Source organism: Scyliorhinus torazame, chromosome 1, assembly GCF_047496885.1.
Source record: "Scyliorhinus torazame isolate Kashiwa2021f chromosome 1, sScyTor2.1, whole genome shotgun sequence".
In the NCBI taxonomy this organism is placed as follows: domain Eukaryota; kingdom Metazoa; phylum Chordata; class Chondrichthyes; order Carcharhiniformes; family Scyliorhinidae; genus Scyliorhinus; species Scyliorhinus torazame.
Window position 1 is genome coordinate 115,700,461 of NC_092707.1, and position 129,459 is coordinate 115,829,919.

The 129,459-nt window shown below is 48.9% G+C and overlaps 1 protein-coding gene across 2 annotated transcripts; it reads right to left on the reverse strand.

Annotated features, from left to right (window-relative positions):
* Positions 1 to 10,834: 10,834 nt before the first annotated feature.
* Positions 10,835 to 89,263, reverse strand: hdac1 (histone deacetylase 1). Of its 2 annotated transcripts, none has more exons than XM_072500228.1 (14): positions 89,132 to 89,263; positions 83,180 to 83,292; positions 74,455 to 74,572; positions 66,012 to 66,086; positions 59,403 to 59,541; positions 55,317 to 55,458; positions 50,756 to 50,848; positions 50,377 to 50,485; positions 35,869 to 36,009; positions 33,765 to 33,873; positions 25,307 to 25,437; positions 22,701 to 22,850; positions 12,861 to 12,918; positions 10,835 to 11,547 (listed from the first exon to the last, which is right to left on the reverse strand). In XM_072500228.1, exons 1-14 carry the CDS (start codon positions 89,181 to 89,183, stop codon positions 11,511 to 11,513), a joined length of 1,467 nt encoding a protein of 488 aa, XP_072356329.1. In that variant the 5' UTR covers positions 89,184 to 89,263; the 3' UTR covers positions 10,835 to 11,510. The 2 variants fall into 2 exon arrangements, with proteins under 2 accessions (XP_072356329.1, XP_072356339.1); XM_072500238.1 differs by having other exon boundaries at positions 89,151 to 89,174.
* Between the last annotated feature and the right edge of the window lie 40,196 nt (positions 89,264 to 129,459).

Consider the following 129,459-nt stretch of genomic DNA (forward strand, 5'->3'; position numbering starts at 1 on the left):
TGATTCTATGAAACGGCCTCCTTCTGCACTGTAAATTCTATGACTCTAAACATTTCTTGATAAATTTGAGATACGGTACTAACTCCGCATTTAAATCATTAAAAAAATATGCTGCAAAAATAGCCATAGAAATTAAGACTGTTAAATGTTACCAAATAATTTCAGATTCAGATTCCACTTGGGAATTAATTGTCAGGATCTGAGCATGATTGGAATGATCAGCACTCTTCTTGCTGCCCAATGCTGGCATTTTATGGAGTGAGTGTCTTGTTGGGTCCCGTCAGAGTCTGTTGGTGTGGAATTGGAGTCACATTGAGGCCAGACCAGGTAACAATGGCATGCTTCCTCCCCTAAAGAACATTAGTGAGTGACTGGGTTTCTAATGACAATTTTAAGCCTTTTTATTGATATCAGACTGTATCAGGTCAGCATGGTGGTACAGTGGTTAGCACTGCTACCTCACAGCGCCAGGGACCCGGGTTTGATTCCGACTTAGGGTTACGATCTGTGTGGAGTTTGCAATGTCTCCAATGTCTGCGTGGGTTTCCTCCGGGTGTCCCGGTTTCCTCCCATAATCCAAAGATCTGCAGGTTAGGTGGATTGGCCATTCTAAATTGCCCATTAGGGTCCAAAAGGTTAGGTGGTGTTACGGAATAGGGTGGGGGACTTGAAAATAGATAGCGTGCTCTTTCAGAGGGTCGGTGCAGACTCGATGAGCTGAATGGTCTCCTTCTGCACTGTAGGGATTTTATGATATTCTATGATATCACATGTTCAAGTAGCTCAAGGTTGTATCATTAAAAAAACCATTTAGAGTACTCAATTATTTTTTTTCAATTAAGGGGTAATTTAGCATTGCCAATCCAGCTAACCTGCACACCTTCGGGTTGTGGGGGTGAATCCCATGAGACATGGGGAGAATGTGTAAACTCCACACAGAGTGACCCAGGGGTGGGATTGAACCCGGGTCCTCAGCGCCGCATGCAGCAGTGTTAACCACTGCGCCACCATGCCGCCCGGCTCAAGGTTGTATCATAACAGCTGTTGTGGAGCATCTGCTAAAAAAAAAATTGGGCCATAACTTCTGGGGTGGGGGTAGGGAGGTTGGAGAGTAGTACTGCAAAGATGGGCTGGGGAATCCTCCCCCCACCCGGACACTCCCAGGTAAGGGTTTGCACAGCAACCATCCCGGAAATGCATTTCCCCAGTACTGGAAACCATCCAAATCTGTGACTTAAATCAGAGCGTTCTGATGGTTCCAACAGTATTACAGCAAGTTACCCAGAAAACATTAGAGGGGTCAAAACAAATTCTAACTTCTGGGTAACTATTTTGTAGATCCAGACTGGCCATCTCCCCCCCTCCCCCAGACTCCTCCCGCATCCCTGAACCCCAAAGGACTCCCTACCCTGGGACTCCCCCTCCAACCCCAATTGCCCCCTCCCCCCCTGCCAGGGGACATTCTCCCCAACTGTTCCTCAAAGGGATTCCCCCCTCACTGAATTCCCCCTTAAACCCCGATTCTCACTCCTCCTCTCCACCAGTCCCACACACGTCGGAGACGCCCCAGCCCAGCCTGAACTCCCATCTCTCTCCCCTGGCAATTCTGCTCCCCCCCCAACCCCAAATCCTGTGCATGGACCTTCTCCCCCACCTGCCTGGGATCTTTAATTTACCTGGTTTACAGCAGTTGGTGTCATGAGAAAGGGTGTGTGGCATCCTTACATCCAACTTGGATGCGTTTCACTGGCCGGATCTCGCCCAGCCTCAATCGGAAGTACGGGCGAGAGAGAGGGTCAGATAAGAAATTAGGAGCACCATGGTAATTGACTCTGACAGTCACTGAAATTCAGGTTCATCGCATCATATCACCCACGTTGATGCTCTGGGCTGTGCCATACTTGTGATAGTTTGAATACACAAATTCAACCCAGATTCCAGAAATAGATTGTATTGCTTGTCACCAGCCTACAAAGCAAATGTACCACCAGCCAAGGTGCAGACAAGAAAAGTTAAACCAGTAAAGTTAAAATGAAAATGGGTAGGTGAATGAAAGTCGATTCAAAATGAAGGAACAGAGACAGCAGAAAAGACAAGTTACTCCACCAAGACTCAAGTGGACAGGATCAGAAGGTTAAACAGTCACATGTGCAGTTTGGGTGGATTGGCCATGCTAAATTGCCCCTTAGTGTCCAAAAATGTGCAGGTTAGATGGAGTTACAGGAATAGGGCAGGGAGTGGGTCTAGATAAGGTACTCTTTCAGAGGGTTGATGCAGACTAAATGGGCTAAATGCACTGTAGTGATTCTATTTTATCAGAGCTGCCCAAGGTCAGCATTCTTTCAATACCAAGACAAAAACCAAAACACAAGACCAAAGCTACTCCTCAGTATCGTTAATATAAAATGTAATAACATTGGAGGAAAAGAGTTACACCTCAGCCAACAAAACCCTGATTTCACAGCATCTGGTAAAGCTTGATCCATTAACGGAGAATTTATCACAGACAAGAACTCAATTCCCAGTCTCACAAGACATGATTGTCGTCAATAAATGCAAGTTAATGTGGGACCAATTGATACTCCAGAGGGAGATATTGTATTGGATTTAATTTGTCACATGTACCGATGCACAGTGAGAAGTATTGTTCTGCATAAAGTCCAGACAGAAAAAAATGTAGCACATACATAAATACACAATGTAAATACATAGGCCCAGGCATCGGGTGAAGTATACGGAGTGTAGTACTACTCAGTAGAGAAGATGTGTGGCGATCAGGTCAGTCCATAAGAGGGTCAAGTCTGGTAACAGCGGGGAAGAAGCTGTTTTTGAATCTGTTAGTGCGCGTTCTCAGACTTTTGTATCTCCTGCGCGACAGAAGAGGTTGGAAGAAAGAATAAGCTGGGTGGGAGGGGTCTTTGATTCTGCTACCCGCTTTCCCAAGGCAGCGGGTGTTGTAGACAGAGTCAATGGGTGGGAGGCGGGTTCACGTGATGGACTAGGCTATTCATGACTCTACTTTCTTACAGTTTTGGGCCGAGCAGTTGCCATACCAAGCTGCAATATGGTGCTTTCTATGGCGCATCTGTACAAATTGGTAAGAGCCAATGTGGACAGGGGCAGCACAGTGGTTAGCACTGCTGCATCACACCATTGAGGACCCAGGTTCGATCCTGGTCCTGGGTCACTGTCTGTGCGGAGTTTGCCCCGGATCTGCGTGGATCTCCCACCACAACCCAAAAAAAAGATTTGCAGGATAGGTGGATTGGACATGCTAAATTGCCTCTTTAATTGGAAAAAATAATTGGGTAATCTAAAATTTATACAAAAAAAGTCAATATGGAATTCCTTCATTTCCTTTTTAAAAATAAATTTAGAGTACCCAATTAATTTTTCCAATTAAGGAGTAATTTAGCATGGCCAATACAACTACACATCTTTTGGGTTGTGGGGGTGGGACCCACGCAGACATGGGGAGAATATACAAACACCACACAGACAGTGACCCGGGGCCGGGATTGAATCTGGGTCCTCGGCGCAATGATAACCACTGTACCACTGTGCTGCCCTTTGTTTCCTAAGTACAGGTGATGTTGTGCTTTCTTCGTCGGACCGCTGACGTGGGTGGACCAGGTCAGATTGTTGGTGATGTGCACTCCTAGAAATCTGATTCTGTCAACCATCTCCACCTCGGCACCATTGATGCTGACAGAGGTGTGTACAGTACTTCGCCTCCTGAATTCAATGACGAGTTCCTTAGTTTTGCTGATATTGAGGGAGATTGTTATTACACCAGGCAAGTAGATTTTCTATCACCCTCCTGTACTCTGACTTATCGTTATTCGAGATCTGACCCACTACGCTCGTGTCATCAGCAAACTTGTAGATGGAGTTGGCGCCGAATTTTGTGTATAGGGTGTATAGTAGGGGGCTAAGTACGCAGCCTTCCGGGGCCCCGGTATTGAGGACTATTGTGGAGGAGGTGTTGTTTATCCTTACTGATTGATCCAGTTCCAGAGGGAGGAACCAACTCCTAGATTTTGGAGTTTTGATATGAGCTTGGCTGGGATTATGGTGCTGATGGCAGAGCTGTAGTCAATGAATAAGAGTCTGACCTAGGAGTCCTTGTTGTTGAGATGTACAAGGAAGTGTAGGGCCAGGGAGATGGCATCTGCTGTGAACCTGTTGAGGCAGTATGCAAATTGCAGTGGATCAAGGCATTCTGGGAATATGGAGTTTATGTGTCTCATGACCAACCTCTTGAAGCACTTTTAAAAAATACATTTAGAGGACCCAATTGTGGTGATATGCATCACTGTAAATACACAAGGGGTTAATGTAAATACACTAGACTAGATAAACACTAGAGGGAGCACCAGAGACATCATGACACACAGACCTTCAACCAATCAGTCAGTAAGGTAGGACATGACCAATGGGCAGTCACAACACACCCAGACGTGACACTACCACAGGGGGGCATTACACCAACCCATATAAAAGGACACAGCACGCATGCTCAGTGTCTTTCCAGTGGAGACACTTAGTGAGTACAGACAGGGTTGATTGAAACACATCATACCCACACGTGGATTGTAGCAGATTGGTTAGTTAGTCTGAGTGGCTATAGCAGGATTAACAGAAGAGTCGAATCCAAGTAGGAGAATTGTTAATAGTTTAATAAATGTGTTAAAGCTATCTCCAAGTCTGACCCCTCCTTTGTCAGAGTGTACATCAAGGAAGCAGCTTATGCTACGTCAAGAGCATAACAAAACACCAATTATTTCTTTTTCAAATTAAGGGGCAATTTAGCGTGGCCAATCCACCTAACCTGCAGATCTTTGGGTTGTGGGTTGAAACCCACGCAGACATGGGGAGAATGTGCAAACTCCACACAGAGTGGCCCTGGGCCAGGATTCGAACCCAGGTCCTCAGCACCGTAGTCCTAGTGCTAACCACTGTGCCACGTGCTACCCCTTGAAGCACTTCATAATGATAGATGTCAAGGCCACCGGACGGTAGTCGTTGAGGCACGTTGCCTGGTTCTTCTTTGGCACCGGTATGATGGTGGTCTTCTTGAAGCAGGTGGGAACCTCGGAACGGAGTAGGGAGATGTTGAAGATGTCCGCGACACACCCGCCAGTTGGTCCGCGAGTTGGAGTTTACTATCCGAAACCCTCCATCATATTAAGTGGGCATTTTTAATGTCCCTGGTCTTCCTTGCAATCAAGATGGTCACCAATGTGCAATAAACCCACTTCAGGAAAAGCTAATTTGGTAAACGACCATTCATTTAAAAAAAAAATCATTAGAAATTTAGGGTACTCAATTAATTTTTTTCGAATTAAGGGGCAATTTAGCATGGCCAATCCACCTACTTTGCACATCTTTGGGTTGTGGGGGTGAGACCCACACAAACATGGGAGAATGTGCAAACTCCACACAGTGACCCAGAGCCGGGAGCGAACCAGGGACCTCGACGCCGTGAAGCAGCAATGCTAGTCCACTGCGTGCTGCCCAATAAACGACCACTTATTAATGTAATGCTCAATTTTATTGCTAGGAGGCACACCAATGGAACTGAGAATATATTGGATTTTCTTTTTTAAAAAAAATGTTTTTATTGGATTTTCAGTTTATATTCAACAATTCAGAAATTACAAAACCGTGTCAAAGAAAAAAAAGCCAACACAACTTTTAAATAATAATCTTTATTGTCACAAGTAGGCTTACATTGCAATGAAGTTACTGTGAAAAGCCCCGTCGCCACATTCCGGCGCCGGTTCGGGTACACAGTGAGAATTCAGAATGTCCAAATTACTGAACAGCACGTCTTTTGGGATTAGTGGGAGGAAACCCACGCAGACACGGGAGAAGGTGCAGACTCCGCACAGATAGTGACCCCAGCCGGGAATTGAATCTGGGACCCTGGCGCTGTGAAGCCAGTGCAACCAAGCAAATGTCTTCCTTACAACTGTGGCCGTGACCCCCCCTTTAGCCAGCATACATACTTTACCATCCCCAAAATGGCCAGAGCACGTATTTACAAGTACCTATTTACAGTTTGGTTTGGGCCTTAGCTTGCCCTCGGACCAGTTGCCTGTGGCTTTGTCCCTTGTCCCTCGCGTTCTCTTTGTGTGCCTTGCACCCCCGTTCCTTTTCCTCTCTATCCCTGCCCACCACCCCCACCCCCCGGCTTACTCTATTGGTCGTTGGCTATGAACAGGTCTTGAGGCAAGTTGGTGAATGGCTTTCACGTCCTGTGAAAGCCTTCTTCTGACACACAGATGGTAAATTTTATTTTCTCCAGCCTGAGAAATTGTCAAGTCGGACAGCCAGTCTGCAGCCTTGGGTGGTGCTGCTGATCGCCAGCCAAGCAGGATTCTCCGGTGGGCAATCAGGGAAACAAAGCCTAGGGCGTCGGCCCCACTCCCCATAAAGAGCTGACTGATCTGAGACCCCAAAGACTGCCACCTTTGGGCATGACTCTGCCCTCAACTCCCACACCCTGGACATGGCCTTAAAGAAGGTCGTCCAGTATCCGACAAGTCTGGGGCACGGCCTAAATGTGTGTGGTTGGCCGGACCTCCCCCACACGGTTCGCAATTTATCCTCCACTTCCAGAAAGAACCCTACTCATTTGAGTTGTAGTTAGGTGCGCTCTGTGTACTATCTTTAGCTGCATTAGGCTCAGCACTGCGCTCGTGGAGGTGATGTTCGCCCTGTGCAGTGCTTCGTTCCAAAGCCCTTCCCCAATCACTATGCCTAGTCCTTCCTCCCATTTGTTCTTTGTCTCGCAGGGGGCAGCATATCTCCTCCAACAGTTGCCCGTACATGTCGCAGTTTACCTTCCCTCGGTTGCCCGCATCTAGCAGTTCTTCTACTAAAGAGTGTTCTGTTATCTGGGGTTACATAGTTGTTTCCTTGTGGAGGAAGTTTTTGACCTGAATGTATCTCAGGTCGTTTCCCCTTGGTAACTGGAACTTGTTTGTGAGTTCCCCCAGGGTCGCTACTCTATCGTCCATCTGCATGTCCCTGACCGCCAGAGTCCCCTCGTCATGTCTCCACCTTTTGAAGGGGGTGTCCATTATTACAGGAGTGAACAGGTGGCTATTGCAGATGGGGGCCATGGTGGACATTTCGGTGAGGCAGAAGTGTTGTCTCATTTGGTACCATGTCCGGAGCATGGCTACAACCATGGGCTCAAATGTTTGGTCGGGGGGAATGGGAGAATGGCTGTGGCTAGGGGTTGGTGGGACGTCTCTATGCACAAACTCTCTTCCATTTTCACCGACTCTGCTCTCGGTTCATTAACCCATCCCCACTCTTTCTGCAGTGACCCACAGTAGTAGAACTGCAAGTTCGGAAGAACCAGGCCACCCACACTAATTCTCCTTTGTAGGACCTTCTTTTGGATCCTAGGATTCTTCCCTCACCCCCACAGAAATGCCATGATTAATTTGTCGGCAGTGTTGAAAGAGACCTTGGGGATGTAGATCAGGAGGGATCGGAACAAGAGGGAGGACCTGGGCACACATACATTTGGATGATCTGTATTCTCCCTGCGAGGGAGAATGGGCTCCACCTCTGCAGATCCTTTTTTACTTCCTCCACCAGACTAATCAGGTTCCATTTGTGGATCAGTGTCCAGTCGTGGGCTATTTGGAACCCCAGATAGCAGAATTTGGTCTGGGCTTGCCCCCAGCTCTGTCCCTCCCCTACGGGTTTAAGGGAAGATCTCACTTTTGCCCAGGTTAAATTTGTAACCGGAGACAGCACCAAACTCCTTCAGCATTTCATTATCCCTTCCATGATGGTCTGGGATTGAGATGTAGAGGAGCAGGTAATCAATGTAGAGTGAAACTCTATGCTGGCTGCTCCCCCCCCCCCATTGGATACCTCTCCACCCCTTCGCTGCTCGGAGGGTAATCGCCAGTGGTTCGATTGCCAGGGCATACAGTAGCAGAGATAGCGGGCATCCCTGCCTCATACCTCTGTACAGCCAGAAGTATCTAGAGCTGGTGGTGTTTGTCCGTACGCTCACCCTGGGAACACTGTACAGTAGTTTCACCCAGGAGGTGAACCCGAGCCCAAAGCCAAACGGTTCCAGTACCGCTATGAGGTACTTCCATTCGACTCTGTTGAAGGCTTTTTCTGCATCCAAGGAGATGATCACTTCTGGTGTTCTCCACCTGGATGGGGTCACTATCACGCTCAGCAGGCACCTGATGTTCAATGCTTGCCTTTGACAAAGCCCGTTTGGTCCTCCGTGCCTACCTCTGTCACGCAGCTCTCCAGCCATCTCGCCAGGATCTTTGGATTTAGGACCCACACTCAGTTGGGTCTTTGTCCTTGTTGGGTAGCTGCAATATTGAGGTTTGTGCCAGGGTTTGGATTTTCTTTTTGTTAGAAATCCTGCTTTGTTGAGATCTGTTAGGCCACATTCCAGGATAAGTGACTGCTCAGCAATCTGGGTTCAGTAATGTGTTAAAGCACCACGGCACTGCAAACAACCCACTGTCAAAATGACAAGTGACAGGGTATCAATATTGATGCCTTTACGAGTCAAGCTGCACATATAATACAAGTTTTTCAGCAACTATTCTGAGACCAACATCATGGAGAATGTTTACCCCATGTCTAAATCATTTTGCAAATCTCCATGTTCCCCACAAAACCTACTCCGCCGGAAAGAGGTGTACTCAATGGTTTACAAAAAGTCCGCAAGAAGGAGAAACACTATTCCTGAGCTCGGCCGGCACGGTGGCAGTGGTTAGCATTGCTGTCTCATGGTGCCAAGGACACGGGTTCGGTCCAGATTGTGGATCTGTTGATCTGGATTTACAAAGACATGCTGCTCAAGAGGATACTCAGCCCTTCAACATCTCCCATTAGCTGACAACAGATGATGTGTTCTGATAATTTACAGCAAACACTAGTAATTGAAATGTCAGTATTTTGCAGAATTGCCAGGGGGTCCTTGTAAATTGGAAATGCATTAGCTCATAGCCTGTCGATGGGTAATTCTTCTGTGTTCATAGATTTTTGAAAAATATATTGTAACATTGGTACAAACTCACTTGATGCAGTTTTTAAGAGCATGGTTTGGGATGTCATCAGGATCACAAGCTTTAGATGCATCAACATTATGGAAGACTTTCTCAATACCTTATTTAAAAAAAATAAATTTAAAGTGCCCAATTCTTTTTTTTTCCAATTAAGGGGCAATTTAGCATGGCCAATCCACCTACCCTACACATCTTTGGGTTGTGGGGTGAGACCCACACAGACACAGGGAGAATGTGCAAACTCCACACGGACAGTGACCTGGGGCTGGGATCGAACCCGGGTCCCTGGCGCCATGAGGCAGCAGTGCCAACCCCTGCACCACCGTGCCATCCTACACCTCTTGTTATATCAGGCATATTTTTGTTTGTAAGGCTGTTCTTGTACTACAGATTTGTGCAAGTATTGAGATTCCTTGCAGACACTCTGGAACTGTGAGCTTCAAGTTTCAGCTTTTTCCTTTTAATCCAGTAGTCATGGATCTCCTAATACAGAATTGCTATTCCAGTATTTTCCTATCTTATTGATTTAAGATACCTCAAATTTCCTGAGGTTTTCTGTCCTGCCCAGTTCAATCTTGTATTTATGTTTGGCGTGTCAAATCTCCCTGTTGACTAGTTTAGTGCTTTCCAAACTCAATTTGAGCTTCCCCATTCTTCTAAGGATTGTCACACCACCAAAAATGTTCAGCTCGTGAATATTTCCCCCCCCCCCCAATTAAGGGACAATTTAGCGTGGCCAATCCACCTACCCTGCACATCTTCGGGTTGTGGCGGTGGCACCACATAGACACGGGGAGAATATGCAAACTCCACACGGACAGTGACCCTGGGCCAGGATCGAACCCGGGTTCTCGGCATCATGAGGGAGAGATGGCCAGACACAAATAGGCAGGGTACCTATCTGGCCAGGATCTCACATCTGAATCTGCTCAGGAGAATCCACTGCAGGACGGAGAAGTACTAGTGTTAGCTCTGTACAGAGCTCCAGGGTCTCTAGTGAACAGCCTATTCAAAGAAGAAACTTAACTCGGGAACAAAGCAATATAAAGATGATTTCTTGAGGTATGGATTTGTCAATTGTGGCAATGCAAATAAGGATGCAAACCTCATGCGTGTTATATGCAGGGACGTACTGGCAAATGAGAGAAGTTTAAGATTTTGAAAGAGACTGGGTGGGTGAAAAATTCCTTTTGAGGTTGAGACCCTAGAGTTTGAAAAGACTAAGCTGCTGTACGTTACCTGTGACAGCACATTCCAAAAGTCCATGAGACCGTCAGCATTTTGGAGTAGCATCTCTCAGGTGTATTGAGTGCAAGTAAAAGAAGCATTTTGTTGCTATTGCTCTTCAGGATGACCTACACGTGAGAAGTTGGATTTTCCGTTCTCACAAAGATGAAGACAGCACAAAGAAACTGGCTGAACTCTGCACCTGATATATGATTGCCCTCTCCTCCCGTGAACCTGATTGGGTTGAGATCATGAGGCCCAAGGAGGCTCCCCATTTGCCTTAAAGGTAAGCAAAGGTGGCTTGTCACGAAAGTCGGCCGGCATGGTCTCCAAAGTTTGGCCAGTTGGCAAAAGCGAGTCCCTGGAAAAAAAAGTTTCAAAAAACACCAGCTTAAACAGTGCTTCAATTCCCTCCCTAATCCTGGTGTACATTTACGTCATATTCACATGAAATGACACGGTGTTGGGAAGCTTACGGACATGTAACTGTCCTTCAAACAAAATGTATATCTGTGCTTATAGAACAGGAGAAGCCACAATTTGACTGAATATTTTAATTAAGTTTTGGTCAAAAAGGTCATGAAATAAACTTAATTCACACATAGCAAGAATAAAAAAACCCACACACATCTGACCCATGTTTCTGTCTGGCAATAAGAGTTTTACTATAAAGTTTTTTTAAAAATGGAAAACATTTCCTTAAGGAGTCTCTCTAAGTATACAAGTCAACTGATTTTACCCAGTTTATAATATATAAAAAAATTAATAGATTATCCATCTCACACATTTGATTACTACTTTTAACAAGGGAGGGTTACATGATTCTCAGTATTTTCACAGAAATACAAATGGTACATTATGGGATAGTAAAAATGGAAGCCAGGTTGTCATTTTCAACAACTTTACAGGGTTGACTTTAGAGTGTTATGTGCTTAGCAAAAAGACTGCCCAGGTAAGAGGAGTCAAAAAGTGCCATTTGTTTACACTGGAAAATACAGGAAAGGTTTAACAACTCCTTAGTCAACTTCAATTAACAATTTAACTTTTTTTGGATCACAGATTAAACAACTTCCAAGGTCAAAACGGTGTTTACAAATAAATTACATGGTCCATTGTATGTTGTAAAAAAATAAGCATTTCTAGGGTCATCTAATAATGCTACGCTACAGTAACCATGCTGCGAGGAAAATGGAGCCAACGCCTTTCCGTCTTGTTTTATGCATTGCTTGATTTTGTCTCCTCCACCTTAATTCTAGAGAGTAAAGCATATCAAATTTGGTGAGTTGCATAAAAATCCATATTAAAATTGTGTCATTCATATTGTATTGGTCCATGCTAACCATGTATTACCGTAGTCCAGTCAGAATATTGGGGGAAAAAATTCAACCCACGTTTAGCCACCTACTCTGGGAATTTTACCCCAGCCCACCAACGTGCTGTTTGCTTGCTCCCTCTAACAAAGCCCAATCCACATGCTGCACATTTGGCACAGTTTCCTTCCTGCTATGAAGGATTACAACTCTAGTTTCACTACCTACCCAATCTGGTGCAAGAACAGTAGCTAACTCCCAGCACTGTGCCAACAGTCTGTTCAACCATGAATCTAGTAGAAGAGTTAACATTGAACATCTAAATGCTATTAAAATAACACAATTGTTCATTTTAAACTACTATAACTCTCCTGATAAGTCTTGGCTCATTTAAGGCCGCAATATTGCTATGTTAGGAATTTATAACATTTCTAGATTGTAGGGTGTTTATATTACAATTTATTAAATTATTCTACTTGGTATCTTCAAAAACCTTTGCTCATAATTAATCAAATTGTGTCAAGCTAACCATACAACCATTATTGCCTGTATGCCCACTCTCCAGCCACTCAAACAATCCACACCCAAACTCCCCAACTCAGTTCCATATGTTACAACTGTTGCCTTGCACACAGGAAACAACTTCACCCTTTAGACATATTTTTCTGACAATTAAAAGGTTTGAAAATCAGGATGCACAGTAGCTTAGAGGAACTAAACACATGATTAAAAAGAGTACAAGCCAGTAAGAGGACTGCACGAGCAAACAAGAGAAGGGAGACAGTGGATACAAGAATTAGGGAGAGCCAAGAAGACATTGTGTGGGCAAGAGATGTAGAGGATACATACATATGATAGGAGCACAAAGCCAGTATGTAGGAAAGTATAGAAGTGCAAAAGGGAGAACACATGGGCAGAGATCAGCACATACCTACATACGGTGAGCATGTGCAAGTCTAACACTTGCACACAGGTTGCAATGCCTGGTCAGGTGTAAGTGCATGACAGAGCATGACAAACAGTGCACAAGGGACAGATGGGGCGATGTCATATATCGGAAAAGTGGCAAAGGAAAGACTACTTTTACATGAATGAAGTTAAATTAAAGAAATATGATTCAGAGGGGGAGACAGAAGACGATAAACCAAACAAAATAAAAATGAGCCAGAAAGGGAAATAAGGAGACAAATTTGACAGCTTTTTTATTTTTACCTTTAAAAAATACTTATAATATTTTACACATATAAAACCATACCCTTTAGCTTCCAATTTCTCAGGAACACCATCTTTGGCCTTTTCGTCCTCTTTCCCATCTAGAAAACGAAAAACATTTTTGTCAATATTTAATCTGAAGTTGAGATGCCAAACATTTTTGACCAAATAAAAAGGTGCTCTGTAGAATATATAGCATGTAAACAGTCCATTCATCTCAACTAGCCTCTGTTGTCTATAATCCACATTATTCTCCTGCCATCCTCTCTCACCCTTTCAACATATCTTTCTATTCTCTCTCTCATATACGCATCAAGTTTCCTTTTGACAGTATCCAAGATCTTTGCCTCAATTGTTTCCTGCGGTTGGAATTTTACATTCAGTCTGAGTAAATAAATTTCTCATTTTCCTGCTGGATTTATTCATTATCTTGTTTGTAATGATCCCTGGTTTGGGATTTTCCACAATTGGAAATGATCACTCCATATCTAAAGGAAAAAAATTCAAACCCAATTTTCCCAGATAGATGTACTCTCTCAGTTCAGGTACCACCTTTGTAAATGTTTTAAAATAATTTTCCTAAGTATGGAAACCAGAACGATACAAACATAGACTGACCAGGATCTAGATAAGCCTAATAAAGCCTCCCTATTTTTGAATTCTGTATCTCTCGAAATAAATCAGTGTTCCTCTAACATTTTCTTCACTGACCTGCGACACTGCTTTTAATGAGGTGTTCACTTGTATCCCAAGATTCCCCTGCTTTCCTACACTATCCAGTTTCTTATTTTCCAAGGTTTAAGCAATGCTGATTTTGTTTCCACCTCATTCATTAGGGCAGCACCCTGGCACAGTGGTTAGCACTGCTGCTTCATTGCACATTCTCCCCGTGTCTGCATGGGTCTCATCCCCACAACACAAAAATGTGGAGGGTAGGTGGATTGGCCATGCTAAATTGCCATAATTGGAAAATAAATTGGGCACTCGAAATTAAAAAACAAGGCACTGCTGCCCCACAGTGCCAGGTACCCAGATTCACTTTCGGCCTTGGGTGACTGTGTGAAGTCTGCACGTTCTCCCAGTGTTTGCGTGGGTTTTCCCCGGGTGCTCAGATTTCCTCACACAGTCCAGCAGGTTAGGTGGATTGGTCATGCTAAATTGACCCTTAGTAACCATAGGTTAGGTGTGTTTGTGGGGATGGGGCATTTCAGAGGGTTGGTACAGATTCAATGGACCAAATGGCCTCCTTCTGCACTGTGGGACATCTATGATTTAGTGTTGAAGTTCATTTGCCACTTAACTGCTTAGTCTGCAAGTTTGCCTTGTCTTCTTGTATTATTTATTAAGTCTCACATATCAAGCTGCATTTAGCATTAACTACGCACCAAACAAACCCCCACCTCCTAAAGATAGGCATCATCTGCAGATTATGACATTGTGCCACTCATTCTCAAGTCCAAATCATTAATACAAATTCTGAGCATCTTCCCAGCACTGATATTTGCGTGATAAAGCTTTCTACCAGTTCATTACTGATACAATGTGTGTGAAGTTAACTTTTTCACAAAGTAACATTTTAAGTAGAGTATACGGGCATTCCACTTGCCCATTTAAATATAAACATTAAATATCTTAAAATAGCTCAGCAAACTATACTATTGAATCTTTTAACTGTCTTCCATTGATTTGTTTGGTTTCTTTAACCACTTCCAAGTTAGCAAACTATCTTTAACGAACAGAGCTCCAGGTACTTCATAAATCTGTCTGGTTTACATTGTCAATTAAAGCACAACTGCATGCTAGATCGGTACTCCACTAATATTATACTTTGTCCTGACTGAGCCAGACCACCTGTCAGTCAGGTTCAGGGGCCATTAGTTGGGAAACAGATTTTATTCCATATGTATGGTATCAACACCCTTTATTCCCCATAAGTAACCACAATATACATACAGATGTTTCATGCTCTGATCATCACTACGGTTCTTAAAAATTAATTTTACGGGATATGGACGTCGTTGGTTAGGCCAGCAGTTATTGCCCATTCTTAATTGCCCTTCAGAAAGTGGGTGAGATGCCTTCTTGAACAGCTGCAGTCCATGTGGTGCAGGTACACCCACAGTGCTGTTAGGGAGTTCCAGAATTTTGACCCAACAACAGTGAAGAAATGGCAATATGTTTCCAAGTCAGGATGGTAAGTGACTAGGAGGGGAACTTCCAGTTGGTAGCGTTCCCTGGTATCTGCTGCCTTTGTCCTTCTAGATGGTAGCGGTGTGGGTTTGGAAGGTGCTGCCTAAGGAGCCTTGGTGAGTTCCTGCAGTGCATTTTCTATTTTGTACACACTGCTGCCACTATATGCTGGTGGTGGAGGGAGAGAATGTTTGTGGATGGGGTGCCAATCAAGCAGGGCTGTTTTTTCCTTGTTGGAGTTGCACTCGACCAGGCAACTGGAGAGTATTCCATCACACTCCTGACTTGTGCTTCGGAGTTAGTGGACAGGCTTTGGGGAAATCAGGTGAGCTACACGCCACAAGATTCCTAGCCTCTGACCTGCTCACAGTACTTGTATGGCTAGTTGAGAGTTTAGTTTCTGGTCAATGGTAACCCCCAGGATGTTGACAGTGGGGGATTCAGTGATGGTAATCCCATTGAATGTCATGGGGCGATGGTTTGATTCTCTCTTATTGGAAATGGCCATTGCCTGGCACTTGTGGTGCGAATGTTACTTGCCACTCGTCAGCCCAAACCTGGATATCGTCCAGATCTTGCTGCATTTGCACGTGGACTGTTTTAATGTCTGAAGAGTCACGGATGGTGCTGAACATTGTGCAATCATCAGTGAAGATCGCCACCTCTGACCTTACGTTGGAATGAAGCAGCTGAGGATGGGTGGGCTGAGGACACTACCCTGAGGAACTCCTGCAGTGATGTCCTGGAGCTGAGATGACTGACCTCCAACCACCACAACCATCTTTCTTTGTGCTCTGTATGACTCCAACCAGTGGAGAGCTTTCCCTGATTCTCATCGACTCCAATTTTGCTAGGGCTCCTTGATGCCACACTCAGTCAAATGCTGTTGTGATGTCAAGGGCAGTCACTCTCACCTCACCCCTGGAGGTCACCTCTTTTGTCCATGTTTGAAACAGGTCAGGAGCTGAGTGACCCTGACGGAATGCAAACTGAGCATCAGTGAGCAGGTTCTTGTTAAGTAAGTACCGCTTGATAGCACTGTTGATGACTCCTTCTATCGCCTTGCTAATGGAGTAGATTGATAGGGCGGTAATTGGCTGGGTTGGATTTGTCCTCCTTTTAGTGTACAGGACGTACCTGGGCAATTTTCCACACTGCCGGGTAGATGCCACATATGCAGCAAGTTTGAGCGCACAAGTCTTCAGGTACTATTGCCGGAATATTTTCAGGACCCATTGCCTTTGCATATACAGTGCCTTCAGCCACTTCTTGATATCTTGTGGAGTGAATCGAACTGATTGAAGATAGATCTGTGACACTGGGGTCCTCTGGAGGAGACCAGAGATGGATCATCCGGCCGGCACTTTTAACTGAAGATTGTTGCAAATGCTTGTCTTTTGCATTGATGTGCTGGGCTCCTCCATCATTTGAGGATGGGGATATTTGTGGAGCTTTCTCCTCCAGTGTGTTGTTTAATTGTCCACCACCATTCACAACTGGATGTGGCAGGACAGCGGAGCTTAGATCTGATCCGTTGGTTGTGGGATCACTTCGCTCTGTCCATCACTTGCTGCTCATGTTGTTTGTCACGCAAGTAATCTGGTGTTGTAGCTTCACCAGGTTGACTCCTCATTTTTAAGTATGCCTGGTGCTGCTCCTGCATGCCCTCCTGCACTCTTAATTGAACCAGGGTTAATCTAGCTTGGTGGCAATGGTCGAATGGGGTATATGCTAGTCCATGAGGTTAAGATTGTGGCAATATATATTTTTTTGAATATAAATTTAGAGTACCCAATTATTTTTTCCAATTAAGGGGCAATTTAGTGTGGCCAATCCACCTACTCTGCACATTTTTGGGTTGTGGGGGCGAAACCCACGCAGACACGGGGAGAATGTGCAAACTCCACACGGACAGTGACCCAGAGCCAGGATCGAACTGGGACCTCAGCGACGTGAGGCAGCTGTGCTAACCACTAGGCCACCGTGCTGCCCTGGCAGAGCACAATTCTATTGCTGATGGCCCACAGTGCCTCATGGGTGCCCAGTCTTATTGCTCGGTCCATTATGAATCTATTCCATTTAACACAATGGCAGTGTCAACACAACACGATGGAGGCTATCCTCAATGTGAAGTTGGGACAAGGATTGTGCAGTGGTCACTCCTACCGTTACTGAAATGGACAGATGCATCTGCAGAAGGCAGGGTGGTGAGGATGGGGTCTAGTATGTTTTCCCCTCTTGTTGGTTTCCTCACACCAGTCTAGCAGCAATGCAGCTTTTAGGACTCGGCCAGCTCAGTCGGGAGTGGTGCTACTGAGTCACTCTTGGCGACTGAAGCCCCCTACCCAGGGTACTTTCTGTGCCGTTGCCACCCTCACGCTTCTTCCAAGTGGTGTTCAGCTGATGGTAGAGGGTATGCGGAAATAAGCAGGTTTCCTTGCCCATCTGAAGCAATGAAACTTCATGGGGTCTGGCGTTGATATTGACTCCCCCCAGGGCAACTCACTCCTGACTGTATACCACTGTGGGACAGAACAGATGGTGATAGTGGTATCTGGGACATTATCTGCAAAGTACGATTGACAGTATGACTATGCCAGGCTGTTGCTTGACCAGCCTATGATACAGCTCTCTCAATTTTCGCACAATCTCCCAGATATCAATAAGGAGGGCTTTGCCAGGGTCAACAGGGCATTTGATGTTGCCATTTCCAGTGCTTTGGCCTATGCTGGATGGTCCGTCTTGCTTCTTTCCTTTTTATTGACTTTGTAGGGGTTTGATACAACTGGAGTGGCTTGCTAGACCATTTCAGAGGACATTTCAGAGTCAACCATAAGAGTCACATGCGGGTCAAATGTAGGTGAGGACTGCAGATTTCCTTCCCTGAGGGACATTAGTGAAACAGTTGGGTTCATTGTCATCACTGGACTTTGAATTCCAGTTGTCTTCAAATTTATATCCCACCATCTGTCATGATCAAAATACCCAGACCCCGGGTCTCTGGATCAACAGTCCAGTGACAATACCACTGTCTCCCTTCATTTAAAAAAAAAAATTAGAGTACCCAATTAATGTTTTCCAATTAAGGGGCAATTTAGCGTGGCCAATCCACCCAGCCTGCACATCTTTGGGTTGTGGGGCGAAATCCACGCAAACACGGGGAGAATGTACAAACTCCACACGGACAGTGAGCCAGAGCCGGGATCGAACCTGGGACCTCGGCGCTGTGAGGCAGCAGGGCTAACCCACTGCGCCACCGTGCTGCCCCACTGCCTCCCTTCATGAGACAGATTTCCCGTGACTCCTAAGTTTTTCAATGTGAAATATGCCTAATGCAGTATCTTCACAACTCGGTAAACTAGAGTAATACAGCACAGAAAAGGCCCTTCAGCCCATTGCATCTGCGTCAGTCAAAAACAACCACCTAATTTATTCTAATTCCATTTTCCAGCACTTGGTCCTTAACCTTGTATGCCTTGGGATCACAAGTGCACATCTAAAATACTTAAATGTTATAAAGATCTCTGCCTCCACCACCCTTTCAGGCAGCGAATTCCAAACTCCTACCATCCTCTGGATAAAAAAAAAGTGTTTCCTCACATCCCCTCTAAACCTCTTGCTCCTTACCTTAAATCTATGCCCCCTGGTCATTGAACCCTCTGCCCAAGGGGAAAAGTTTCTTCCTGTCGACTCTATCTATGCCCCTTATAATTTTATACATCTCGATCATGTCCCCCCTCAGTCTCCTCTGCTCCAAGGAAAACAATCCAAGTCTATTCAATCTTTCTTCATAACTAAAACTCCTGGTAAATCTCCTCTGCACTCTTTCCAGTGCCATCACATCCCTCCTAAATGCGGATTCCAGAACTGCACATAATACTCTAGCCGTGGCCTAACCAACATTATATATAGTTCCAGCATAACCTCCCTGCTCTTAAACTCTATGCCTCCGCTAATAAAGGCAAGTATACCATATGCCTTCTTGATCAATGTATCCAGCTGCTCTGCTACCTTAAGGAACCGATGTACATGCACACCAAGATCCCGTTGATCCTCATTGCTTCCCAGGTTACTGCCGTTTATCATATATTCCCTTGCCTTCTTTGTCCTGCCCAAGTGCATCACCTCACACCTCCGGATTGATATCTATTTGCCACTGATCAGTCCATCTGACCAGCCTCTCTATATCCACTCCTCACTATTTACCATCCCAACTTTCGCATCATCTGCAAACTTACTGATCAACCCTCCTACATTCATTTCTAAATCATTTATATAAATGACAAACAGCAAGGGCCCCAACACTGATCCCCGCTGGACCCCATTTAGCCCATCGACCCACTGAAAGAATACCCACTCCCCTGCCCTATCCCGGTAACCCCATAACCCTACCTAACCTTCACATCTTTGCACACTAAGGGGCAATTTAGCGTAGCCAATTCACTTGCCCTACACATATTTGGGTTGTGGGGGTGAGACCCACGGAGACACGGGGAGAATGTCTGGAGTTTGCATAGTCACCCAAGGCTGGAATTGAACCCTGGTACCTGGCACTACGAGGCTGTGCCACAGTGCTGCCACTCAGTCAACTTTGGATCCAATTTGCCTAATTTCATTGGATCACATGGGTCCTTGCCTTCATCATCAGTCTCCCATGCGGGACTTTATCAAAAGCCTTGCTCAAGTCAGAGTAGACGACATCAAATGCATTTCCTTCATCTACACAAATGTCACCTCTTTGAAAAATTAAATCAAGTTGATCAGACATGACCTCCCCTTAACAAAACCAGGCTCACTGTTTTTGATTGATCCTTGCCTCTCCAAATGCAGATTATTTCTGCCCCTCAGAATGGCTTCCAATCGTTTCTCCACCACTGAGGATAGAATGACTGGCCTGTAGTTTCCTGGTTTATCCCTTCCTCCATTCTTGAATAATGGTATCACATTGGCTATCCTCCAGTCCTCCACACCTCTCCTGTGGCCAGAGAGGAATTGAAAATATTGCCAGTGCCCCTATTTCCTCCCTTGTCTCACTCAGCAGCCTGGAAATTTGTCGTCCTTTTAAGCCTCCCAGGGCACTCAGGACCTCCTCTGTCCATGTTAATCTCTTTAATTTTCTTACAGTCCTTCTCGCTGATTTCTATATCCACACTGACACAATGTATTCATTTAGAACCCTATCTACATCCCCTGGCTCTACACGCAAATTACCACTGTGATCCTTAATGAGCCCTATTCTTTCCCCAGTTATTCCTTTACTCGTAATGTTACTTGTAAAGCAATTTAGGATTTTGTTGTATTTTACCTGCCAGTATCCTTTCATGTCCCCCTTTTGCTCTAATTTCTTTTAAAAATTCCCTCTGGCACATTCTATATCCCCCCCCCCCCCCAAGGGCTTCTGCTGTTTGAGCCCTCGATATCTGCTGTAAGCCTCCCTTTTTCCCCTCATCCAATGCTATATACCCCTCGATATCCAGAGTTCACTGGATTTGTTGGTCCCACTTTTTTTCTTGATTGGAACATGTTGGCCTTATATTCTCCCTATTTCCTTCTTGAATGCGTCCCACTGTTCTATCACAGATTGACCTAAAAGTGTTTCCCAGTCCACTCTGGCCAAATAATTTCAACCAACTTTTTTTAAAATCACTCTGGCCAAACCATACCTGATCTTATTATAATCAGACTGCCCCCAGTTTAGAACTTTGATCTCAGACTTTTTTTGTCCTTTTCCATAACAATTTTGAATCTAATTGAGTTATGATCACGGTCTGCAAAATGCTCCCCCGCTGATACTTCAACACTTGCCCAGCTTCGTTGTGGAAATTTAAGTCTTTTGTGTATCCTTCTACGTTCTGGCTTAAAAGGTTCTCCTGGATGGATTTTAAGAATTCCGTTCCCTTTAAACCTTTCACACTATGGTTTCCCCAGTTAATATTGGGGACGTTGTAAACCTTCACTATCACTACCCTATTACTTTCACACTTCTCTGAAATTTGCTACATATCTGCTCTTCGATTCCTCTCGGACTGTTAGAGGGCCTGTAGAATACTTCCAGCAATGTGATTGCTCCTTTTTTGGTTTTTAAGTTCTACCCATATGGCTTCAGTTGAAGAGCTTTCTAAGATTGGGGGGTGGGAGGGAATAGTCGGTCTTTGCCGCTGGCTCAGTCCCCGCTTTGGTCCGGGCTGCCGCTCGTCTTGCCCCTCTCCTGCCGTGCGGGGTAGAGATTTCTAAGATGTGGTCACTCCTTACTGCTGTAAATGATTCCCTGATCAAAATTGCAACACCCTCGCCTTTCACCTCCTTCCCTATCTCGCCTGAAGATCCTGTATCCTGCCCCTCTCTCAACCATGTCTCAGTGACAGCAATGACATCATACCCCCATGTTTTAATTTGTGCCCTCAATTCATCTGCCTTGTTCGTCAGACACCTTGCATTAAAATAAATACCATCCAATCTTGCCAAACCCCCTTGTGACTTAACTTGACTAGACATTCTACGCCATCCTGACTCACTTGATGTCTCCTCTAAATTTTGGCTGTGCATCTCTCCCTGCTGAACCTTCTCCCAGAATCCCTGGCCCCAGCCAAGTTAGTTTAAACCCTCCCCAACAGCACTAGCAAACAACCCTGCAAGGACACTGGTCCCATTTTGGTTCAGGTGCAGACTGTCCGCCTTGTATAGGTGCCATGGGTCCCCAAAAATGGTCCCAATGCCCCAGAAATTTAAAGCCCTCCCATCTGCAACCTTTCTCCAGCCATGCATTCAACTGGACTAACCTCCTATTTCTATACTCACTAGCATGTGGCACCGAAGAAATCCAGAGATTACTACCCTCTGGGTCCTGTTTTTGAAACTGTTTCCTAACTTGCTAAATTCTGCTTTCAGGATCTTATCCCCTTGTCTGTCTATAATCACTGGTACCAATATGTACCACTATATCTGTCTACTCTCCCTCCCCCTTTAGAATGCCCTGCAGCCGTTCAGTGACATTCCTGGAGTCTCTTTTGCAGCTACAGAAGTGCCTGTCTGTATCCCTTACAATTGAATCCCCTATCACTATAGCCCTGACATTCTTCCTCCACCCCTCTTGGGCAGCAGACTCACCCATGATGCCATGAAGTCGGCTGCCACTGCTTTCCCATATACATTCATTTCCCCTAACTATCCAAAAGGATCATCTGGTAGACAGAGGGATGTCCACAGGGAACTCCTGCACTACCCGTCTTCCACTACTCTGCCTGGTGTTCACCCATGACCTTTCTGCCTGTCCGATCCGCACCTGCGTTGTGACCACCTCACTGAACGAGCTTTCCACGACCTGCTCAGCATCGTGGATGCTCCACAGCGAATCTACCCTCAGCTCCAGCTCCAAAATGGGGTCAACCAGTAGTTGATACAACCTTCAATCAAACATTTTCACATCTCTGCCTTCACAGTTGCGAGATCAGACACCTAAATGTTTCAGGCACATCTTGTCAGGCCTTTCCTCCACAAAGAATGGCAACATAGTATTGCTGGTGTTTTATTGGTGTTGCTGCCAACCAACTGGAATTAGTCAATACCTTATCTACAAAACGTGCACATTATTCAGTGCTATTGAATGGGACATTGCAGTCCTGCTGCCAGGATCTAAAGTTATTGAACAGTGGAAAATTCACACTCTCAGCACAATCGATGAACTGGCACCAACCTGTTTTTTTCTCTTCTCCCTCTTTCTCTTCTTCCACTTTGGCACGCTTTAGTTTCTTGTAATTTGAGGTGTTTCGTCGACCACCCTCGCCTTCATCTTCAGAATCGGAGAACTCCTCATCGCAAGCTATTCTCTTGTCAGAAGCACGGACTGTCGAGAAAGAAAGCACAGGGTAAGTAGACATTTAAGCACAATTTTGATTTCCAGGTGGTATTTTACTTTAGACATTTATAGCAAGTTGTTCTGACTCTCCAAATATTCTACTACCGACTCTCCCAGCTTGTCTCCGGATTCAGGTGCAAAGGGGGCAGCACGGTGGCGCAGTAATTAGCACCGATGCTTTGCAACACTGAGGACCTGGGTTCGATCTCGGCCCCGGGTCACTGTCTGTGTGGAGTTTGCACATTCTCCCCCTGTCTGCATGGGTCACTCCCACAAACCCAAAGATTTCCAGGTTAGGTGGATTGGCCACGCTAAATTGCCCCTTAATTGGAAAAAAAATTGGGCACAAGATTCAGAAAAATGGCAATTCCATATAAATTCCCTCCTCCCATTTTTATCCGCCAATATTCAAGCCCAAGCTATTTATAAGACCAACCAGTGCTTATATCCATTAAATACATCCGCCAAGTCTTTTGAATACTTTCAAAATGCTTTTCTTTTACCAAATGAATGTTTCTGTACAATTTTCTATCCTGACTCCAGGTTTCTTTCCCCCGCCCCTCCCAATTTTCTCCCTTATTCTGAAGGTGGTGGTTCTTGTAGTACTTCAAGCCCACAGGCACCAATGGTTTTAACTTCAGCCACCGACTATTAAAAAATAAATTTAGAGTACCCAATTCATTTTTTCCAATTATGGGGCAATTTAGTGAGACCAATCCACATACCCTGCACATCTTTGGGTTGTGGGCACGAAACCCACGCAAACACGGGGAGAATTTGCAAACTCCACACGGATAAGTGATCCAGAACTGGGATCGAACCTGGGACCTCAGCGCTGTGGGACAGCAGTGCTAACCACTGCGCCACCATGCTGCCTCACTCACTGAGTTACACTTCAGTAACTGCAGTAGGGAATAGAATAGAGTAATGAGCAACAGAAACTCTCTCCCCAAGCTAGATTGTTTTAAAGGCAAATAAAGTGTCACACCACTGCAGCTTCTGAAATGCAGATCGTGAAATGCAGATCGAAGACAAAGTATTGAACCCATATAATTAGTACAGTTTTGTATTACAATGGGCTGACTGGTGATCCACGGATCCAATAGGAGGATATTTTGACTTTACAATAAAAAAAAAAAAAGAGGGGCAGCACGGTGCCGAGGACCCGGGTTCAATCCTGGCCCCAGGTCACTGTCCGTGTGGAGTTTGCAAATTCTCCCCATGTCTGCGTGGGTCTCACTCCCACAACCCAAAGATGTGCAGGCTAAGTAGATTGGCCACGGTATACTGCCCCTTAATTGGAAAAAGAGAATTGAGTACTCTAAATTTATTTTTTAAAAGAAGAAAAAAAGAAAAGGAGCGCACTTTAAAAAAAAATAAGCATAGGAATCAGCTCCAAATGAATTAATTATATTTATAAAAATCTGGCAAGTCTCTTTGAAGTCATTGCTTGATCTCAGCATTATCCATTTATATTCCATTTCCTATGAGTTTATTAAGCTATTTTCTCCAAAAATACCATGAAGAGAGAGTAAATGGAAGATCTGCTGCCCATCAAAGTTTTGCAAGGAAGTTCCCCCCACTGTTCAGTAGGTTTACGAGTAGCTTCACCTTGCCCATCGTACTGGAGTTGTGCTCACTGGGATAACCTGAATTTCAGTGCCAAGTGCATGGACATCATCTAATGATTCACAAAGGCTGTTGTAATTCTATATTTATATTTCCCTCCGATTGGACAGTACAATAACTGTAAATGTGGTGGTCATATGTCTTGGCCAATGACAGGTCATGGTCCATACAAGTTGTTTATTGGTATGAAGCCCGATTTCAGGACGCTGTCTTTAATTTTCACATTCTGTCCACAGGTCTCTTCAATGGTGTGAGCAATACAGAACAGAAAGGTTCACATGGTAACATCACCACTTGGAGGTTCCCCTTCAAGCCATTCACCATTCTGATTTGGAAATATATCACCGTTCCTTCATTGCTGCTGGATCAAAATCCTGGAAGGCCCTCCCTAACAGCACTGTGGGTGTACCTACACCACATGAGCTGCAGCTGTTCAAGGCAGCTCACCACCACCCTTTGAAGGGCAATTCGGGATGGGCAATAAATGCTGGCCCAGCCAGTGGCATCCATACCCTATGAATGAATAATTAGAAATATAGCAATGCACTGCAATTAGCTTCATGACCTCTTGCACGGAAAAAACCCTACCAATACCAGTTGCGATTCAGAAGCACCTGAACAGAGTGTGCCCATCATATGAGGAAAGGATTAGCCTCAACTACAATACCCTCCCTAATAGATCTTGTATACATGCATACACAGGGATCTCCTGATAGCTTGAATAACAGCCAGGCTGAGACGCAACTCAGCTATCTCAAAACTACAAGTAATGTTCTAAAATCCTAAATTTATAATGTAAATCTTCAACTACTCACTCGAAATGCGTTTGTCTGCGTCTTCCTCTTCCTCATCCCCGCTATCTTCTGGAACTGCATCCTCTGGGATAGCTTGCATCTGAACGCCTGGTGCATGTGGTAGCATACGTAGGTTTTCAAATAAACGCTGCCTGTGAATTTACACCCAATTGTTATTTTTCTGACGTGGTGAAAACTTATTGAGCTTAAAGGATGCAAATAATTTTCTCAAAGATGTGCATCACCACAATAAAACATCTAACTGATGATTAGCAGCAGTTGAAAGCCTACACAGAATCAAACTGGTTTGTGTATTGTTAACATTCCTGCTTTGCTTTTTACATTCACCACCATTCAATTATGAAGCAGTTCAAAGATACCTCCAAACTACATCATGTAGCAAAGGTGGCGGAAGCAGGGACGATAGTGACATTTAAGGGGCATCTTGACAAATACATGAATAGGATGGGAATAGAGGGATACGGACCCCGGAAGTGTAGAAGATTGTAGTTTAATCGGGCAGCATGGTCGGCACGGGCTTGGAATCTCGTAATCTCGACATCACACAATCACAGCGCCGAGGGCCAGGCTCACTGTCTGTGTGGAGTTCGCACATTCTCCCCGTGTCTGCGTGGGTCTCAACCCCACAACCCTAAAATGTGCAGAGTAGGTGGATTGGCCACGTTAAATTACCCCTCCACATCACACAAGTGAGCCACTGCATTTTCAAAACCATTTAACCAGTCTGCCTAAGCGGAAAGAATTGATATATCTCCCATTGAGTTCAGACATTAGTAGAATTAACTGTTCCAATGTCACTTCCCTTAGACCTGCGGTACTGCAAGCCACAATTTTTTTTATTGAAGAAAATCCAAAAAAGCATTCACTTTCAGCTGGGTGAGTATAGCCAGGAGTGAAGTCTCCAGGAAGATGAGAGCAGAAGTCACACAAAATTAATATTTTCCACTGTCAATTATGGAGAATCAACAACTCACCCAAACCCCAACTACAAGCAAGAGTTATACCTGGGCAATAAAATGTAACTTGCCAGATCATTTCATTCTTATATTCCAGTTTTTTCTATAATGTCCAATAGGTGGCCAAATTTACTATTTTAGGCAACTTAGCCATGCAGGAACCAAGGTTATTGCCCATATGTCACAATGCAAACAAAACTAATTTTAAATTGGTAAAAGTCCAGGGTTATTGGGGTCCATTTTTCAACGTTTCTACTAATTCCCTCCACTTTCATCTCCAACAAGTCAAGTTCAAGGATGTCTTTTAATAAAGTGAGACCATTGTTAAGTTACACTTGTCAGCCTTTATCCAGGACAAACCTTCCCCATGCCATGTAACCCCAAACCTTCTCCAAACACTAATTCAACCGCCAACCAGAATGAAGTGAGGAATAGCCATGCGCGTGCATTTGGTCCACACTGCAGCCGCTGGCGCAGGTGTGACTGATTCTGGCCAGCAGAGTTTGGATCTTGCTTGATATATTCAGAGTTTGCACATCACTGGTTTTAAAACCTTGCTGTAGATTCCACTGATCGCCCTAGATTGACATGGGGAGGTAGCGGTATTGTCACTGGACTAATGATCCAGAGACCCAAGGTAATGTTCTGGCAGATGGTGGAATTTGAATTCAATTTTAAAAATCATGCAATCTAAATGAAACCATCATCAAATGTTGTAAAAACCCACCTGGTTCATTAATGTCCTTTAGGGAAGGGAATCTGCCACCTTCACCTGGTCTGGCCTACATGTGTCTCCAGACCCGCAGCAATGTGGTTGACTCTTAATGCTCTCTGAAATGGCACTCAGTCCAAGGGCAATTAGGGATGGCCAGTAAATGCTGGCCGAGCCAGCAACACCCGCATCCCTTCATGAATTAAAAAAATAAAATAAATTTGAGTACCCAATTCATTTTTTTCCAATTAAGGGGCCAATCCACCTACCTGAACATCTTTAGGTTGAGGTCAAAACCCAAGCAAACACGGAGAATGTGCAAACTCCACACGGACAGTGACCCAGAGCCGGGCTTGAACCTGGGACCTCGGCACGATTATGCAGCAATGCTAACCACTACGCCATCGTGCTGCCCATCCCGTAAGTAATTTTAAAAATTGCAATGGAGTTAAAGTAAAGCGCACCACAGAATGAGTCCAGTTTGTTAATCATAGAATTTACAGTGCAGAAGGAGGCCATTCGGCCCATCGAGTCTGCACCGGCTCTTGGAAAGAGCACCCTACCCAACGTCAACACCTACACCCTATCCCCATAACTCCAGTAACTCCACCCAACACTAAGGGCAATTTTGGACACCAAGGACAATTTTGGCCACTAAGGGCAATTTATCATGGCTAATCCACCTAACCTGCACATCTTTGGACTGTGGGAGGAAACCGGAGCACCCGGAGGAAACCCACGCACACACGGGGAGGATGTGCAGACTCCGCACAGACAGTGACCCAAGCCGGAATCGAACCTGGGACCCTGGAGCTGTGAAGCAATTGTGCTATCCACAATGCTACCGTGCTGCCCAGGAAGCTTCTACAAAGCCCGAGCAGCTGAAATGGTATATATGGGACTTTAAACACCAGGATCATTACTTCAGGTGAAGTACCATATTTAAGATTTCTTGGAAATCTAGTCAATTTTTTTGTTCAATATTTAAAATTTTTTTTTTTTTTAGAGTACCCAACTATTTCCCCCCCCCCAATTAATTTAGCGTGGCCAATCCACCTAATCTGCACATCTTTGGGTTGTGGGGTGAAACCAACACAAACAGGGGGAGAAAGTGCAAACTCCACACGGACAGTGACCCAGGGCCGGGATTCGAACCTGGGACCTCAGCGCCGCTGTCCCAGTGCTAACCACTGCGCAATTTGCCACCTTTTTGTTCAATTTTTTAACCAAAAAAATGTCCTTAAGCTAAATATTACAAGCGATTCTACACAGTGGAAGTTGGGAATCTCATTCATAGAATTGTCAGAATATGTTTTACAGCTGCTAAATGAGAGATGGCCTAGGTACAAGAACTTGCAATTGGTTAAGGACTGCACAACCTAAGAATGGGTAACTTGAACTACGTCATCCTGTGTCAAGCCAATTTACTTGTTTTGACGCTGACACGAAGACTGCAACTGAGTATGTGCAGGAAGTGCTTCTCTCACCCACCACCCCACCCACCAATCGTTGCAACACAAGTAAAAAAGTATTTTTGTGCTTTTTCTTATCTACCATCATGATCTTCGAGATCATCTTTTTCAACAGACTTATCTCCCTTGACCATCATCTGCACTGACTTGGCCAATGACTTCCAAGTTAGCTGACATTTCAAAGGATTCTCTCCCCTCAGGTAGTTTCACCACACACGCATCTCCTCCCTCGTTTCAAAAAGTCATAAACTCTCAGAAAAATCACCCTCATCGCCTTTTTTGTACACTGCCACCTTATCTCCAGTTCCTTCTCAAAGCCTCCAATACTTTCCAAATCTATTCCAATTTCATGTTGAAATGCTCAAGTTAAGTTTCTGCTATTGCAACAACAGCCTGAATCAAATGACACCCTCTATGACTGGTGTGTATTTTGCTTTCGAATCTTTTCTGCAGCCTTTGATACAGACCACTAGGTAACTTTTTTTCAATGCTCTTTCATTGTTATCCAGCTCATTAACGGCCGTGCTTCCCTCCTCAAACTCCGACTCTCAACCACCCCCTCTTTCGGACTTTCCCCATCTCAATTAAGAACCCGCTTTAAAAACAATCACTTTGACCAAACTTTTGGTCAACACATTTGATTGGCCCAAGGTCAATTTCTGTTCAATGTTAGTTTTATTTAAAAATTTTTTTTTAAAAATTAAAGTTATCACAAAATATCAACAACAAAATGTAAAAGGACCCTATAGAATTAAATACAAAACAACCCAGTGCCCCCCTATACACAAGTAATAAATTAACACCCGCCGAAACACATAGCAAACATATACACCCCCTCAGATCCCCCAGTATAGACAAACAAAAATAAAATAGAACCCCCCCCCCCCACTCCCCGGGTTGCTGCTGCTGCTGACCATTGTCTGCCGTTCTGCCAGGAAGTCTAGGAACAGTTACCACCGCCTGAAAAACCCTTGCACCGATCCCCTTAAGGCAAATTTCACCCTCTCCAATTGAATAAACCCCGCCATATCGTTGATCCAGGATTCCACGCTTGGGGGCCTCGCATCCTTCCACTGAAGAAGAATCCTTCGCCGGGCGACCAGGGACGCAAAGGCCAGAATACCGGCCTCTTTCGCCTCCTGCACTCCCGGCTCCCCTGCAACCCCAAATATTGCGAGCCCCCAGCCCGGTTTGACCCTAGATCCTACCACCCTCGACACTGTCCTCGCTACGCCCTTCCAAAATTCCTCCAGTGCTGGACATGTCCAGAACATGTGTGTGGTTTGCGGCGCTCCCTGAGCACCTAATACACCTGTCCTCACCCCCAGAAAACCGGCTCATCCTTGTCCCGGTCATGTGTGCCCTGTGCAGCACCTTAAACTGTATGAGGCTGAGCCTCGCGCACGAAGAGGAAGAGTTCACCCTCCCAAGGGCATCGCCCACGTCCCCTCCTCGATCTCCTCCCCCAACTCCTCCTCCCACTTACCTTTCAGCTCTTCCACCGAGGCCTCCTCCTCCATCACCTGGTATGTTGCCGAGATCTTCCCCTCTCCAATCCACACCCCCGAGAGCACCCTGTCCTGTACCGTGCGTGGCGGCAGCAGCGGGAATTTCACCACTTGCCGCCTGGCAAATGCCCTTACCTGTAGATACCTAAAGGTGTTTCCCGGGGGGGGAGCCCGTACTTCTCCTCCAGTTCACCCAGACTCACGAACTTCCCATCCACAAACAGGTCCACCAACCTTCTTACCCCTGCCCTGTGCCACCCCGAAAACCCGCCATCTATTCTCCCTGGGACAAACCGGTGGTTCCCCCATATCGGGGTCCACACCGAGGCCTCCACTTTCCCCCTGTGCCACCTCCATTGCCCCCAAATTCTGAGGGTTGCAGCCACCACCGGGCTCATGGTATACCTCATTGGAGGAAGCGGCAGCGGCTCCAGACTCGTACCCTCACAAGACGCCGTCTCCAGCCTCTTCCATGCCACCCCCTCCCCCTCCATCACCCACTTGTGCACCATCGCCGCATTGGCGGCACAGTAGTACCAAAGAGGTTGGGCAGCGCTAGCCCTTCCCGACTTCGCTCCAGGAACACCCTTCTCACCCTCGGAGTCCCTCGTGCCCACACAAACCCCGTTATGCTCCTGTTGGCCCGCCTAAAGAAGGCCTTCGGGATAAGAATGAGGCGGCACTGGAACATGAACAAATACCTTGGGAGCACCGTCATCTTGACTGACTGCACCCTACCCGCCAGGGACAGCGGCAACACGTCCCACCTCTTAAACTCCTCCCCCATTTGCTCCACCAGCCTCGTGAAATTAAGTCTATGCAGGGCCCCCCAGCTCCTGGCCACCTGGACCCCCAAATACCTGAAGCTCCTCTCCGCCCTTTTTAGTGGGAGCTCGCCATTCCATCTCTCCTGGTCCCCTGGGTGAACCACAAACAACTCGCTCTTCCCCATGTTGAGCTTGTACCCTGAGAAATCCCCGAACTCCGAGGATCCTCATTACCTGCGGCATTCCCCCCACCGGGTCTGCCACATGTAGCAGCACGCCGTCCGCATAGAGTGACATATGCTCCTCCCCACCCCGCACCAGCCCCCTCCAGTTCTTCGACTCCCTCAGTGCCATAGCCAGTGCGAAGAACAGGGGGGACAGGGAACACCCCTGCCTCGTCCCTCGATGCAACCGAAAAGTACTCGGACCTCCTCTTGTTCGTGGCCACACTCGCCATCGGGACCTCGTACAACAGCCTAACCCACCTGACGAACACCTCCCCAAACCCGAACCTCTTCAGCACCTCCCACAGGTACCCCCACTCTACCCTATCGAAGGCCTTCTCAGCGTCCATCGCCATCACCATCTCCGCCTCCGCCTCCCTCGCCGGCATCATAACAACGTTCAGGAGCCTCCGCACATTCGCGTTCAACTGCCTCCCCTTCACGAACCCCGTCTGGTCTTTGTGGATGACCTGCGGCACACAATCCTCAATTCTCATGGCTAAGACCTTCGCCAGCACCTTGGCATCTATATTTAACAACAAAATCAGCCTGTAAGACCCACACTGCAGGGGATCCTTGTCCCGCTTCAGTAGGAGATCAGTGCCCGGGTCATCGTCGGGGACAAAGCCCCCCCGCCTCCCTTGCCTCATTGAAGGTCCTAACCAGCAACGGGCCCAACAGGTCCACATATGTTTTGTAAAATTCGACTGGGAAACCGTTAGACTCCGGTGCCTCCCCCGCCTGCATGCTCCCTATCCTTTTGGCCAGCTCCTCCAGCCCAATCGGGGCCCCTAATCCCACCACCAGTCCCTCCTCCACCTTCGGGAACCTCAGTTGGTCCAGAAAGCGACCCATCCCTCCCTCATCCAGTAGGGGCTCAGACTCATACAGTTCCGCATAAAAGTCCTTGAAGACCCCATTGATGCCAACCCCACTCTGCACCACACTCCCTCCCCTATCCTTAACTCCCCCGATCTCCCTAGCTGCGTCCCGCTTCCGAAGCTGATGCGCCAGCATCCAACTTGCCTTTTCCCCATATTCATAAATCGCCCCCCTGGGCCTTCCTCCACTGTGCCTCCGCCTTCCTGGTGGTCAACAGGTCGAATTTGGCCTGGAGGCTACGCCGCTCCCTCATCAGTCCCTCCCCAGGCACCTCCGCGTACCTCCTGACTACCCTCACCATCTCCCCCACCAGCCTCTCCCTCGGCTCTACTTGTGGGCCCTAATGGAGATCAGCTCTCCCCTAACCACCGCCTTCAGCGCCTCCCAGACCATCCCCACTCAGACCTCCCCGTTATCGTTGGCCTCCAGGTATCTCTCTATGCTTCCTCGGATCCGCTCGTTCACCTCCTCGTCCACCAACAGCCCCACCTCCAAGCGCCACAATGGGTGCTGGTCCCTCTCCTCCCCCAGCTCTAAGTCTACCCAATGTGGGGAGTGATCCGAAATGGTTATCGCCGAGTACTCGGTATCCTCTACTCTCGCAATCAGCGCCCTGCTCATAACAAAAATGTCGATCCGGAATAGGCCGTATGAACGTGCGAAAAGAATGGAAATTCCCTAGCCCCTGGCCTTGCAAATCTCCAAGGGTCCACCCCTCCCATCTGGTCCATAAACCCCCTCAGCACTTTAGCCACCGCCGGCCTCCTACCCGTCCTAGACCTGGAGCGATCCGGTGTCGGATCCAACACCGTGTTAACCTCTCCCCCCCATTATCAGGCCCCCCCACTTCCAAGTCCGGGATCCGACCCAACATGCGCCGCATAAAACCCGCATCGTCCCAGGTCGGGGCGTACACGTTGACCAGCACCACCCTCTCCCCTTGCAGCTTACCACTTACCATTACGTACCTGCCGCCATTGTCTGTCACAATGCTCGACGCCTCGAACGACACCCTCTTTCCCACCAAGATCGCCACCCCCTGATTTTTGGCAGGCAATACAAAATTGCAGATTGTTTTTGTTCAGTGCAGAACTCACTCAGTGCTTTAGTGTAATAACTCAATCTACAATACATTCTAGCAAGTCTCTATTTGACACCTAGTTATATCAATATATGTCTGCTGCAAAGTTACAGAATTCAGGCAACAAATGTTCCCACGTTAATCAGGTTTGATCCCTTAAACTATCGGCTATATGCTAACTTATAGAAATGCAGCCTGGTGATTCACAAAGTACTAAAAAATTGCTCAGGACAGTATTTTGTTTCAAGTTAGCTGGATTAATTTGACCCATAACTTCCTGGTTCCCCAGCGCCGCATTTAGGGGGAACTTCAATGATGTGTAAGGGTTTATCTGGAATTGTCCAGAAGTGCTCATTTTCTCTGGATAATTGCGCTGGGCTAGGAACCACCCGACAAAAGCGATTTAAATCGCTAACTTCGGATGGTTCTGCCAATTTTACCATAATAGTTATTCAGCAAGAATTAGAAGGAAAAAAAAATTCTACCTCCAGAGTACCTATGTAAACACCCTACCAAGCCTCACACGGGACACCCCCCCGCCCCCCGCCCCCCCCCCCCCCCCCAACACACACTAACCCCAATGGGACCCATCACCACTGCCAACCCCCCAAACCACCACCCCCCTCTGGTTTGAACCCCTGCCCAGTCCGGCCCTCATTTTCTCTCCCCCCACCCCTCCGAACCAAGTACCTCTGAAATGCACCTTCTCCCTTTAAACACCTTCGTTATGGCAGCTAGTGCTGTAAAATGGGGTGTTTCCTACCTCTCTGCGCTATACTGCCTCTTAAGAAAATAACTAAATAGGGAGGTCTCACATAGCAGCACCATTTAATATCAATAAATTAAATTTATATACTTTATCTTCTCCAGATATTCACTGGTGTTCTGGTTTGTCATATTGGAAGGACTAATGTGCAGCTTAAAGTCTGGTCCAAAGTACTCAAAGTAATCGTTGTATGGCAGTTCTGAAACACAAAGAATATTCCATTTACATTTATTTCTCCTCCTTATGCAAAATAAACCAATTGCCAGCATAGAATGTATAAATCTACTTTTGCATTATATTCGTACTGGAATGTTGTGTCCTGCAAAACTCATTACATTCAGTTTTTGAATTAATAATTTAAAACACTGATACAGATCAATCAAAAGTATTTAGAAAATGTACGAAACTGGTCATTTCATACCTTCCCAGTATTAAAACTGATGCTAGTGTTGGGACCAGTCAGTTAGAAAGCACACATTTAAGCCAGTCAGTAACCTACTCTTTCCTCCTCTCTCTCTCTCTCTCTCTCTCTCTCTCTTCCTCCCCCCCCCCCCCAACAACAGACATTAAGACCAAATTCAAACTTTTTGACATTACTTAAGTACCCAATTATTTTTTTCCCCAATTAAGGGGCAATTTAGCGTGGACAATCCACCTAAGCTGCCCATCTTTGGGTTCTGGGGGTGAAACCCATGCAGACACGGGGAGAATGTACAAACTCCACAAAGACAGTGACCCGGGGCCGGGATCGATCCAGGGTCCTCAGCACCGGAGGCAGCAGTGCTAACCACCACTCCACCATGCTGCCCCCCCCCCTTTTGCTATTTTTGGTATTACAATATACACACGCATTTCATATAATTAAGTACAAATGGTTATTGATAAACAATGTGTCACATCCATTCACGCACTAGCCAAGTGTGAAATACTTTCCTCTCAAAACAAAATGACCCCAACCTAGGCAGATCCAAACTATTATCCTAACTGCCCAAAGGCAAAATATAAACTTCCAGTTCCAACACGATTACTGCCAGACATAAAAATTCAGTGATAAATTCAGGCTGATTGCACGTTATCCTAGAATCAATTATTGTTGCAATGAAAGTCTAAAATGCCAGCTCAAAAACAAATTTTCTCTGACAAGGTACTGTTCTACTGGCAAACAGTGGGGGAAGAAAAGGAAAAACCTGTGCAGTGAAGACTTTCTACCTTTATACTTGTTCTTAATGGTGATGCATATTCAAGGGGCACATCTTTACCCCTGTAGAGCTGTATGTAGAAAAGATCTACACTTCACATTCCATAATGGGTCCCCAAAACCTCATCAGTGCTTGCAGTTACAGCTTCCATCTCTTGTACTGAGCTTCAAAACTGTACCCTCAGCCAGAGGTCCATTACACACACACTTTAGTTGAAGAGTCAGTTAGCTCAGTTGGCTGGACAGCTGGTTTGTGATGTGGAGCAATGCCAACAACGCAGGTTCAATTCCTGCTAAGATGATCCATGAAGGGCTTGCCTGAGGTGTGGTGACCATCCGGTTAAATCACCGTCAGTCAGCACTCTCAAAAGGAGAGAGCACCCTACGGTCCTCGGGACTATGCTGACTTGCATTTTCAAGTAATAGCAGCATTGAATGAGTAGACGGATGAGACAACTCTAAGGCAGACATCTGAAAACTGCAAATTTCAACATGCATTGTTGTCAGTAATTGGAGGCTATGAAGAAAGGCAAGATGTACACAACCACACATACTAAATATTTTTTGAATTAGAAGTCTTTCATTTATTTTGTATATTTGTGTTAAATTTCCCAGTGCATTTAGCTGTCAATAACACCTCCCATTATCACACCACCTAATTAAGTGATGAGTAGAACATTAAGATGATTGATTAGAACATTATTACTTAAGAGATTGAAGATTATGAAGTGCAAGATCTATCTAAAACACTATCTTCATGGGATTGGGTTGAACATTCAGTGTAAAACACTTAGTAACAAGCTGCAGCACAAACTTCAACAGCACCCAGTATTTCGAATTCTGGTCTCCCCTGCCTAACCTTACCTACCATACTCAACTGACCCTCTCAGATCAGGAACAACCAATGGAGATGAATATGGAACTTCAGATCCCTTGCCATTGATCACCGGTTTCCTGTCACCTTAATGAGGACTTGCAAGCAGCAAATGAGCTTACCATTTGGAATCTCCGAGTCCAAAGCTACAGAAGTTTCAAATGTCCAACACCGAGCCACATTACGAATTGTGTATCCTCCACCTCCCAGCATCAGTAAAGGCAAATTAAAGGTCTTTACAAATTCAACACACTTAGCATGACCTGTTTAAAGAAGAAGAACTTGTTTTAAAATGGTGCACTTAGCATTTCCAAAACTCAGTGCGTGACAAGAAAATTCTTACAATTAAACTGACCTCCAGGTGCAATGTTGTATGTCTTCTTAATTTAAAGTGCCTAATCCCCCCCCCCCCAAATTAAGGGGTACTTTAGCATGGACAATCCACCTACCCTGCACAATTTTGGGTTGTGGGGTCAGACCCATGCAGAACAGGAAGAATGTCCAAACTCCACACAGACAGTGCCATGTTATGTCTTAATGTACAGAAACTATTATTCTTAGGAGAATAAGCCAAATTGCGAAAAAGAAAAAAAAGGTGTGTATAGGAGGTACAGGCAACTAAAAACAGATAAAGCACTTGAGGAATACAAGGAAAGTAGAAAAGAGCTCAAGCAGGGAATTAGGACGGCAAAAAAGGGTCACAAAATGTCCATGGCAGACAGGATTAAGGAGAATCCCAAGGCATTTTATATGTATATTAGGAACAAGAGGGTAGCTTGAGAAAGAGTTGGTCCACTCAAGGACAAAGGAGGGAAATTATGTGTAGAACCAGAGGAAGTAGGTGAGGTCCTTAATGAGTATTTTCACAAAGGAGAGGGACACATTGATTGGTGGTATCGGAGAGGGATGTGTAAACATTTTAGAACAGGTTACAGGTTGCTATTACGAGGAAGTGTTAGGTATGTTAAAATACATTAAGGTAGGCAAATCCCCTCGCCAGATGGCATCTATCCCAGATTACTGAGGGAGACAAGAGATGAAATCGCTGGGCCTCTGACAGAAATCTTTGTGTCCTCGTTGGCCGCAGGTGAGATCCCAGAGGATTGGAAGATAGCCAATGTTGTACCATTATTTAAGAAGGGTTGCAAGGATAATCGGAGTAATTACAGGCCAGTGAGCGTGGCGTCAGTGACAGTGAAATTGTTGGAAAAGATTCTCAGAGATAGGATCTATGCACATTTGGAAGTGAATGGTCTTATTAGCGGCAGACAGCATGGTTTAGTATGAGGGAGGTCATGTCTCACTAATGTTGAATTTTTTGAGGTGGTGTCAAAAATGATTGACGAGGGAAGGGCTGTGGTTGTGTCTACACGGACTTTAGTAAAGCATTTGATAAGGTCCCTCATGACAGGCTGATGCAAAAGATTAGATCACATGGGGTCAGGGGTGAACTAGCTGGATGGATCCAGAACTGGCTTGGTCATAGAAGTCAGAGGGTAGCAGTGAATGGGTGTTTTTCCGAATGGAGGTCTGTAACTAGCGGTGTTCCGCAGGGATCAGTACGGGGACCCTGCTCTTTGTAATATATATATAAATGACTTGGTAGAAAACGTAGCTGGTCTAATTAGCAAGTTTGTGGATGATACTAAGATTGCAGGAGTTGCGGATAGTGATGGAGATTATCATAGAATACAACAGGATATTGATAGGCTGCAAAATTGGGCAGAGAATTGTCAGATGGAATTTAACCCGGACAAATCCATTTTGGTAGATCCAATTCAGGTGGGAGCTATAAAATAAATGACAGAACCATCAGGAGCATAGAGACAGAGGGAGATCTGGGCGTGTAAGTCCACAAATCCTTACAATGGCAGCATAGGTTGAAATGATGGTAAAGAAAGCATATGGCATGCTTGCCTTCATAGGACGGGGTATCGAGTATAAAACCTCCAACATTATGTTACAGTTATTTAGAACGGTTGGTTAGGCAACATTTGGAATACTGTGTCGAATTCTGGTCACCACACTACCAGAAGGACGCGGAGGCTTTGGAGGATGTTGCCTGGCATGGAGGGTATTAGCTATGAGGAAAGATTGAATAAACTGGGATTGTTCTCCCTAGAGAGACGGAGGCTGAGGGGCGACCTGATAGAAGTTTATAGAGTATAGATATTGTGAACAGTTGGAGGCATTTTCCCAGGGTGGAAATGACAATTACAAGGGGGCACAAGTACAAGGTGAAGGGGGAAAAAGATCAGTGGAGATGTTTGGGGGAAGCTTTTTTTTTTTTTTTTTTTTTTTTTTTTTACACAGAGGGTGGTGGTGGCCTGGAACGCACTACCAGGTGGTTGAGGCAGATATGTTAGCGACCTTTAAGACTTATCTCAATAGGCACATGAACAGACGGGGTATAGAAGGATACAGGCGGTTGGTCTAGATAGGACACATGATCGGCACAGGCTTGGAGGGGCAAAGGGCCTGTTCCTGTGCTGTATTGTTCTTTCTCTGTTATTTATTGGGAGAGGGAAAATTGCTAGGGAAGAGTTTTCTGTATAAAATACAAAAAGCATCCCAGGGCATACAAGACTATGGGCCAAGTGCTGCAAAATGGGATTAGAATAGTGAAGTGGTTGTTTTTGACTGGCGCAAACATGATGGGCCAAAGGGCCTTTTCAGTGCTGTATGACTTTATGACTACAACTATACTGAATATTGATAAGCAAATATAGTTCATCCTAATGGGGACTTCCATTTCACGTCTTCAGCTGTTCTGCTAATATAGATTAGGGCGGGGGCAGCACGGTAGCGCAGTGGTTAGCATTGCTGCCTACAGCGCTGAGGACCCGGGTTCGAACCCCGGCCCTGGGTCACTATCCGTGTGGAGTTTACACGTTCTCCCCGTGTCTGTGTGGGTTTCACCCCCACAACCCAAAGATGTGCAGGGTAGGTGGATTGGCCACGCTAAATTGCCCCTTGATTAGAAAAAATTATTGGGTACTCTAAATTTATAAAATAAAATTTAAAAAAATATAGTTTAGGGCGGCACGGTAGCACAAGTGGTCAGCACCGTTGCTTCACAGCCCCAGTGTCCCAGGTTAGATTCCGGCTTGGGTCACGGTCTGTGCGGAGTCTGCACGTTCTCCCCATGTCTGCGTAGATTTCTTCCGGGTGCTCCGGTTTCCTCCCACAAGTCCCGAAAGACATGCTTGTTAGGTGAATTGGATATTCTGAATTGCCCCTGTGTGTCTCCGAACAGGTGCCGGAATGTGGCGACTAGGGGCTTTTCACAGCAACTTCATTGCAGTGTTAATGTAAGCCTACTTTAACAATAAAGATTATCAAGATTATTATTATTATGTTGTCCTGAGCAGTGTTTTGGGAAGAAGGGCAGAGATAAATTACAAAAAATCCTAATTTGACTGTGACAGTGGGCTAGGTAGATCCCAGCTTGCAGGGGTGTTGTTGCTGGTGAGTGGGCTTTCACCGTGGCAGTCCTGTGTGCATCCAGATGATGGCTGCCATTGAGAATACGGTTCTGGATAAAGATCTCAGCTCATTGGTGGAGGTCTTTTAGAGTTCATTTTGAAGGTTTGCGAGGTAGGTATCGTTGGGAGAATGCTGAAGGTTCATGAGAATTCTTGCATTCAGTAGAGAACTTTCACTGGTAAGGACCCACCTTTGAGACGTTGAGATCTTGCTGCATGGTGTGTTGTTTATCCTGATGGGTTTGGGTGTAGGGTTGGGCAAGGTGCGACCATGAACTCTGCCCCTGGCAAGAAGTGGGAGGAGAGTTCTCGACTGAGTGCCAAGTTTTAGTAATCTTGATCTGGAGGCTGGGTGCATCAGGTTCGACAGAGCACAGAGTATCCAATCTTCAAGGCCTGGGTCGGATAGGCCCTTTATTATCCTGTTCTTGATGCTCGTTGCGAGGAGCTGAAAGTAGCCGAGCGGCATGCGAGATGTGAGCATGAGGGTGAGAGTTACCCATTATCCTGTTCTAGCAAAAAATCATAGAGTCCATTATGTGAAATGTGTGCAGCTTAATTTCTTTTTGTCATTATATGTTAGAATCCTTGCGGATCTGGGAGTGGAGTGCCTTTAGTTTTTGACACCCCTTATTTATAATGAAGTCGAGTGGAGCCAGGTCAGGATGATGGGTGGATGGTGAGGGTGGAGTTGGATGATAGGGTTAGTTAAGTTATCACTGAGATTGAGGATAGCCCCCCCCTCGCTCCAGTTCGAGCTAACTGTATTGGGTTTCAATTTTTTTTAAATGTTGGCCTTAAGAATCCGGCCTTTATCTTTCGATGGCCTGGGCAGGTTCTGTATCCTGGGAGGACTGGGTTCCTTCTGACTCTTCCTTGAGGTTAGCATGCTTTTTTGCCATAGAGCTATTAGATTGGAGGAATCAGAGTGGTGGGCACAAGAAGGTAGGTTTGGTTAATTCTTGGCTGGTCTGTTCAAGAGAGATTGTTCTTCGTAGCCTTCCTGGGATGGCAGACAGTGCTGGGTGATATCTTCGGATAGGTTTGGGCATTCTTCCCTGAAGGGTTTTTCTCCCCTCTCTTCATCCGGGTGAGCAGGGTGCGGTTACTAATCCTGTTCGTCTGGTGGATTGGGGAGGTTCCCCTGGTTGAACCAAGGAGGGGGGAAATCGGCCCCTCCACCCAATTGTTGGGTGTCTTGATGATCCTTCTTATCTTCGACAATGAGGTCTCCCCACCTGGGCTGGCGTAATTATCCTTTCCTGTTTTCAGTATACATGGGTATGGGGATTGGGTGGAGGTGTTGACCTTGGGAAAGGTGCTCTTTCCAAGGGCCGGTGCAGTCTCGATGGGCCGAATGGCCTCCTTCTGCACTGTAAATTATATGTTAATTCATTTCTTTTCCAATTAAGGGGCAATTTAGCCTGGTCAATCCATCTATCTGCACATCTATCTGCACATCTTTGGATTATGGGGGTGGGAAACACGCAGACACAGGGAGAATATGGAAACTCCACACAGACAGTGACCCAGGGCCAGGATCAAAACTGGAACCTCGCCGTCGTGAGGCCGCAGTGCTAACCACTGTGTCAGCCTATTAGGGACATCCTTGAGAGGCTGGGTATTGCTCCAACGGTGCACTGGGCTGGAAAAACGGCTCTGGAAGAATGGTCATTTGAGTGAGACATGAGAAGGCTACCGAAATGCTACGGTAATGTTTCAGAATAACTGAGAATCTTCGGAGAGGGGAGAAAACATTTTGGTAGGAAAAGTCCAAAATAATGCACAGGATCTTCATATCAACAAATGAAAAACAAAACCCGAGCAACCATGAATCAAACATCACCGCAGTGAGCTCAAGTATTCAGGCACTCTCTTCCGGTGCCGGTGATGTGCTGAGCAGTCACAAATCATATGGCTCTCCTCCGGAACATGCCAAACAGGCACTTTCAGTTGAATTTAGCCCAAAAATTCGGACTCAATTCACCGATCAATAAGAAAGGGAGGAGGGGGCTTCCGGTGGCGACATGCAGAGGGGAAGTTGCATGTTGGGTGGCTCCCGCTTGAGATGTATTTTTAGGAGGTTTGAAGTCTGGTCCTGGGGGTAATATTTGGAGGATTGAAGAGAGATAATAAGTCGCTAAAGGATGTAACGGACTGCGAGGAGTAGTTGTGAAGTGGGGAGGAAACGAGGGTTCGCCGTCGAACGAGAAGGCCAGCAAAAGCGCTGGCTGGACCGCATGGTGGGGCCGCACTGCTTACGGTGGAAACAATGACTGAGGTGATGGCTGTGGAGTTGGAGAAGCAGTTTGCAAGGCACATGGAGGTGTTGAGGAAGGAGATGGCAGTCGCACTGAAATCATTGGTGGAGGAGGCAATTGCCCTGGTGAGGGTAGCTGTGGCAAAGACATGGCCAAGGTGAGAGAGCAGGACGAGAAGATGAAGGAAGCGGAAGAGGCTGTGTCGTAGCACAGTGACCAGCTCACCTCAATGGGGGACGAGCTGCGGAGGGTGGTGGAGGCCAACAGAGAGCTTCAAGCAAAGCGCAAAGATTTGGAAAACCGAGGCGACATGATCTGAGAATTGTGGGCTTGCCCGAAGGGGCAGAGGGCCCAAGGCCAACGGAGTACTTTGCTAAGATGCTGGCGGAGTTGATGGGGGAGGGTGAGGAGTCCTCCGGTATGAACTGCCCCGAGCTCATCGGTCGTTAAGGCCGAAGCCAAAGGTAAATGAGCCACAAAGCAATAATTATCTGCTTCCATAGATACCACACGAAGAGGGTGTTAAGCTGGGCGAAGTGGAAGGTGCAGTGGGCTGGTGTTGGAGTTTGGATATACCAGGACTGGACAGTGGAGTTGGCGAAGAGACGAGCGGCATTCGGCCGAGTAAAGGCGAAGCTGAGGGTGACGTACAACACCAAAGATTTTTATTTCGAGACGGTGGAGGCGACGGAGGCGTTTGTGAAGGCAGAAAGCTTGGGACAGAAGTGAGGAGTGGACCTGGAAGAGAGATCGTGGACTGTGATTGTGGAGCTGGAAAATGTATAAATGTTATAAAATTCTTTTCATTGACCTGTATTGTAACTTACTTGACTTCACATTGTTACTTGTATAGGTTGGAGCCAACTGGAGAAGACTGGGATATGCAGGAACTTCTAGATGGGCTATAGTACCAGAGGTTAGGGGAGGGGGACAGGGCTACGTTGAAAGGGGAGATAGTGGAGCAGGAGATAAAAGATGCAATTGGGAGGATGCAGTCGGGGAAGGTGTCAGAGCCGGATAGGTTTCCAGTGGAATGTTATTAAAAATTCAAGGATAAGCTGGCACTGCTGATGGTGGGGATGTTCGAGGAGGCGATAGGGAAGGGGGTGTTACCAAAAACTTTGGGGCAGGCATTGATTTCCTTGTTCCTTAAGAAAGATAAGGATTCAATAGAGTGTGGGTGGTATAGGCCCATATCACTTTTAAAAGGTATTGGCAAAGGTACTGGCAGGTCGGCTAGAGGAGTGCCACCCAAAGGTGATAGGTGAAGATCAGACGGTGTTTGTGAGCGGGAGGTAGCTCTTTTTGAACATTAGGAGGATATGGGATGTGGTTATGGCACCGATGGAGGAAGAGGAAACAGAGGTGGTTGTGGCATTGGGCCAAGAAACCATTTGACCAGGTAGAATGGGGTTACTTGATGGCAGTTCTGGAGCGGTTTGGGATTGGACCACGATTTGTGGACTGGGTAAAGCTTTTGTATAAGGAGCCGAGGGTGAGTAGCTGCATAAATAACATCAGCTCGAGATACTTTTCTCTCCACCGTGGGTCTAGGCAGGGATGTCCGATGTCCCCCTGTTGTTTGTACTCGCGATTGAGCCGTTGGCCATTGCATTAAGAAGTTTGGGGGTATGGAAAGGGATAGTGAGGGGGGGTGGGGGGTGTAGAGCACAGGGTGTCCTTACATGCGGATGATTTGCTGTTATACGTGTCAGAACAGTGTGTCAATCGGGGGAATATTGGAGCTGCTTTGGGAGTTTGTGTCTTTCTCGAGGTACAAATTAAATCTGGACAAGAGTAAGTATTTTGTGGTATCTCAGCCGGGGCTTTGGGGGGGGGGGGGGGGGGGGGCAGGGACTCACTTTAAATATCTGGGGGTGCAGGTTGCTCGGGATTGGGGAAGCACCGTCGGTACAACATTTCTAGTCTGGTGGGGAGAGTGAAAGCTGATCTGGCAAGGTGGGATGGTCTCACTGGTGGGTCGGGTACAGGTGATTAAAATGAACGTGTTGCCACGATTTTTGTTTATTTTCCAATGCCTGCCGATTTTCCAGCCAAAGGCTTTTTTCTTTTATAAAGAGAGATTGAAGGAATGATTACCTTGTTCATATGGGGAGAAAAGAGGGAAGGTGGCCAGAGTTAGAAAGGTGCTGCTACAGAGGGGAAGGCAGTCAGGGGGGTTGGGTCTTCCGAATCTGATGTATTATTATTGGGTGGCGAACATGGAGAAAGTGGGGAGCTGGGTCAGAGGGGTTGATTCCCAGTGGGTCAGAATGGAGGAGAGTTTGTGTAGGGGGTCGGGATTGAAGGCGCAAGCAACAGTGCCGCTCTCGATGGTCCCGGGGAAATATTAAGGTGTCCAGTAGTAATCGCGTCTTTGAGAATTTGGAGGCAGTTTCGCCAGCACTTCGGGTTGGGGGCAGGGTCAAGGGAAATGCCGATTCGGGGGTACCACAGATTTGAGCCAGGGAAGTGGGTTGGAAATTTTCGGAGATGGGAGAAGAGTTAGGGCATTAAAAGATTTGTTTCTTGGGGGTTGGTTTTGCGGGATTGAAGGAGCTGGGAGTGAAATATGGGCTGGAGAAGGGGAAATGTTTACATACATGCAGGTTCGAGACTTTGCCAAGAAGGAGATACAGAGTTTCATGGTGGAGCCGACCTCCACATTGCTGGAGGAGGTGCTGACGACAAGGGAACTGGAGAAGGGGGTAGTGTCGGCGGTTTACAGGGCTATTTTGGAAGCTTTGACAAAGGGTCACCTGGACTCGAAAAGTTAGCTTGAGAAGGTTAAGTTTGAACTAAGGGGAATGATAGAGGGGTTCTACAATTCATGGGCGTTATTCATTATGCACTTTCAAGAATTGGATTACATCGAACACGGGGTGGGGGGAGACTGTATATGTTTTTTTTTAAATTTAGAGTACCCAATTCATTTTTTTTCCAATTAAGGGGCAATTTAGCGTGGCCAATCCACCTACCCTGCACCTACATCTTTGGGTTGTGGGGGCGAGACCCACGCAAACATAGGGAGAATGTGCAACTCCACACGGGCAGTGACCCAGAGCTGGGATTGAACCTGGGACCTCAGTGCCGTGAGGCAGCAATGCTAACCACTGCACCACCATGCTGCCCGGGGACTGTATATGTTAATGGTGATTATGGGTGAGTCCCGATTCCTTTTTGTTTATGTTATCATGTGGGCTGTTGTTTGGGGGCTTGGGATCGTTGTTGTTGATAAGGGGATTGACATTGCATTCGTTACTGCTTATTGTTTGTTCATGGCTGTAAATTTGGAAGAAAATGTGAAAGAGGAGAAGAATAAAAATATTTTTTAAAAAGGGAGAGAAGAGGAAAAAGAAATGGGAGCTTGAGAAGCCACAGGGATGGCAGAGGCGGAGGGAAAGGCCAAGAGCAGCGGGTGAACAAGACAGTGGACCCACGAGGGAAGGGGTCCCTAGCCACCCCAGAGAAAGGGAGACCGACGACTCGAAAAACATTCCCTCCCCTCCCGGAGATGGATGGAAGACAGTCCTGACCAAGAAGCTGTTGGCCAGGGCAGCACGGTGGCGCAGTGGTAGCACTGCAGCCTCACGGCGTCGAGGTCCCAGGTTCGATCCCGGCTCTAGGTCACTGTCCGTGTGGAGTTTGCACATTCTCCCCGTGTTTGCGTGGGTTTCTCCCCACAACCCAAAAGATGTGCAGGGTAGGTGAATCGGCCATGCTAAATTTATTAAAAAAGAAAAAAAAAACAGGCGCAATTAAGGTGAAGATCCAGTGGCGGGCAAGGTGGCTGTGATGGAGGTGTTGGTCGCCATGCAGACAGCAATCGATAGTCTATGGAAGAAGCTGGTAGCTCAAGGGAAGACAATCCAGGAGCTTGAGAAGACATTGAAAGACCAGAGCAACAGGATTGTTGCTCTTGTGGCTGAAATTAAAAGGTTGGTGGCAACCCAGGGAGCCCACTGGGGAAGGTTGACGACCAGGAGCACCGGCTCCGTCGCCAGAATATACAGATCATTGGTCTGCCAGAAGGGATCGAGGGCCGGGACCCGACAAGACTACGTGGCCAGATGCTGGGCAACCTGGTCTGGAGGGACAGCTTCCCAAACCGCTCACTCCGACCGAAGCCCAAAGCAGGGGAGCAGCAGAGGACGATAATTGCCAAACTGCGTCAGTATTGGGACCGGGAGAGGATCCTGCGTTGGGCTTGGCAAACAAAGGCAAGCAATTGGGAAGGACACAGAATCAGAGTCTACCAGGATGGCAGACCTGGCAAAGTGCAGGGCTGAATTCAACGAGGCAAAATCGGCCCTGTACAAGAGCAGAGTTAAGTTTGGAATATTGTTCCCAGTCAGGCTCTGGGTCATGTTCCAAAATAAAGAATATTATTTCAATACCCCAGCGGAGGCGGACGAGGAGGGGAGGGGAAGAGGCACAAGGGAAATACAAGGATAAGAAAGGATTGGCTTTAGCAGGTAAGGTGCAGGTTTGCACACGATGACACTGCAAGCAGCCACTTTGGAGGGTCCCTAAATGAAGGGAAACCTCGCAGTGCAGGGGCACACCCACGTGATGTTCACACAGTTGGTGGGCATATTGGGTGCCCCCTGGACAAATGGGAACCCTGGAGCACAGGGGCGCGTCCACCAGGTAAGTATGGTTGATCCCACAGGAAGGGGGGGGGGACAAAAACACCCTACCAGGATCACCCTGAATCTCAGGGGACTTAACAGCCCAGTGAAACGATCCAGTCTTCGCCCATTTGAGAAATTTGAAAGCCGACACAAGTCTTCCTCCAAGAGACGTACCTGAGGGTGAAGTATCGCCTGCGGGTAAGGAAGGGCTGGGTGGGACAAACGTACCACTCGAGTTACGTGAAGAGAACTCGGGGAGTAGCTATCCTGAATAGCAAGAGGACGGGTGTTTGCAGCGACAAGGACGGTTACAGACCCAGGGGGACGGTATGTCACGGTCATTGGTGTCCTAGACGGGACACCGGTAGTCCTGGTAAACGTGTACGCACGCAACTGGGTCAGTACAGATGTCATAAAGAAGACCATGGTGGAAATCCCCGACATTGACACACACCAATGGATCATTGGGGGGGGGGGGGGGGGGGGGGGGGAAGAGGAGAAGGAGAGAGAGAGAGAGAGAGAGAGAGAGAGAGAAAGAGAGAGGAGAGAGAAAGAGAGAACAGATGGGGGCTGTGGACCCATGGCGGTTCCTCCACCAACCCGGTGAAGGAATTCCCGTTCTTTTCACCAGTACACAAGGTATACACCCATATCGACTTCTTTGCAGTGAGGAAATCGGTGCTTCCAGGGATAAGAAGAGCGGAATGCTCGCAACAGCCATCTCTGACCACACTCCACAATACATGGATGGGAGATTGGAAATGCGTCATGCCCAACACCCCACATGGAGGCTGAACACGGACCTTTTGGCCGACAAGGTCTTCTGCCAGAAAACATGACAGGCCATAGGCGAGTACATCACTAACAAGCAGAATGGGGAAGGCTCACCTTCCATGTTCTGAGAGGCACTGAAAGCTGTGATTAGGGGAGAGATTGTAGCCTAGCAGGTACGTAGAGATAAGGAAGAGATTCGGGCCAGGCAGCAACTAATTGACTCCATCCTGGAGGAGATCGACAGAAAATACTCCAACCGTAGTGCTTCTGGTGGAGAGGAAGAAGCTACAATTGGACTTTAACCTGCTATTCATGAGGAAGGCAGTGCACCAACTCCTCCAGACACGGAGAACCGTTTATGAGCACGGAGAGAAGGCTAGTCACCTATTGGCTCACCAGCTGAGAAAGCAGGCAGCCAAGAGGGAGATAGCACAGGTGAAGGATAGCAGAGGCGGACTGGTTGCCGAATCAAAAAAAGGCCAACCAAGTGTTTGAGGCCTGCTAAGGGGGACTGTACATCACTGAGCCCCCACCCCCCCGATGGGGAATCGGGGATGAAACGGTTGCTCGATGGACTGGATATGCCAGCCGTGGGGGACAAAAGACGGAGGGAGCTGGAAGCAGCAATAAAACTGGGAGGGAAGACCACAATATCACTGATACCCAAGAAAGACAAAGACCCAACGGAATGAGGATCATGTCGACTCATTACGCTGCTCAACATAGACGTGAAAATACTTGCGGAATGCCTGGCCAGAGACTGGAGAACTGCGCACCAGAAGTGGTTGCAGTGGACCTGATGGGCTTTGTCAAGGCTAGACAGCTAACTGTGAACATCAGACAGCTGCTGAATGAGATATTGACCCCATTCGGGAAGAGAACACCAGAGGTGATAAGCCTTTTCTGCATCCAGGGAGATTGTGACAGAATGGAAGTACCTCAGAGGTACTGCAGTGGTTTGGGCTAGGTACAGGGTTCACCTCATGCGTGAAACCTCTGTACAACTCCCCCAAGGTGAGCGTTCGGACAAACACCACCAGCTCTGAATACTTCTGCACAGAGGCACCAGACAGTGATGCCCGCTGTTCCCGCTCTTGTTCGCCCTAGCAATCGAACCCCTGGCATCGCTTTGCGGAATAAGAGAGGCTAGAAGGGATCCAAAGACGAGGCAGGGTGCATAGAGTCTCACTCTATGCGGATGACCTGCTCCTCTACATTTCAGACCCGCAGAATAGCTTGAAAGTGATCTTGAAGCTCCTGTAAGAATTTGGGGCCTTCACGGACTACAAACTCAATCTGGTCAGTGCCCAGTGAACCCGATCGGGGGAGGGACAGATCTGGACCTTTTAAACTAGCCCAAAGCAAATTCCGCTAGCTGGGGATCCAGGAAGCCCACGACTGGACACGGATCCACAAGTGGAAGCTAACCAGTCTGGAAGAGGAAGTCAAAAAGGAAGAGTCCAAGAATCCCCAAGGCTACACTGCAGAGGAGAAGAAACATGGGCGGCCTGACTCTTCTGAACTTACAATGCTACCATTGGGCAGCCACAGCCGAGAGAGTGAGTGAATGGGTAAGGGAACCGAGAACGGAATGGGTGAGGCTGGTGGAGTCCTCCTGTAAGGGAACAATCCTCCAAGCCCACACCATGGCAGTACTCCCACCCCCACCATCAAAATACACGTTCAGTTCAGTGGTGGTAGCCACACTGAAAACATGGAATCAGATGAGACAACACTTTGGCTTAACCAAACGTCCACAATGGCCCCCACCTGCGGTAACCACAAATTCCCGCTGGCTATGCTAGATGCCACTTTTAAGAAGTGGAGACAGGATGAGGGGACGCCAGCGGGCAGGGACTTTTAACTGGGAGACAGACTCGTAACCCCAGACAAACTAGTGGAAGGATTGGAACTATCGAACAGACAGGAGCACCAACACTTACAAATCAAAAACGTTCTCTGCAAGGAAACAACGAGGTACCGATGGGCACCGAGAGGCACATTGCTGGAGGAACAGTAGGGAGAAGGGAAACTGTGGGGAAATGTACGGACAACTTTTAGAAAGGGCAAGAACACCATTAGACGGGGCAAGAGAGAAATGGGAGGACGAACTAGAGGACTCTCGAGGGTAGAACTAATAGGGCCAACTCCACCTCCTCCTGTGCAAGGCTAAGCCTCATTCAGCTTCAAGTGGTGCAGAGAACACACCTAACCAGAACCCGAATGAACAGGGTGCCAGGGAGGCCCAGCCAACCACGCCCACATATTCTGGGCCTGCCTCAGACTAGTCAAGTTCTGGACAGCCTTCTTTGAGGCGTTGTCCAAGATTGAGGGGGAGAGGGTGGAGCCATGCCCGGGAGTGACAGTCTTCAGGGCGTTGGACCAGCCAGAACTACATATGGGAATGAGAGCCAATGCTCTTGCCTTTTGCTTCCTCTTTAACATTTTTAAAATAAGTTTAGAGGATCCGATTAAATTTTTCCAATTAAGGGGCAATTTAGCGTGGCCAATCCACCTACCCTGCACATCCTTTGGGTTGCAGGGGTGAAACACGCACAGACACGGGGAGAATGTGCAAACTCCACACGGACAGTGACGCAGAGCCGGGGTCGAACCTGGGACCTCGGCACCATGAGGCAACTGTGCTAACCACTTGTGCCACCGTGCTGCCCTGCCGTTGCTCCTTAAATCGCATGTGGAAGAATCCTTCTCGGTTGCCGATCAGCAACACCCCCCACAGCTGCAGACTGGCTGGCAGACCTGTCGGAATTTCGCCACCTGAAGATGATCAAATACACCATCCGAGGGCTTCCACATAGAACATAGAACAATACAGCGCAGTACAGGCCCTTCGGCCCACGATGTTGCACCGAAACAAAAGCCATCTAACCTACACTATACCATTATCATCCATATGTTTATCCAATAAACTTTTAAATGCCCTCAATGTTGGTGAGTTCACTACTGTAGCAGGTAGGGCATTCCACGGCCTCACTACTACTCTTTGCGTAAAGAGGAGTGGAGGTTATTCATCAGCCTGCTCCAAGCCAACAGTGATTAGGAAGAAAAGGGGTAGGGGGACCGATGAGGGCAGACAAGATCGCACAGAGCAGAGCGGAACATTTGGGGGGGGGGGGGACAACAACAAAGGAAACCAGGGAAGTATCAGGAAGGGAGGGACATGGTTAAGGTGCAAAGGGGGGAGGCAGCAGAGAGAAAAATCCAGGGTGGAAGATGGGGCCAGGGTGGAGTCCATCTATTAACAGGGGGGGGGGGGGGGGGGGGGGGGGAAGAGATGGAGCAAGGAAAGGGAGAGGGATGATAAACGGGGTACATGTAACATTGCACAAAAACATCATCTTATTCTGTAAATATTATGTGTTTTATATGTCAAATTGTTAAATTTGAAAATGCCAACAAAAATATTTTAAAAAAGTATTCAGGCACTTGCGTACATTAAAAATGGATTACTGTACCTTTAATAGTAAGGTTAAAACAACCCAGTCTATCCCCAGACAAAGAATCAGCACCACATTGCAATGCAATGGCACTGGGCTGGTACATCTCCATCACCTTACATATAATCTAGTGAGGAAGAAAAATGGTTTTACAATATTGTACTAAAGTCCCAGACAAAGTGCCTGCAAACAATCTGCACACGTAATCTATAGTATACAAAGAAATGGTCCATGGCAAAGGACATTCCATCGCCAAAAGTTCAACATTTCATTCCTGTACTAACCAAGGCCATACAAATTGTTCACGAATAAGTACGACAAACAAGTTGGTGGCGCTACAAAGTAACTTGAGGAGAATTTTAATTGCGATATAATATTGAATAAAGAAAACACTTACAGGCTTGAATATGGCCTCATATGATTCATCGTCGATTCCATCTCTCAATGGGAAATTTACAGCATAGTACTTGCCTTTACCTGCACCTATATCCTGTACAGTAAAACAAAAGGCTTAAATCAGGTTCGTACAAATAAATGTACAACTAAAGATACATTTCTGTTAACATACATGAAGATGCAATGATATTCTAACTGTTACCTACCTGATGTTTTGTACAAAGTTATTACTTCTTTCACTATGGTCCTCCAGACACCTATTTATCAAACCCAGAATACTTTATCGAGTTACACTTGCATTTTCAGCAAATTATGTATTTGAACCTTGTTCTCATTCACATATCTCAATAATTCTATACTGAATGCATACTTCCATGTTTCCTCACACTTCACAACTCCTCAGATCATGACCATGTCCATATGCAACACCTGGACAATATTCAGACTTGGGCTAAAAGGCAAGAAGCATTCACGCCACACAAGTACCAGGCAATGAGCATTTCCACCGAGAGAGAATCTATCACCCCATGACATTTAATGGCATTACCTCACTATCCACATCCTGGAGGTTACCATTGATCAGAGACTTGCCTAGATCAGCCATATAAATATTGTGGCTACAAGACCAGGCCAGAACATGTGAATACTGAGGTAAGTAACTCACCTCCTGACTCTCCAAAGTCTGTCCACCTACAAGGCACAAGTCAGGAGTGAAAAAGAACTTTCTTCCCTTGCCCGGATGAGTAAAAGGCAAAAGGTAAAGATGACCCCTTTGAGGGGGAAAGCTGACTGGTGGTGATTTAACCTGATCATCACCACACCTTAGGCGAGGGGAAAGGTTGAGAAGGCAGGCATGAGTAACCTACAGTGCAGATTTAACAATACTCAAGAAGCTCAACATCAGTCAGGACAAAGCAGCTCTGCTTGATGGGGCTGCATCCAACTTAAACATTCATCCCTTCACCATGGGCACTGTGTACCGTTTACAAGATACAATGCAGCAAATGCAGCAATTTCACAAGGCTTTCATCAGCACCTTCCAAACCCCCAACCTTTGCCAGCTAGAATAAGGGAAGAGGCACAAGGGAACATTACCCTCAAATTCCCCTCCAGGTCACACCCTAACTACATCGCTTTTCCTTCACAGTTGCTGGATCAAAATGCTGGAGCTCCCTTCCTAACAGCACCGTGGGTGTACCTACACCACATTGGCTGCAGAGGTTCAAAGCAGACTTCTCACCACCATCTTCTCTTCTTAAGGGCAATTAAGGATGGGCAATAAATACTGGCCTTGCCAACAATATTCACATCACATGAAAAATGAACTTATATGCACATTACATTTGATTGGCATCTTTTATCTGCCCTTAATTCTATTAACCTGTTTGCAACTTCTTGAAAGCTTTTGCAGTCCTCTTTGCTGCTTGTGAAAGCCATTGCTTTGCCAGCTAAGTTTGACATCATGCGCCTTGTACCCAAGCACACATTATATTTATACATTGTCCAAGTCACTTGTACTGCTCATGTTTGCAGTGGGCATTTCGGTAACTATTGATTACCACAACAGATTATTAATTACAACAGTATCTCCTAAAACATTTTGCATACCAGCTATTTTGGGCAATTCACTATTCTCCTTGCATCTCATTAAGTGCATTTTTCTTTATTACTTGATCTTCTGCATCTACCATTCTATGGCTTTGATAGTTAAGTTATAGGTTGAAATAGTAAGTCAACTGTGAAGACAATTTCATAGAAAAAATAGGAGTAGGCCATTTTGCCCTTCGAACATGCTCCTCCATTCAATATGATCATGGCTGATCATCCAACTGAGTAACCTGTTCTCGCCTAATAATAGTAATCTTTATTAGTGTCACAAGTAGGCTTACATTAACACTGCAATGAAGTGAAAGCGCCTAGTCACCATGTTACAGTGCCTGAAGGGTATACAGGAATTCAGAATGTCCAAATTACTTAACAGCACGTCTTTCGGGATGTGTGGAAGAAAACCAGAGCACCCGGAGGAAACCCACACAGACACAGGGAGAACATGCAGACTCTGCACAGTGACCCAAGCCGGGAATCGAACCTGAAACCCTGGCGCTGTGAAGCAACAGTGCTAACCACTGTGCTGCCCTATCTCCATATTCTTTGATCCTTTAGCCCCAAGCACTATATCTAATTCCCTCTTGAAAACATAAAATGTTTTGGCCTCAACTGCTTCCTGTGGTAGTGAATTCCACAAGCTCGCCACTCTGGGTGAAGAAAATTCTCATCTCAGTCCTGAATGGATTACCCCGTATCATTAGACTGTGGCCCCTGGTTCTGGACACCCCTGTCACGGGAACAACCTTCCTGCATCCACCTGGTTAGTTCTGCTAGAATTTTATGTGTTTCTAGGAGATCCCCCCTCACTCTTCTAAACTCCAGCAGATATAATCCTAACTAACTCAATCTCTCCCGATACGTCAGTCCCGCCATCCCAGGAATCAGTCTGGTAAACCTTCACTACACTCCTTCCTTTTTCAAACAAGGAGACCAAACTGCACACAATATTCCTCATCAAGGCCCTGTATAATTTCAGCAAGACATCCCTGCTCCTGTATTCGAATCCTCTCGTTATAAAGGCCAACATTCCATTTGCCTCTTTTATGTCTGCTGCATCTGCATGCTTACCTTCAGCAACTGGTGTACAAGGACACCCAGGTCTCATTGAACATTCCTCTCTCTCAAACTTCCAGGAATAATCTGCCTTCCTGTTTTTGCTACAAAGTGGATAACCTCACAATTATCCACATTATACTGCATCTGACATGCATTTTGCCCACTCATTCATTTGCTGCCAAAGTGGATGACCTCGCATTTATCCAAATTATACTGCATCTGCCTCTCATTTGCCCACTCACTCAACTTGTCCAAATCACAATGAAGGATCACTGCATCCTCCTCACAGTTCACCCGCCCACCCAGCTTTGTGTCACCCACAAATTTGGAGATATCATTTAGTTCCCTCATCTAAATCATTATATACCTTGTGTTGCCCTATTATGTATTTTATTTTATTCCCTTTTCTTTCCATGTACTTAATGATCTGTTCAGCTGCTCGCAGAAAAATACTTTTCACTGTACCTCAGTACAATTGACAATAAACAAATCCAATCCATCCAATCATTAATATATATCGAATAGCTGGGGTCCGAGCATTGATCCCTGCGGTACACCACTAGTCACTGACTACCATTCGGAAAAGACAGTTTACTCTGTTTCCTGTCTGCAAACAGTTTTCTACCCATCTCAATACACCACTCCTAATCCCATGTGCTTTAATTTTACACTTATGTGGGACTTTTGTCGAAAATCTTCTGAAAGTCCAAATGAACCACATCCCGATCCCCCCCATCATCAACACTATTAGTTACATCTTTGGAGAATTCCAGTAGATTTGTCAAGCATGATTTCCCCTTTCATAAATCCTTGCTGACTGTCCGATCTTGCCACTGATTTCCAATTAGCTCAAATTGAGAACACAAAAACCCAAATTCACATTTAATACCATGAACAAAATAATGTGCTTTTATTTAATTTATCTTCTGCTGATCAATGTACTAACCACTGAAACCAAGTGCATGTTTGTTCTTTGAGGTTTAACCAATGAGTCCACCTGAAAAGTTCAGGAAGCAGGCTACAGAGCAGGGTGACAGATCCACCCTGATGTTATAAATCTTAGCAGAACTAATCAATTTTCTATGCACAATCACTCCAGATCTTGCTCCAGCACATTTTTCTTTGGACTTCTACAACTTGAAAAGGCTTCACCTGTCATACCTTCATCCTCCAAATGAAGATTAAGACCCAACCCGCTTAACTCCATGTTGCCCTATCCTCTATTATGAAATTTTACCTATGCTTATTATACATTTGTCCTCAGGACATGTGCAATGCTGGCAAGGCTATACTGATTGCCCACCCCTAGTTGGCCAGAGATAATGGTGTGCACATTTGCCTTAGATTACCACATCCTTGTGGTGATGGAGCCCTTACAATAACGTTCGGTCAGAAATTGGAAGATTTTGGCAAAGCAACACAGAATGGTAATGCACCTCCAAATGAGGATGGCAGGTGACTTGGAGGCGATTTCCGACAACTGTTCTGGGAAGTCACAGAGCTGGAAAGTGCTGTCGTAAAGTATGTATGATGAGTTGGTGCACTGCACCCAGCAGACAGTGCATACATCAGGCACAATACTTTAGTTTTATAATATTTCCTTTTATATTGTCTTTTCTTCTATTCCATTTTAGTCCTTCTAATTGCCTATTTACTCCTCTATTGTGACTTTTAGTATTGTTAGTTATAATTTTCTCAAATGCATCCCTTTTCTTCTCACTCTTAGTACAATCTTGAATCGATCTCCCATCCTTTCTGATTCCCCCAACCATAGTTATTCACCCAACTAAAGCCCTTCATAGTCTCCTCCTGGTCTCCTAGTAACAGTTGCATTCTCTCGATTCTCCTGAAAATTCTCCAGCATATATTCACATGCTGTGAAAAGTACTTCCTCTTACCCGAAGATCTCCTGTGCCGGGGAAATATTCACCATATTTGTGAAATGAAACAGTCATCACCCTGTCTGTTGTATAAAAAGCCTCTTCCACACCATCACCATGGTGAATATCAATATCGATGTACAGTACTCTCTGATGATACCTTAAAGGCAAAAATAAAACAGTAATTCAAATTGAGTTGATATGAAACAAAAAATGTAACCTTCGGCTTAGTAAGGATATAAAAAAATAGGTTGGTGTCTTCATGGGTCTGTGCAATTAGAAAGACCCAAGATCAATTCTCAGTGTGCGTTATGAGAGAGCTTGGGATGGGGTTATCTACCCCAGTTACAATTCCTGACTGGAATTCAGGTGAAAGCAGAGAGTCAACAGTTAGTGAACTGAGGGGAGAGCGAGCACTAGGGGGGAGGAGGAAAAGTGGAGAGAGCAAAGAAGGGGAGAGCATGCGAATGGGGAGAGAGAGCAAAGGGGGGAAGAGGACAGAGAGCGAAGAAGGGGAGATAAGCATCAGAGAGCGAAGAAGGGGAGAAGGGGATAGAGAGCGAAGGGGAGGAGAAGGGGCCAGAGTGGAGAAGGGGCTGGAGGAGAAGGGGAGAGAGAGCGAAGAGGGGGAGGGCGGAGAAGGGGAGAGAGAGCGAAGAGGGGGAGAAGGGGACAGCGAGCGAAGAGGGGGAGAAAGGGACAGAGAGCGAAGAGGGGGAGAAGAGGACAGAGAGCGAAGAGGGGGAGAAGGGGACAGAGAGCGAAGAGGGGGAGAAGGAGACAGAGTGGAGAAGAGGAGGGAGAAGGGGAGAGAGAAAAGGGGGAGCGAGGAGAAGGGGAGAGAGAAAAGGGGGAGCGAGGAGAAGGGGAGAGAGAAAAGGGGGAGAGAGGAGAAGGGGAGAGAGAGCGAAGATGGGGAGGGAGGAGAAGGGGACAGAGAGCGAAGAAGGGAAGGGGACAGAGAGCAAAGAGGGGGCGAAGGGGACAGAGAGTGAAGAGGGGGAGAAAGGGACAGAGCGAAGAGGTGTAGAAGGGGACAGAGAGCAAAGAGGACGAGAAGGGGACAGAGAGCGAAGAGGGGGAGAAAGGGGCAGTGAGCGATGAAGGGGAGGGAAGAGAAAGGGGGCGAGAGTGAAGAGGGGGAGAATGGGACTGAGAGAAAAGAGGGGGAGAAGGGGACAGAGAGCGAAGAGGGGGAGAAGGGGACAGAGAGCAAAGAGGGGGAGGAGGGGACAGAGAGCGAAGAGGGGGATAAGGGGGCAGTGAGCGAAGGGGAGGGTAGAGAAGGGGGGGGGGGGGGGGAGAGAAGAGAGTGAAGGTGGGGAGAATGGGACAGAGAGCAAAGGGGGGGGGGAGAATGGGACAGAGAGTGAAAAGGTGGAGAAGGGGACAGAGCGAAGAGGGGGGAGAAGGAGACAGAGAGCGAAGAAGGGAAGGGGACAGAGAGCAAAGAGGGGGAGAAGGGGACTGAGAGAAAAGAGGGGGAGGAGGGGACAGAGAGCAAAGAGGGCGAGAAGTGGACAGAGAGAAAAGAGGGCGAGAAGGGGACACAGAGCGAAGAGGGCGAGAAGGGGACAGAGAGCGAAGAGGGGGAGAAAGGGGCAGAGAGCGATGAGGGGGAGAAGGGGACAGAGAGCGAAGAGGGGGAGAAGGGGACAGAGAGCGAAGAGGGGGAGAAGGGGACAGAGAGCGAAGAGGGCGAGAAGTGGACAGAGAGAAAAGAGGGCGAGAAGGGGACACAGAGCGAAGAGGGCGAGAAGGGGACAGAGAGCGAAGAGGGGGAGAAAGGGGCAGAGAGCGATGAGGGGGAGAAGGGGACAGAGAGCGAAGAGGGGGAGAAGGGGACAGAGAGCGAAGAGGGGGAGAAGGGGACAGAGAGCGAAGAGGGGGAGAAGGGGACAGAGAGCGAAGAGGGGGTGAAGGGGAAAGAGAGCGAAGAGGGGGAGAAGGGGACAGAGAGCGAAGAGGGGGATATGGGGGCAGAGAGCGAAGGGGAGGGTAGAGAAGGGGGGGGGGGAGAAGAGAGTGAAGGTGGGGAGAATGGGACAGAGAGCAAAGAGGGCGAGAAGTGGACAGAGAGAAAAGAGGGCGAGAAGGGGACACAGAGCGAAGAGGGGGAGAAGGGGACAGAGAGCGAAGAGGGGGAGAAGGGGACAGAGAGCGAAGAGGGGGAGAAGGGGACAGAGAGCGAAGAGGGGGAGAAGGGGACAGCGAGCGAAGAGGGGGAGAAGGGGACAGAGAGCGAAGAGGGGGTGAAGGGGACAGAGAGCGAAGAGGGGGAGAAGGGGACAGAGAGCGAAGAGGGGGAGAAGGGGGCAGAGAGCGAAGGGGAGGGTAGAGAAGGGGGGGGGGAAAGAGAGTGAAGGTGGGGAGAATGGGACAGAGAGCAAAAGGGGGGGGGGAGAGAAATGGGACAGAGTGAAAAGGTGGAGAAGGGGACAGGGCGAAGAGGGGGGGAAAAGGAGACAGAGAGCGAAGAGGGGGAGAGAGAGCGAAGAGGGGGAGAAGGGGACAGAGAGCGAAGAGGGGGAAAGGGAACAGTGGGCGAAGATGGGGGGAAGGGAACAGAGGGTGAAGATGGGGGGGGGGGGAAAGGGAACAGAGGGCGAAGAGGGGGAGAAGGGGACAGAGAGTGAGGAGGGAAGGGAACAGAGGGTGAAGAGGGGGGAAGGGAACAGAGGGTGAAGGGGGGGGGAAGAAAGGGGACAGAGAGCAAAGAGGGGGAGAAGGGGACCGAGAATGAAGAGGGGGAGAAGGGGACTGTTATGGGCCAGTGTTTTGAAAACACCAAAGTATATTATGGAGTCCACCTGACCTATAACTGTTTATTGATTTTGGTTACAATGAGCACAAGAGCCTGCCTTTCAGGTGTAATTCAAAAAAATTATTTGGCGCTTTAAAATCAAAAAACAATTTTTTTTTCTACAAATTGTATTAACATTTTTATAAACAGTACAAATTATCAACTACAAACATAAAGACCCCACACAGCTACAGCAATCTATGTATAATCCTTAATGAAGTCCCCCTTTAACTGTTCCAATTCAATAACAAAATCCAAATAAAACCAGAAACCCCTTTTCATGGGTATGGCCCAACACACGGCACTCTTACTGGTATAAAACTGGTCATTGATGCTCTGTTCCCCTTTTAAAACACAGATTTGCACTCCTACCAGAAAGCAATTATCTCTTTTAAATTATCAAGTAGTCTGGAAACAGCTTTTAAAATGAAGATAGAGAAACACCTCTTTCAACCGGTGCAGTTCAAAACCCAAAGCGAAAGTAAAACCCACAGAGCCACAAACCAGCTCCAAAGTCAAAGCGAAAGAAAAACTCAGAGCCACAGCCCAGCTCCACCCACACAATAAATCACTGAAGCCAAATAATAAGACACAAACATTTCTTAAAAGGACACTCCCATGACAGGGACAGAGAGTGAAGAGGGGGGAGAAGGAGACAGAGAGCAGAGAGGGGGAGCAGGGGACAGAGAGCGAAGAAGGGGGAGATGGGGACAGAGAGCGAAGAGAGGGAGAAGGGGACAGAGAGCGAAGAAAGGGGGAAGGGGACAGAGAGGGAAGAGGGGAAGAAGGGGATGCGAAGAGGACAGAGAGCGAAGAAGGGGAGAAGGGAACAGAGAGCGAAGAGGGTGAGAAGAGGTCAGAGAGCAGAGAGGGTGAGAAGAGGTCAGAGAGCAGAGGGGGTGAGGAGGGGACAGAGGGCAGAGAGGGTGAGAAGAGGACAGAGCGCAGAAGGGGACAGAGAGCAGAGAGGGGGACATGGGGACAGAGAGCAGAGAGGGGGGAGAAGAGGACAAAGAGCAGAGAGGGGGAGAAGGGGACAGAGAGCAGAGAGGGAGAGAAGGGGGCAGAGAGCTAAGAGTGGGAAAATGGGACAGAGAGCGAAGAGGGTGAAGAAGTGTGTGTGTGTGTGTGTGTGTGGGGGAGGGGCGGGGGGGGGGAGAAAGAGAGAGCATTAAGAGGGAGAAGGGGGCTGGGGAGAGTGTGAAAGGAGAGAGATGTGGAAGTCCCAGGTTTGATGTAAAGAAATCTAAAAGTACTTGCATGCAGTTGGAACTCTTAACAGTGCATTATAAAATGCTTACTTCAGTAATTCGAGAATGGCCAAGACAATGTCATTCACGTAACAAAAGCCTGATGCTTCTGATTTCTTCGCATGGTGAAGTCCACCGGCCCAGTTGACAGCAATGTCGGTTTGCTGCTTGTTCAATTTAACAGCTCCAGCTGTAGAAAGTAGCAATTTGCTTTTATTCACGCAATACTTGATTCATTTGAGAAATAATACCACTAAAAGATTTGTAATGATTACAATTTATTTTGCCTAGTTTTAATGCAATGCACAGGTATTTAACAAAGATGTTCACAGAAATGTTACAGTACAGTTCGGCCATTCACATCTGTCCCAGCGCTCCAAATGGACATTTCACCTGGTGCCATTCTTCTGCCTTCCCCCCACAACCCTGCAAATTGTTTCTTTTCAATTAATTTAATTACCTCTCAGCTGCCTCAATTGAACCAGTCTCCACCACACTTTTCAGGCAGTGGATTCCAGATCCTAAACACTTGTTGCGTGGAAATATTTTTTCTCATATCACTTTTGCTTCTTTTGTCATTTACTTTAAATGTGTGCCCTCTCGTTCTCAATCCTTTCATGAATGGAACGGTTACTTCCCCATCTACTTTGTCCAGATCGCTCGTGATTTTGAATAACTCAATCAAACCTCCTTTCAGCCTTCTTTTCTCCAAGGAATAGTCCCAACTTCTCCAATCTATTGTCATAATCTTGTAAATCTTTCCTGCACTCTCTCCAACATTTCCATAAAATTCAGCACCAGTGCTGTCTGCAATACTCCAATGAAGTCTAACTAGCGCCTTGTATAAGTTCAACATAAGTTCCTTGCTTTTGTACTTCAAGCCCCTATTAATATAACCTAGGAAACTGTATGCTTTAGTAACTTATCTCAACCTGCCCGGCTGCCTTTAATGACACCCAGGCCCCTTTGCTTCTGTCAACCCAGGGGCTGTTTAGCACAGGGCTAAATCGCTGGCTTTGAAAGCAGACCAAGGCAGGCCAGCAGCACGGTTCAATTCCCGTAACAGCCTCCCCGAACAGGCGCCGGAATGTGGCGACTAGGGGCTTTTCACAGTAACTTCCTTTGAAGCCTACTTGTGACAATAAGTGATTTTCCATTTCCATTGAAAATAAAGTATCCTTTATTTTATGCTGTTTCTCCATATGTCACATGAGGAAGATATGAGGGGGGAAAACAACCTGCAGCACAGTCAGAAGGATACGTCAACACCTGGCGAGGTACAATGCCCCAGAGCGGGAATACATAGGTTGCCCCGGTTCAGCAAAGGTGATTCACTCGAGATCCGCTGTCTTTCGGGAAACTCCTGTCTGACCAGCTATTCGCCAATTAGAGTCTGATGACCTCTTTGTCCATCAATGGGAGGTTAGTTGCTCATCAGTAGCTTGGTTCTGTTATTTTGCATATACTGGAGTGGGAAAATCAAGCAGCCACACTAACACTGATGGATTCAAGTCTGGGCACCCCAGGAGAGAAAGCCTTGGAGGGGCTGGGTGTTGTTTCGAACAATTACAGGCAAACGGCTTTGGAAATCGACTGAGACGGTCATGAAAGTTGCCACCGAGGCAGGCATTGGAGAAAGGATTCAGAACAAATGTCCCTACCAGAAGAAAAATTGCTTTATAAATTGAAGTACGGCCTTTGTCTGCCTGTGAAAGCAGCATGTGGGCTGCATGTTCTGTTAGTTGTGTTTCATGGAAACTAGTGTGTTAAGGTTAAGAAACTACATGTAATCTGTTATTGCTAAGGTTGAAGTTTAAAAGTTTAAATATGGTTTTCATTTTTTTTGTATTAATTATATTGTAATATTGGGGGAAGACGGTGACATCGTGGTATTGTCACTGGACTAGTAAACCAGAAACCCAGGGTAATGTTCTGGGGACCCAGGTTCAAATCCCACTACTGCACATGGCGAAATTTGAATTCAATAAAAAAATCTGAAATTAAAAGTCTAATATGATCATGAAACCATTGTCGATTATCATAAAAACCCATGTAGTTCACTAATGTCCTTTAGGGAAGGAAATCTGCCATCCTTACCTGGTCTGGCTTACATGTGACTCCAGACCTACTGCAATGTGGTTGACTCTTAACTGCCCCAAGGGCAATTAGGGATGGGCAATAAATGCTGGCTTAGCCAGCGATGCCCACATTTCATGAACAAACAGGGGGAAAAAAAGAAAACAAAGTTTGTTTATAAACTAACCAAGTATTTTTTCTTATATTATCACTCCTGGAACGAATCGATCTTTCCGCACCATCGTCAAGCTTAAAAAGGCTATGGCTCTGGTTCAGTCTCTTAGCCACTGCGGAGAGCTGATCAGGCGTCCGTAACACTTGTTGCTCCTCCCAAAATGTATCACCTCCCCGTATTGCTCCATATTATAATTCACCTGCCACCAATCCGCCGACCTGTCAAATCCTTTTCAAATTCAACACCGTCATAGAATCATAGAAAAATTACAACACAGTGGTGCAGTGGTTAGCACAGCTGCCTCATAGCGCTGAGGACCCGAGTTCGATCCCGGCCCCGGGTAACTGTCTGTGGAGTTTGCATATTTTCCCAGTGTCTGCGTGGGTCTCACCCCCACAAACCAAAAAGATGTGTGGGGTAGATGAATTGGCCAGGCTAAATTGCCCCTTAATTGGAAAAAAAAAAGAATTGGGTACTCTAAATTTATTATTTTTTTTAAAAGTTACAACACAGGGGCCATTCAGTCCATCTCGTCTATGCCAGCCTGAGGACACCCAGGTTCCTCTTCTAATTCCACCTTCCTGCACAAGGTCCATAGCCCTGCATGTTACAGCACTTAAGGTGCAGATCCAGGTACTTTTTAAATTTAAAAATAAATTCTAATTAAGGGCAATTAGCATGGCCAATTCACCTATCCTGCAGATCTTTGAGTTGTGGGGGTGAAACCCATGCAGACACGGGGATAATGTGCCATCTCCACTCGGACAGTGACCTGGGTCCTCACTGCCATGAGGCAGCAGTGCCATCTACTGCGCCACCGTGCTGCCCCCCAGGGACTTTTAAAAAAAGGGTGTAGGGCCTCTGCCGCCACTAGCAACTCGGGCAGAGAAGTCCAGACTCCCATTACCCTCTGCCTAAAAAAGACCTTCCTCATGTCCCCTCTACACCTTCTGCTACATGTCTATGTCCCATGGTTCTAGAATTCTCCACCAAGGGAAACAATTTCATTCTGTCTACTCTTATCACTTCCTCTCATAATTTTGCACACCTCAATTAAGTCATGCCTCAGCCTTCTTCTTTCCATTGAAAATAACTCCAAACTATCCAATCTCTCCTCATAGCTACTCTTTTGTAACCCTGGCAACATTCTTGTAAACCTCCTCTGCACTCTCTCCAGAGCCATTACATCCTTTCTGAAATGTGGCGACCAGAACTGCACACAATACTCCAGTTGTGGCCTCACCAGTGTTTTATACAATCCCAGCATAAAATAAATAAATAATAATCTTTATTGTCACAAGTAGGCTTGTGAAAAGCCCCATCGGCACATTCCAGCACCTGTTCGGGTACACAGGAAGAATTCAGAATGTCCAATTCACCCAACAGTACGTCTTTCAGGACTTGTTGGTGGAAACCAGAGCACCCGGAGGAAACCCACGCAGACACGGGGAGAACGTGCAGACTCCGCACAGACAATGACCCAAGCCGAGATTCAAACCTGAAATATTGGCGCTGTGAAGCCATAGTTCTAACCACTATGCTGCCCATCACCATTACTTTTATGTTATATACCTCTGCCAATGAAGGAGAGCATTCCATATGCTTTTTTTTTTTGCAATCTTGTCTACTTGAACTGCTGCTTTTAGGGACCTGTGCACTTGTACACCAAGATCTCTCACTTCATCTACCCCTCTTAGTATATTTCCAGTTATTGCGTATTCCCTATAACCGTTTGACCTGCCTAAATGCATGACCTCACACTTGTGTTAAATTCCATTTGCCACTTTACTGCCCACTCCACCAACCCATCCATATCGCTTGGAGATTAAAGTTATCCTCTACACTGTCCACCCTCCTCACAGATTACCATGCTTCCAAGTTTTGTATCATCTGCAAATTTTGAAACTGTTTCCTGTACACAGATACAGATAATTAATATATATCAGGAAAATCAAAGGTCCCAATACCAACCTCTGGGGAACACCTCACAAAACTTCCATTAACCATTACATTCCCCGTCATTCGGCCAATTCTGTATCCATGTTGCTACTGACCCGTTTATTCCATGAGCTAAACTTTTCCGAAGTCTGATGTGCGCTATTGTATCGAATATCTTTTGGAAGACTATGTACACCATATCAACAACATTTCCCTCATCAACTGTGTTACCTTTTTGAAAAACTCCAACAAGTTTGTTAAACACGATTTTTCCTTAAAAGAACCACGCGGGCTCTCTTTAATTAACCCACATTTGTCCATGTAACTATTAATTTTGTCCCAAATTTTCGTTTCTAGACATTTTCCTACCACCAAGATTAAACTGATTCGTATCCTTGGAAGCATTTCATCCAGTCCAGGTGTCTGGTCCATTTGAAATATGGACAGCCTATCCAATAACTCCTCTCATTAACTTAAAGCCTTGTAATGACTGAATTTCCTACCCTTTCACAATGCCCTAGGTAGCATCTTCTTCCTTACTGGAGACAGATGCAAAGTACTCAGCCGTACGCAGCACGGTAGCATAGTGGATAGCACAATTGCTTCACAGCTCCAGGGTCCCAGGTTCGATTCCCGGCTTGGGTCACTGCCTGTGTGGAGTTTGCACGTTCTCCCAGTGTGTGCATGGGTTTCCTCCGGGTGCTCCGGTTTCCTCCCACAGTCCAAAGATGTGCAGATTAGGTGGATCCATGCTAAATAACCCCTTAGTATCCAAAATTCAACTTTAGTGTTGGGTGGGGTTACTGGGTTATGGGGATAGGGTGGAAGTGCGGGCTTGGGTAGGGTGCTCCTTCCAAGAGCCGGTGCACTCGATGGGCCGAATGGCCTCCTTCTGCACTGTAAATTCTAAAAATTCATGACTAAAATCAAAGTTTACGTTGCTTCCAAACAAATGTTGGAAGTTACAAGTTAATTGAATTAAAAGGATTTTAAGGATCGTGTTGGCATGTCATCAAGGGACTTTGACTGAAAACACTCTAAGTGGGATAACTCTCCCCGTGTCTGCATGGGTTTCACCCCCACAACTCAAAGATGTGCAGGATAGGTGGATTGGCCATACTAAAATTGTCCCCGAATTGGAAAAAATAATTGGGTACTCTAAATTTATGTTTAAAAAAAAAATGGTAGGCAGGAAAGTCCATGTTTATTGCTGATTTAGTCCATACCAGCTGGGTTATCAGTTTAGACTCAACAATTAGTCTTCATGGAGGATTAAGAGGGAGGGAATGTTGAATCGTTCATTGGCTGCCGGCAGCTGACCACTATGGACCAACCTCTTCTGGAAACGCTAAAATGACGTTCAATGGAGTGTGGACTGAGATCACTTTCTGCTTCCCACTACATGTGAATGGCCGGCACATCTGGCAAACAATCTTAGTTGTCTCCCAAATAAATAATGCATTTTGGCATCTGCGGAACGGGACATAGAGGGCCGCAACAGCTTCAGGAAAGGATGGGCAAAAAAACTAGCAAGGGAAAACAAAACAAACAATTCAGTCCCCCACTGCTATCGAATGAAATTGGTTTTCCTTGCAATGTTCCTTTCACAAAATTAAAATATTATGTATAAAATGGGTAAATAATAACTATAAATTAATATCTTAAGGAATTTCTGGAAAACCGACAATAAGAAAATGCAAACAATTCCTTTGGGTTAATTTCCAGAGAAACAGGATTTGAAAAGTAGAGAATAAAAGCAATTACTGCGGACACTGGAGTCTGAAACCAAAGAGAAAATGCTGGACAATCTCAGCAGGTCGGGCAGCATCTGTAGGGAGATAAAAGAGCTAACGTTTCGAGTCCAGATGACCCTTTGTCAAAGCTTTAACAAAGGGTCATCTGGGCTCAAAACGTTAGCTCTTTTCTCTCCCTACAGATGCTGCCAGACCTACTGAGATTTTCCAGCATTTTCTCTTTGGAAAAGTAGAGAAGTTATATTTAACTTGGTAGTCCACATTCTGTGCACAGTTCCAGCCTCAACATTACAGAAAGGATGGGAGGCACTGGAGAAGGGTGCTAACAGAACTGAAATGTTATACAAATCTGGAGACTGAACAGGCTGGGGCTCTTTTCCCTAGAAAAGAGAAAGATTATGGGTGTCTTGATGGAAGATTTGTTTTAGAGGCAGGGATTATTATAGGGTGGACAGACCAGAAGTAGAGGGTCAGAAAAAGAAGGTAATCACTATTAAGTCCAATATTTAGGAAGTGATTATTTGAGTGGAGACAAATAACACAAGTGTATTTCAAAGAAAAGTAGACGAGTACGAGAGAGCGCAACAAATAGACTGAAATGCTGCTAGAATTAGATGAAGGGCGAGAGGTTGCTCATGTGGAACATAAGATCTGGCATAGACTAGGTGGGCTGAATGGCCTGTTTGTGTTTTCCAAGTTTGATGAAGTATCACTTACCAACTGACCCTCCAGTCGAGAGTTGGCAGAATTCAAACAGTCCATCAAATACAGGGCAGTCTTCACCCACGTTAACTAACAGGAAGAACAAACTTTAAATACAATTTTACAAAGGGAAGTGATAATGAAAGTTTACATTATTGCTCAGCGACAAACAGTATTAGATAACTGGGCAAAATATCCTTCCAAAGACAATTGCATGAATAGCTACTAATTTCCTGTTATTCTATTAGCATGGCCAGTCTCATTTCTCATCAACATTTGTTAGCAGCTTGATTCAAATCTAGCTCTTGATGCATGATGACCTATGTCATAACACCATAAGACATAGGAGAAGTCGGCCGGCCACTTGGCTCGAGTCTGCTCCGCCACTCAATGAGTCAGGCCTGATCTGATCTGATAATCCTCAACTTTCCCCCTTTTATTCCCATAACCCTAGATTCCCTTACTGATTAAAAATCTGTCTGTCTCAGCCTTGAACACGCTTAACGACCCAGCCTCTGCAGCCCTCGTGGTAAAGAATTCCACAGATTTCCCACCATTGGAGAAGAAATTCCTCCTCATCTGTCTTAAATGGACAACCCATCACTCTGAGATTATGCCCTCTGGTCTTCAACTTTCTCACAAGAGGAAACACCTTCTCAGCATCTACCCTGTCAAGTCCCCTGAGAATCCTGTATGTCTCAATAAGTGAGCCTCTCATTCTTCTAAACTCCAATGAGCACAGGCCCAACCAATGGTCAACTGAGTGAACCATTTCTGGACTGCCTCCAATGCCCCCATGTCTTTCCTTAGATAAAGGGACCAAAACTGTTCACAGTATTCCAGGTGTGGTCTAAATAGGGCTTTGTATAGTTTTAGCATGCATATTTTACCCAATGAGACCATTTGCCAGATGTTCCCCAATGGTCTAGTTAATGTTGAAGGTTTAGCTCAGTGCAGCACTAAGCCAGGAAGACTAGAATAGTTCTACATTTAATGCTTGACCTGTGCTGTTAGGAGCTCTCAGCCAGTGCAGTGTTTGAGAAACCACAATTGGTCTGAGCAACCTCTAATTGAGAGGGGAGGGAAACAAAAGAAAGTGGAGTGATTCCCCAATCCACATGCTGGTCCATAAATCCCACTTGTGTGTGGAAATGTTAGATCAGGACATGATTGATCAAATAGCTAGTTCTCACTTACTCTGAATGCTCAAATATGAAACCGAAGTACGGAACCAATTGCCAGTAGTTAAAGGCGATCTGAATTTAATAACCTTTGTGAAGTGATCTTCCTTCAAAATCATGAAAATTCTCATTAACCCGAAACTCTCCACAGGCACTGCCTGATCTGCTGAGTATGCCCAGCAATTTTTCTTTTTATTTCAGATTCCAGGCATCCACAATATTTTACTTTTATCCCTGAAAGGTCTGTTTTTAATTTGTATGTGATGTCCCCATGTCCTCAATTTTTCAATCAGAAACATATTTTCTCCATCTACTCATCAATTCCCCAGCATATCTTAAAAGCTTCGAGCCAGCAATTAAACATTCTAAATTCCAGGGAATATAATCCTAGTTTGCATAATCTCTCCTTGTAATCGAATTGTGAGTCCACCATCATTCCAATAAATCTACACTATATTCTCTCAAAGATCAGTAGATCCTTCCTAAAAGGTGAAGCCTGGAACTTAACACAAAACTCCAAGTCTAACCAGGGCTGTGCGTGTACATCGCACCACCAACACTTTATTGACACGTGATAGACTCTTGCACCTTTTCTGAACATTTTAATGATCTAATCACATGGATCCCCAAGTCTCCTTGGATTTCCATTGTTTCTAGCTTTGCGCCATTGCTAGTCCAAACTTGCTCATAGCAAAATTCATTTGCAAAAGTTTGGTCCACACATTTAATGCCCCAGTTTCTAATGTTACGCTTCCATCTACACTGACTTCAGAGTCACCTATCTTTATTGTCATTGATATACTTGGATATGTGGCTCTCGAGCTGTCTCCGTTTGATAGCGGAAGCCATTGAGCCTGTGGGACACTACAAGCCACATCCACCAATTAGAGTAGCTATCAATATCTCTCCGGTTTCTGGCTCATTTCATTAGTTAACCCAGTACAAAGGAGGATCGTTTTGCAGTTTCAAGATTCCTTGTCGATCCTATAGCCGTCTGTAGTACTTGTTCTATGTGACACATTATGAAGTAGAAACATATCTTTTTGCCACAGTCAGATAGATCTTTTCAACTTCATTTCCTGTGGCTATCAGATACTGGCTGGGAATTCCAGTCCCACCCACTTTTCCACCTTCCCACCACGGGTACGCCAGCTGCAGTATAAGTTTTAATTGGAACTTTTATTATCCAGTGAACAAAGTCCCTGCGCTGCATAAAATGCTGACAGAATTTGAAATACAAAGACTACCAATTTTGAATTTGCACTTGTGCATTTTGTTCCATCAAATAGACCATAGAGAAAATCACTATTCAATTATTCTCTCAGTTCAATACTTTTCTGGAGAGAGGAGGAATGGCAGAGGCAATGACAAAAGCCGGGATAGGAAAGATGAGGAGATGGAGGGCACGAGGGGCAGCGACGCCGCAGTCACACCTGAGCGAGGTGGGCGGCTTCCTCTCCTCCGACCAGTTGATGGAGGAAATTCCTCATGCAGGAGCTCCAAGAATTCAAGGGAGCCATTATAGTGGATATGATGGCAATCACATGAAGATGGCTGTGATGGAGGCACTGATTATCTTACAGGCGGCCTGAGAAACGTTGCGGAGAGGCAGCCGGAGACGGAGGATACTACAATCAAAGAGCTGGAGAAAACCTTGACCGATCAGAGAGACCAGATCACCGCATTAGAAACAGAAATAGCAAGGTTGTTGGTGGCACAAGGGACACTAAAAGGGAAGGTCAAGGCCCAGGAAAATTGGTCATGACGCCAGAACCTCCACATAATGCGCCTACTGGAGAGGACGGAGGACAGTGACCCCACAGAGTACATGGCCAAAAAGCTGGGCAACCCGGTGGGATGCGACAGCTTCCCAAATCCTCAGAAAAAGACAGAGCTCACGGGTCACTCGGGCCAACGCCCAATGCCAGGAACAGCCGAGGGCCAACACGCCCAAAGCCAGGAACAGCCGAGGGCCAACACTGCAAAGGGAGGGAGAGAGAGAGAACACCACAAACAGGAGAGGGGTAAACAGGGGAGAAAGAAGTGTTGGGTTGGGGGGGGGGATCAGTGAAGGTAGAAACACTCATGGGATAACAGAGGCACGGGGGTGATAGGGTGATCGGCTGGCTACGACAGATCGCACATGGCAGCAAGGAACACAGGCACCACAAGCAGCCACTTTGGAGGGCCCGCGAACAAAGGGAAACCCTGAAGCGCATGGGCTCACCTACATGGTGCACACACAGTTGGCGGCCACTTTGGGTGGCCCTGGACAAAGGGAAATAGCAGAGTGCAGGGCCCAGCTTCACGGCAGGTACAGTGGCCACGGCCATTTGGGATGGCCCCTAACAAAGGAAAACCCAGAGTGCAGGGGCACATCCACAAGGTAAGTATGGTTGATCCCGCAGGATGGTGGGAGACAGAAATCCCCCATCAGAATAGTCACCTGGATTGTCAGGGACTTAGAGGCCCAGTGAAAAGATCCTCGTCCATCTGAAAAGTATGAAAGCTGACTGTCTTCCTCCAGGAGACGCACCGGAGAGGGAGTGACTGCGTGAAAGAGCAAGCTGGGTGGGACAAACGTACCATTTGTGCTACAGGACGAGGGCTAGAAGAGTGACAATTCTGCTCAATAAGACAACAGAATTCACAGCGACGAGGACAGTTACAGACCAAGGGGAACGCTACATCATGGTTAATGGTGTCCTGGATGGGGCACCAGTAGTCCTCGTAAACGTGTATGCTCCCAACTGGAACCATGGCGGAAATCTCCGACATAGACACACATCGACTCATCATGGGGGGAGACTTTAAACTGTGTATAGGATCCGTGGATGGACAGATCAAATCGCTAATCGGAAAATAAATCAAATGTGGCAAAGGAACTAGAAGTGTTCATGGAACAGATGGGGCAATGGACCCGTGGAGATTCGCACACTCAGGGGAGGAGATTTCCTTCTCCCAGGTACACAGGGTCTATACTAGGATCAACTTCTTCATAGTTGGGAACCGGTGCTTCCAGGGGTGATAGGAGCGGAATACTCTGCAATCGTAATCTGCGACCACACTCCACAATAATAATGTGAAGTTGGGAGACAGGTCGGGCTCAATGCCATGGAGGTTGGGAACAGCCCTCCTTGCCGATGAGGCAATTTTCAAAAAGATACCACAAGCCATAGACGGATACGCTACCAACAACCAGAATGGGGAGGTCTCACCCTCCACGTTCTGGGAGGTGCTGTAGGCAGTGATTAGAAGCAAAATTATCGTACACAAAGCATACAGAGACAGGGAAAAGAGGGCGGCTAGGCAACAACTACTTGACTCCATATTGGAGGTGGACCAACGGTATTCCGCAGCCCCAACCGGCAGAGAGGAAAAAGTTACAAATGGACTTTGATCTGCTCTCCACAAGGAAAGCAGTATCCCAACTCCGCCAGACATGGGGTCTTTCTACGAACATGGAGACAAAGCCAGCCGCCTGCTGGCTCACCAGATGAGGAAGCAGACAGCCACCAGAGAAATAGCAGTAAGGGACGACAATGGCAGACTAGTAGCCGAGCCATTAAAAAAAAATCAAGGAGCGTTTGAGGTCTTCTACCCGGACGGCACACATTCGAGAAACAATTCCTCGACAGACTGGGCATGCTGACCGTGGGGGAACTTACAGAACAGCGTCTGGAAGCACCATTAGAACTGGGAGATGTCATGGAGTGAATCAATTCCACGCAGGCGGGGAAGGCGCCGGGGCCAGAGCCAGATGGAAACCCGGTGGATTTCAACAAAAGATTTGCGACAGCACTAGCCGCGCATCTGCGGCAGACTCGCTGGTTAGGGGTTCCCTGCCACCAAAACTGGCACAAGCCTCCATATCACGGATACCCAAAAAAGACAAAGATGCAAATGAGTGCTGGTCCTACAGATCCATCTCGCCGCTCAATGTAGATGGGAAGATACTGGCAAAAACCCTGGCCAAGTGGTTGGAGAGCTGCATGCCGGAGGTAGTCGTGGAGGAACAGAAGTTCTTTGTCAAGGACAGGCAGCGAACATCGAACGTTAGTCGCCTGCTGAACGTGATAATGACCCCATCCGGGGCATCACGGTAGCACAGTGGCTTCACAGCACCAGGGTCCCAGGCTCGATTCCCCAGAGTCACTGTCTGTGCAGAATCTGCATGTTCTCCCCGTACCTGCGTGGGTTTCCTCCTGGTGCTCCGGTTTCCTCCCACAGTCCAAAGACATGCAGATTAGGTGGATTAGCCATGCTTACTTGCCCTTAGTGTCCAAAAGGTTAGGAGGGGTTATTGGATCACAGGGTTAGGGTGGAAGTGGGTCGGTGCAGCCTCAATGTGCCTAATGGCCTCCTTCTGCACTGTATGTTCTAAAACACAAGTAGTGATAATTTCCCTGGACGCAGAAAAGGCCTTCAACAGAGTCCAGTGGAAATACCTCAGATGTATTGGACTGGTTTGGGCTTGGGCCAGGGGTCACCTCCTGTGTGAAGCTACAGTACAGCGCTCCCACAGCAAGCGCACAGGCGAACACCACCAGCTCAAAATACTTCCAACTGCACAGAGGCACAAGATATGGATGCCCACTGACCCCGCTGCAATTCGCCCTGGCAATTGAGCCACTGACGATCGCTCTCAGATCGGCGAAAGGCTGGCTGGGGGAGCAGAGAGCACAGGGTTTCACCCAATGTGGATTACCTGCCCCTCTACATCTCGGACCTGCAAAGGTGGAACACACTCCCACTCTCGCTGGCAGGGAGAGTGCAGACAATCAAAATGAACGTACCGCTCAGGTTCCTCTTCCGGATCAGATTCCTCCCAATCTACATCCCCAAAGCCTTCTTTAATATGATGGATAAACTAATCATGGTGTTTTAGTGTGTGTGTGTGTGTGTGTGTGTGTGTGTGTGGAGGGGGGAAAGAGAGAGACAGAGCACCGGAGGATCCAAAAAAGTGCCCTACAAAAGGAAAGGCCTGGCCCTCCCAAACCTACAGTTCTACAACTGGGCGGCCACAGCAGAAAGAGTGAGGGGATAGATAAAGGAGCCGGAGGCAGAATGGGCGAGGATCGAGTGGAGTTTCTGCGTAGGGACGTTCCTCCGAGCACTAACCTCTTTTTAAAAAAAAAAATTTAAGAGTCCCAAATTCTTTTTTCCCCAATTAATGGGCAATACCAGGCACATTTTTGGGTTCCCCACGTAGACACAGGGAGAATATGCAAACTCCACACGGACAGTAACCCGGGGCCGGGATCGAGCCCGGGTCCTCAGCACCATGACGCAGCAGTGCTAACCACTGCACTGCCCTTCCTCCGAGCACTAATCTCGACCGCACTCCCATCTCCTCCAACCAAATACCCAAGAAGCTCAGTGGTAGTGGCCACACTCCAAACGTGGTATCAAATGAGAGCACTTCAACCTAACCAAAATGTCCGCTAGAGCCCCCATCTGTAACAACCACAGATTCATGCCCGTAACAATGTACGCCACCTTCAAAAGGTGGAGACAGGACAATGAGACACTGACAGTTAGTGACATGTACACAGATGACAGGATAGTCATCAGGATAGATGACAGGCTCACGGAAAATTTCCAACTACCCAAAGGGAATGAAATGAGGTACTTTTCTCTGCAGGGAAATGACGGCGTCACCCCAGATACCGAGACACTCACTTGTTGAGAAACAGTTGGACGCGGGACCTAGGGAAGGGGAACTGTGGCGACCTTTAGTGGCGACTGTTGGGAGGAGGTACGTCCCTCCGGGATGAGACGAGGGAGAAATGGGAAGATGAACTGGGCATAGAAAGGACTCTGGACCAAAGCACTGCACAGGGCAAACTCCAGCTCCATATGTGCAGGGCTGCGCCTGATGCAGCTAAAGGTGGTGCACAGGGCATACCTAATCAGAGCCCAAAATAACAGGTTTTTCCCAGAGGTGGAGGACAAATGTGACGGTGGCAGGGAGACCCAGCCAACCACACCCACATGTTCTGGGATTGCCCCAGACTGGTTGGGTTCTGGACAATCTTCTTTGAGGCAATATCTAAAGTTGTGGGGGTGAGGGTGAAGACAAGCCCAAACGTGGCAGACTTTGGGTATCAGACCAGCCACAACTCTTTCGGGGAGGGGACAACTGCCTAGCCTTTGCCTCCCTAATCGCCCGCCAAGAAATCCTGCTCGGCAGGCGATCTGCAGCACCACCCAAAGCCGCAGACTGGCTGGCAGACTTGTCAGAATTCCGGGGCAGCACGGTGGCGCAGTGGGTTAGCCCTGCTGCCTCACGGCGCCGAGGTCCCGGGTTCGATCCTGGCTCTGGGTCACTCTCCGTGTGGAGTTTGCACATTCTCCCCGTGTTTGCATGGGTTTTGCCCCCACAATCCAAAGATGTGCAGGGTAGGTGGATTGGCTGCGCTAAATTGCCCCTTAATTGGAAAAAATGAATTGGGTACTCTAAATTTATAAAAAAGAAAAAAAAAAGACTTGTCAGAATTCCTCCAACTGGAGAAGATGAAATTTGCCACCCGCAGGTCAGAGGAGGGCTTCCACATCCATTCACCAACTTGTTCCAAGACCTGTTCGCAGCTAGCAACCAGCCCCCTAGGGCAAGCGGAGATCCAGGGAGCAGCAACACTTAGGCCGGGGCCATCGTCAGGAAGGGTAGCCGAGGCAGACCATATGGGGTCCACAGCTATGGAAGGGGGAAAAATAAGTATCTGTAAATATGTATAGTGACTAGTGTTCTCGCATTGTACTTTAGTCTATATCTGTTGTCAGTCTTTCCCTGGTTGCCTTCCGAAAACTGTGCAGCTATGAAACCTGTAAACTAATCATACAAACTGAAATCTGTCACATAAAAGTTGTGAAAACCAATAAAAAACTTTTTTGTTAACTAAAAAAATCTTTGTTTTCAAAATTCAACCTTTTTGGTGATATCTTTAAGAGAAGTGAGAGTAGCCAGTGCAAAATGCAGTGGACCAAAAACAATATGTACTGCATTCTTAGAGGAAACGGGTTGAATAAATTAACAAACTCTTTTACAGCAATTCTGTGCACGACCACAACGCAGAATGTTAAAACCAAAATAAAGCAACTTTGCCATTTAATTCCTTTTGTCACTTCATCTCTCCTGCCTTCCACCGTACCTTTCCTCCCCCCTCTGATTAAACCCATCTGTGTCTCTGACAGTCTGAAACATTAACATGCTTTCTCCACAAATGCTGCTGACCTGAGTATTTCTAGTATATTTTAATTTTAAAATAGCAACCTACATCTCTGCATCTGCTTGCTGTATTCAGACATGTTGTCTGGACGAATGGACCGTAGAAACTTGATGTAATCATCACTGTGGTACTTCGTCATTTCTTCAGCTGAAGCTTTGTGTGGGCGCTTGGGAAGAACAAAAAAGGGAAATTGTTAAATTTGAAACTTCTTGGACGGAGAGCTAGAGAAAAATAGAATGCAAAATATTAGATGAGTGGAATGGAAAAATTCAGTGTGTAGATATGGGCATTGCATGAAAAACCATCATTTATACCCCATTCCCAGATACCCTGGAGAAAGCATTGATGGGCGACCTTCTTGAAACACAGTTTGTGCAGTGAAGGTACTCAAAGAACAAAGAAACGTACAGCACAGGAACAGGCCCTTCGGCCCTCCAAGCCCGTGCCGACCATGCTGCCCGACTAAACTACAATCTTCTACACTTCCTGGGTCCGTATCCTTCTATTCCCATCCTATTCATATATTTGTCAAGGTGCCCCTATCGTCCCTGCTTCCACTACCTCCTCCGGTAGCGAGTTCCAGGCACCCACTACCCTCTGCGTAAAAAACTTGCCTCGTACATCTACTCTAAACCTTGCCCCTCTCACCTTAAACCTTTGCCCCCTAGTAATTGACCCCTCTACCCTGGGGAAAACTCCCACAGTACTATCTAGGAGCTCCAGGATTCAAACCAAGCAACAATGAAAGAACAGTAAAATACATCCATATTGTAATCGTGAGAGACTTGATGGCACTGATGTGCCTAGCATCTTCAATATTGTCTTGTAGTAGAGGGGGCATAGAATAGAGGCGAACCACCTGTCACAGAACACCTGTTCTTGTAGCTATGACATTTGTGACCTGTCCAGTTCAGATTCTGGTCAAAGGTGACCACTGGGATGCTGATGGTGGGAGACACAGTAATTGTAATGCCACTGAATGTCAAGGCGAGAAGTGTCTGCTTTCTCTTGTTGGAGATGCTCATTGCCCAATATTTGCATGGCTCAAATGTATTTGCCACTCTTCAGCCCAAGCTTAGATATTGTACGAGTCTTGCTGCACATAGGCACGGACTGCTTTGGGATGAGGAGCTGAGAATGGAACAGACATTGATAACGGAGCTGGTGCATGCTAAACCACACAATAAGTTAATTAATAGAGTTGATTTCCTGGTTCATTATTCACAGCTAAAAGGTCACAGCTAAAAGGTCTCCGCTCTTCTAATAGTTGCCACTTCGGTCTCACTAACTCATTCTTTTGTCTCCCTTTGACTTTGTGCTCGTCTCCTGCTCCCTGTATACTTTAGTTCTTATTTCTGGATATATATTTCTTTCTAACTCATTCCCTCGTGCTGCTCTATCCTTGCCTGTTGCCTCACTGCCCACCAAAGCGGAGTCAGGTTGCACTTGATCCAAAATAAACTCCAGGGATGCGAGTACTGTAGTCCAGAACGGAGGGATTACAGCTTTGCCACAGATGCCAGTCTTTCAAAGAGAGGTTTAATTTGAGCTGCCCCATTCAGGCAGCTACAAGTAATACAAGTTTTACAGCACAGCAAGAGGCGGTTTGGCCCGTTGTATCAAATCTTCTGTTCGAGAAGCAAGGGATATCAATCGTTGAGCCATTAACCACCACCAATATGGATTAACTGGCCATTCATCATTGTTACGTTGGGACCCAGTTTTGTAAATTGGTTGCCACCATGAACTACAAAACAGCACCATTGTAAATACACCTCCCTAATTTTTTCTGGATATTAAATGCTCTGCTTTTCTTTCATTTTACTCTCATCTACTGTTAAAAATCATGTTAACTCAGCACTTCAAGCCTCTGGCTGTCAAAGTATCTTGCCTTATAATTATTCATATATAGAACTATGGTTTTGAGCCAACTGCAAATTGTTATTACTTCCAGGGAGGGAACTAAGTTCAGGGTTTGGGGGAAGTTTGAATGGATTCGGCACTGCAAGGCTGAGCAACACGAAGTCCAAACAAAACAGAAAGCAACAAGACTAAGAAAAGTCAGAGTACACGAGGTACAGATTCCATTCTGCGAATTTTAACCGTAGGATAAATGGGTTTAAAGCAACAGGCAACAGAACTAGAAGGGAGCAGAACTAATAATCTGAATGCAATGACAAGCTGATAAAAGCAGATTCAATACTAACTTTTAAAAATTAAGCAGATCAAATTGAAATGATAAAATATCTATTACTATCTGGGAAACAGGCAGGAGAGTGGGACGCAAGCTTCAACAACTCCGACACCCGTATCCATCCAGGAACTCTTCCACCGTCTTCATCTCTGTGCTCACTTCTTCAGGCAGTCATCCCCCCGTTCAACAGATCCTTTCACGTGCCTCCAGTATTCTCCCGCCACCTGGACCCCTCCCTCTGGCCGCTTACCTGCTCTTGATCTTTTCATTGAGAACTGTTGGCGTGGCATCAACCATCTCATTCTCCGCTCCTCTCACCCACTCTAACCTGTCTCATTCTGAACTTGCTGCACTCCGCTCTCAGGCCCAACCCTGACTTTGTCATCAACTCATTGACAAGGGTGGGGCTATTGTTGTCTGGTGTTCTGACCGCTACCTTGCAGAGGTCGAGTGTCAACGCTCTCCTACCTCGCCCTGGACCTTGACCCAATCACCGAGCATCAAGCCATTGTTTCCAGGGGCTTCCCTGACCTCGTTTCCTCTGGAGAACTTCCCTCCACAGCTTCCAACCTCAGTCTCCAAAACCCAGACATCCCGCTTCTACCTCCTGCCAAAAATACACTAAACTAATTTCTTCCCATCTTGACTCCATCCTCTTGTCCAGTTACTCCCCACCTACATCTGTGATTCCTCTGATGCCCTACGACATATCAACATCTTCTAGCTCCCATAACCACGTTCTTTCTCTTCACCACTGATGTCCAATTGTCTATTCCTCCATTCCCCACCAGATGTTCTGAGGGCTCTCCACTTGCTCCTCAAACAGAAACCTCAACAATCCCCATCCACCACCACTCCTCAGTCTGGCCGAACCTGCCCTCTCACTGAACTATTTCGCCTTTAACTTGTCTTACTTCCTCCAAACCGAGACACTGGAAGGGGTCCCAGTTTTTCCTTTGTCTTTATGGGGTATATGGAACATTCCTTGTTGCAGTCCTATTCCGGTCCCATCCCACAATTCTTTTATCGGTACATCAACAGATATATTGGTGTCGCTTCATATTCCCATCTGGACCTGGAAAAGTTGATCAATTTTGCTCCCAATTTCCACCCCTCTACAACCTTCACATGGTCCATCTCCGACACTTCCCTTCCTTGACCTCTCTCTATCTCCATTTCTGGAGCTAGATTGTCCACAATATACATTTCAAGTCCACCGACTCCCACAGCTACCTCGACTACAGCTCTTCACACCCAACCACCTGCAAGAACTGTATCCCATTCCTTCGCCTCCACCCGAGAATGCCGCTTTCCAAATCGGTGGTGCTGACATGTCTTCCTTAAACGTGATTTTCCACCCACTGTGGTTGGCAGGGTTCACAACTGCGTCAAACCCATCTCCCGCACGTCTGGCTCTCACTCCTTCCCCTCCATGCCAGAACCAGGATATGTTGTCCTCACTTTTCACTCCAACAGCCTCTGCATTCAAAGAATCATCCTCCGCCAACTCCAGCATGATGCCACCACCAAACACATCTTTCCCTCACTCCCGCTATCAGCATTCAAGGGATCGGTACTTCTGGGTTATCTTGGTCCACTCCATCACCCCCAACACCTCATCCCACGGCACTTTCCCATGCATCGCAGAAGGTGCAACACCTGCCTCTTTATCATCTCCCTGCTCACCACCCAAGGGCCCAAACACTCCTTTCAGGTGAGGCAGTGCTTCACATGCACCTCCTTCAATCTTCTCTCAATGTGGTCTACTCCACATTGGAGAGACTAAACGCAGCTGGCTGACCGCTTTGCAAAACACCTTTGTCCATCTGCAAGCCGGACCCAGACCTTCCTGTTGCTTGCCATTTCAACTCACCATCCTATTTATTTTTTTTAAAAAAATATTTTTATCAGTGTTTTAAGATAAAGAAAAAAACAGAAGAGGACACAGAGTTTCGCTTGTAACAGGCAATGCAACAACAGTACTAATAACCAATAGGAACAAGATTTAAGCCCCTCACCGTAACAGGCGCTCCAATGCTACTTAATATTTCCATCTATACATTAGTGTTCGGCATTTAGTGGTTTGTTGGGGTGCCGGTGAGGGTTGCCCCCAGCTTTACTCCCACATGTGTAGTTGGGGTCTTTCCCCTTACCCATCGGTCAACTCCGTTCCGATGGTGGTTGCGGGGGGCGGGTCTCAAGTCCCCTCCCTCTGGATGGCTTTCCCTGTTTCCCCCCGCCCCCCCCCCCCCTCCCTCGCTGGATTCCACTCTGGTTGCTGACACCTCGAAAAATGCCACAGAAGGGCACGGTTCCATCTCCACCGCACCCCCACCCCGCCGCCGCCCGGTCTTTGCCAGAATTCCCCAAGTCTGGGGTAGGACCAGAACATGTTTGTCCTATGTGCACCACCTTCAGCCACATCAGACTTAGCCCGGCGCAGGAGGTACAGTTGACTCTGTGCAGCGCCTTGATCCAGTGTCCTCCCTCTATCTCCATACCCAGTACCTCCCCCCACTTCCACCCGGACTCGTCCAGTGGAGTCCTGACCCTCTCTATAAGTCACCTATATATGTCGCCGTATTTGTTGGCTCCTAACAGGGCGGCACAGCAGCACCGTGGTTAGCACTATTGCTTCATAGCACCAGGGACCCGGGTTCGATTCCCGGCTTGGGTCACCGTCTGTGCAGAATCTGCAAGTTATCCTCGTGTCTGCGTGGGTTTCCTCCGGCTGCTCCGGCTTTCTCCCACAGTCCAAAGATGTGGTTAGGTGGATTGGCCATACTAAATTGCCCTTTTGTGTCCAAAAGTTTAGGTGGGGTTACTGGGTTACAGGGATAGGGTGGAGGCATGGGTTGAAGTAGGGTGCTCTTTCCAAGGGCCGGTGCAGACTTGATGGGCCGAATCCCCTCCTTCTGCGTTGTAAATTCTATGATCTCTGATCATGTCCAGGAATGTGTGCGCGGTCTCTGGGGAAACATTTTTGTCTTCTTGCGGAGAAAGTTATGCAGCTGCAGATATCGGAGCTCGTCCCTTTCGGGGGGCTGGAGCTTTGCTGTAAATTACCGCAGGGACTCCAGTCTGCCATCCACGTACATGTCCTCTGCTGTCAGCTTCCCTTGGTTTTTCTCGCAAATGTCCCATCTAACCTCAGCGATGTGAACCAATGGCTGTTACAGATGGGGGCCCCCACGGACATCTCGCCCAGTTCGAAATGGCGCCCAACTGGTTCCACGTCCTTAGAGTGGATACTATCACTGGGATCCTGGAGCGTGCATGTGGAAGGGCCAGGAGTGGTGCTGGTGGCCAGCATGCGGAGGGCCGACCCCGTGCTGGAGGCTTCCTCCATTCGGACCCAGTCCTCCTCTGGCACCTTTAATCATCCCCTCACCCTCTCTGCGTTGGCTGCAATTTGGTAGGGCTAGGCCTCCCACATGCCACCGCGTTGTAAAATGGACTCCTCCTCCTCCTCCTCCTCCTCCTCCTCCTCCTCCTCCTCCTCCTCCTCCTCCTCCTCCTCCTCCTCCTCCTCCTCCTCCTCCTCCTCCTCCTCCTCCTCCTCCTCCTCCTCCTCCTCCTCCTCCTCCTCCTCCTCCTCCTCCTCCTCCTCCTCCTCCTCCTCCTCCTCCTCCTCCTCCTCCTCCTCCTCCTCCTCCTCCTCCTCCTCCTCCTCCTCCTCCTCCTCCTCCTCCTCCTCCTCCTCCTCCTCCTCCTCCTCCTCCTCCTCCTCCTCCTCCTCCTCCTCCTCCTCCTCCTCCTCCTCCTCCTCCTCCTCCTCCTCCTCCTCCTCCTCCTCCTCCTCCTCCTCCTCCTCCTCCTCCTCCTCCTCCTCCTCCTCCTCCTCCTCCTCCTCCTCCTCCTCCTCCTCCTCCTCCTCCTCCTCCTCCTCCTCCTCCTCCTCCTCCTCCTCCTCCTCCTCCTCCTCCTCCTCCTCCTCCTCCTCCTCCTCCTCCTCCTCCTCCTCCTCCTCCTCCTCCTCCTCCTCCTCCTCCTCCTCCTCCTCCTCCTCCTCCTCCTCCTCCTCCTCCTCCTCCTCCTCCTCCTCCTCCTCCTCCTCCTCCTCCTCCTCCTCCTCCTCCTCCTCCTCCTCCTCCTCCTCCTCCTCCTCCTCCTCCTCCTCCTCCTCCTCCTCCTCCTCCTCCTCCTCCTCCTCCTCCTCCTCCTCCTCCTCCTCCTCCTCCTCCTCCTCCTCCTCCTCCTCCTCCTCCTCCTCCTCCTCCTCCTCCTCCTCCTCCTCCTCCTCCTCCTCCTCCTCCTCCTCCTCCTCCTCCTCCTCCTCCTCCTCCTCCTCCTCCTCCTCCTCCTCCTCCTCCTCCTCCTCCTCCTCCTCCTCCTCCTCCTCCTCCTCCTCCTCCTCCTCCTCCTCCTCCTCCTCCTCCTCCTCCTCCTCCTCCTCCTCCTCCCTCCTCCTCCCTCCTCCTCCCTCCTCCTCCCTCCTCCTCCCTCCTCCTCCCTCCTCCTCCCTCCTCCTCCTCCTCCCTCCTCCTCCTCCTCCTCCTCCTCCTCCTCCTCCTCCCCCCCCCCCCCCCCCCCCCCCCCCCCCCCCCCCCCCTCCCCCCTCCCCCCTCCCCCCCCCTCCCCCCTCCCCCCTCCCCCCCCCCCCCCCCCCCTCCCCCCCCAAAAGCAACAAAGGCCATGATTAAGTTATCGACTCTGGCGAACAGGATTTGGGGATGAAGATGGGGAGCGATCTGAATACGAAGAGGAGCCTAGACAGCACATTCATTTTGACTGGGTGTACCCTTTCGGCTAGGGAAAGAGAGAGAGAGAGTGAGTCCCATCTTTGCAGATCCCTCCTCACCTCCACCACCAGGCTGGAGAGGTTCCATTTGTGGAGCCTTTTCCAGGTGTGGGCCACTTGGATCCACAGGTACCTGAACTTGGTTTGGGTTGCTTTGAACCACAGTTCTTGCGCTGCTCTCATGTCCACATGCCCATCTTTGGCATTCTGCAATGTTCCAGTGAAGCCCAATGCAAACTGGAGGAACAGCACCTCATCTTCCGATAAGGCACATTACAGCCTTCCGGACTTAACATTGAGTTCAACAACTTCAGACTGTACAATCTCTCCTCCAACTTCACCCCATTTTTATTTCCATCAATTTATTTGCATTTCTGCCGTTGATACGTTTTCCCCTCACCATTGCCTCCCCTCCCCTCCCACCCCCACCTCACTCGGGCCATTGGTTACCTGTTCCAAGTTATCCTTTGACATACTGCTTACTTTGCGGGGAATGACACCGCAGATATGCACTAGATACATCATCTTTAATTGTAGCTTTATCAAGTACTTGTCATTTATACTAAACTTGCATAGACGTATGCACTGTATTCCATTTTAGCCCTATGCAGCTAAGAACCTATTGACCACTGCATTAGAATTCACAGGGACATAAAGACTAGAGTTACCCTAAATATGCGGTATGTGTTTTGGACGGAATTCTCCCAAGCCTCCGCCAGCACGTTCAATGGCAGGCACATGGGAGGAGGCAGAGAACAGCGTGAATTTACAGCAAGATCTTCCACTGGTGCCCATCATGATGGGTCGGAAAGAACGGCAGAGGCTGCCATGAACCTCATTTGCATCTCATTAATGAGATGCAAATGAATGTCCGACCCCATACACCAGATTCTCCGCAGTTCTGGTGCGAAAACTTGCCATTGTGAACCATGTTTAGAACAACGTGGCATGCAGATGCCAGGGCTCACCTGAACAATGCCTGGGGCTGCCACTGCAGTTTCGGGTGGAGGCCGCCTGCAACACGGGAATAGCAACACGGTAGCACAGTGGTTACCACAGTTGCTTCACAGCTCCAGGGTCCCAGGTTCGATTTCCGGCTTGGGTCACTGTCTGTGCAGAGTCTGCACGTTCTCAGTGTCTGCGTGGGTTTCCTCCGGGTTCTCCGGTTTCCACCCACAGTCCAAAGACGTGGCGATTAGGTGGATTGGCCATGCTAAATTTCCCTTTGTGTCCAAAAAGGTTGGGTGGGGTTACTGGGATAGAGTGGAAATGTGGTCTTGGGTAGGATGCTCTTTCCAAGGGCCGGTGCAGACTCGATGAGCCGAATGGCCTCCTTCTGCACTGCACATTCTATGATGAACATCACAGCAATAGGTAGGGGATAACACCTGCAGGTGGACATTCCAGATTCGGTGTCCTGGAAGGATCCATCTTCCAGCCTCAATGTTCTTGGAAATCCCTCTTTATTCTCAGGCTGCTCCCAGAAATCTATCTCCATTTTCAGGAGGTCCACCTTCTTTCTCCAACAACGGGCAGAGATGTTGGATGCCATTTCAATTTGGCATCCGGACACAACAGTGAACTATGCGCCACCCAGGCCTGCCCTGCCTAGGAATATGGCATAAAACACCCAGGTTCACAATTAATGAGGTCAGGTTGGAGGATTTGGCGTGTTGCCCGCCAGCCAACGCAGTGGGAGTCACTCCATGTTCCCGCACCCATCACAGCACTTGGTCTCAAAATGGAAGAATTCTAACCTTTATCTTTGCACTGGACACAACATAAAAATGATGAACAGTTCAAACAAAATAATCCAGTCACTATTTAATGTTACTTACATAGATTTCCATTTTTCTGTACAAGCCATAGTTTAGCAGCAGGTTATGGGTCATTCTAATTCTGTGTGGTTTCATTGGATGACCCTGTCCATAGTAATAATTCCCAACATCACCTGCATTTAACAAATAAAAGATATAACAAGGTATCTGCCCATTGGCATACAATAAATAGCATCTAAAGACCTGAAGTACAACTAATACAATATAAACACCTAATTACACAAGTTACAAGACCGTTATCATCAGAAAAAAATTATATCTTATCCTAAAAGTCTGGTATATACTTCATTTATATCAGATGGATGGACCACCCGGCACTGACCCAGGCACCGGAAATGACAACGGCAAATCCAGCCTCGTCGACCCTGCAAAGATCTCCGTAATTATATCGGGGAGGCTTGTGCCAAAGTTAAGAGAGCTGTCTCACAAACTAATCAAGCAACTGCCTGATATAGTCATACTCTCAGAATCATACCTTACAATGTCCCAGATACCACGATCACCATTCCTGGGTATATCCTGTGTCCCTGGCAAGACAGACCCAGCAGAGTGGGCGGGTGGTGGACAAGGAAACCTGATTACCACATACAGTCCACCATTCGCTGATGACTCAGTACTCCTTCATGTTGAACACCACTTGAAGGAAGCAATGAGGTTGGCAAGGGCGCAGACTATGCTCTGGGTGGGGGACTTCAATGTCCATCACCAAGAGTGGCTTGGTAATACCACCAGCCTGAGCAGGCCAGGTCCTAAAGGAAATAGCTGCTAGACTGGAACTGCAGCAGGTGGTGAGGGAATCAAGAACAAAAACATACTTGACCTCATCTTCAGCAATCTGCCTGCTGCATGTGCATCTGTCCATGACAGTATCGGTAGAAGTGACCACCGCTCAGTCCTGGTAGAGACAAGGCTCCGTCTTCAACTGAGGATACCCTCCATCTTGTTTGGCACTACCACCGTTCCATTTTCATAAAGATGAAGACAGCACAAAGGAACTGGCTGAAGTCTGCACCTGATATGCACATTTCCCTTTCCCCGTGAACCTGATTGCAGTGAAATCATGAGCACCAAGCAGGCTCCCTTTTTGCATTAGAGGTAAGTGAACGTGGCATGGTCCTGAAGGTCGGCACTTGGCAAAAGTGGGCCCCGGGAAATAAAGTTTGAGAAACACGGATATAGAAGATGCACTGCAACAACTCACCAAGAATGCTTAGGCGGCACATTCCAAACCCACAATCTCTTGCCATCTAGGACAAGGGCAGCTGCATGGGAACACCACCACGTGAATGTTCCCCTCCAAGTCACACATTATCCCGACTTGGAAATAAATCAGCAGTTCCTTCACTGTGTCTAAAATCCTGGAACTCTCTCCCTAACAGCACTGTGGATGTTCCTACATGAAATGGACTGCAGAGTTTTGAGAAGGTGGCTCACCACCATTTTCTCAAGGGCAGTTAGGGATGGGCAACAAGTGCTGGCCTAGCCAGTGATGTCCGCATCCTATGAAAGAATTAGAAATAGAAAAACAGAATCTTTTTCAAAAGGCCTGAAACGTCTAAATGTAGATGTCCAGAAAGACTTGGGTAGTCGCGTAGATGGAACACAAGGTTAGCAAGCCATTGCAAAGAGATTGGAGTACAGTGCTTACTACAATAGTAAAGGACATCGGTGACACTCCACCTGGAGCAGTATAGTTTTGGACACCATATTTAAGGAAAGATATATATATTGGATTGGGTTTGTTTATTGTCACATGTACCGAAGTACAGTGAAAAGTATTTTTTGCGAGCAGCTCAACAGATCATTAAGTACATGGAAAGAAAAGGAAATCAAAGAAAATACATAATAGGGCAAACACAAGGTAACTACATAACACCGGCATTGGGTGAAGCATACAGGGGTGTAGTGTTAATGAGGTCAGTCCATAAGAGGGTCGCTTAGGAGTCTGGGAACAGCGGGGAAGCTGTTTTTGAGTCTGTTCATGCGTGTTCTCAGATTTGTATCTCCTGCCCGATGGAAGAAGGTGGAAGGGGGAGTAAGCAAGGTGGGAGGGGTCTTTGATTATGCTGCCCACTTTCCCCAGGCAGCGAGAGGTGGAGATGGAGTCAATGGATGGGAGGCAGGTTAGTGTGATGGACTGGGTTGTGTTCACGACTCTCTGAAGTTTTTTATAGTCTTGGGCTGAGCAGTTGCCATACCAGGCTGTGATGCAGCCAGATAGGATGCTCTCTATGATGCATCTGTAAAAGTTGGTAAGAGTTAATGTGGACATGCCGAAAATCCTTAGTTTCCTGAGGAAGTATAGGCGCTGTTGTGCTTTCTTGGTGGTAGTGTCGACGTGGGTGGACCAGGACAGATTTTTGGAGATGCGTACCGCGAGGAATTTGAACTGCTAACCATCTCCACCTCGGCCCCGTTGATGCTAACAGGAGTGTACATAGTACTTTGCTTCCTGAAGCTATCCATGTAGAAGTAGAATTTGAGACCAAATAGTTTGGCAAATCATGCATGCTTGATTTTGGTGCACAGAGCATCCTGTACACGAATCAGCTACCTAGATGAGTGCACCGACTGACCAGCTGCTCCTGTTGCTATGTCATGGATGGGGGTACACAGCCAGACAGGTTATACTGTTTAGCTCCGAGACGCAGGAGATTGTTCAGTCACGGTTGTCCATCCTCAGGGAATGCTGAGATTAGGCTGTCCACAATGTTAGTGCAGCAGCAGTTCACACAGCTCCCAGCGGACAAGCAGACTGGCACCAGGGCTTCCTGGTCAGCATCGCTTGCCTGACGAGTTTCTTCGGTGAGTGTGAAGGGGACAGCAGAGAAGGGAGAGAAAGAGTTTGATTCCTGAAAAACTAACGTTGACTTTTAGAGGAGCGATATGAAAAATTACAAAATTTTAGTCCGTCATGTGTCAACTTTCACACAGGTGCATATGGCACTTGCCTTGGAGGCAGTATAGTAAAGATTCACTAGATTGATTCTTGGAATGAGGGCACTGTCCTGTGATGAGGGGCTTATATTCTCTGGAGATTAGAAGAATTAGAGGTGATCTCACTGAAACCTACAAGAATATGAACAGGCTTGACAGGGGAGAAGTTTGTTTCCACTGGCTAGAGAATAATGGGCTGATCATTTAGGACTGAGATGAAGAGAAACTACTTTACTCAAAAGGGTTGTGAATCTTCAGCATTCTCTAGCCAAGTGGGTTGTGGCTCTTCCATCGTTGAATGTACTTAAGGTGGAGGTAGACAGATTATTGGTCTCGGAGGGCATCAAAAGACATGAGAAACAGGCAGGAAAGTGGAGTTGAAGATCACCATCAATGGTCTGACTGAATGATGGAGGAGGCTCAAAGGGTCACATGATCTATTCCCATTTCTTATATTCTCATGAAGAATAACCATTTGAGCACACATTGTACAGCTTTATTTACACTGGTTCTTTACTATCATTGAAGGAGGACCAAAAAATCTGTGCAAGTTAAGGCTGGCTCACCAATACACTATAACCCTCAAAACATTTAAGAAGCGTCTAGATGAGCATTTGAAACACCATAGCATAGAAGGCTAAGGACCAAGTGCTGGAAAATGGGATTCGAATAGACAGGTGCTCGGTGGCCAGCATAGACACGATGAGCCCAAGTGTTTCTTTCTGTGCTGTAAAATTCTATGACTCGGCCTGGTTACTTCTCTGTTGTGCATTTGGTACGAGTGAGTGGGCTGCTCCCTAGTTTTGGAATGGATGAAATATAGCAGATGCTTCTAGCATCGTGTGTTCCATACGACAGTGACAGACATCACTGCCACCTTGGCCAGGACCAGCAAACTCAGCAATCCAGAAAGCAGACTTGGAGCACGATGACCTGGATAGTGGATTGTTGTAAAAACCCATCTGGTGAGCTAAGAATGCACTTTTCTTGTACAAGAACAACCCTGAAGAAAAGGGAAATCTTTATTTGAATAAAAAATCAAATATTGCGAATGCGGAAACCTGAAAAATAGAAAATGCTGGAAAAGCTCATGGCTGCACCTGTGGAGTGGGAAACAGAATTGCAAGGGGGTTGGGCATACAACTTAAAAATAAGGGGTCACAGAAGGCAGTGGAGGCTTGATCACTGAATGTATTCATGGCTGAGGTATACAAGCATTTTTTGATCTACAAGAGAATCGAGGATAATGGGGCGAGGGGTGGATTTGAGACCTTAATGGGATCGGCCATGAATTTACTGAATGGGGAACAGCATGAAGTGTCGAATGGCTTCTCCTTTTTCTTATGTTCAAGTTGATGATCGCTCATCAGAACTCAAACATTAGCACCATTCCCAGCACTTACGTCAAAGTTAGTTACAAAATTATGCAAGTGATCATTTTTTGAAACATGAATTAACTCCTCCTCCCCAGATCAAGGAAATGGAGCAACAGGAGATTAGCACAATCCTGAGACTCATGCAGGTCATCAAGGTTTCTATGGAACAGGCAGCATTGGAAAATAGGAAGCTGGTTCTCACCAAGAGTCAGGGAAGTGAGAGATTTGGAAGCTTAGAGCTATGCTCAGGTGATGCAGCCATTGGGGGTTGAATCCTAGGCTTGAGTATTACCCCACAGGGTTAGACCCTGCAACAATGAGAGGAATCTCATGTAGAAAGCTGTCCTTCGCCAACAGGGGGCTTCACCCGAGACCACCAGCTCCAGGTCCCACAGCCTCAGCTCCCCACAGCCCGGAGTCCCCACAGGCCGGAGCCCCAGCAGCTCCGGCTCCCCCCAGCGCGGGTCCCCAGCAGCTCCGGCTCCCCCCAGCCCGGGTCCCCAGCAGCTCCGGCTCCCCCCAGCAGCTCCGGCTCCCCCCAGCAGCTCCGGCTCCCCAGCAGCGCCGGGTCCCCAGCAGCGCCGGGTCCCCACAGCTCGGAGCCCCAGCAGCTCCGGCTCTCCCCACAGCCCGGCTCCCCCCAGCAGCTCCGGCTCCCCCCAGCCCGGGTCCCCAGCAGCTTCGGGTCCCCACAGCTCCGGCTCTCCCCACAGCCCGGCTCCCCCCACAGCCCGGCTCCCCCCAGCCGCTCCGGCTCCCCACAGCTGCTCCGGCTCCCCAGCAGCTCCGGGTCCCCACAGCTCGGAGCCCCCCAGCAGCTCCGGCTCCCCACAGCCCGGGTCCCCCAGCAGCGCCGGCTCCCCCCAGCAGCTCCGGCTCCCCCCAGCAGCTCCGGGTCCCCACAGCCCGGCTCCCCCCAGCCGCTCCGGCTCCCCAGCAGCGCCAGCTCCCCCCAGCAGCTCCGGCTCCCCAGCAGCTCCGGCTCCCCCCAGCCGCTCCGGCTCCCCACAGCCGCTCCGGCTCCCCACAGCAGCCCCGGGTCCCCCAGCAGCGCCGGCTCCCCCAGCAGCGCCGGCTCCCCACAGCAGCGCCGGCTCCCCACAGCAGCTCCGGCTCCCCACAGCAGCTCCGGCTCCCCAGCAGCGCCGGCTCCCCCCAGCAGCGCCGGCTCCCCCCAGCCGCTCCGGCTCCCCACAGCAGCTCCGGCTCCCCCCAGCAGCGCCGGCTCCCCCCAGCCGCTCCGGCTCCCCACAGCAGCTCCGGCTCCCCAGCAGCTCCGGGTCCCCACAGCTGGGAGCCCCCCAGCAGCGCCGGCTCCCAGCAGCGCCGGCTCCCCCCAGCCGCTCCGGCTCCCCACAGCAGCTCCGGCTCCCCAGCAGCTCCAGGTCCCCACAGCTGGGAGCCCCCCAGCAGCGCCGGCTCCCAGCAGCGCCGGCTCCCCCCAGCCCCGGGTCCCCCCAGCCCGGATCTCCACAACCCGGAGCCCCAGCTCCGGGTCCCCACGCCTCGGACCCCCAGCTGCCCGGACCCCCCTGTGCACAATGCAAAAGCCGCTGCCGCAAGCAGTCCCGGGATTTTGGAGGCCGGGCCGGGCGATGGCCTCGGCGGGCAGAGACAGTCGCCTCCTCCCCGGCCTTACCGTCATAGTAATAGCAAACCTTCTTCTTGCCGCCGCCCTGGGCCAGCGCCATTTTACCCACGGCCTCTTGCAACACTGCAACCTAGCTCGCTGTTGGAGATCGGCTCAGCGTCACTCTGACTGACAGGAGGCTGGACCAATGGAAACGCCGTATTCCACTGCCACAGGACGAAAACTCTGTGACGCCAGCCATTATTAACCAATCGGAAGCTGGAGAGGCGGGGCCAACCAGCTAGCAGGTTCGGTTGCATGGGGCTCACTGGTGCCTCCTGGTGTTTGGGCTTTGACATCACACCCACAGGGAGGGCGGGGGTGGAGTCGGGCTGGGTTTTTGGTTTATTCTACAAAGGTTTGCATCGAAACCAAAAAAATTAATTTAACTAGCCGTGGGTTGTATTCACCTAACCTACATTTATAGCTATGACTTTGCAGATTTGATTGCTTTCTGAATGAGTTGGTGCAGCCCTGATGGCTGCAGCCAATTGTGGGAGGTTGGCTTCCCATTCCATGACCAGGACAACTGCACAAAGGAGGAGAAAGGAGTCCTGGTAATCAATACAAAGGAAATTAGCAAGGGTATAGAAGGTTAACGATAAACTGTGACTGCCAGGAGACTATCTCTTGTACTTGCAGGTGAAGGGATAGGGAGCTCTTTAATAAGCCATTTATTTATGGAATGGCTACAGTATAGAAGGAGACCATTAGACCAGTTGTGTCCCTGCCAGCTCTCTGGAAAAGGAACTCAACTAATCCCACACCCCTGCATTGCACTACAAATATTCTCTCCCCTTTTGGTGAGGACAGTCATATAGGACCAGAAATATCAGAGGAGGATGTGTGAAGCTACCTCTGAAGGCAAAAAGCCAAATGCATGTTGTATTTAAAAAGTAAATGGAACAAAACATAAAAAATAAACGGGAGTTCAATGACCAGTTGAAAACAAGCAATATAAAAAGGATATGGGCAATGTGCAGGAAGACAGGATTGGCGTAGGTAATTGCAGATTAAACATCTGTACTAGCATGGACACAATAGGCTATCTGGCCATTTTCATTTTTGTAAGTTATATCATAAGTAATGTGGTGTATGAATTTCAATGTTGATGGGGTGGCACGATAGCACAGTGGTTAGCACTGCTGTCCCACAGCGCCAAGGAGCTAGATTCGATTATGACCTCGCGTGACTGTATGGAGTTTGCACATTCTCCCCATATCTGCTTTGGTTTCCTCCGGGTGCTCCAGTTTCCTCCCTAAGTCCAAAGATGTGCTGGTTAGGTGGATTGACTATGTTAAATTGCCTCTTAGTGTCCAAATGCTAGGTGGGGTTACAGGAATAGGACAGAGGATTGGGCCTGGGTGAGTGGACTATCATAGGGTTGATGCAGACTTTTTTTAAACTTAAAGTGCCCAATTCTTTTTTTTTCAAATTAAGGGACAATTTAGCATCGCCAATCCACCTCCCCTGCACATATTTGGGTTGTGGGGGTTAGTCCCACGCTCACATGGGGAGAACTCCACGTGCGAACTTCACATGGTCAGTGACCCGGAGCCAGGGTTGAACCCATGTCCACGGCACCATGAGGCAGCAGTGCTAACCACTGCACCACCGTGCCACCTTGGGTCGGTGCAGACCCGATGGGCTGGGTGACCTCCTTCTTCACTGTAGGGATTCTATGATTGTGTGATTGATGCCAGGTCTGTAGGCTATATTTTGTAACAACTGGTGGACAAACGGCACGTCCCTTCGGCCGTTCACAACAGGCAAAGTACTGGCGTACCTAACAGCCTGTGCTTGCAAAACTGAAAACAGTCTCCAACATTAAATGTGATTGTACGATTACACAACACTTACTAAACAATCCTGATTTTGTGAAGAAAAAACAATTTAAGATGCAATTGGGCTCTCAGTGTGGCTCACTTACACATGCTAGAAGCTACATACATTCACATGCAGACAGAAGGAACATGTCATGCATTGAACCTTTATTAGCTTGTGGGACAGCCATTACCTGGTTCATTCCCCATGGCCAAACCTTGACCAATCAAGAGTCGTCCTGCCTGATTTGAATTTGTAAAAAAGCTTGGTAGTTAACTGTTCCTTGATACATTCTCCATGGCAACGCCTCTACCAATCAGCTTCCACTTGCCAACCAATCAGAAGTGTCTTCTCATGCAATATGCAAAATCTCCTTACTATTGGTATTCTTGCAAATCTGTCTGGATGAGTGCGAGATGAAAAGCTTCAACAGCATGTCTCTTTTTTCAGCTTTACTCAAGTTCTGTAGTACAAAACAACTTAATTTATATAATTTCATTAATTTCTAGAAGAATACACTAATATATGAAAAGCAACCGGCAGGAAAATACCATTCAGCTTTTTGCGTACTGTTATGATACATTCTGCCATCATTATCTGTACACTCCTTGACTCCATCTGAAAATCATGTAATCTTCCAAGAGTGATGAAAAAAACCTGGGAAGTTCTTGTCTGATACCTTGAGGTAATCTAAACTAGTCTAGGTGACTACTCTGGAGCTGATTAATATTATCAAGGTCATGTCTCTTATACAAAGAGATCTTTGATCCAGTCAGAAATGAATCCAGCTTTCATTTGAACAAATTTGACCATCAGCGATCACAGAGCATGAACCAGTAATTGATTCCACAGCTCCTCTCTTCTCTAGGAGAGAAAGAATCTCATAACATCACAACTATTTCTGTCCTTAATTATATTTAAATGACCACAATCAAATCACCTCCAACAAGAAAAGGTGGCTTACAACAAATGTTAGGAGCAACATTCAGTTAACAGGAACGATTATAGAAAATATGGGACGAAATTGAAAAGGTTAAAATGGGAATCAAATGGAGGTTATGAGAAAAAAAATGCTGGAAACATTAAATTGAATGCTAAAACATGTTATAAACATATGAAGTGTAAGGTTAGCCAGGGAAGAAATAGACTTGCAGTATTAAGGATCGAGAGGGAAGGAAAAGAACAAGGCAAAAGTACTAAATGAGGTCTTCATTTATGAGGGGAGGTTGAATAATTTAAAAGTTTTTGTTAAAACAGAGAAGGTTAAGAGATAACCTGATGAAAACCTCAAAATGATGTGAGGTTTTGATAGAGTAGAGAGCTATACTGTAGGATGGAGAATAAATCAAGAGGTTATGAGGGCACATGAAAAGGCAGCACATTAACTAAGGGTGACTTTAATCTTCATGTGGATTGAGAAAATCACATTGGCAAAGGTAGCCATGGGGAGGAATTCATAGCATGCATTTGGAACTGTTTCCTAGAACAATGGGGCTCTTTCTGGGGAAGGTGGGACCTCTACAGACAGGATGGTCTACATCTGAACCTGCGGGGCACAAATATCCTGGGGGGGAGATTTGTTAGTGCTCTTTGGGGGGGTTTAAACTAATGCAGCAGGGGCATGGGAACCTGGATTGTAGTTTTAGGGTAAGGGAGAATGAGAGTATAGAGGTCAGGAGCTCAGATTTGACGTCGCAGGAGGGGGCCAGTGTTCAGGTAGGTGGTTTGAAGTGTGTCTACTTCAATGCCAGGAGTATACGAAATAAGGTAGGGCAACTGGCAGCATGGGTTGGTACCTGGGACTTCGATGTTGTGGCCATTTCGGAGACATGGATAGAGCAGGGACAGGAATGGATGTTGCAGGTTTCGGGGTTTAGGTGTTTTAGTAAGCTCAGAGAAGGAGGCAAAAGAGGGGGAGGTGTGGCGCTGCTAGTCAAGAGCAGTATTACGGTGGCGGAGAGGATGCTAGATGGGGACTCATCTTCCGAGGTAGTATGGGCTGAGGTTAGAAACAGGAAAGGAGAGGTCACCCTGTTGGGAGTTTTCTATAGGCCTCCAAATAGTTCTAGGAATGTAGAGGAAAGGATGGCGAGGATGATCCTGGATAAGAGCGAAAGTAACAGGGTAGTTATTATGGGAGACTTTAACTTTCCAAATATTGACTGGAAAAATATAGTTAGAGTACATTAGATGGGTCGTTTTTTGTACAGTGTGTGCAGGAGGGTTTCCTGACACAGTTTGTTGACAGGCCAACAAGAGGCGAGGCCTCATTGGATTTGGTTTTGGGTAATGAACCAGGCCAGGTGTTGGATTTGGAGGTAGGTGAGCACTTTGGGGACAGTGACCACAATTCGGTGACGTTTACGTTAAGGATGGAAAGGGATAAGTATACACCGCAGGGCAAGAGTTATAGCTGGGGGAAGGGAAATTATGATGCCATTAGACGTGACTTGGGGGGGATAAGGTGGAGAAGTAGGCTGCAAATGTTGGACACACTGGATAAGTGGAGCTTGTTCAAGGATCAGCTACTGCGTGTTCTTGATAAGTATGTACCGGTCAGGCAGGGAGGAAGGTGCTGAGCGAGGGAACCGTGGTTTACCAAAGAAGTGGAATCTCTTGTTAAGAGGAAGAAGGAGGCCTATGTGAAGATGAGGTGTGAAGTTTCAGTTGGGGCGATGGATAGTTACAAGGTAGCGAGGAAGGATCTAAAGAGAGAGCTAAGACGAGCAAGGAGGGGACATGAGAAGTATTTGGCAGGAAGGATCAAGGAAAACCCAAAAGCTTTCTATAGGTATGTCAGGAATAAGCGAATGACTAGGGAAAGAGTAGGACCAGTCAAGGACAGGGATGGGAAATTGTGTGTGGAGTCTGAAGAGATAGGCGAGATACGAAATGAATATTTTTCGTCAGTATTCACTCAGGAAAAAGATAATGTTGTGGAGGAGAATGCTGAGCTCCAGGTAAATAGATTAGATGGCATTGAGGTACGTAGGGAAGAGGTGTTGGCAATTCTGGACAGGCTGAAAATAGATAAGTCCCCGGGACCTGATGGGATTTATCCTAGGATTCTCTGGGAGGCCAGGGAAGAGATTGCTGGACCATTGGCTTTGATTTTTATGTCATCATTGGCTACAGGAATAGTGCCAGAGGACTGGAGGATAGCAAATGTGGTCCCTTTGTTCAAAAAGGGGAGCAGAGACAACCCCGGCAACTATAGACCGGTGAGCCTCACGTCTGTAGTGGGTAAAGTCTTGGAGGGGATTATAAGAGACAAGATTTATAATCATCTAGATAGGAATAATATGATCAGGGATAGTCAGCATGGCTTTGTGAAGGGTAGGTCATGCCTCACAAACCTTATCGAGTTCTTTGAGAAGGTGACTGAACAGGTAGACGAGGGTAGAGCAGTTGATGTGGTGTATATGGATTTCAGCAAAGCGTTTGATAAGGTTCCCCACGGTAGGCTATTGCAGAAAATACGGAGGCTGGGGATTGAGGGTGATTTAGAGATGTGGATCAGAAAATGGCTAGCTGAAAGAAGACAGAGGGTGGTGGTTGATTGGAAATGTTCAGAATGGAGTTCAGTCACAAGTGGAGTACCACAAGGATCTGTTCTGGGGCCGTTGCTGTTTGTCATTTTTATCAATGACCTAGAGGAAGGCGCAGAAGGGTGGGTGAGTAAATTTGCAGACGATACTAAAGTCGGTGGTGTTGTCGATAGTGTGGAAGGAAGTAGCAGGTTACAGAGGGATATAGATATGCTGCAGAGCTGGGCTGAGAGGTGGCAAATGGAGTTTAATGTAGAGAAGTGTGAGGTGATTCACTTTGGAAGGAATAACAGGAATGCGGAATATTTGGCTAATGGTAAAGTTCTTGGAAGTGTGGATGAGCAGAGGGATCTAGGTGTCCATGTACATAGATCCCTGAAAGTTGCCACCCAGGTTGATAGGGTGGTGAAGAAGGCCTATGGAGTGTTGGCCTTTATTGGTAGAGGGATTGAGTTCCGGAGTCAGGAGGTCATGTTGCAGCTGTACAGAACTCTGGTACGGCCGCATTTGGAGTATTGCGTACAGTTCTGGTCACCGCATTATAGGAAGGACGTGGAGGCTTTGGAGCGGGTGCAGAGGAGATTTACCAGGATGTTGCCTGGTATGGAGGGAAAATCTTATGAGGAAAGGCTGATGGACTTTTTTTTTTTGGGGGGGGATTTCGGCGGCAGCGGTGCGCAGGGGCCTTCTTGGAGGTGAGTAGTGTATTTAAAAACCTTACCTTTACAGGAGCAGCCCTTTGGATTTCGGCGGCAGCGGTGCGCAGGGGCCTTCTTGGAGGTGAGTAGTGTATTTAAAAACCTTACCTTTACAGGAGCAGCCCTTTGGATTTCGGCGGCAGCGGTGCGCAGGGGCCTTCTTGGAGGTGAGTAGTGTATTTAAAAACCTTACCTTTACAGGAGCAGCCCTTTGGATTTCGGCGGCAGCGGTGCGCAGGGGCCTTCTTGGAGGTGAGTAGTGTATTTAAAAACCTTACCTTTACAGGAGCAGCCCTTTGGATTTCGGCGGCAGCGGTGCGCAGGGGCCTTCTGGGAGGTGAGTAGTGTATTTAAAAACCTTACCTTTACAGGAGCAGCCCTTTGGATTTCGGCGGCAGCGGTGCGCAGGGGCCTTCTTGGAGGTGAGTAGTGTATTTAAAAACCTTACCTTTACAGGAGCAGCCCTTTGGATTTCGGCGGCAGCGGTGCGCAGGGGCCTTCTGGGAGGTGAGTAGTGTATTTAAAAACCTTACCTTTACAGGAGCAGCCCTTTGGATTTCGGCGGCAGCGGTGCGCAGGGGCCTTCTTGGAGGTGAGTAGTGTATTTAAAAACCTTACCTTTACAGGAGCAGCCCTTTGGATTTCGGCGGCAGCGGTGCGCAGGGGCCTTCTGGGAGGTGAGTAGTGTATTTAAAAACCTTACCTTTACAGGAGCAGCCCTTTGGATTTCGGCGGCAGCGGTGCGCAGGGGCCTTCTTGGAGGTGAGTAGTGTATTTAAAAACCTTACCTTTACAGGAGCAGCCCTTTGGATTTCGGCGGCAGCGGTGCACAGGGGCCTTCTGGGAGGTGAGTAGTGTATTTAAAAACCTTACCTTTACAGGAGCAGCCCTTTGGATTTCGGCGGCAGCGGTGCGCAGGGGCCTTCTTGGAGGTGAGTAGTGAATTTAAAAAGCCTTGCCTGGTCCCGTGTCTGTTCTTCTTTTCTGTTTTATTTGTTTTTATATAAGGCGGGAACCGGAAGTTCGACCTCTGGCAAGTCCCCCCCCCCCCCCCCCCCCCCCCCAACCAATAAATTCTGGTGGAGAGGAAACCCGAGACACTACACGTGTAGTGTCTCCCACCCGCCCTCCTCCTCTAACCTAATAATAAGACCCATTGGTGTAAGGTAAGTGCCATATTATATTATTATTATATTATTAGCATTGTGCAGGTCAAGGTTCGGAGGTGGAGGAGCAGTCTCTGTCAGCGAGAGAACCTGAGAACATCTCAGACACTCAGAAGGTAAGAAGGTAAGTAAGTGATTTTTACTTATTTTTACTTTTATACCTTTTTTCAAATTGTGTGTGTCGGGGGGAAACTGAAGTGACATCACAGAAAAGCTGTGGCCAGAGTGGCTGGTTGGGATTCTAACCTAAATTTTAAAAAAATTGAGTATTTGGGAACTAATTAAACATAATAACTTAATTATAATTTAGAGGATATCTAAGCCAGAGATCGGAGAGTATTATAGTTAGCTATCGCATTTCTATTAGAAATCTAGTGCTAGGAAACAGATAGTTGACAGTAACGTTGCAATTTTAAAAAAAAGTATTTTTTAAAAAAAGACAAATTTTAATTTTAATTAATTGACGCAATGTCAGTTAGAGGGGTGCTGTGCTCTGACTGTGAGATGTGGCAGGTCCGGGAGGCTTCCAGCGTCCCGGATGGCTTCATCTGCAGAAAGTGCACCCAACTGCAGCTCCTCACAGACCGCATGTTCGGTTGGAGCAGCAATTGGATGCACTTAGGAGCATGCAGGTGGCGGAAAGCGTCATAGATCGCAGTTATGTAAATGTGGTCACACCCAAGGTGCAGGCAGAGAAATGGGTGACCACCAGAAAGGGCAGGCAGTCAGTGCAGGAATCCCCTGTGGTTGTCCCCCTCTCGAACAGATATACCCCTTTGGATACTGTCGGGGGGGATAGCCTATCAGGGGAAAACAGCAGCAGCCAGAGCAGTGGCACCACGGCTGGCTCTGATGTTCAGAAGGGAGGGTCAAAGCGCAGAAGAGCAATAGTAATAGGGGACTCTATAGTCAGGGGCACAGATAGGCGCTTCTGTGGACGTGAAAGAGACTCCAGGATGGTATGTTGCCTCCCTGGTGCCAGGGTCCAGGATGTCTCCGAACGGGTAGAGGGAATCCTGAAGGGGGAGGGCAAACAGGCAGAGGTCGTTGTACATATTGGTACTAACGACATAGGCAGGAAGGGGCATGAGGTCCTGCAGCAGGAGTTCAGGGAGCTAGGCAGAAAGTTAAAAGACAGAACCTCGAGGGTTGTAATCTCGGGATTACTCCCTGTGCCACGTGCCAGTGAGGCTAGAAATAGGAAGATAGAGCAGACAAACACGTGGCTAAACAGCTGGTGTAGGAGGGAGGGTTTCCGTTATCTGGACCACTGGGAGCTCTTCCGGGGCAGGTGTGACCTGTATAAGATGGACGGGTTGCATCTAAACCGGAGAGGCATAAATATCCTGGCCGCGAGGTTTGCTAGTGTCACACGGGAGGGTTTAAACTAGTATGGCAGGCGGGTGGGCACGGGAGCAATAGGTCAGAAGGTGAGAGCATTGAGGGAGAAGTAGGGAATAGGGACAGTATGGCTCTGAGGCAGAGCAGACGGGGAGAAGTTGCTGAACACAGCGGGTCTGGTGGCCTGAAGTGCATATGTTTTAATGCAAGGAGCATTACGGGTAAGGCAGATGAACTTAGAGCTTGGATTACTACTTGGAAATATGATGTTGTTGCCATTACAGAGACCTGGTTGAGGGAAGGGCAGGATTGGCAGCTAAACGTTCCAGGATTTAGATGTTTCAGGCGGGATAGAGGGGGATGTAAAAGGGGAGGCGGAGTTGCGCTACTTGTTCGGGAGAATATCACAGCTATACTGCGAGAGGACACCTCAGAGGGCAGTGAGGCTATATGGGTAGAGATCAGGAATAAGAAGGGTGCAGTCACAATGTTGGGGGTATACTACAGGCCTCCCAACAGCCAGCGGGAGATAGAGGAGCAGATAGGTAGACAGATTTTGGAAAAGAGTAAAAACAACAGGGTTGTGGTGATGGGAGACTTCAACTTCCCCAATATTGACTGGGACTCACTTAGTGCCAGGGGCTTAGACGGGGCGGAGTTTGTAAGGAGCATCCAGGAGGGCTTCTTAAAACAATATGTAAACAGTCCAACTAGGGAAGGGACGGTACTGGACCTGGTATTGGGGAATGAACCCGGCCAGTTGGTAGATGTTTCAGTAGGGGAGCATTTCGGTAACAGTGACCACAATTCAGTAAGTTTTAAAGTACTGGTGGACAAGGAGAAGAGTAGTCCTAGGATGAATGTGCTAAATTGGGGGAAGGCTAATTATAACAATATTAGGCGGGAACTGAAGAACATAGATTGGGGGCGGATGTTTGAGGGCAAATCAACATCTGACATGTGGGAGGCTTTCAAGTGTCAGTTGAAAGGAATACAGGACAGGCATGTTCCTGTGAGGAAGAAAGATAAATACGGCAATTTTCGGGAACCTTGGATGACGAGTGATATTGTAGGCCTCGTCAAAAAGAAAAAGGAGGCATTTGTCAGGGCTAAAAGGCTGGGAACAGACGAAGCCTGTGTGGCATATAAGGAAAGTAGGAAGGAACTTAAGCAAGGAGTCAGGAGGGCTAGAAGGGGTCATGAAAAGTCATTGGCAAATAGGGTTAAGGAAAATCCCAAGGCTTTTTACACGTACATAAAAAGCAAGAGGGTAGCCAGGGAAAGGGTTGGCCCACTGAAGGATAGGCAAGGGAATCTATGTGTGGAGCCAGAGGAAATGGGCGAGGTACTAAATGAATACTTTGCATCAGTATTCACCAAAGAGAAGGAATTGGTAGATGTTGAGTCTGGAGAAGGGGGTGTAGATAGCCTGGGTCACATTGTGATCCAAAAAGACGAGGTGTTGGGTGTCTTAAAAAATATTAAGGTAGATAAGTCCCCAGGGCCTGATGGGATCTACCCCAGAATACTGAAGGAGGCTGGAGAGGAAATTGCTGAGGCCTTGACAGAAATCTTTGGATCCTCGCTGTCTTCAGGGGATGTCCCGGAGGACTGGAGAATAGCCAATGTTGTTCCTCTGTTTAAGAAGGGTAGCAAGGATAATCCCGGGAACTACAGGCCGGTGAGCCTTATTTCAGTGGTAGGGAAATTACTGGAGAGAATTCTTCGAGACAGGATCTACTCCCATTTGGAAGCAAATGGACGTATTAGTGAGAGGCAGCACGGTTTTGTGAAGGGGAGGTCGTGTCTCACTAACTTGATAGAGTTTTTCGAGGAGGTCACTAAGATGATTGATGCAGGTAGGGCAGTAGATGTTGTCGAAATGGACTTCAGTAAGGCCTTTGACAAGGTCCCTCATGGTAGACTAGTACAAAAGGTGAAGTCACACGGGATCAGGGGTGAACTGGCAAGGTGGATACAGAACTGGCTAGGCCATAGAAGGCAGAGGGTAGCAATGGAGGGATGCTTTTCTAATTGGAGGGCTGTGACCAGTGGTGTTCCACAGGGATCAGTGCTGGGACCTTTGCTGTTTGTAGTATATATAAATGATTTGGAGGAAAATGTAACTGGTCTGATTAGTAAGTTTGCAGACGACACAAAGGTTGGTGGAATTGCGGATAGCGATGAGGACTGTCTGAGGATACAGCAGGATTTAGATTGTCTGGAGACTTGGGCGGAGAGATGGCAGATGGAGTTTAATCCGGACAAATGTGAGGTAATGCATTTTGGAAGGGCTAATGCAGGTAGGGAATATACAGTGAATGGTAGAACCCTCAAGAGTATTGAAAGTCAAAGAGATCTAGGAGTACAGGTCCACAGGTCATTGAAAGGGGCAACACAGGTGGAGAAGGTAGTCAAGAAGGCATACGGCATGCTTGCCTTCATTGGCCGGGGCATTGAGTATAAGAATTGGCAAGTCATGTTGCAGCTGTATAGAACCTTAGTTAGGCCACACTTGGAGTATAGTGTTCAATTCTGGTCTCCACACTACCAGAAGGATGTGGAGGCTTTAGAGAGGGTGCAGAAGAGATTTACCAGAATGTTGCCTGGTATGGAGGGCATAAGCTATGAGGAGCGATTGAATAAACTCGGTTTGTTCTCACTGGAACGAAGGAGGTTGAGGGGCGACCTGATAGAGGTATACAAAATTATGAGGGGCATAGACAGAGTGGATAGTCAGAGGCTTTTCCCCAGGGTAGAGGGGTCAATTACTAGGGGGCATAGGTTTAAGGTGAGAGGGGCAAGGTTTAGAGTAGATGTACGAGGCAAGTTTTTTACGCAGAGGGTAGTGGGTGCCTGGAACTCACTACCGGAGGAGGTAGTGGAAGCAGGGACGATAGGGACATTTAAGGGGCATCTTGACAAATATATGAATAGGATGGGAATAGAAGGATACGGACCCAGGAAGTGTAGAAGATTGTAGTTTAGTCGGGCAGTATGGTCGGCACGGGCTTGGAGGGCCGAAGGGCCTGTTCCTGTGCTGTACATTTCTTTGTTCTTTGTTCTTTGTTCTTTGACTTGAGGTTGTTTTCGTTGGAGAGAAGAAGGTTAAGAGGAGACTTAATAGAGGCATACAAAATGATCAGGGGGTTGGATAGGGTGGACAGTGAGAGCCTTCTCCCGCGGATGGAAATGGCTGGCATGAGGGGACATAACTTTAAACTGAGGGGTAATAGATATAGGACAGAGGTCAGAGGTAGGTTCTTTACGCAAAGAGTAGTGAGGCCGTGGAATGCCCTACCTGCTACAGTAGTGAACTCGCCAACATTGAGGGCATGTAAAAGTTTATTGGATAAACATATGGATGATAATGGTATAGTGTAGGTTAGATGGCTTTTGTTTCGGTGCAACATCGTGGGCCGAAGGGCCTGTACTGCACTGTATTGTTCTATGTTCTATGTTCTAATATGTTGCGGATCCAACCAGTGATCCAACAGCAGCATCGTGGCACTCTGGTTAGCACTGCTGCCTCACAGCAGCAGGGACCTCCGTGGATTCAATTCCGGCCTTGTGTTCCTGTCTGCCTGGTGTCTGCACGTTCTCCCCATCTCTACGTGGCTTTCCTCTGGGTTCTCTTGTTTCCTCCCACAGTCCAAAGATGTGGAGATGCCGGTGTTGGACTGGGGTGGGCACAGTAAGGAGTCTTATAACACCCGGTTAAAGTCCAACAGGTTTGTTTTGATTCAGTAGCTTTCAGCGCGGAGCTCTTTCCTCAGGTGAATCATGATTCACTAAATCATGATTCACCTGAGGAAGGAGCTGCGCTCCGAAAGCTAGTGATTCGAAACAAACCTGTTGGATTTTAACCGGGTGTTGTAAGACTTCTTACTGAGTCCAAAGGTGTGCAGGTTAGGTGGATTGGCCATGCTAAAATTGCTCCTTGATGTCCAAAGATGTGCAGGTTAGATGGGGTTGCAGGGATAGGTTGGGGGAGGGGACCTGGATGGCATGCTCTTTCAGAGGGTCAGTGCAGACTCATGCGTCAAATGGCTATTTTGGATCTGGTGATGTGTAATGAGGCTGGTTTAATAAATAATCTCAGACTAAAAGATCCCCTTGGAAACAGTGACGATATCATGATAGAATTTAACATTCAGTTTGAGAGTGAGAAACTTGGGTCAGAAACAATGGTGCCAAACTTAAATATGGATAATTTCAAACAAATGAGGGCAGAGTTGGCTCAAGTAGGCTGGGAAAGGGAGGGATTGCTTAGGGAGCGGAGTAGCCTCCAGGCTGAGTTCGATTTGTTGACCACCAGGAAGGTGGAGGCGCAGTGGAGGAAGGCGCAGGGGGTGGTATACGAATACGGAGAAAAGGCAAGCCGGATGCTGGCGCACCAGCTTCGGAAGCGAAAGGCAGCTAGGGAGATCGGGGGAGTTAGGGATGGAGGAGGGAACACGGTGTGAACTGCGGTGGGTATCAATGGGGTCTTCAGGGACTTCGACGAGGAACTGTACCGGTCTCAGCCCTCACTGGAAGAGGGGGGGATGGGTCGCTTCCTGGATTGGCTGAGGTTTCCGAGGGTGGAGGAGGGGCAGGTGGCAGAGATGGGGGCGCAGTTGGGCTGGAGGAGTTGGTCAAAGGGATAGGGAACATGCAGGCGGGGAAGGCACCGGGGCCGGATGGGTTCCCGGTTGAATTTTACAACAAGTATGCGGACCTGCTGGGCCCGCTGTTGGTAAGGACCTTTAACGAGGCAAGGGAAGGGGGTCTCTGCCCCCGACAATGTCTCGGGCGCTGATTTCCCTGATCCTGAAGCGGGACAAGGATCCCCTACATTGTGGGTGATACAGGCCGATCTCATTCTTAAATGTAGACGCAAAGTTGCTGGCAAAGATTTTGGCCATGAGGATAGAGGACTGTGTGCCGCAGGTCATACACGAGGATCAGACGGGGTTCGTGAAAGGGAGGCAGTTGAACACCAATGTACGGAGGCTCTTGAATGTTATAATGATGCCGGCGATGGAAGGAGATAGTGGCGGTGATGGATGCAGAGAAGGCCTTTGATAGGGTGGAGTGGGGGTACCTGTGGGAGGTGTTGAAAAGGTTCGGGTTCGGGGAGGGGTTCGTCAGGTGGGTGAGGCTGCTGTATGAGGCCCCGGTGGCGAGTGTGGCCACAAACAGAAGGAGGTCAGAGTATTTCCGGCTACACCGGGGGAGGAGGCAGGGGTGCCCTTGTCCCCCTTGCTCTTTGCACTGGCGATTGTACCCCTGGCCATGGCGTTGAGGGAGTCGAGGAGCTGGAAGGGGCTGGTGCGGGGTGGGGAGGAGCATTGGGTGTCGCTCTATGTGGATGATTTGCTGCTATATGTGGCGGATCCGGTGGGGGGAATGCTGGAGGTGATGAGGATCCTGAGGGAGTTTGGAGATTTCTCCGGGCACAAGCTTAATATAGGGAAGAGTGAGTTGTTCGTAATGCACCCGGGGGACCAGGAGAGGGGTATTGGTGAGCTCCCGCTAAAAAGGGCGGAGAGGAGTTTCAGGTACCTGGGGGTCCAGGTGGCTAGGAGTTGGGGGGTCTTGCATAAGCTTAACTTCACGAGGCTGGTGGAGCAGATGGAGGAGGGGTTTAAGAGGTGGGTGTGCTGCCACTCTCCCTGGTGGGTAGAGTGCAGTCAGTTAAAATAACGGTGCTCCCGAGGTTTTTGTTCCTGTTCCAATGCCTCCCCATCCTGATACATAGGGCCTTCTTCAGGCTGGTTAACAGGAACGTTGTGGGGTTTGTATGGGCGCAGAAAACCCCGAGGGTGAGAAGGGTGTTCCTGGAGCGGTGCAGGGATGGGGGGGGGGGGGCATTGGCGCTGCCTAACCTCTGTGGGTATTATTGGGCCGCCAACGTGGCAATGGTGCGTAAGTGGGTGATGGAGGGGGATGAGGCAGCATGGAAGAGGCTGGAGATGGCGTCCTGTGTGGGCACGAGCCTGGAGGCGCTAGTGACGGCGCCGCTGCCGCTTCCTCCAATGAGGTACACCACGAGCCTGGTGGTGGCGGCTACCCTCAAATTTTGGGGGCAATGGAGACGTCACAGGGGGAGGTGGAGCCTCGGTGCGGTCCCCGATTCAGGGGAACCACCGGTTTGTCCCGGGGAGGATGGACGGAGGGTTTCTGAGCTGGCACAAGATAGGTATTAGAAGGATGGGGACCTGTTTGTGGATGGGAAATTCGTGAGCCTGGGTGAGAAGTTTGTGCTCCCCCCGGGGAACACCTTCAGATATATGCAGGTAAGGGCGTTTGTTTGGCGGCAGGTGGTGGAATTCCCACGGCTGCCGCCAAGCGGGGTCCAGGACAGGGTGCTGTCAGGGGTGTGGGTTGGAGAGGGAAGGATCTCGGCAACGTATCGGGTGATGCAGGAGGAGCAGGAGGCCTCGGTGGAGGAGCTAAAGGATAAGTGGGAGGAGGAGTTGGGTGAGGAGATTGACGAGGGGATGTGGGCGGATGACCTAGGTAGGGTGAACTCTTCCTCCTCTTGCGCGACGCTTCGCCTCATACAATTTAAGGTGCTGCATAGGGCTCACATGACCGGGGCAAGGATAAGCCGGTTCTTTGGGTGCGAGGACAGGTGTGTTAGGTGCTCAGGGAGCCCAGCAAATCACACCCACATGTTCTGGGCCTGCCCAGCGCTGGAGGACTTTTGGAAGGGTGTAGCGAGGACGGTGTCAAGGGTGGTAGATTCCAGGGTCAAGCCAGGCTGGGGGCTCGCAATATTTGGGGTGGCAGAGGAGCCGGGAGTGCAGGAGGCGAAAGAGGCCGGTATTCTGGCCTTTGCGTCCCTGGTAGCCCGGCGAAGGATTCTTCTTCAGTGGAAGGATGCGAGGCCCCCAAGCGTGCAATCCTGGGTCAGCGATATGGAGGGGTTTATTAAATTGGAGAGGGTGAAATTTGCCTTAAGGGGATCGGTACAAGGGTTCTTCAGGTGGTGGCAACCGTTTCTAGACTTCCTGGCAGAACGTTAGAAGATGGTCAGCAGCGGCAGCAACCGGCGGGGGGGGGGGTTTGTTTTTCGTTTTTTCCTGAGTGGGTGTGTATTTTTGATTTTGTGTTGATGAAGGCTGTTAATTTAATATTTATGTATTGGGGGGAGTTTGTTCTTTTCTTTCTGTATTTTGTTGCTGATATATTGTGAAAATTTGAATAAAAAGGTTTTTTTTTAAAAAAAAGCAGAAAAGACGGTTGATCAGCAATAGCAGATGTTTATGAAAATAGTCATGACTCGCAACAAAGATACATCTCATTGAAGAAGAAGGATTCTAGGAAGGGGATAAATCAACCATGGTGAACCAAGAAAGTTAAGGATAATATTAAAGTGAAAGAAAAAATGTGGCAAAGAGTACTGGTAAGCCAGAGGATTGGGAAGGTTTAACAAAAACAACAAAAGATGACCAACAAAATAATAAAGAGGGAGAAGATAACAAAATAGACAGTAAGAGCTTCATTAAATAGATAATAATGGAGAGGCCAAAATGAACATAGGCCCCTTAGAGAATGAGACTGGGGAAATAATAAAGGGTAACCAGGAAATGCCAGAAAAGTCAAATAAATACTTTGCTTCAGTCTTCACGGTAGAAGACACTAATAACATTCCAAAAATATTAAATAATCACGGGCAAAAGTGGGAGAGAAAATAAATACAATAACAATTACTAGAGAAAAAGTACTTTGGAAACTAATGGCGCTAAAGACTGGTACATTCCCTGGACGTGATGGGTTGCATCCTAGGATATTAAACAAAGTAGTTTCCGAGATAGTGGATGCACTGGTAGTATTCTTCCAAGAATCCTTAAATTCTGGAAAAGTCCCAGAGGAATGGAAAACTGCTAATGTAACATTTTTAATCAAAAGGGGATGGAGACAAAGAACAGATAACTACAGGCCAATTAGCTTAACATCTGTCACTGGCAAAATCTTCGAGTCTATTATAAAGGATATAATAGCAGAGCATTTAGGAATGCATAATATAATCAAGCAGAGTCAGCATGGCTTCATGAAGGGGAAATCATGCCTGACAAATTTATTTGAATTATTTGAGGTGTTAATGAGCAGGATAGATAAAGGAGAACCAGTAGATGTAATATACTTTGATTTCCAAAAAACGTTCGATAACGTACTGCACATAAACCTATTTATTAAGATAAGAACCCATGGTGCTGGGGGAAGTATATTAGAATGGATGGAGGGTAGGTTAACTAATAGAAGACAGAGAGTTGGGGTCAGTGGGTCATTTGCAGAATGGCAACCTCTAACTAGTGGAGTGCCTCAGGGATTAGTGCTGGGGTGACAATTATTTACAGTACATATATATTAATGACTTGGATGAGCGAAGTGAGTGTACAATAAGGGCGGCATGTGGCACAGTGGGTAGCACAGGGACTGCGGCGCTGAGGACCTGGGTTCGAATCCCAGCCCTGGGTCACTGTCCCTGTGGAGTTTGCACATTCCCCCCATGTCTGCGTGGGTTTCATCCCCACATCCCAAAGATGTGCAAGTTAGGTGGATTGGCCATGCTAAATTGCCCCGTAATTGAAAAAAATAATAATTGGGTACTCTAAATTTATTTTAAAAAAGTGAGTGTACAATTGCCAAGTTTGACGATGACACAAAAATAGGTGGGAAGGCAAATGGTGAGGATGACTCATAGAAAATAAGAGTAGGAGGAGGCCATTCGGCTCTTCGAGGCTGCTCCGTCATTCGTTATGATCATGGCTGATCATCCAACTCAATAGCCTATGTCATAATAAACACCAGTATATCATGGTGCAGACACACACTGATGGACACACAGTGGGACCAATCAACATACACAACACCGCAGCCAATCACCAGTGAGAGCACACGCACTATAAAGACAGGGGGCATCAGAGTTCCCGCTCATTCGAGTAGCAGCTAGCTAGGAGGACAGAGCTCACAGCCTGTAACACAGACATTCACCATGTGCTGAGTGCATTGACTGGTTAGGACAAGGCAAAGGTCTTTAGTTAAAGCTAGTATCGTATTAACCCACAGTCTAAATATGTTTAAACAGTTAATGGTTCAATAAAATAGTGTTGCACTATTTCAAGTGTTGGTGACCTGTAAGTGATCCAGAACACCCAACACATCATGATACCAGGAGTGGGGGGATACTCGCACTTCTTAGACCTACCTGCAAGTGATCTGCCTCTTCCACCAGCATTCCGTCATCCTGCAACATGGACAACATCAGCCCACCACCGCCGCTCCGCATCGCCGGCAACCTCGGGGCCAACTGGAAGATTTTCAAACAATGCTTCCAGCTCTTCCTCAAAGCCACGGACAGGGAAGGAGCCTCGTACACCAGAAAGATTGCTCTTCTCTCCAAGGCCGGAGACCATGCCATCCACATTTTCAACTCTTCACCTCCGAATCCTTGCGCAATCTTGCAGCTACGGGCCCACCTCCGACTCCATGATTCGTGACCAGATGGTTTTCGGTGTTCAGTCGGAACCCCTACGTCAGCAGCTCCTCAAAGTAAAGCAACTCAACCGAGTGACCGCCATCGAGACCTGTGTCTTACATGAAAACGCCACGAGCCGGTATTCCCATATACAAGAGGCTGAAACGGCACGGCAAGGTCCCCACGAGGCGGAACGGGTCCAAGTGATTGAGCACCTCCAGGGCCTCAGCCTGGATGAGGGCCACCATTTTGCGTGCTTTTCGCGGACTCCCGCGCTTGTACGCACCAAACGAGGGGACGGTAACGTTGAGGAACGTAATGCGCAGGGGCGCACCATGCACGACTGTACCGCGTATGCGCGGTGGTGCAGCGAATGTGCTGACGTCACGACGTACGGCAACTGTGGCTCCGCCCATTTAAAGCGGCAATGCCCCGCAAAATCACGACAATGCCTACGATGTGGAAGACTTGGCCACTATGCTGCCTGCTGTCAAGCAGCTTAGCCTGCCAACTCATATCGCTTCAGCCAGCCTCGCAGGAATGTTCGGGCAATTCAACCCACGGTCACCGAGTCCGATGCGGACCTCCCACACAGCAGTGACAGCGAGGACCCGAAGGCGCCTTTTCGAGTCGGTGTCGTAACGAAAAACAGGCTGTCCATGAAGCAAAGACACCAGCCGCTGTCGGTATACAGCATCGATCCAGACAATGAGTGGTGTGCCACCCTGACGGTCAACCGGTCCCAAATACGATTCCGCCTGGACACTGGTGCCTCCGCCAATCTCATGGCGTGGTCTGCCGTCATGTCAAACCAGCCATCCTTCCATCGGACTGCCAGCTATTGGACTACAATGGCAACATCATTTCTGCTACCGGCTTGTGCCAACTTGAAGTGACGCACAAGTCACGAAAAGCCATCCTTCCTTTCGAGATCGTGGGCTCCGCGAAGGACACCCTGCTTGGTGCACAGGCATGCAAGCTGTTGAACCTCGCTCAAAGAGTTCACTCTCTCTCTCCTGATGACACGTCTGCCTCCCAGGACGCTGACTTCAGGGCGCAACTCGACGCCATCGTCAACCAGCACCGCGACGTCTTCGAAGGCATGGGCACGCTCCCATATAATTACAAGATCCTACTCAAACAGAACGCAACGCCTGTAGTGCATGCACCTCTCAGAGTCCCAGCACCCCTCACGGACCGCCTCAAGCAGCAGCTGCAGGACCTCCAAGACCAAAGAGCGATCTCCAGAGTTACGGAACCAACCGACTGGGTCAGTTCCATGGTGTGTGTAAAAAAGCCTTCCGGCAAGCTCAGAATTTGTATTGATCTCAAGGATCTGAATCGCAATATCATGAGGGAGCATTATCCAATTCCCAAGCGCGAAGAGATCACATGCGAGATGGCTCGCGCCAAGCTCTTCACCAAACTCAACGCCTCAAAAAGATTCTGGCAAATCCAGCTCGACAAATCCAGCAGGAAACTGTGTACCTTTAACACCCCTTTTGGCAGATATTGTTACAACAGGATGCCGTTTGGGATCATATCGGCTTCAGAAGTGTTCCACAGGATCATGGAACAAATGATAGAAGGTATTGAAGGTGTTTGCGTCTATGTCGACGACATAATCATTTGGTCCACCACCCCGCAGGAGCATATCAGTCGCCTCCAGCGCGTGTTCAAACGCATACGGGAGCAGGGCCTACGCCTCAACAGAGCCAAATGCTCCTTTGGTCAGATGGAACTCAAGTTCCTAGGGGACCACATCTCCCAGTTGGGTGTGCGGCCAGATGCGGTCGAGGTGGCTGCTATCACAGCCGTGAAAACGCCAGAGGACAAGAAGGCGGTCCTCTGATTTCTGGGCATGGTCAACTTCCTAGGGAAGTTCATCCCTAACCTCACCTCTCATACCACGGCTCTCAGGAACCTGGTCAGGAAGACAGCAGAATTCCAATGGCTTCCTGCCCACGAAGGCGAATGGAGAGAACTCAAAACCAAACTCACCACGGCCCCGGTATTGGCATTTTTTGATCCAGCGAAAGTGACAAAAATTTCAACCGATGCCAGCCAATCTGGCATTGGGGCAGTGCTCCTGCAACGTGATGAGGTCTCATCATGGGCCCCCGTTGCATATGCGTCACGCGCCATGACCCCCATGGAACAGTGCTACGCACAGATAGAAAAGGAGTGCCTGGACCTGTTGACCGGTACCGTCAAGTTTCATGATTATGTGTATGGCCTTCCCCAATTCACCGTCGAGTCCGACCATCGCCCCCTGGTCAATATAATACAAAAAGACTTGAACGACATGACGCCTCGCCTCCAGCGCATTCTGCTCAAGCTCCGGCGATACGACTTCCAGCTGGTATACACCCCGGGCAAAGACCTAATCAATGCCGACGCTCTCTCCAGGGCAGTCAACACTCCGTGTGACCCAGCGGGATTTGTCTGCCAAGTTGACGCCCATGTGGCCTTCGTGGCCTCCAATCTACCGGCCATGGATTAACGCCTCGTCCAAATTTGCCGCGAGACAGCGGCTGCCCCCCTGCTACAGCATGTCATGCGCCACCTAACAGACGGGTAGCTCAAGGGCCAATACCCGCAGTTCTACAACATCAAAGACGATCTGGCGGTAGTCGATGGTGTTCTCCTGAAACTGGACCGCATTGTCATCTCGCACAGCATGCGCCAGCTCGTCTTGGAACAGCTAGACGAGGGCCATCTTGGCGTGGAGAAGTGCCGCCGACGGGCCCGAGAGGCAGTGTACTGGCCCGGCATCTATGACGACATCGCCAACACAGTGCTCAACTGCCCCACTTGTCAGCGTTTCCAACCGGCCCAACCACGTGAGACCCTACAGCCCCATGAGTTGGTCACGTCCCCTTGGTCCAGGGTCGGCATCAACCTCTTCCATGCGCTGGGCAGGGACTATGTTCTGATTGTAGACTATTTTTCTAACTACCCGGAGGTGGTACGTTTACACAACATCACATCGTCTGCAGTCATCCGTGCCTGTAAGGACACCTTTGCTCAACACGGCATCCCACTCGCTGTGATGTCGGACAATGGCCCCTGCTTCGCAAGCCAGGAATGGTCCAACCTTGCCAGGAGGTACAACTTTGTGCATGTGCCATCCAGTCCCCTGTACCCCCAATCCAACGGCAAAGCGGAGAAGGGCGTCCACATAGTAAAACGGTTCCTCTGCAAGGCTGCCGATGCTGGGTCCAATTTCTACCTCACCCTGCTGGCCTATCGCTCGGTCCCACTGTCCACTGGCCTGTCGCCAGCTCAGCTGCTCATGGGTTGCACCCTGAGGACAATGGTGCCGTCCATTCACGTCCCAGACCTCGATCACGTTCCGACCCTTCAACGAATGAAACTGTCTCGTGCACAGCACAAGGTGGCTCATGACGCCCGTGCAGCTGATCTCCCTGCTCTGCCTCCAGATGACAATGTCCGCATCTATCTTCCGGATGGTGGCTGGTCTGCAACCGCTGTGGTTCTTCGGCAGGTGGCTTCCCGCTCGTTCCTGGTTCCTCTGCAGGACGGCTCCATTCTGCGCCGCAATCGACGTGCCCTTCGTCTCATTCCGCGCTCGCTACGTGATTCTCCACCAGTGCCACGCCCTCCTGTTGCCCCTGACCTGGACTATGCAGAGATTCTGGTCACTCTGCATCCTCCTCACTCTGGCGCAGTCCAGCCCGCTCCTCAGCCGGCGGCTCCCGACCCACCCTTGAGGCGGTCAACCAGAATTCGTCGCCCACCTCAGAGACTTAATTTGTGAACTTTGTGGACTTTATGATCTGTTCTGTTCTTCCGTTTAATCGTTCAAGTGGTTTGTATATAGTGTTCATCTCGTTATTCTTGTGACACACTGTTTTTCTGCACCAGGCACCTTCCCATGTAAATAGCTTAGTTTTTATGTACATAGTCCTGTAAATATTTCACACACACGTAGTCAGGAACATTCACCACACACTATTTATTGTCACGCAGGCACATTTTTTTATAAAAGGGGGGATATCATAATATACACCAGTATATCATGGTGCAGACACACACTGATGGACACACAGCAAGACCAATCAACATACACAACACCGCAGCCAATCACCAGTGAGAGCACACGCACTATAAAGACAGGGGGCATCAGAGTTCCTGCTCATTCGAGTAGCAGCTAGCTAGGAGGACAGAGCTCACAGCCTGCAACACAGACATTCACCATGTGCTGAGTGCATCAACTGGTTAGGACAAGGCAAAGGTCGTTAGTTAAAGCTAGTATCGTATTAACCCACAGTCTAAATATGTTTAAACAGTTAATGGTTCAATAAAATAGTGTTGCACTATTTCAAGTGTTGGTGACCTGTCTGTGATCCAGAACACCCAACACACCAGCCTAATCTCTCCTTGCCCCATAATCCTTCGATTCCCTTCGCCCCAAGTGCTAGTTTTAGCGACTTCTTGCAACCTTACAGCGCGGGATTCTCCGTCGGCCGACACCAAAATTGCAAAACATGATTGGATGGAGAATCAGTTGTGACACCAAAACCATGGTGGGCGCTGTGTGAATGCCAGAATGCCATGCTCCAGTGACTCGACAGCGGCGTCAATGTGTTCTACTCTGCATATACAGTAAATGCCATTCGCATATTATTAGCGGGGCTGACCCGGTATTCTCCGGGGCTTCCGCAATGCACCGCCACCGCCAGGGGAAATTCCCGATGGCGTGGTTCACTTGTGGTTTTGAAAATCGGGAACCAGGTGCTGTGGCTAATGAGGGAGAGAGAGGAGGTAGGACATAGAGAGGCACGATCATGGGCTGCCGATCTTGCTGCAGGCAGGGCTGGCTGGGTGGGGAGGGAGTGGGGGTGTCCTCCAGGTCCAGGGGGCAGCGGTGGATGACCAGGGGGAGGTCTGTGGGATCAGGTTGACCCGCTCAAGGAACCGGGGTGTCCAGGTACGGGCCGCCGTTGTCACGGTCTGGAAGACAGCCATCTTGCTGCGCACCCCACTGATCGTCAACTGTGGCTCCTGGTTGTGCAGAGTGCCACCAGCCATATGGGTGTCACCCCAGACACCACCCCACCAACCCTCCCACAGAGCGACTGCCACCCACCGGCGGGGCAGCACGAAGCCCACATAAGGGCAGCGGCCAGAGTAGCCGTGGAGCATACCACTGGCATGGGTAGCCCCAGCCAATGCAACGGCACACCTGGCAGCAGGTATGGACACTAGGGCCAGAGGCCCCCAAGGTGCAAGACACCGAAGAGGCCAGGGCTGCAGAGGGCAAGGTGCTAGGGGAGATGGCTGGGGGTAGGGATGGGGAAGGAGGACAGGGCTGCAGTGCAGACTGGGGCCACTGCGAAGACCGTTGGATCGCGGCCTGCTAATATGTCTGTTTTTGACCCCCTACAGACAATGGATATTGAAATACAACCAGGTATGGTGGCCTTCATCCTAGTTGCCACATACCGGGGGGATGCACTGAGGCTGTACGAGCTGGAGCTGCTCGAGGGGACCCAGCAGCAGTGGAGCCTGCCCCAGAGGAGCCCGTGAGGATGGGGAGCTGGCCGCACAACAGGCCGAGGGGGGGAGGTGCAAAGGAAGCGCCACTTGAGGCCTCGAGTGTACCGGCAGTGCTTGTCATTCGAGGACCTGCCAGAGCAGGCATGCCATCGAAGACTCTGACTGAGCAGGGGGACAGTGTGGCATATGTGTCTGACCATGGTGCACCTGGCACCGTGGGGTTATGGGGAGGACACCCACTCCCGGTGACCATCAAGGTGACAGTCGCCCTGAAGATTTAAGCAACGGGGTCCTTCCTGACGCCGGGTGGGGGCCTGTCTGGAATCTCGGCATGATCAACGGGATGCATGCTGCCCTACGAGCACCGGCCCATGATAGGCTGGTTTTCACAAACCGAAAGGGGTTCCACTCGATGAACGTGCAACTGGTGTGTGACCATGAGCTGTGCATCATGTACATCTGCACCCAAGACCCGGGCAGTGTGCATGACACCTTCATCCTGGCATACTCAACGGCTCCTGACCTCTTCGAGGTCCCCCCCCTCCCTCCACAGCTGAGGGGTTGGCTCTTGGTCGGCAGGGGTTATCCACTGCGGCTATGGATGATGACGTCCATTCGGAGGCCACAGACCGATGCCATTATTGGCAGTAACAGCGGGTCTGGTCCATGGGATGGAGGATGATGACAATCCGGTCTATGATGAGATCTAGTGCTCCGCATCATTGGCAATGCCTGACTCCTGCCCACGGTAGCACTTTCCACTGTCCACCTGAGTGATCCCTGCATGCAAGCTGGCATTTTCATCATACGGTCCAACCGAATCCTTGGGGCGGCGGAAGTGGGGATGGTGGGGGTCGGGGGGTCGGTGGGGTGGGGAGGGTTGGGGGTTGGGGTTGGGACACCGGAGCGGTGAACGCTGGCTGAACTGGGGACCCTGCACCAAACCCAGCCCCAACATCCGGCCATCCCCCCTCACCCCCTGCGCCCCCCTCTACTGCCAGTCCATACCAGCCCATCTCCTCCCTCACATCCTTCTGACAGAGCACCGAGGTAGGTTGTAACATTGTGAACAGGTGTTTAATGTGAACAAGTGATCATATATACATACAGCTTTGTGCCCCAGCCCCAATCGCTATCCTATGTGCTGCAACCATGCCACCTTAACTGGTGTCTACCCTTCTGGCCTTACCGGCCCTAACACCATGCCTGGATGGGTCCCCAGGCAGTACATCTGGAGTGGAGATGGTATGCGGCAATTCCCGCCCTGTGACCTGGGTCCCTGTTGCCGGGCGTCTTCTGGCACGACAGGGCCTAGATGGGCCCGGCTGCTGTTCATGTGTTCCAGGTGGCATGGTGCCATCCTGTTCTGCCCGCTGGCCACCAATGAGCCAGGGACAGGAGGGGTGTGTCCGAGGTGCTGTGCTGTTCCAGCACCTCCCCTGCGGGAGTCACCACATGGGCACCGTCACCTCCTTCTCCCTTGGCGGGCCCGATGGCCCTCGGCTACTCCATGGGACAGGGGTGCGAATGGAGCTAACCCTTGAGGCTCCCCAGGCTCATGGCGCTGCCAGTCCTGGAGCCCATACCCACCCTGACCGGGGACTCGATACTCGCGGCCATGGAGCACAGGCAGTGGAACACCTCCCTCTGGGACTGCGCCACATCACACTGTGACCATGCCACCATCTTATGGGTCTGAGCCACATCGGCCAGTGACTGCGCCATCTCCCTCTGGGTCTGTGCCACTTCAGCCAGCGCTCGGGCAATGCCACTGACGCCCTCAGCCATGACCCGCTGTGACTAGGCCATGCTCTGGAGTGCCACTGCGATGTCCAGGTGGTCCTGGTACATGGCTGCCTGTGAGAGGGCTGCCCTGTCCTAGGGCTCAGCCACCATCCGTGCAGAGTGCCCCAGGCCTTGGACATCCTGACCCGTGGCCTCCACCGTGGACACCACCCATGCGGTGTTGGCCTGAGTGGCATGCTCCTGCATGCAGTTGGATTTCTCCCCCTGTGCCTGCAGGTGCTGGATGCTCGCCGACAACCCCTCACGTCGTCCCTGGCTCTGCGACTGCATCTCCACAGTAGATGGGACTGTCCGTTCCAGAAGCCCGAAACCTGTCCGGACGGCAGCTAGTCCCTGGGGTTGGGCTGCCTGTCGTGTTGGGTGTTCTGATGTACAAATGATCCAACACGGCTGGAGATGGTGTAACTCAATTTTATTAACTGGTTAACTGTAACAGCACACTGCTAACTTGGGTACGTACATTACCAGCTAATCTGTGGACCTTGTCCTATTACTATCTGGGTGAGGCACTCAGCACATGGTGAATGTCTGAGTGGCAGGCTCTGAGCTCGGTGCTCTGAGCTGGCTGCTGCTGGAGTGGGTGGGCACTGTAGTGTCCCCTGTTTTTATAGTGCGTGTGCTCTCACTGGTGATTGGCTGCGATGTTGTGTGTGTGCTGGTTGGTCCTACTGCATGTCCATCAGTGTGTGTTTGATTGCACCATGATATGCTGATCTAAATATCATGACACTGCCCTCTAACCCTGCGCTCCCTTGGCGGTTCCTACCTCCACCTTCTGTGCAGCTGCACATGTATGGTGCTCACCAGATAGTGCCCCAGGAGCCTCTTCACTTTTCCCTCTCCCAGTTGTCTTGTGGCTGGGAGGCGGCGGGGGGGAGAGAGAGAGAGACAGACAGACAGACAGAAAGCACAGTGCTAGACAATCAAAAGCATGCAGCACAGGCTGTGGGTAGCAGCCCATTAAAGGTTGATAAATTGGTCCAGGAACGACACCAATTTTGCTGTTGTAGAACGCCACCGATTCAGACCCAGCGTCAACACTTCTGCTGCCAATGTTTTGGTCTCAACTACTTCCACAGGTTCACCACTCTCTGGGTGAAGAAACTCCTCCTCATCTCAGTCCTAAATGGTCTACTCCGTATCCTCAGACTGTGACCCCTGGTTTTGGACACCCTCACCATTGGAACACCGTTCTTGCATCTATCCTGTCTGGTCTTGTTAGAATTTCATAGGTTTCTATGAGTTCCCCCTCATTCTTCTGAGGTCCAGCAAGTACAATCCTAACCGACTCAATCTCTGCTCATAGGTCAGTCCTACCATCCTAGGAATCCATCTGGCAAACCTTTGCTGAAGGCGGCACAGTGGCGCAGTGGTTAGCACTGGTGCATCACGATGCTGAAGACCTGGTTTTGATCCCTGCTCCGGGTCACTGTCCGTACGGAGTTTGCACATTCTCACCCCCACAACCCAAGTGTGCAGGGTAGATTCTGTATTGAGTTGCAGCCATTTCTTTGTCCCCTATTATAAATTCTCCTGTTTCTGACTGTAAGAGACCTACATTTGTCTTCACCAATCTTTTTCTCTTCCTGCACACAAATAGTCTATAGAGGGATACGGACAGGTGAAGTGAGTGAGCAAAAACTTGGGCAAAATGGAATATAATGTAAGAAAATGTAAAATTATGCACTTTGGTGGGAAGAATAAAGGAGCTGAATATTATTTGAATGGAGAAAGACTGCCGAAAACTGCAGCACAGAGGGATTTGGAGGTTCACGTGCATAAATCACAAAAACCTAGCATGCACATTCAGCAAATAAGAAGGCACATGGAATGTTGGCCTTCATTGAAAAGGAATAAAATATAAAATAGGGAAGACTTGCTAAAACTATACAAGGCGCAATTTAGAACACACCTGGAATACTGGGAACAACTTGACCCCTGACCTAAGGAAAGATATATTGGCATTGGAGGCAGTCCAAAGAAGGTTCACTTGGTTGATACCAAGTATGGAGAGATTTTCTTACGAGGAAACGTTGTGCAGGTTGGGCCTGTACTCATTGGTGTTTAGAATAATGAGGGGCAACTTTATTGAGCTATCTATGGTTCTCAGGAGGCAGGTTAGATGCTGAGAGGTTGTTTTCCCTGGTGAGAGAATCTAGGACCAGATGGCATAATCTCAGAGGAAGGGGCAGCCCATTTAAGACCGAGATGAGGAGGAATTTCTTCTCTCACAGGGTAGTGAATCTGTGGAATTCTTTACCACAGAGAGCTGTAGAGGCTGGGTCATTAAATATGTTCAAGGCTGAGACAGACAGAGTTTTAATCAGTGAGGGAATCAAGGATTATGCGGATAAGGCAGGAAAGTGAAGTTGGGGATTATCACATCGGATCAGTCATGATCTCATTGGATGGCGGAGCATGGTCGATGGGCCAAGGGACCTATTTCTGTTCGCACGTCTTATGATTTTATAGCGAGAGAAAATCCATTTCCTCTGGCAAGAGAGGCAATTACTAAAGATCAGGGATGGGATTTCCATTGGCTGACGGAAAAATCGCAAACCGCGATTGGACACAGAATAGGTTCTGATGCCAAAATTGCAGCGGGTGCCGATTTGATGCCAAATCGCAATTCTCTGTCATCTCAACAGCGGCGTCAATGTGGTCTCGAACGCACGTACAGTAGACACTGTTTGCATGTCATTAGTGAGCCCGACCCACGATTCTCCGCCTCCGATGTTCCGGGTTCCCGATGGCGCGGTTCAGTTGTGCTTTTAAACATCGTGACTAATGACGGAGAAAAAGAGGAGGTAGGACACAAAGAGGCGAGACTGCAGGCTGACAAGCTGGACACTGGCCGGGCTGGCTGGCGTGGTAGGGGTGGGGGCTGCCAGGGCGGGGGAGGGGGGCTGAAGGGAGAACGGCTCGAGTGGCCGGAGTGACTCCCCACAGGACTGGGGCGGTGTCCAGTCATGGACCGCCATTACTGCGGCCAGCAAGGAACTCATCTTGCTGCAAACCCCACTAACCACCTGGCCCCTGGTTCTGCAGAGTGACACCGGCCGTATGGGTGACCCCCCCAGCCCCGCACCCCATCCTCTGCCATACTCCTCACCAGCCACCTGACTGCCACCCACCGGCGGCCCACCCAGGGCAACACCCACTGTAGTCCCTAAGGGAGCGGCGTGCAGGGGCTGCGGAGCGTGCCGCTGGCACAGGCAGTTCCAACCAATGGTACCACTGGCATCAAGGACTGTACCAGGGCCAGAGGCCCCCACGGAACTGGCCACCGTTGGCCAGGGATGTGGGGGAGAAGGACATGCGGGGGCAGAGCCCATAGTGCCAACCGGGCCACCATGAAGCCTGTTGGACCTGGTTGGGTACAGGGGTATACACCATGATAACATGTTGACCTTTCAGCCCCTGCAGACAATGGATGTCGGAATTCAACCAGGCCTTCCAGCTGGTCGCCGCAGCCCTGGGGGATGCCCTGTGGCTGTACGAGCTGGAACTGTTTGAGGAGGCGGAAGCTGAGGCAGCGGAGCAGAGGAACATGAGGCCGCCGCCCAGGGTGGAGAGCCAGCCACCCAAGAGGCCAAGGAGAAGGAAGTGCCAAGGAGGCGCCGCATGAGGCCTCGGTGTACCGGCAGAGCCCATCATTCGATGATCTGCACGACTGGGCTGCCGTCGAAAACTCTGGCTGAGCAGGGAGACAGTGCCACAGATCTGCCAGATGATGGCACATCTGGCACTGCGGGGGTATGAGGGAGGACACCCACACCCGATGGCAGTCAAGGTGACGGTTGCCCTGAAGCTTTACGCCACGGGGTCCTTCCAGGCTCTGGGTGAGGACCTGTCCGGGATTTCACAGACCTTGGTGCACAGGTGCATCGATGCCGTCACAGAGGCCCGATATGTCCAGGCGGCTCAATGCACCATTTCAATGTGGACCGAGCCCACCAGGATGCCCAGGCAGCGGGGTTCGCCTCGCCGGGATGCCCTGGGTCCAGGGTGTGATCAACGGGATGCATGTCACCCTACGATCACCTGCAGGCGACAGGCTGCTCTACCCAAACCGAAAGGTGTTCCACTCGATGAGCATGCAGCTGATATGTAACCATCAGCTGCGCATCATTCACCTCTGCACCCGATAACTGTGCAGTGTGCATGACGCCTTTATACTGGCACCCTCGACAATTCCTAATATGTTCGAGATGCCCCCTGGATAATGGGTGGCTCCTGGGCAAAAGGGGTTATCCACTGCGGTTGTGGCTGATGACACCTATATGGAGGCCACAGACCGACGGCGAAACCGACTACTGCACCTGAAGATGCAGTTCAAGTGCCTGGACCGCTCTGGAGGGGCCCTCCAGTATGACTCTGAGAGGGTCACCCGCACTGTGGTGGCCTGCTGCATCATCCACAACATCGTGCAGCAGAGGGGCGACCTGCTGGAGGAGGAGGAGGAATACCAGGCCTCGTCCGAACAGGAGGATACGGGGAAGGGTTGGATAGGCAGGACATGGGGCCTAGGCAGGCACGACGTGTGCACCATGGCCAAAGCGCATGGGACGCTCTGATCACCTCCAGGTTCACCAACTTGGAGGGGGGGGGGGGGTTTGGCCATGGGCACCCCCACCCAGCCACCCTCTCGACTGCAACCCCCTCCGTGATACATACCTGCCTCACCATGGGGTGTGGGCCCTTGGTTGGTAGTAAACCGGGTCTGGTCCATGGGATGGAGGATGATGACAATCCGCTCTGTGATGAGCTCTGGTGTTCTGCATCGCTTGAGAACGTCTGACTCCTGCCCACGGAGCACTTTCCACCGTCCGCCTGGGTGACCCCCACATGCAAGCTGGCTATTCTAACACACATGGTTCCACCCGGGGGTGATGGTGGCCGGGACGGACAGATGGACGAGGGGGTGCGGAGGGAGCCCAGGCTACTCACACCATCTGCCCATTACCACCCCCCCTCATCTTTGGCCAGCCCAGACCAGCCCACCCCTCACACTCATCCGACAGAGCACCGAGACAGGTTGTAACAGTGTGAACAGGTGTTTAATGTGACAACGTATATACAGATTTGTGCCCTAGCCCCCAGAACTAAAATGTGCCCTGCACCTGTGCCAAGTTAACTAGCGTCTAGATTTCTGGCCTTACGGACCCTACGCTACATCTAGGTGGATCCCCGGACGGTACAGCAGGGGAAGAGGCAGCCTGTGATCTGGGTCCCCGTTGGCAGTGAGACTGGGCGTTGATGGGCCCAGCTGCTGCTCGGGCATCCCAGGTGGCCTGGTGCTGCCCTCTTCTGCCCAACAGATGCATCAAGGACAGGAGAATGGGGGAGGGGGGGGGGCTTAGTCCAAGGTGCTGCGGTCTTACGGCACTTTCCCTGCGGGAGTCACCGGCACGGGCCCCATCGTCTCCTCCTCCCTCGGGATGCCCGATGGCGCCTGGGCTACTCCATGGGACGGAGGTGCGAGCGGAGCTATCCCCTTAGGCTCCCCTGCCATCTGTCACTGCCAGTCCTGGAGGACCGCTCTGGTCCTGGCCCGGGTCTGCATACTTGCGGCCATGCGGCACAGGGAGTGGACCATCTCCGTCTGGGACTGCGCCACATTGCGCTGCAACTGTGCCACCATCTTCTCGGTTTGTGTCACACCAGCCATTGACTGCGCCATCTCCCTCCATCACTGATGCACAATCAATCACTACTGAAGCGAGATTGTAGTCCCAATTGAAGGCTTTAATGAACAAGTAGTTACCCCAGCAGCTCCGGTACAGAATGACTGCTGTGGGTGAAACACAGACTTTTATGATCCAGCGGGGGCCAGATCCCGGAAGGAGACTGTGTCTTGTCAGCCGTTGGGGTGCGCCACATCGGCGTACTGGGGGTTAGCATGGAGGAGATGCACCCTCTCGACCAGTGGGTCCGACTTGTGGGCCCGTACGTGTTTGCGGAGTAGGACGGGTCCGGGGACTGCCAGCCATGTTGGGAGCGAGGCCCCCGAGGAGGACTTCCTAGGGAAGGCAAGGAGACGTTCATGAGGTGTTTCGTTGGTAGTAGTGCACAGTAGGGATGGAGTGAAGTGCATCGGGGAGGACCTCCTGCCATCAGGACACTGGGAGATTCTTGGACCGTAGGGCCAGGAGGACGGCCTTCAAGACCGTCCCGTCCTCCCTCTCGACCTGCCCGTTTATCCGGGGTTTGTAACTGGTCATCCTGCTGGAGGCAATGCCCTTGCTGAGCAGGAATTGACGCAGCTCGTCACTCATGAAGGAGGACCCCCTATCGCTATGGATGTAGGTGGGGAAGCCGAACAGGGTAAATATGCTGTGGAGGGCTTTAATGATGGTGGCAGCCATCATGTCGGGACAGGGGATGGCGAAAGGGAACCGGGAGTACTCATCAATCACGTTTAAGAAATACGTGTTACGGTCGGTGGAGGGAAGGGACCCTTTGAAATCCATGCTGAGGCATTCAAAAGGGTGGGGGCCTTCACCAGGTGCGCCTTCTCTGGCCTGTAGAAGTGCGGCTTGCACTCCACGCAGATTTGGCAGCATCTGGTTACGGCCCTGACCTCCACGATGGAGTAGGGCAGATTGCGGGTTTTAACAAAGTGGAAGAACCGGGTGACCCCCGGGTGGCAGAGGTTGTCGTGGAGGGTCCGGAGTCGGTCTACTTGTACACTGGCACAAGTGCCGCGGGATAGGGCATCGGGGGGCTCGTTGAGCTTCCCGGGACGATACAAGATCTCGTAATTATATGTGGAGAGCTCGATCCTCCACCGTAAGATCTTATCATTCTTAATTTTGCCCCACTGTGCATTGTCAAACATGAAGGCTACTGACCGTTGGTCAGTGAGGAGAGTGAATCTCCTGCCGGCCAGGTAATGCCTCCAATGCCGCACAGCTTCGGCGATGGCTTTGACCTCCTTCTTCACGGAGGAATGGCGGATTTCTGAGGCGTGGAGGGTACGTGAAAAGAAGGCCAAGGGACTGCCCACCTGATTGAGGGTGGCAGCCAGAGCTTCATCTGATGCGTCGCTCTCGACCTGGAAGGGGAGGGACTCATCGATTGTGTGCATCGTCGCCCTGGCGATGTCTGCTTTGATGCGACTGAAAGCCTGGCGTGCCTCTGCCGATAGGGGAAAAACCGTGGACTGGATTAGTGGGCGGGCATAATAGTGTCCGCATAATTGGGAACCCACTGGGCGTAATAAGAAAAGAAGCCCAGGCAACGTTTCAGGGCCTTGGGGCAGTGGGGGAGGGGAAACTCCATGAGGGGGCGCATGCATTCAGGATCTGGGCCTATGACTCCATCATGCACTACGTAGCCGAGGATGGCTAGACGGTCGGTGCTGAACACGCATTTGTCCTTGTTGTAGGTTAAGTTAAGGGTTTTTGTGGTAAGGGGGAATTTCCGGAGGTTGGTGTCGTGGTCCTGCTGGCTGTGGCCGCAGATGGTGACGTTGTCGAGGTACGGAAACGTGGCCCGCAAACTGTACCGGTCAACCATTCGGTCCATCTCCCGTTGGAAGACCGAGACTCCATTTGTGACACCGAAGGGAACCCTTAGGACGTGGTAGAGCCGCCCATCTGCTTCGAATGCAGTGTCCTTGCGGTCGCCTGGGCGGATGGGGAGCTGGTGGTAGGCGGATTTGAGGTCCACCGTGGAAAAGACCTTGTATTGTTCAATCTGATTGACCAAATCAGATATGCGGGGGAGAGGGTACGCGTCGAGCTGCATATACCTGTTGATGGTCTGATTATAATCGATGACCATCCTGTCCTTCTCCCCGGTCTTTACAACCACTACTTGAGCTCTCCAGGGGCTGCTGCTAGCCTCGATAATACCTTCCTTCAGTAACAGCTGGACTTACGACCTAATGAAGGTCCGGGCCTGGGCACTGTACCGTCTGCTTCTGGTGGCAACAGGTTTGCAATCCGGGGTGAGGTTCGCAAAAAGGGAAGGCGGGTCGACCTTGAGGGTCGCGAGGCTGCAGACAGTGAGTGGGGGGGGGGGGGGGGGGGTATAGGGCAGCCAAATTTAAAGCTTAAGTTCTGGAGGTTGCATTGGAAGTCCAATCCCAGGAGCGTGGCAGCGCAGAGGTGAGGAAGGACGTAGATTCGGAAATGTTTTAATTCTCTTTCCTGGACCATGAGGTTCGCTATGCAGAACCCCATGATCTCTACAGAGTGAGACCCGGAGGCCACGGAGATTCTTTGGTTAACTGGGTGTATGGGAAGAGAACAGCACCTTACCATGTTGGGGTGTATGAAACTCTCTGTGCTCCCGGAGTCGATCAGGCAGGATGTTTTGCGCCCGTTGATGAGCACGGTCATCGTCGCAGTCGAGAGCGTTCGGGGCCAAGACTGGTCCAGGGTCACCTAAGTGAGTCATGGTAAAAGTTGAAGATTTTCCTCGATCAAAGCATCGAAGGACCAGGGAACATTATCAAAAAGAGTAAACAAATTTCTGATATCTTATTGGAAGACTGTACATACTATCACACAACGTTCACTGGCTGTACATGCTACCACACAACATTCCCGTACCAGCCTCCCCGAACAGGCGCCGGAATGTGGCGACTAGGGGCTTTTCACAGTAACTTCATTTGAAGCCTACTTGTGACAATAAGCGGTTTTCATTTCATTTCATTTCATGCACTACGTAGCCGAGGATGGCTAGGTGATCGGTTCTAAACACGCATTTGTCTTTGTTATAGGTAAAGTTAAGGATTTTTGCGGTATGGAGGAATTTGCGGAGGTTGGTGTCGTGGTCCTGCTGGTCGTGGCCGCAGATGGTGACATTGTCGAGGTACGGGAACGTGGCCCGCAGACCGTACCGGTTGACCATTCGGTCCATCTCCCGTTGGAAAACCGAGACCCCATTTGTGACACCAAAGGGAACCCTTAGAAAGTGGTAGAGCCGCCCATCTGCTTCGAATGCAGTGTACTTGCGGTCGTCCGGGCGAATGGGGAGCTGGTGGTAGGCTGATTTAAGGTCTACTGTGGAGAAAACCTTGTATTGTGCTATCTGGTTGACCATTTCAGATATGCGGGGGAGAGGGTACGCATCGAGCTGCGTATACCTGTTGATGGTCTGACTGTAGTCTATGACCGTCCTATGTTTCTCCCCGGTCTTTACAACCACCACTTGAGCTCTCCAGGGGCTGTTGCTGGCCTCGTTAATGCCTTCCTTTCGTAACCGTTGGACTTCCGATCTAATGAAGGTCCGGTCCTGGGCACTGTACCGTCTGCTCCTGGTGGCGACGGGTTTGCAATCGGGGTAAGGTTTGCAAACAGGGAAGGCGTGTCGACCTTGAAGGTCGCGAGGCCACAGACAGTGAGGGGGGTATGGGGCCGCCGAATTTGAACGTTAAACTTTGCAGGTTACACTGGAGGTCCAGTGCCAGGAGTGTGGCAGCACAGAGATGGGGGAGGACGTAGAGTCAGAAGTTATTGAACTCCACGCCCTGGACCGTGAGGTTGGATATGCAGTACCCCTGGATCGCCACAGAGTGGGACCCAGAGGCCAGGGAGATCTTTTGTTTAATCGGGTGTACAGCGAGGGAGCAGTGTCTTACCGTATTGGGATGGATGAAGCTCTCCGTGCTCCCAGAGTCGTTCAAGCAGGATGTCTTGTGCCCGTTGATGAGTACTGACGTCGTAGCGGTTGAAAGCGTTTGGGGCCGAGACTGGTCCAGTGTCACTGAGGCAGAAGCTGAGAGATCTCGTCGGGCGATACGCGGTCACCCGAGTCGGGGTCCTGAGACGTCATCCAAGATGGCTTCCCCCATGAATCACACATGGCCGGCTGGGAGATCTCATCAGGCGATACATGGCCAGCCAAGTCAGGGCCCTGTGATGTCATCCAAGATGGCTGCCCCCATGAATCGCACATGGCCTGTGAGGAGAAGAATGGCAGAGGGCCCGGTTCGCCTATGGAGACAGCGGAGGCCGACCGGGCCTGGCATACTGCCATGAGGTGCCTCTTCTTCCCGCAGCCCTTGTAGATTGAGGATCGGGCCGGGCAGTGTTGCCGGGGGTGTTTGTTTTGCCTGCAAAAATAGCATTCCCCCCTCCCCTCCCCGGGGTTTCCTGGCTGCCGCACTGCACAAGCTTGTGGGGAATTTAGGGGTGCTTTGGAATCGGCCGCGGGTGGGGTCCACCCTGTCCATGCGGGTACCGCGCGGTCGGGAACGTAGGCCTGGGCATTGCAGGAGGCTACATCTAGGGAGTGCGCAAATTTCCGTGCGTCTTTAAGCCCTAACGTGTTTTCCAGCAGTCGTTGGCGGACTTTAGAGGACAGCATGCCCGCAACAAAAGCATCCCGTATTAAGAGTTCGGTGTGGTCATTGGCTGAGACTTGTGGACAGTTACAGTTTCTACCTAACACTAACAATGCGGGGTAAAAATCGTCCAGTGATTCCCCTGGGATCTGCCGTCTGGTAGCTAAAAGATGCCGAGCGTATACCTGATTCACAGTGCGGACGTAGTGCTCTTTTAACAAAGTCATTGCGTCCTCGAAACCGTCCGCGTCTTCGATAAGCGTGTAGATTTCTGGGCTCACCCTTGAGTGGAGGACTTGCATTTTCTGTTCCTCTGTGGGGGTAGTCGGGGCCGTCCTGATGTACCCGTTGAAACATGCCAGCCAATGTTTAAAAGTTGCTGCTGCATTTGTCGCTTGGGGGTTGATTTGTAGAAACTCTGGCTTGATGCGGAGAGCAGCCATTCTTCAATTCTTGTTCATTAAATTGATGCACGATCAATTGCTACTGAAGCGAGTCTAATTGAAGGCTTTAATGAACAAGTTGTTACCCCAGCAGCTCCGGTACAGAATGACTGCTGTGGGTGAAACACAGACTCTTATGCTCCGCCTGCTGGGCGGAACCAGCAGGCAGGTTCTACCACTCATACAGTATAAGGTACATCCCACCTAGGTACTGCGATACCCCTAATATAGCCTACCACAGACACGCTGATCCATAGTCAACACTGTTGCTCCCAGTGCCTCCACCGCAGATGCCACCAGTGCGATGGTGGCCTGGTTGGCATGCATGGTCGGCAACATCTCCTGCTGCTGTACATGGTTGGACTCCTCCAACTGCACCTGCAGGTGCTGTATACTCGCCGATAACCCCTCATGTAGTCCCGGCTCTGTGACTGCATCTCCACAATCAATGGGACTGTCCATTGCAAAAGCCCAAACCCATCTGGACGGCAGCTAATCCCTGGGGTCGGCCCGCCCTCCGATGTTCCTACCTCCACCTGCTATACCGGATCAGCTGTGTGGTGTGTCACAGATAGTGTCCCAGGAGCCTCTTCACTAAAGTGTCCAACCGAGCTGAGTGTCTCTAGGATGGTGGAGGGTGTTGAAGACAGCTGTGACGAGAAATCCTTGTCATCTTCAGACTTGAGCTTTGGGGTGTTCTGCGTCTCGGGTGGAGGACTGCCATCCAAGCTGCTCTCCTCGTCGCTGCTCGGCTCACGGGGAGGCTCCGGACGTGACACTGGCTGGGGGTGGGGGGACACCAGATGGCCCCGCCCCATCTCCAGCAGACCCTGCAAGACACAAGACGCATGATTAGACCGTGGGCCGGGGTGGTGGGAGGGGAGTGTGGGTGGTGTTGGTGAGGTTGAGGGTGGTGTGGGGGTGGGGGTGAGGGTGAAGGTAGGGCTGAGGGTGGTGTGGAGGTGGGGGTGTTGTGGAGGTGGGGGTGAGGGTGGTGTATGGGTGAGGGTTATGGTGGTGTGGGGGTGAAGGTAAAGGGGGGTGTGGGCATGATGGAGGTAGCGGGTGGTGGGGGGTGAGGGTGGTGTGTAGGTGGTGTTGGTGGGGGAGTTGACACACATGTCACGAGGAACTGCAACTTAGCGGGGTCTCACTTTGTTGCCCTCGGCTGAACCCCACACCAGCAACCTTCCTCTCCCCCGTGCCGTCAACCACATCAGGGTCAGGGGCGCAGGTCTGCCAGTCCCCCTCCTGCCTTCTCCCGCTCGCAGCTGTTGTGACCAGCCTTCACCTGCGGGCGGCAAACAGAAAAAGACAGTGTTAGACAGGCCGACGCATACAGCCCAGGGGGTGGGTAGCTGGTGGCCTCAGTGGCGATGGCACCCGGCCATGGCTGCCTATGGGTGCAGGCATGTGGGGCAGGGTGAGGGTTAAGCCGCCCTCCAGGTTGTGGGGAGTGGTTTTTATTTGTTTTATAAATTTAGGGGCAAATTAGCGTGGCCAATCCACCTACCCTGCACATCTCTTTGGGTTGTGGGGGTGAGACCCACATAGACACGGGGAGAATGTGCAAACTCCACATGGACAGTGATCCGGGGCAGAGATTACACCCGGGTCCTCAGTGCCATGAGGCAGCATAGAAAACATCCTATCTGGCTGCATCACAGCCTGGTATGGCAACTGCTTGGCCCAAGACCGTAAGAAACTTCAGAGAGTTGTGAATACAGCCCAGTCTATCACACGATCCTGCCTCCCATCCATTGACTCCATCGCTGCGTCCCGCTGCCTGGGTGTGGTGAATGTATTTCACCTAATGCATGAGCTGTCTGTACTGTCTGTATAATGATGTGACCCATGACCTGGAAGTGATGATACGGACTACTTCCAGGTACTGTACTGGAACCCCAGTGGGCTCCGCCTTTGGCTCCGCCCTCACCGGCGCCATATATAGTCCGGCCACCTGTGAGTGGCACTCATTTGTACAGCCGACTCTGGCAGGCGAGTTCATGGATATTAAAGCCTAATGTTCGCTCGTTCTTACGATCTCACAGTGAATTGACGGTATAACAATGGGGAAAGCAGGCAGCATAATCAAAGACCCCTCCCACCCGGCTTACTCACTCTTCCAACTTCTTCCATCGGACAGGAGATACAAAAGTCTGAGAACACGCACAAACAGATTCAAAACCAGCTTTTTTCCCGCTGTTACTAGACTTCTAAATGACCCACTTATGGACTGACCTGATTAATACTACACCCCTGTGTGCTCCATCCGATTCTGGTGTCTATGTATTTACATTGTGCATCTTGTGTTGCCCTAGTATGTATTTTCTTTTTCTTTTCTTTTCCTTTCATGTACTAAATGATCTGTTTGAGCTGCTCGCAAAAACATACTTTTCACAGTACCTCCTTGCTGCCCCTGGCGGGGGCTGGGTCACGGGTGTATTGGACTGTGGGACTGTGATTGGTGTCTTGGGCACAGTGCTGCCTACTCACCCTGGCGGCCCTGGGCAGGTCGTTCAGATTCTTCCGGCACTGCTGGCCGGTCCAGAGACTGTTGCAGGTGGCGTTCATTACCTTTGCCACCTGCGCCCAGGCACGGTGAATGGCAGTGGCAGGCAGCTTCCTTCCTAGGCTGGGGTACAGGGTTATCTGCCTCTCCTCCACTCCATGTCCAAAAGGGTCTTTGATGCACAATCAATACTCTTGAGACCACGAGGAGTCATATCGATTCAGCTTTAATCAGATAGAACTGTACCCAGCAGCGATGTTACAGAAGTGAAGGCTGCTGGGACGGCATTGGTTCTTATACCCCACCTCTCAGGGCGGGGCTATGTACATTGCCCAATGGTAGACCCTGCGGTCTAGCCAATGATCATTCCTCTCTCAGGTACTGCAATACCTGGTATTACCACATTCACCCCCTGTTAAAAAAAAAGCCAGCAGGGTGATGGCCAGTATTACTGTCGCCTTTTCATGGTAGGACCAGGTATTGCAGGTACCATGCCATCGAGGGTTGCGGAGAATGTTCTTGTGTTGTTAATTTTCTTCATGGTGCTGCAATCAGACGATAGGGCAGCCTGGTCGTCCTACTGGAGCGTCTAAGTTTCGGCGGCGATCCTGGTGAGGGCCCCGGCGGTAGTGACTCCGGGAACGTGGTGTCTTCCTCCCAGGCAGTTTCGTCACCCCTAGGCGGCGCTGTAGGGTTGAAAAATGGGCAGAAGGAAGGGGTGCCTGTAGGGGGCGACGGTGCCTGCTCGGCTCTGGGTCGGGGTTCTGGCGGCAGTACTGACCCTCCGGTCAGGTGCGGTGGGGGTGGGGGGGGGTGGGGTGGGGGGGGGGGGGGGCGGGGGTGGGGGCAGTGGCTCGTGCGCGCGTGGGGCTCCAGCGGGCGCCAGGTCCCGAAGGGAGACCGTATCTTGGCGTCCGTCGGGGAACGCTACGTAGGCGTACTGGGGGTTGGCATGCAGCAGGTGGACCCTCTCGACCAGCGGGTCTGACTTGTGCGCCCTCGCATGTTTCCGCAGCAGGACGGTTCCGGGTGTCGCTAGCCAGGTTGGGAGCGAGGTCCCCGAGGAGGACTTCCTGGGGAAAACAAGGAGACGTTCATGAGGTGTCTGGTTCGAGGTAGTACATAGCAGTGCCCGAATGGAGTGAAGGGCGACTGGGAGGACTTCTTGCCAGCGGGAGACTGGGAGATTCCTGGACCGAAGGGCCAGCAGGACGGTCTTCCAGACCGTTCCGTTCTCCCTTTCTACCTGCGGGGGTTGTAGCTGGTCGTCCTGCTCGAGGCGATGCCTTTGCTAAGCAGGAACTGGCACAGCTCGTCGCTCATAAAGGAGGACCCCCATCACTGTGGATGTATGCGGGGAAACCGAACAGTGTAAAAATAGTTTGGAGTGCCTTGATGACAGTGGTTGTGGTCATGTCCGGGCAGGGGATGGCGAATGGGAACCAGGAGTACTCATCAATCACGTTCAGGAAATACGTGTTGCGGTCGGTGGAGGGGAGGGGGCCTTTGAAGTCCATGCTGAGGCGTTCAAAGGGACCGGAAGCCTTTATCAGATGCGCCCTCTCTGGTCGGTAGAAGTGCGGTTTGCACTCCGCGGAGATTCGGCAGTCCCTGGTGACTGTCCTGACCTCCTCGATGGAGTAAGGCAGGTTTCGGGACTTAAGAAAATGGAAGAACCGGGTGACTCCCGGGTGGCAGAGGTCCTCGTGG

Coding starts and splice junctions, on each gene's coding strand:
- hdac1 (XM_072500228.1), bottom strand. CDS start 89,183: ATGGCGCTGGCCCAGGGCGGCGGCAAGAAGAAGGTTTGCTATTACTAT. Junction 74,573..83,179: donor ACAGAAAAATGGAAATCTAT/GTAAGTAACATT, acceptor GTTCTTCCCAAG/CGCCCACACAAAGCTTCAGC. Junction 22,851..25,306: donor CGCAGACAAACGCATTTCGA/GTGAGTAGTTGA, acceptor CTTTCTCGACAG/TCCGTGCTTCTGACAAGAGA.